We start from the raw sequence: 139453 nt of genomic DNA, 5'->3' as shown, positions 1-139453 counted from the left end.
AGAGGTGCTGGGGGGAACCGCCTGCGTGTGCCGCAGGGACCCTCGGCTTTCATGGGGCTTTTCTAAGCATCCTAAAAACTCACAGCTGACACTGGGTCCCGGGGTACCGCTGCCGGTGCTGGAGGAGCTGCCACAGCCTGACACTGAGCCCGCAGGAGCTGATGGCTTCTCTGGGTGATCTCAGTGACTCAGGAAAGGTTTTTTTCAAGCCCTGGTACAGATGGGCCACCTAAACAAATGAGGCTACTCGGATGAGTCCAGATTTGAAGCCAGAAAAAGACAGACCATGGCTCTAAACAAATAAACAAACTAAAGCAAGAGGTCATTTGCATCCCTCAGCCGTCAAACAAACCGCAGAGGATATTCTCGGCTGAAACGCAGCGAGAGCATCTAACACCTGGACAGAACCCTGCTGCCAGACGCCGCTCCAAAACCCTCCCCAGAAAACTTGCCAAGGGCCATTTCCACCTCTCCCGCCTGGATGTCGCCGCATGGAGGACACGCTTGTTGCTCTAACTGTTACTTGCAGGAGCAAAAGCCCCACCGGCAGCGGTCGGTTTGCACTGTGCCACGCGGAGCTGCTGCAGCCCGGCGCTGCAGTCGGTGCAGCAGGGTTTTGCCGAGATGTTCTGGGGCGGTGATGTGAGAGCTGCCGTGGCCCCATGGCAGAGCATCACCTGAGCATCGTAACAGCAGTTCAGAAATGAGAGCCAGTTTCTGGCCTTGTGGTCATGGGCAAAGAGTAGAAAAGGGGAAGGGAAAAGCCTCAGGCGTGCTAAGGAGAACAGCCTCTGCTTATTTTACTTACTTTTCTGGATGATTTTTTTTTAATAAGGCCACCCTGGGTGGCTGAGCATGCAGGGTGGCAACACTGCGGCCTCAGGAAGAGAAAGTGGGTTTTCTATGGCGCAGAAATAGAGCAAAAGGCAACAAACCCCACTGAAACAGAGCACTCAGGCATGGGACAGGCTCAGACTATATCTGGTACTGCCAGCACGGAACAGCCCTCCCCTCCGGAGAGATTCACATGGAGAGCTCGGAGCAGAGATGTGGGGTGCAGAGGTGGGGAGCAGCTCTAGCCCTCCCCGTGCAGACATCCCTTGTCCCTCCAGAAGCCTTTCCCAATGGCAAAAACCCCCATGGAACAGAGAAAGTGTCTCCTCAGAGCTGGCTTTGTTCCTTTCCAGCCCAAAACACGTGCACAGCCCAGCCCCTGCACATGATTTCTTGCAGTGGCCATCCCCGCAGGCACGATTCACACCTCGGAGATGCTGTAAAATGGGCTGCTGACAAAGCCCACCCTGGTGAACTCATCAGCAGGAAGATGTAAAGGATCTCGGTAAAGGATCCAGCCACCAGCCAAGTCCTCCGCTGGGAGGAATCAGCATCACCCCCCCTCAAAGTCAAAGAAAGCGACGTCCAGTGTAACTCACCGAAGCTCTGAATTTATACCCGAGTTTGGGGGCCAGGAGCACTGCGGTGGGAAATGCCACCTCCTTGAGTAACTCCTAGATTAGGGGTTTTCTGAGGGGGCAGAGGCATAAAGAATAAATAAATAAAATTGCTTTAAATCCCATGATCTACACACAAGCAAACCAAGCACCGGGTATGCGGGCAGCCTCGCTGTACCGGAGGGAGGCGATGGGTGGGGATGGATTACAGTGAAAATCAAATATTTCTGTTCTCACCTGTACCCATTATATTTATCTGGCATAAAACATACTCCGGAAAAAGAACTTCCCCTTGGCGGAGCAGTTGTAAACCATCACTTGGGGACAACCTTCTGCCAAGGGACTGCCTCCCTCGTGGGCCAAGCAGAAACCAAATCCGGCGGGTTTTCAGCCCTTTAGACCCCAGGAAAACCTCATGAGCGTGCAGGCAGGACAGGCAGGCAGGGAACAGTTCGCTGGTGGGGAGAGGATGGTGCTGGTGGCTGCGGGAGCCCCGACCGCGCTTCCCATGTGGCTTCAGAGCCTTCAGCTGCTGCCGGCCGTGGCCAGCAGCTCCGACGGCAAAGCCACAGCCTTGTCTCCTGGCCCCTAATGCCTATCGACTGGGGGCCCCGCAGGGTGCCGCCGTGGTTGGGGACATTGATCGCTGTTGCAGCAGAGCAGCAGCCGCGGCCGCTTGGGGTGGCACGGGGAGAACAGCCCAGGTACAAGCACCACGGCCCGGGCACCAGCACCGCGCGGGACAGCTGCGTGCCGTCGCGCGTCCCGCCAAGGGACCGCAGCAGCGGGTGCCACCCCATCCGCCGTCCCTGAGGGTGTGAAGGGACCAGGCTCAGCTCACCCATAAATCCAGACCTGAGCCTCAAGAAGCTCCTGGCCCCGTGCGGGAGCATCCTCGGTGCATCTGGCTGGGCCCTGTGCTGGGAGAAGCCCTGGCAACGCTCACCATGTGTCCACGGCGGCAGGAGCGGGGTCCCCATCCCACGGGGCACCCAATCCCACCGTGCACCTAAATCCCACCAGCAGAGCGTGGGGCTTTGTCTCCCTCTAGTGCACATCGCTCCAGAACAGCTCAGTGGTGGGACACGCCAGCCGGGGCGCCCCTGGACGTGGCCGGAGCCCCAAGGCCGGTGGCTGGCCCGTCGGCGGGCTGCTGCACCCACGCCGGCTGCACCCCACGGCACCGCTTCCCCAGAGCAAAGCTTGCAGCAGCCTAACGGCAGCACTCGCGGCGTGTCCGGCTGGGCCTGCTGCAGGGGAAAGCATCCGAGCAGAGGCGGCCGCCCTCTTAGGACACAGTTTGGACACGGGGCCCCCAGAAACCACCCACCTGAAGCAGCACCCAGAGTTTGTCTCCATTGGTGATGTGACCGGGAGAGTTTGATCATGTCCCCACGCACCTTCTGTATTGACTTTCCCAGTTTGTCCTGTTAAACAAATATTCTGGCAGGGGTACAGGGTGACTTATTATCCTTGCATTGCACTATCTAATCCACTGATATATCTATTATTCATTTATTTTTCTATTATTCATTTATTCACTGGGAATTTAGAGGCAATCAAAAAGGCACTCTTTGTCATTTTGCTATAAAAGCATTTTTGATCCTCCTCTCTGCCAACGCGAACTTGTCTCTCTCGCTTAAAATACATTAATGACCCATTACAGGGATGGGATCTGATGCCCTGCTTATATATAGGAGCGTCTTCGGAGATTTTGAAATTGATATAAATAAACGGGGGCTTGTTGTTAATGCGCTCATTAAGCAAGGGGTGGGCTGGAATGAGGAACACAATATTTTCCACTCCGAGCTCCCCGGGGACTCTGTGATCGTCGATGTTAATGCTTAAAAACAAGCGACAAGCTGGGTTCTGCTGCCCTGCTCCAGCAGCCAGGAGGACCCAGGGAGGTGCCGGGGCGCACCGTGACCCCTTCAACCACCCCAAATCACCAGGAATCGCTCACCAGGTGGTGGAGGCCATATCTGGTGCATTTGGAGGATGAGATGGTCACCCAAGGGCACGGGAAGGCCCAATCCTGCCACTAACCCATCCAGCCAGGACTGGGAGGCCGTGGCGGTGCTGCAGCTCTGTCAAATTTCAGATGCATAATTGCAGTTTCAGCACAGGCACACAGATAACCTTGCAAGAGATCCTGGCCAGAGGGGCAAAACTACTTGCAATAAAAAAAATAGAAAATAAAATTTTTAAAAAGCGCCAAAATTCACAAGGTAAAACTTAGCAACCACTGATGATTTAGCGCAGCTCTGCATCGGGTGCTGAGCACTGCACCGTGCTGGAACCCTCCCTGGTTTTACTGGGGCCAGTACCTCACACTGGGGTCTCTGATGGGGGACACGTCACGGCTTTGCTGGGCACAGATCGGTACCGGCGCCTCTGTCCCACAGCCTCGAAGCTGTTAATGAGCAGGGTCAAGGTCACACAGGACCCGTCTTCAGCACCTTGGGAAGCAGGCTGCAGCCATTTGGGAAGGTAGAGGAACACCTAATGAAGAACCAGCTGCAATATTATTCTAACAACAGGGTAACGTTGTACGAAGCATGACGGGGCACATACAGCAGTCTGTTTGTACTGGCTGAGAATTGCCTTTATTCACCAGCAAGGAGAGCAGGCAGAGCCCATCCTGTTCTGCAAGACATGTGCAGCCTGGGCCACTGCTTCCTGCCTCACCTTCAAGGGTCACGCGTCCCTCCAGGGTCCGTGTCGTACCCTTTTTCCAGGAGCTGGAGACCCTTACTGTCAGTTAGGGGTTGGGTGTGAAATGGCATCACCTGCCACCGCACCGATGCCCGTCCACCGAGGGCAGGGCTGGGTGCACGTCATCACCTCCGCTTGGCACCAGGTTTGGAGCCGCAGGGACTTGTGGAAGAAACGTCACCCAAGAAAAGCCAGTGGCAATAGGAGAGCAAAGAAAAGAATGAGGCAAGGACCGCCTCTATCTCTGTTCCAATGCCTGTCCCCAGTGGCACAGGGACAGTAAGGTCCCTTCCCCAGGGCCAGGAGAAGTCGCCAGGATCATTGAGCCAGGCCAAAGGCTGCCCCCAGCCCCAGAAAACCCCAGGAAAGTGAGTCAGTCCCCACTTGACACCGACCCAGCCCTCATTTCCACACCTCTTCCAGGACAGGTTGGCTGCAGCTGTGGCCACCAGGCTGCCCCAAACCCTGTGCCCTGTTTGCTGGAGTGGGGAAAGCACCGGAGCAGGGACCAGCTCTCAGAGCTGCTTGATGGCCCCTCACTTCTGTTTTCCTGTTCATGGCAGCAGTTACTCCAAGGTGTGGCCTTTCCCCATTTCTCCCTTTTTTCCTGGCCCAAGGTCCCTGGCCCCAGAGGCACCACGACCCGATGGCTTCCCAGCTCCCAACAGCTCCTTTTGCATGGACGAAGGGTGAGCGCAGCTGGCAGGGCACCCTCTGCAAAGGGCTCCTCATCATCCTTGCCTAGGGGACCGGCCCCAGGCATCACTCAAGGCTGCTCAGCAGGCCAAGGGCACAATGAGGCCACCGTGAAGCCAAAAACCCATGCTCGACCCCCAGCGCAACTTCCCTCAGCTCCGCCAGCTGAGCACACAGCGTACAGGGTCACCGTCGCCCACCGCACAGCCACCTCTCGGGGTTGCGCTTTGAGACAAAGCCAGACAAGGTGGTTTGCTGACATCCTACTTCTTCTTTAGCATCTCGGCTCTTCTCCCACTTCCATAAGCAGCATCCTCTCTGTTCATGGGGGGAACAGGCTCAGCAAGCACCTTGACCCACCATCTGGTCCATCTTCCAGGAGAGCAGGTCACCTCTGAGCATCCCCTCTGTCTGGGAGGAGCCCCCCACCCACGAGAACAAATGAAAGCAGGGGACAGGCTGGAAATGAGGCCTTGACCCAAGCCCTGACCTCAGCTGGAGATTTTCCGTCTCTTCCAAAGGCTGCTGGATCAGATGTTCCCACACGATTGACATTTTCTGGTCACAAACTCCAGTGGTATCGCTCTGGCAGTGGAGCCGAGAGCAGATGAGAGTACCGCGCCAGGGGACAGCCCAGGTCGCATGCCCTCCCCTAGGCCTGCAGGCTTCTGAGGTGAAAAGAAGCAATAAAATCCCATCCAGAGAAGAAGCAGTTGCGTGAGAGCCGCGACCTGCAGCTCCCTCTCATCCCGGCTGTGAAGTGGTTGTGGAGCCCCTGCAAAGGGCAAGCCCTTTGTGGTACGAAGGGCCCGATATGGATCTGGGAAGGGTCTCAGGGCAGGCACTTGACTATAAAGGCTTCCTGGGGACACCAAGCCCTCCCCAGGCACCACACACCCAGCCCAGCCCAAACCTGCTCTGCCCCGGCTGCACACGGAGTCGTGCAGAGCATCCCCACGGGCCACACACGGCGTAGCCAGCGCACGAACCCCCTTGGTGCTTCGATGGCAGCTCCCAGCAGCTGCATAGCCCGAAACACCCAATGTCTTTTCTTTCTTCTGTCCTCCAAATACCCATTTATCATCCTCACCCGAGGCTGCTGCAGGGCAAAAAAGCTACTGTAGTGAACCCCCACAGCAGGCACAAAGCCTCCGGGCCAGTCAGGGCCAGGCAGAAGATGTTAATTATTGCATTAGTGAAACACATTAAAAACAAAACTAACAGCTTCAAAAAAAACCACCCTCAACTAAAAATGAAAAATGAAAACAACCCCGAACCCCCACCAAACAAAAGGCACCAACATTATGGAAAAAATAAGGCTGAAAACGTTCAGGCTCCTGAGCAAGGTCTTTCATAGGTAATTTCTGTTGTAATTAACATCTCTGGGGTTAATGGATCTGAGTTTCAGGGGATAAAGAGCTGCATTGTTAACAGGCCGCGCTCCTGGCTGCGTCCGTCCGGGCTGGGGCTGGACCGACCGGGAAATCTCCACTTACATCTGCCATTAGCATCAACCCAGCTGTTATACCCAGGAAATTAAAACTATTCACTGCAGTAAAGTTTTAATGTCCGTGGTTTTATTTGACGTCCTGTGACTTATGGGCTGGACTGGATCCCCCTGCTCTGATCTCTTGGATTTATGAGTTTGAAAAAGGCACCAAGCAACAGCTCCCCGGCACCCAGCTGCTGGGCAGGGAGCGACACACGGCCCCGAGGTGCCCGCTTCCCTCCGCTGGCTCCCGGCTCAGCAAATGCAGGGCTGGAGGCAGCTCCGTGCTGCCTCTGTCCTCAGGAAACCTCCCCACTGCCGGCTGCGTGCCGGCCTGAGCGATGCTCAGGCTGTGATTGTTTTTTACATCCATCAGTGCTGCTGCGCAGAGCAGCTGGCGGGGAGCAGAGTATCACGGGGACACCCGGGGAGAAGGGATGGCTCCTCCGGCACCAGCCGGCACTGGAGGTGGGGGCAGCCTGCTGCAGGAGAGGTGAAAACCCATCACGTAGCTTATCCCGGTCTCAAACGGTCCCGTGTGTTTTATAGCCTCTGGTACCCTCCCAGTGACAGGTACCTCCCTGCAAATTTCCATGCTGGTCCATCCACCAGCAATTCGTGCATTTGGGAATAGAGAGAGGAGGCAGGACCCAGCACCAGCCTCCACCGATGAGTTTTTCACTGTGGGCTTAGCCAGCAAATCAATACTCCTTCCAAAGCCTTAGGGAGAACCACACTCAGTGCCAGATCTCCCTGCACAGGGACGGGGAGCTTCGAGCTGTCGGAGGGGAACACATGGTTCGGGACAGCCAAAGTGGCTGCTCGGTGCCCCAGGCCACGCCAGGAGACCGGCTGCAGCGGGAGGCTCTCGCTGGAGCTACTGCAGTAGCATCCTGGATTTCAGCAGGCAAATAAACGCTTAACAGATGGATTTTGCGTCCATCCTTGTGGCTCCTAGAATATCTTCATAAGCCACAATGTGCCCTTAATCCCACAACAAAATCAAGTCAAAGAGCAATTAATATTCTGATACCTGTGGCTAGCTGAAGTGATATAGAGCTGAAGATTTCTTATTCCATTTCACTCCAACTGTGGTTTTGGTTTTTTCCAGCCATTCTCTGGTCAGTGGTTTTAGGGGCACCAAGGTTCACTTTTGTGGGTAACCTCCACTGTTAGCTGTTGATTTAATTAACTCAGGCTCCTCTGCCTTCTTGACCATACCAACCCCAGCAGGGCTGGATTTCAAACACAAGCCATGAGTATTTCTCAGGCTTAAAAAAAAACCAACCCAAAAACCAAAAAATGCCCTGAGAAATTAAAAAAAAGACAACTCTGAACAACCGGGCTTTGCAATTCCAGGGTAGCAATACTGGTTGCTTAGTCCCAAAACCTATTTGCAACCAGCATTCATAACTTGTTTAGCCTAAACTTGAATCAAGTGTTAATGAATGCTTTCGACAGCTAAAAGTCAAGGCACGAGCACAGGGATGCTCGCAGCATCTCCCAGAGGCAGCACTAAACGGCAGCTCCTGCTGCTTTGCAGAGATCTCTGGTTGCACCTCCCAAGATAAAAGGGAAGATAAGAGTTTCTGGGCAGGTCAGGCAGGGAGACAACCCCAGAGCCCAGGGAAGGGACCTGTGTTGCCCCAGCACAGCCCCACAACTGTTGCTCCCATGGGCAGCATCTGCAGGTCCGAGTCCAGGTGGGGTTTGGAGGAGGAGAAGCTTCCGAGCTCTCTGGGTTAGGAGCAATGAGAAAACAACTGTTACCTGCAACAGCATTTATCAATAAAGCACCAATCTGGACCCCAGCGAGAAACACAGTCTCCCGTCTCCAGTGAGCGGTCGGCACCAAGAAACCCCCAGCGAGACCCGAGGACATCCTCCATCCCCAGTGAACCTCCCTGACCTTCGCCGGCAGCCGAAACCCCGGCTGAGCGATTGGCCCAGGCAGGTAGTGCCTTGTTTTTAGCAACCTCGTTGAAATTTAAATTGATTTGTTATTTATCCAACTGACAACAAAGAGAAAAAAAAAGTCCTAACTCTGTGTGCTGGGGAGATTGGATTCCTGTATCACTGTCAGCTGCATTAACTTACTTCCTGCACCTAAATTCAATTAGGGCAGCATTCCCTAGCATTAATAAATCAATACCAATGCCATTTTGATATATTTTGAATGTCTTTCATTATATATTTCAGGGCAGGGATTAGTGCTGAATTCGAAGTTAATGGGACGTGACAAGGCAAATCAAGTTGGGGAGGTAAAGCCTTAGAGCCGTTAGCTGTAATTGCTTTCTGTTGCAAAAGATTGCAGTGGTGAAACAAAGAGCTGCTGAACTTCTCTTGTTGGGGAGCAATCCCAGCCAGGGACCATCTCTCTTTGCAAGGGGGAAGAAGAGTTAAGCACCAGCAGAAAGGCTCCAGCGGGGTTTATGCCCACATTGCGATAGGGGCACGGCATTGAGTCCCTCCTGCAGCAGCTTTTGGGATGGATTTGCACCTCGTGGGTCTCCCCGAGGCTGCCGAGAGCTCCGGCTGCAGCATCCCCAGCTACCCCCACCCCACACTGGTTTTTAAATTAAAGGGTTGTAAGCAAATTGAACTGGTTTTGAGGCTCAGTTAGAAAGGGTGAGACATCAGTGCTGCATTAGGGAATTTGTCCCCCAGCCCCTCTGAAGTGGTCTGTTGAAAAATCAATGTGAGAATCCAGCAGCCTGGGCACAAGCCCAGCTGTTGTGTCTGCACGTGCACCCCAGCCCGCTTGTCTCAGTCCAGGCATTTTTCACAGCAACAGGGCAGCCAAAATGCAAATAACTTCTACAACAAAGGGTCAAAGATTTTGCAGAAGTGATGGAAAAGCCCTTACTTGGGGCAAGGAGAGTTTATGGGCATCAGGAAGAGCACGAGCAACAGGTAAGCAGAGCTGTGCCGCTGGCACAGCTAAAGACATAGTAGAGCATCCGTGATATTGGCATCCTTAATCCTAAATATAAAAGGCAAAAATCCAGATCTTCAGCTGGGATTAACCTCACAGACTCCCACAGACAACCTGGCTCTGGTTTTGGCTGCTCTGGACAATAATCCCTCGATAGCCGCCACAGCAAAGGTAAATCTCAGCATCTCCTCCTCGCTCCCTCTCAAATTGATCGGGACAGTCCTGATTGCAGATTAAGTGACCGGCTATCAGCGACTTGAATCCTGTCCATCAATCACTCAGTTTGGTCCCTTGCAAAACATTAGTGAAGTAATTTCTCAGAGCGACTCTTTCAGACAATAAACCAGGCACCTTGCAAAACGGAGCGTGCGACTCTTAAAGGTCTTAAAAGCATTTGCCAATTATGAATGGCCTGAAGGGAGCCATTCTTGCTGCATCTGGGGATGAATAAAGATAGAAAATAATAGTATATCAATGGTATTGCAACTTTGCTATATTAATCTTTTAAGAATTGAAGTTGCTTGGCCCTTCAAAACAGGAATGGCATGGGATACCTCTGGATTTTGGTGCGTTAAAAGTGGAATAATGTATTGCCTGAGGCTTGAACTGACCCATCCCCACTGAGTTTGTTGCAGTTGTGTCCCCGACAAGCTGATGTAGCCTGTACAGGGGACAGAGACACATGGGGAAGGGCCCTGACTCCTCTACCAAAAACCTTCCTTCTCCACCAAAAACCGTCCCAAATTCAAACTTCAAAGCCTCAGAAAAGTCCAGCGTTTCCTTTGCCAAGCCAGCAAGCCCCCAAGTTGCATTATCCTGTCCATAAAATCAAAATATGCTATTAAGAGCAATTAAGAGTCAGGATTGCCCTTTGAAACCAGGTGTTTTCACTTTCAGGGGCACCATAAGCTGCAAGAATAGAGGATTTATATAGATTTTCCATAGCTGACTTGGAAAAAAAGAATAAAATGGAAGTAGCCCACTAAAGCGTAGCCCCAAGAAGACAGGTACAGTCGCATCCTTTTGCAATTCATTAGATGCTTCCTCCTCCGGAGGCAGGTGCTGATCTCACCCGCGGGTCGGGCAATGGAGGAGGTATAAAAAAAAAAAAAAAAGCCGTATTGTTGATCAAAACCATTTAGCCTCGAAAAAAACCAAGTAGCTCTTTTCCAAGTGGACTCCAAAGCCTCATAAAAAGGCACTGAAAGTGGAATGACCTTATAAACCTCATCCCCGGGTGCCTTTGGAGGCAGTTCAGCTTGGACGTGCCATCTGACAAGGTACCCAAGGCAGCTTTGCCCCTGAAAGACAGGGGTTGCTGCCCTTCAGACGACGCAAAAAGCCAAAGCAGGCTTAACCCCAGCAGGGGGTCCAGGCCCGGAGGCAGGACCCGGCCCTCCCAGCCAGCGCGGCTGCCCAAACGCCTCTGTTGGGGCTGGGCTCCCCCGAGGTCCTTTCAGCGGGCGGGGGTCTGGATCGGCAAAAAGCCAAACGGAGACGCTTTGGCCACATCCGCCGCTTGCCAAATTAAACGGGGCATTTTCTGCCCACTTCTGAGTGACTATAACATGGGTTTATAACTCCCGGAGGGTGTGGAAAGTCGGCTCTCATGGGCTTTTATTTAACTTGGCTGTGGACACTAAAAAAAAAAACCAAAATAGACATTCAATTAACATCAGTGAGGATTTTTCCACCTCGGTCACAGGCAGCACACCCTCCTGGACAGGCTCCGCTCATCAATGCGATGTCAGTAACTAAATCTGGACAAAACATACCCAGAATAAGATCCAGGCATTCCTAGCATTGCATCCCAGGCTCCCCAGCGAGGAAAGCCGAGCGGGTGGTGGGTGACGTGCCAGCCTTGGCCACCCTCGGACGTCCTGCAAGGGCCACCTGATGGTGCCCGTGTATCGAGGGGTTCTCCTCGCCCATCCGTGGTCTCCCTAAAGCACTTCCTTCGAAGTGCACCCGCACACATATTTTTGCCCATACCCTCCTTTAAACAGGCAGCTGAACCCCATCCCGCACAAGGCGACAGCCAAATCCCAGCCAGCACCTCCGGGCAGCCACCCCCAATGCACAACAGGGATTTCTTTTCCCTTCAGCCTTCACCCGTTACCTTTCAGGCTCAAAACCTTTCACATCCACAAAACAAGCAGCTCCCATCACTCGGCAGCCGGTGCTGCCTCTCTCCATGCAGCCCCGTCCCAGCACTACCTGCCTCCCCCGCATTCGTGCCAGGTGAGACACCAAAAGCAACCACCATCTGGGCTGGTTTCCCCCGACTTCCTCGTCTCACCCGAGCACTTAACCCACTCCAGGGAGAAGAAGAAGAAGAATCAAGAATGGCTTTGCCCAGATGCATTGCACAACCTTTAAAAAAGCAGAAGCCTCACTTGCAAAGAAACCTGCTTTGGGCAGCCCAGGCAAGCCCCAAACCTTTCTGCCCACAGTCTTGAGCAATAATTTATCCCAGCCACGATGAGGATCTTCTCTCCCCACGCCGCAGCGAGCTGAGCACAGCCCGGCGCCCCAGAAGCCTCAAGGTTTGCTCATGCATCCAGCTACTCTACAGTCTTAGTAATTCATCCTCCAAACAGGGCACGGTGCTGCCAGCTCGCTCCTAACCCAGTGGGACAAAGGAAGAGATGCAGAACAAGGGTTGGAAAGCTGGAGGACTCCACATATGCCTACGGGATGTTTGATTTTTTCTATTTTAAATTAATTACAGATGTAAAGCAAATGGCAAAAAGAGCTGGGGCTGCAGAGACCCAGAGCTGGTACAAAATCCCATGTACAAATGTGAAAATTAGACGAGGTGTTTGATGACCTGAGGGGGGGGGTGGGGGGCAAGAATAAAAAAATGAAAATATTTCAAACGTTCCAGAAATAACACAGTTCCTGAATTACCACCGCATTAATGGAGACTGCTCTGCTGGTGAGCCACCAAAATCTGCCATAATCCCACAAAAAAAAAAAATCAATGCAGCGACAGCGCTGCCAGCCTGCCGTAACATCGGCACCTTCTCGGACTCCTGAGCAGCGCTCCTTCGAGGACGCTCAGGCACAGCAGCGATGGGGGCCGCATTGCCAGCACCCGCTCACCTCTCGGCCCCGCCCTACGGCCATCACCGCCCGCTGATGCTTAAGATCAAGATAAGAGAGTTACTGCACCAAGAGCCATCAGATCTAGGACCGAACACAGCAGGAAAAAACATGCAACCCGCAATCCGGCCACTAACTCTCCTTTTCAACCCCAAACAAAGCTCTTATTTCCCTCCCTGGAGAAATTTTTGAGCCTCCCTTTCAGGAGGCTTAGAGCCCATCAGAACGACGAAGGACTCATTTCACGGACAAGCCCATCTCCCCCTACTTCTTGCCTTTACTTCAGACATGACCTTTTGATTTCTCGGGTAGAGTGTAAATTACATGTCGCCAGCATAAAATATTAAATCCAATTTATATTTAATTATTGATGTTATTATGTATTCCATAGTAATGGCAGCAGGAAAAAAAAAAATCCACCCCACCATTAAATAGCTCGGTTGCATTAGCAGCTTCTTGAGGTTAGATATCTTCCTTCGTTCCTTCTTAACGGTAAGATTGATGGGTATGGGGAAGTTTGTAAATAGTCTTCCAGAAATATTTTATCTGATTATTGTACCTATAAAAGGGAGCGGGGAGGGGGAGGAAAGGCCTTTTTAAACCGCTACTAATTATTTGCTCAGCTAAAGGGCAAACAGCTCGGCAAGCTGCGTGCATCTAATGCTCTCCAGCAACCCCACTGGAGGTCGGCAGCCCCAATAGCCCCCGTAGGCAGAGACGGGGCCATGGAAACCAGCCTGGGTTTAAGAAAAAAAAGACGGTGGAGAACCACAGTGGTTTTTTCCAGCTGAGATTTAACCAGTATGTTAAACGTGAGTTTGACATTTTTACTAAAATATTAATCAATTCTGTTTCAACTTGATTAAGCTAATTTTCTCCCCACATATATATTTAATGCCAAAGCCACCCAAGGTGCGCGGGGCTTCGTTGCTTTGGTTTTGCTCCTGCGGTCCTCACGTGGGATGAAAGGGATTTATGGGCATCCAGTATGGACGAGGCTCCCAGCGGGCAAAAGCTCATCCCACCACCCCAAATGCTGCAAGGCTGAATCACCCGAATCACCTTCACCCCCCGCCACAGCAGCTTCGCATTCACCATAACGCAATAATAATTCAATTTATTTCTGGAGTGCCCGTGCCCCCCGCCAGCACCCTCAGCTCCCCACTCTGCACAATAAAAACAACATTATCCCCCTCACTTAAAATTCAAATCAATAGACCAAATGGAGAGAATCCGACTCAAGAAAAGTAAAGAGAAATAATTCATCTGGGGACGGACAGCTGGCCACTAAGTGCTCGAGTGTCACCACGCTGGGTGACAACCTTTGGGACCAGCCAAGCTTTGGAGGCGAGGGGGAAGGTTTCTCCAGCCCAAGAATGTCACAGAGCTGCTCCCATAAAACAGCCTTGTTCAAGCAAATAATTCCTTGATATTCCACTCCCGCCCCATTCGGAGGTTTGACAGGGCCTGGGGAGCAGCTCAGCACGGCTCTGCTTGCCGGCTGCAGGGGATGCTCCGGCGGGAGCTGCGGGGCTGAGCCTGCACATTTAGTGACATCCAAATACCCTGCAAGTTTCTCTCTATTTCCTGAGCTATTGTCTTAAAAGTCAAAACCATCAGGCACCTTAAGTCAGTGTTTTAAAATAAAGCACTCCCACTTTTTGATGAGAAAGGCTATTTTTTTCATAGAAATGCTTCCTTAACAGCCTCATAAAGCAGCCCAGAAGCCTTTTCCAGCCAGTCCAAAAGAAAACACTTCGGATTTTTTTCTTTCAGTTAGCTGAAAAGCTTTGCAGGTATTTCCAGGGAGCCAAATACAAGATTAGCTGCTGGCCACCCCATCCCAGCACTATGCAAAGACCCCCTAAAGCTGCTGGGCCAGAAACCACAGGGGACAACCCGACTGCTCCTCTGCTTCCCAGCACCAGCCCTAGGCCAGGGGGGCCAAGCCCAAATTTTACCCTTCTGCTGCCTGCCAGCCCTTGCTTTTCTCAAGGCTCCGATGCACAGGGACCCTGAGCGTATCACGAGATATGTCAGCATCACGACAGGTCCGAGGAGCAGCAACCGCTTTTCAAGACTCACGTTCGCCAAGGCAGCCCCTGCGGTTTGCAGCACGGGAGCAGCCAAAAGCCCCTCCACCGGCTCTCTGGAGAGGTGCTGGCGTGTAGCACAGCCACAATCCCGAGCAGCCATCGCCTCCCTTCCCTCCTACCAACTGCAGCTGATCGATCCCTAACTGCCTCCACCCCATCCTGCTGGAGCTGCCTTGCGGGGCTCTTCAGGTGCCAGGCATTTGACCCTGCCTCTTGTCACCCCCCAAACTGTGCCAGCTCCAAACTGTGGGTCTGGGCTTCATTTCTGAATCCACAGAACCCCAAAGGGGCTTAAGAAGGGGCCGGACTGCAGCACAGCACTAACTTTACACCATTCCAACCTTGCTGTGATGCACAGGAGAGGAAAATTTGCCACAAAGGGAGGAAGGGGCTGAAGCTGCCTCGTGCAAGCCCAGGGGATGTGCTGGCTCCTGGAGCACAGGAGCACCTGCTCACGCTGGGCAGCTCCAGAAAGGCTGCAGGGCCCCGGTGCCATGGTGGGGCTGGAACTGAGGGAGAAAACAAGAATATGGGGTCTTTATATTTATTTAAATTCTCAGGTCTGGGCTTTTCCCAGGCTTTTGGCAAGGAATTTCAATGCCGCATTATCTCTGTGTGTCCCAGCACCCGGACGCTCCCGGCAGTGGCCCTTTCCCTTTCAGCAGCTCCTCATTTCAAATATAAATTAACCCCCTCTCCCGGGGAGCTCAGCGAAGCCGCCCCATCTGGGGAGGCAGCTCCCCCTGCCCTGGGCCGGGCTGCAACCGTTGGCCATTGATAAGCGCATCCGTGGGAAGGCGAGTGATTGAGCACCTTCTCCCTGCCCCGCGCCGCCGGCAGGCTCTGCCCAGCTCTTTGCGCAGCCTGGATCCAACCCCTTCAAGCTTCTTATCACAAGTGTGCACTTGTTGCTCTTCTATTTTTTCCCTTTTTTCTTTTTGCTTTAGCTATTTGTTCCCTGCTTGGGGCCCAGCAGCAGGGCTGGCGAACCCTCTGCTACCCCATCACCCAGCCCTGCTTTGGTACCTCCGGCGCTGAAACCCTCCCATCGCGCTCGGCCAAGCAGTTGGTTATGTTATTAATTAAAGCAAGCTGTCATGCCCAGGGGATTTATTTTCTTTGCCATATCTTTAGCAGTAAGTGCCACTTGGAGAGCTCAGAAGACCATGTCAGATTGAATCAGCTTCTGAACAGGCTTGTTTTGTTCCTTGTCCCCCTTGATTTTAACTGATCCCTCTTTTCCATTCCCAGGAAGGAAGGGAGTGCTGTGCTATGCCCACGCCGCTCCCACCACCACCATCCATGTGCAGGCCTGAGCACCCATGTGCCTTAATTACCACCCTCCTGCTAACAAGCACAGGCTTTTTATCCTATTTAATTACCCTCTGTGATGCCTAAATCAGTTCCAGTAGAGTCCTCTGCCTGGCCCTCTGCTCTGGCAGCATTGATTCTCTAACCATGTTTGTCCACGTCCTAACCTCTACATTTACTTTAATGGACATTTATATATATGAATAATAGCGCAGCCCGTGGTGTTTCTCAGAAATATGCAGAGAACCCCCAGCAAGCGCCGCACACGGGCGTCAGGAACCGCACAGCCCCATGTCGGGGACCCAGAGGGATTTCTCCACCTAAAAATATACAGCCTGGATTATTTTTTAATGTCTTTTTTTTTTTTCCTGAAGACCCCAACCCAAGCTGCATCAGTACGTTTTACAGGCACACTCAGACAAACCCCTGCCTGCCTGTTGCCCGAGGATGGCGAGCCGCCTGCGGGGACGCAGAGGGACAGCCACCGCCGATGGCACCGCAGGGCAGCGGGCGCAGGCACGACAACAAACGCTGGCAGAGCCGCCGCGCTGAGCTGACGCCTCCTGCCAAGACACCGCTTGTAAACAGCAAGTGAAACAACTGCCCCGGGCAGCTGGGGAGCACCCGGCCTCCCTGCTCCCCTACACGGGCTCCCCCCAGCCCCGCGGGGATGGGGGTCTGGGAGAGGTGGCCGTGGGTGCACAGCTCCTTCCAGGAGCTCTGCTTTGGGAACCCGGCAAGGACAGGATCGAGCCGCCCAGTCTGGGAGAGCAGACGGCGAAATGTTGCAGCTCGGAGGGAAGGAAAAGACAACTGGTCCCAGCTTGGGTTTCGAAGGGAGGAGAGCTGGCAAAGGGAGACGGATGGGGAGGCTTTAACGAGCAGAGCTAAACGCTCAGAGGGGACTCGTAGATCACGCTCGGGCTCAGCTCGGCCCCGCTGCAAGGGGTGAGCGCAGTCTGCGTCCCGCTCACTCCGTACAAACCCATCTGGGCTCCGGAGGCTTCCCGGGATGAAGACGTTTCCCCCTCTCCCGCCTCCTCAGCTAATTTTACTCCGTCTGGCCGGAGCTCGCAGCCCCTGGTTCTCGTTACGCCCCCCGCCGCGCACCAGCGCAGGCACGCAGCATTTTTGCAAAGTTACAGGGTAGCAGAAATATCCTTGTTTTGTTTTTACTTTGGCCACTCTGTCGCGCTTCCAAAGTTGGGAAAAAATTACGAAGTAGCAAGAGGGGGGAAAAAAAAAAGAAACTAAACCCAACCAACACAGATTAGACAAATGCATAAATAACCTCTGTTCTTTGGGGGTTGATCACGCTCCAGAGCGGAAGAAGGGGGAGGACAGAAGGAGGGAAGAAATTCAAAATCTAAAAAATTGGAGTTTGTTTATTAAAAAAATAAAACCAAAACCCGCACACGCGGTGATGCCAGCCCCAGCCAGCCCGTCATGCTCCATCCCTGCGGAGACGACCCATCGGCTGCAGCTCCCCGTCACCAGCCCCAGCCCGGGGTCCCTGCCCTGCAGCGGGGGCCTGCTTGGGGAAAAAAAATCCACATTTCCTTCTCCTTGCTGTTCCTGGCAGATCCGCTCCAGCACTCGCTTGGACGGGGCACGAGAGCACATCCCCACCTCATGCCACCACGCTAAGCCCTGGACGGGACAGAGCAAGGGAGGGAGACGAGGATGAGCTGAGGGTGATTAAGGGCATCTGGGAGAGATGTAAAACACCAGCAAGAGGGAGAGCAGTGAGTTCAAAGAAAAGGGAAGGTGCTGGCATGGGAAGGAGGGGGTCTGGCCCCCACAGGAAGGCAAATAGCGCTGGCCAGAATGGCTAAATAAGTGCTTGGAGCTGTACAGGGTGCAGGGGGTGGGCTGGCGGCAGCAGCGAGCAGGACCAGGAGTCAATACCAGCCCCTGCCAAGAGGGTGGGCTCTGCGGAGCTGCTGGGGCCCCGGCAGCCCAAATTTCTGCACATAGCACATCCAGAAAGCCACAGCCCCAAGGGCCAAGCGGGAACCTGAAACCGAGCTGTAGCAGAGGGAACCGGGGACAACGCTTGAGCCCTCGAGGTTTTCATCGCAGCACTTCCCTGAAGGGAAAAACATGTGGAATGGAGGGTATAGAGCACAAAACACCGCGTTTCCCCCCAAAACTTAAGAGCTGAAGCCATCACACCCCTGGCTGCTGGGTGGACGGGCGCAAGGTGGGCGCTGGGAGGAAATCGTCCCAGCGGCGGGTGAGGAAGCTGCGGGGCTGGGTCTGGATCCGGCACACAGTCCTGGTTAACACATGTCGCAAAACTGAAAGCCAAATGGAGAAGGAAACAGAAGGTGACAGTAAAGATACCGTGACTAATGGGATCTTCCAGGGCCAGTTAGAGGAACTAGCTTTGCCTTGAGGTGGTCAGGGATATGCTCGAGAGCTACGCACAGCCCCGCAGATACCATCGAAATGCCACCCAGGTGGTTACAAGAATGACAGATAAAGGCAGCTGAGCAGGAACAGATTTGCAGAAGTGACACCCTCCAGGGTTCAGCACCAGTTTTTGGCCAGGCCTGGTGGTTTCTCTGTTTATTCTCCCAGCAAACAGCTAAGCCCTGGCCTCCACGCAGCCAGAGAAGCCTTCCCAAATCCAGTCCTGGACCAGCACCCTCAGGTTTTCCTAACCCCACCAAGGTTTCAAGGCAGGCAGAACGTTGGCGCAGAGGTGGGTGGCATCAGTACGCCTCTATGGTCCCCTGTTGCCAAAAAAAAATCACCTTTCGGTCCTGCAGTTCGATGCCTTTTTACCACGCTTGATGCCCAAACATTTTTGCATCAGTGCGTTGTTTGCTTTGGTGCATTTCTCACCTTGCATGAAGGAGGAGGTGACCCCTCACAGTGCCTCCCAAAACAGACAGGAGAAGGCATTTGCACCCCCCCAAAAGACCAGCAACACTGAGCCCTCCCAGCACCCATGGGTGTCCCCAGGCAAAGGGTGCTCTGGGCAGCTCCCACAGGAACATCCCCCATGGGATGGCTGCAGAGGACTGAGGCAGACCATGGCACCAGAAGGGAGCAGACCTGAGCCTGCATTTCCCCATGGGACCGAACATCCCCGTGCACGAGCATCGGCTCCCAGATTTCATCCTCCACAAGAGCCGAGCAAACCCAGCTTGCTCACAGCCCCTCTCTGCTCCTTTCACCAAAGTTTCACCATATTAAGCAGCTGAACTGCATCATCCAAGGAGTGTCAAATTGGTTTTAAATGGTTCTAATTATAACCAGGAAGTTTTAAAGTGTGTGGGTGGAAAGGAATGCAGCAGATTAATTTAATAGCAGTTACCACGGCACAATAGTCCTTCAATTAAGAGTTCTTTCTGGCTGGGTTTTTTTTTCTTTTCCCTGTTAATAATAAATGTCACAAATGAGAATAGACATATTACTTCATCAGATGCCTTGGCATATCTTGTCGCCGAAAGCCTTTTGTGCAGAAATAGTAGCTGAAAGAGTAATTTTATAGGGCTTAGCACTCACTTAACACTTTAGGGGCCAAAATCAGGCCTCAGAAGAAACCCAATAAGCTGCACCTGTTTACATCCCACCAGAATCTGACTCCGCAACCACAAAAAAACACCCCCTCGTGTAGTAGCAGGGCTTTGTTATGGCGTGTCAGACACGAGCCTGGCTGGGGAGCATCCTGCTGCCAGCGGCTGGAGAGAGCGCAGGGCGCAGCGCGGGGCTGGGGAGAGCAGGGACCTCAGCTTTGCACCCCCAAAATGCTCCCACTCAGCTCCTTTTGGTTTTTCAGCCCTGTGAACCCGAGTCCTGCACTGGCCGTGGGGTGGCTTTGTGGTGCACGGGAGGGAGCGGGACCCTGCTCTGGCTCCCTGTGGTCAGGGGAGTGGGCGGCTTCCTCCCCTCTCTGGCTTTGAACAGCGTGGGGGTTCCTGAAGTCCAGGTGTTGAGATGGGAAACAATGCGTTTCCCAGAGCTGCTCTGTGAAGAGAGGGGCTGTGTGCAGGGCTCGGGGTGTCCCACGGGGAGCAGCCTGTACCCCGGGTCCTTCCTGGTGCTGTTAGCAGACACAATGTGCAGCGATGCCCGTGCAGCGACACCCCTGCAGCGATGTGCCCCAACACACCACATCACCCCCTGCTCCGCGGTGAGCAGCAAATTGCATCTCACATCTCCCTGGAAAGGAGACATTGTGGCCCCATCTCTCTTCTTTGAACTCCCCTCGTTGAATTCATCAAACCCCAACCCTAATTGCTCCACACCTGAAACACAGGCTGGATTTCCAGCATCCCTCCCCCGAGCTGCGCAGCACTCTGGGGCGAGTTCCCGCATCCCCACCCATCCTCCCCTGCCTTTGCAATCTGCTTTTTCCTCCCAGGCCTCAGCTGCGGCCAGGAGCAGGCTTTCTTTTTGCAGCTGGAAGTTTTCCCCAGACCAGGCTCCCAGCACCATGGAGGGGAACCTGCTAGTCCTGGCCCTGCCATAAATAGCCTTTACCATTCTTTTTTTCTTCTTTGAAAGGTTTATTCTGGTGGGTAATGAGGAGGGGAGACCACTGGGATAGGGGAAAACCACGGAGCAACCCAACCCAGGCAGTTAATGATGAGGGAGGATGCAGTGGCCGTGGCCAGGATACAAAAATACTGGGAAGAGCGACGAGACACATCTTTAAAAAGAAAACCTGTGGCTGGCGAGAAGGGCAGGGAGGCTCAGGGGAGTCAGGAGACACCCTGACACCTCTGGGCTCCCCTGGGCACTGGGAAGAGGATGGGGGTGAGGGGGACACAGCCCCTCCACTGGCATGGGTGCCCTGTGGACCCCCAGCCCCTCTGGGTTTGCACCCAGGGGTGGTGTACTGGGAACACTGGGAGCCCTGGGGGGAGCTGGCCCCTGGCCCCCCAGTATGGCTGATAAGCAGCAGCTTGGGGGTGAGGTGCATGCTGCTTACCAGCACCGGCTGCCCTTTAATATTTAATGATGGCTAAAGTGTGCTTCCCACGCAGGGGGGCTCGCCGTGGGGTTACAAGAAAGCAATGATCAGACTGGGGGAGCTCGATCTCTGCAGCGGCAAAAATGTATGGGTGGGGGGACTGCAAGGCAGGGGCGAGAGGCGTCCCAAATGTTTGAGGGGCCCATCTGGGACAGGGATACATCCCCTGGAGCCACAGCAGCATCACCCTCGCCCAGCACTTCCCCGGCCCTGCTCAGCCCCAGCCCTCCTGCGCTCGCCACGAGGTCGGCGCTTGCTCCCGGTGCCCAGCGAGCCCGCGGGACCTTCCCTGCACACCGCCAAGTGCTGGAAAATAGCAAAGACTGACTAATATTCCCCAAAATCCGGCTTCATCTTTGTGATTTGTGTTCATGTTTGGCCGATGCAATATTGAACAGATGCCCGGAGGGACTTTGGTACTTGAAAACAACGCACAGGAGGTAAACAGGGAGATTTATTATTTTACTTTTGTGGTTTTGAGATAGTTTATGACACCAGGCTAATAACTCACCAACCAAAATCTTCATTGATCGGGGGAAACGTTACGTTATCCTCCCTCTACACCCGGAGAGGCTGCTGCCCCGCAGCCGCTCTGCCCTGCTGCCTGTTGGGGATGGATCCATCCTGGCACACCCCTGGGGCACAAGCCCCACATCCCGCAGCAGGGAGGGAAGCAAGTCCCCGGTGTCCAGGGCAGCCTCTTGGGAACCGCGCGGTGCTGCGGACTCAATATTACTCATGCTGGGACAAACAGCAGGATTGCCCCTGCCATGCTGCCCAGCTTGCAGCATCCCTCCCTCTGGCCTCCTTCTCCCTCCTAACTGCAACAGTGGGGCCACAGGTCCCATCCTTCCCTGTTATTGACAGCTAATGAATTGCCATTTGTCACATTCCCCCAGGGAAATGTCCACCCCCAGCGATCGATCCCTGCTGCTGCTGGGTTTTGGGAGCCTCGAAGGCATCCCCACCGCACAGGGGCCAGTGGAGGACCAGCCTAGTACCTCCCAAAATGGCTGTGCACAGAGGGGCGGCCGTGCGGGTGGGCGATGCTCGAGGGCAGCACATCAGCTGGGCCATTTCCCAGCCAAAGCCCGGCGAGGGGAGAAACGCCGAGGTGGGTGCCCCAGGCCGCTCTCCTGCTGTCTCACACAGGCATATTTCTGTGATATATACTGTAAATCTGCTTCATTTGAAATTCACGGTTAATGACTGAGGTGCTCTCATCCAGGAAACTCCGTGAGGTTCCGGCTTTTAAGGGAAAAGATGTAACCAGGCAGGAGTTGACAAGCATTGCAGAGAGCTGCCCCACTCCCCAGGCACTTAAGAAGTCTCCAAAAGAAACATCAACCCCCCAGGAAGTCTGTGATTTATCGGCCCTTAGGCTTGCGAATCCCAAACCAGTGCACCCTGTGTCCCCCAGCCTACCATCCCAATCCAAGCTGCGATCCCGGACCAAGTGGCTGTGCCATGGAAAGGGAAGGCTTGGGCAAAGCTCACCTGCAGCCCCTTGTTTGGCCGGCACCGGGGACACCCAGCGGGACCCTCTGCACAGTCCCAGGGGGAAAACAGGGTGGATTTTCCATTGTGCCCACCAGCTCGCTGCTAGCATTAAAGGCAAACTGTTGCCATCATTTGAACTATATGATCAGGAGCCTAATTCAATACAATCAGGCTCATTGTTTGAGGGTTGAGCATTTAGCTGAAACCCTAAGCCAGCCCTGCAGTAATTTGGCTGGGGAGGAATTGATTTTGACCATCAGCACTTTCTCATTTTCAATAGAGTACGAACGTAACCAGGTTAATTTCTGTTAAGCACATTACCCAGGTACTTTTTGCTCTCCAGCCCAATGATTATGTGTCTGATCTGAAAGATTATAATTGCAACCCAACAGGACACAAACAGTAGTCTGTGATTGAAAGGAACCAGACTGAAAGAAAACCAGCTTCTCTTCTACCTAAAAACCAAACCATCTTCACGTTTCCCCTGTCTCCAGATTTCTTCATGGTTAATGACTACAGGCAATAAAGCAGTATATTAGATCTGTTCCAATAAGTAATATGCTCTGATTAATCTTATCTTCCAATACACTAATATGTTGCCCATCTCGATGGATTAATGCAGTTGGTCTTATGCAAGTTTTAGGTCAGGTTTTCTTCTTCTTTACCCAAACCAGTGCTTCTGCTTGCAAAGGGCTTCCCAGCACGGTCGATCCCAGCACCCCGCCGGTCCCAGCCCCAAGGCTCCTGACCACGTGGGCATCCTGGGCACTGCCTTTTTTGCTGCCCCCAGTTTTCATCCCAGTGACAAAGGACATTTGGCCACAAGTCTGAGGTTCCCAGATGTCAGGACACCACCGGGATGGCACTGCAGCGAGCTCGCCCAGTGTGAGCACAGCAAACCAACACCAGATGTACTACCCATGCTCACCCCTGTGGTTTCCCCCAAAATCAGAGGTGGGGAAGGGTCCCCGCTGCCTGGCTGAGCGCGTCCATCCCCCCGCCACCACCACCCATCCCAAGGGCTGGGACCGGGATGAGAGCAAGCTCGCCTTGTCTCCAGCCCTGCCTGTACATTATTTCTCCTGATCATCATAATGTTCTTCCGCTTCTAAAGCACCTTTCATCACGAAACAGGATGGAGCGCGGCAGCTGTTGAACAGCATGGAGCTGCGCTGCACAGGCAGGGACGGGCAGGAAGTGGAAGCGGCTCCTGCAGCTGCTGGGACCGCGCAGGAGAGCTGTACTCACGCCACCGCATGCCGGGGCCTTATCACATCCCCCAGCACACTCACAGCTCCCTTCTGACACGCAAGAAGCCCATGTGGCAGGTTGCACATGACGGCATCGATGTGACACGTGGCAGCTGGGGAGGGGCGAGCTCCCCTGTGGGACCAAGGGGAGAAGAGCCATCCTTGGCCGCAGCAGTCACACCTGCCTGCCCCCTCCAGCAGCACTCACACCCAGCGCAAGGATCCGCGGTGCTGTGGGTCGGACACGCGCAGTCCTGGTCCACGTTGTGGCATTGCAGGTCTGGATTGTGGCATTGCACACCCAAGCCACGGCATTGCACGCCCAAACCACGGCATTGCACGCCCAAACCATGGCACTGCACGCCCAAACCACGGCAATGCACACCCAAGCCATGGCAATGCACACCCAAGCCATGGCAATGCACACCCAAGCCATGGCATTGCACACCCAAATTATGGCATTCCACACCCAAACCACGGCATTACACACCCAAACCACGGCATTGCACGCCCAAACCATGGCATTGCACACCCAAGGAACAGCATTGCACGCCCAAACCACGGCATTGCACACCCAAGGAACAGCATTGCACGCCCAAACCATGGCACTGCACACCCAAACCACGGCAATGCACACCCAAGCCATGGCATTGCACAACCAAACCACGGCATTACACACCCAAACCATGGCATTGCACGCCCAAACCACGGCATTGCACACCCAGACCACTGCATTGCACGCCCAAACCACGGCATTGCACACCCAAACCACTGCTGCCGTGGATCAGCCCCAGAGCTGCCCTGTGAGGGTGGGAGATGGAGGCTGTGCTGCGGGGCAGAGGCAGTGAGAGCAGACATTTAGGGAAGAGGCGCTGATGGATGCCCCAGCTCAGGGCAAGGGACCAGCCACCCCAGTGGCCCGCCTGTTGTGCTTAAGCACTACCTGCACAGAGCAAGGTGGGTGCGCTGCAGACCTCACTTCAGCTCCAGCCTGGGGGTTATCCCCCCCTGTCCACCCTCCCTCGTGGGTGGGAAACGTCCCCAGGGCTGGGGCTCGCTACCTGTGGCGCTGGCACACAGTGGCTTGGCTCGCGTCCTAGGGAGCGCGCTGTGGCCTCTGTTGCCCCACAGCCACGATTATTTTTCTGAGAAATAACACAAGCCCCTCCCTTCCACGCTGCCCCAACTGTCTGAGCAGCCTGAGGAGCTTCACGCTGCGAGGACGCCCGGCTGCCTTCGCAGGGGCACTCAGCCGCGCACCCTGCGGACCCCTGATAAAAAAGTGTCACGTTTGCTGCAGCGGATGGGAGATAACTGATGCTGCTCCCCCACCACCCCTCAACCAGGATCTTCCCCTTTGAAAAAGACAAATATAACCGAGATGAGTCAGTTCCTCCGAGCTCCCATCCCCTGTACAATATGTAACTGGAATTTTTCATTTCAGCACTGCAGGGGAGGCATAACTGGAGAAGACAATGGAGTCAGCTACGACCCAAAAAAGCAGTGCCAGTTCTGTGTGCATGAGAAATAAAAACATTTTTAAATCTAAAAATAAATTAACTGTAAGTGACAGCAAGAGCAGATCTGCATGTACTCACTGTCAGCCCGCGCAGGACCAGTCCCTGCTCCTTGGCACAAGGCAGGTTTGGGTGAATTCCCTGCTCTTTCAGGCCAGGTTGGGATTTGCAGCGGTACCACTGAGCCAGGGAGGCACTCAGCACCTGCACCAGGAACCAGGCTCCCTGAGCTGGCATCGGACCCAGAAGCAAGTCCACAGAAGCCAGGGAAACCTCTTGGGTTTATTTTATAACTACATTACCACAGTGAGAAGGGAAAAGAGGCTCCACCAAGCTCAGTGCTTGGCTGGGCCAAGAAACTGCACAAACCCATAAAAACCATCCACGACTTCCCACGATTAAATAAAAGGGTAGGGAGTACGCAAGCGGCTGATGGCCCCACTCTGCAGCTGAGCTGAGGCCACCCCCGTGTCACAGAGCAGAGCAGATATCTGGCGCAGCCTCTGCCCAGAGCCCACCCTCCTCCCCTGCCACTTCACCCCTCCGCTTGCTCCTAACTTGTGTCTGGAGGAGACAAGGAGCAACCAAGTGCTCAGATCTCACAGGAGATTGTCTGCATGCTCCAGAAAAAAAAAGGCAGGACATGAGCAGGGTTGCTGCTGCAGTGGCAAGAAGTTTCTCTCAGCTTCCATTCGCTCCTGTCATGCACTCATCACCTTCGTGAAAACCCCTTTCCATGGGGCCGCCTACTCAGGCGGCGGGATGCCCCTCGCTGCAGAGGGCTCAGAGCTGGCGAGGACTGGACCTAAGGGACAACCTCAGGGCAGAGGGGCCGGGAGCTCCGGCTGGAGCAGAGAGACATCGGTAAAGCTGTGGCCCAAGCACATAACCCAGATTTTGACAGTGCACTGCCCAATTTACTGCGCGACGACATCAACCGCTTCGCTGGCTGCTTCTTTCAGAAATCTCCCTCCTTCCAGCACCAGTGGCCCCGTCCCCAGTGTGGCGGCAGCTCGGTCCACGTGCCGGGAAACCTGACGCCTCCCAGCCAAGCCATGAGGGTACGGACAAGGCAGGTGAGGGGGGACACCCAAAACCCAAACCGCGTTGGGACAATCCTCTCCTTTTTCTTAAGATATTGCAAAAGGGCTATGTAAAAGCCTTCTGCCTCCCATTCTTTGCCCCAGTCTGCCCAGTTTTACAGCATTGGCTTCACTAGTTTGGGTTTGGTTTTTTTGACTCTGACTTGAGTCCTTGCTGGGTAACGCTGTATTTGATATTTTTAATCACTCAGCATGCATCAGAGTTTGGCAGCGGAAGAAAGTGAAGTTAAAAGAGAACAGAGATAGTTTGCATTTGCCAGGGCTGCCTGCCATTGCCACAACCCCTCATCGCTTGTGCTGCATTTCCCTCTGCTGGAAAGTCACAAGCCGCAGCTGACAAGGTGAGTTTAAAAAACATATCGTCAGCCAGCAGTTATTAACCTTCCGGGGTTCAGATTGTTTCTTCAAAGAAAAACAAAAGTCCTGAACCCTTCTACCTTCACTGTACAGATGTAAGGAATTTACACATACATAGACATAGATGCATTTGTATGTGCATTTCCATGTTACTGATAAATCCTTATAATAAACCTTTATTTGACTTTGTAAGGCTGGAAGATCCTGGCCACTGCAGCAATATTATGGAAATTTTGACTTTCTTTGATCCGAAGCAAAACCTTTATCACTTTGTTTTCTGTCAGAGCTGCAACTTTCTCCCTGAGCAAGCCTGCTGTGGGTAACCTGAGTGATTCCCAAGGGGCCGAGGGGTGGATGGCACAGGCAGAGGGGTGCTGTTTCTTGGTTTCTCATCCTGCCCCAGGCTCTACCCTGGATCTCGCTGGTGCTTCCAGGTGAGCTGAGGCACAGCAGAGTTCCTCTGGTTCACGTGCTGCTTCCTTACTTTGACCATAAAGTTTGCATCACCCCATTGATTCCTTGGGAGACGAAAAGAAGGTTGATTAACAGTGTTTACTGAACCATGGAGTCACTTCAAGCCCGCAGTAGGTTGCCTGCCCGGACATTAGTGTCTGGGATACAGGGTTAATTTAAAGATTGCTTTCCAAATGGCTCCGAGATGCAGTGACGAGGCTTTAAATCTGGCTCTCAAGACAAAAAAGGAGAGTCACTGCTTTCCAACTGCTTCTCCTCAGCACACAGAAATTAAGCCCATAAAGCCCAAAGCACACGTGCAGAATGCTGACGCCGGGGTGTCGGAGAGCAACAGCGACCCGGGCTCCCGGTGAGGCCGGGGCCGCCTCACAACAGCCCCTTGTGACCCAGGCTCGGTTTAAATCAGGCGGCGGAAAGGGGAGACGAGGGCTGGAGGCCATGGCGGCAAACCCCGCTACCAGATGCTGGCGGGGAGCAGAATTTGAACCTTCTCCAGCTGCAGGGAGCGGGGAAAAGCCTCGGCAGGCGTCGAGGCGAGGGGCAGCGAGGGCGCGTCTGGCGGCGGGGCGGGAAGCCTCGGCCCCGCCGCCTCAGGAGGTGAGGCGATGGCGGCGGCGAGCGGAGCGGCACCTCCCGCCCGCTGGGGGGCGCCCGAGCATCAATCCGGCAGGACGTGCGGGAGGCCGGAAGCGGAAGTGTTTACCGTGCGCGATGGCGGCGGCGGCGGTGTCGGCGCTGGGCGGTTTGGGGGCTCCCGATCCCGATGAAGGGGTGAGGCGGCGGCGAGGGGGGAGGAGGGTGGAGTTCCCCGACTCCTTCACGGTGCCGGTGGCTGAGTGTGGGTTGTTCCAGGGCTCCTCGGGCTCGGAGGACGAGGCGAGGCCTGGCACGGCGGCGGCGGCCGCAGCGCAGAAGCGGGAGGAGCGGCTGCGCAAGTTCCGAGAGCTCCACATGAAGCGGGTACGTGGCGGCGGGCGGAGCGGGGCCGGGGCCGGGGCCGCTTCCTGCCTGCGCTGCCGCCGGTGCGCGGGGAAGCAAAGCGGGAGGGCGGCGGGGGTCGCCCGGCCCGGGTCGGGCACAGGCCGGCCGGCGGTCCCGGGGAGGTGATGCCGCCGGTTCACAGAATCCCGGAATGACGGGGGTTGGAAGGGCCCTCATCCCGTTCCACCCCTGCTTGAGCAGGGGCACAGGGCCGCGTCCACGCGGGGTGTGAATGTCTCCAGGGAAGGGACCCCACAGCCTCTCTGGGCAGCCTGTGCCCCTGCTCTGGCACCCGCACAGGGAAGGGGTTTGTCCTCATGTTCAGGGGGAACTTCCCGTGTTCCAGCTTGTGCCCGTGGCCCCTTGGCCTGGCGTTGGGCACCACTGAAAAAAGCCCGGCCCTATCCTCCTCACACCTGCCCTTCAGATATTTATAAGCATTGATAAGATCCCCCCTCAGCCTTCTCTTCTCCAGGCTGAACAAGCCCAGGTCTCTCAGCCTTTCCTCATAAGGGAGATGCTCCAGTCCCCTGATCATCTTGGTAGCTCTCCACTGGACATGCTCGAGCAGTTCCCTGTCCATCTTGAACTGGGGGGCCCAGAACTAGGTGCAGCACTAGGGTGATGGAGAGGGGGAGGATAACCTCCCTCGCCGTGCTGGCCACACTCCCTTTAACACACACCAGGATACCACTGTTGTTCTTCGCCACAGGGGCACAGCACTGGCTCACGATCAAGTTGGCTGCTCGCTGTCAGAGCAGAGCAAGGGCACAGCCCCGGCATTGGTGCGCCTGTGAAACAGGCACGCGAGGGAAGGGGAGGGCTGCCAGCAGGTTTCAGTCCCAGCCATGTATTGGCTGGAGCCTGAGCATCAGCAATTCCCTCCCTGTCCAACCCCTACTTGGCACATACGGGTGATGGTTTCTTTAGCCCTTTGCCGTGGCACGACCAGGAACCAGCGGCCTGGCCCCTGCCTGGGACAGGCACCTGTGATCCTTGGGTGTTCTGGGTTGTTTTTTTTTTGTTTCTATGATCAGCCATTGCTGCGCATCTCTGGAGTTCAGTAACAAACTGTTTTGTTCCTAGAACGAGGCTCGCAAGCTGAATCACCAAGAAGTGGTGGAAGAAGATAAAAGACTTAAATTGCCAGCAAACTGGGAAGCCAAAAAAGCTCGTCTGGAGTGGGAGCTGAAGGTGGAGGAAAAAAAGAAGGTAAATGCACAATTACAGCTTCTGTAGCTCTGCCGAGCGTCAGTCTGTGTGCCTGCGGTGACACTGAGCGCCACTTTGTGGGGGGGTAGGCAGTCCTGGGAGCTTGCACAGACATTAACCCCCCAAAATCCATCTCCTGATTACCTAAATTATTGTCCTGCAGTAGAGGTTGACAGGCCTGATCTAAGCAGTTCTAGGTTTGATGCTTGGCCACTGCCTTATTGTTAAAACTGAGATGCTCTGTGTGCTGTGTTAGGAATGTGCAGCGAGAGGAGAAGACTACGAGCGAGTTAAACTGCTAGAGATCAGTGCTGAGGATGCCGAGAGATGGGAAAGGAAAAAGAAGAGGAAAAATCCAGATCTAGGATTTTCAGGTAATGCCTGTGTTCGTAATGAACACCTTTGTGGGTTTTGCAGCTGCAAACTGAATCGTGAAATAAAAACCTTCACCCTAATTAATTTTCTCCCAAAGATTACGCGGCTGCTCAGCTGCGCCAGTACCAGAGGTTAACTCGGCAGATCAAACCCGACCTGGAGCAGTACGAGAAGCTGAAAGAGCAGTAGTAAGTTTGGATTTCAGTCATCTGATAACATTCACGGTATTTCTACCACGGTATTAGTACCAAACACCGAAGCCTTACACTACTCCTTCCAGCACATGCACATCCTCATAGACGCTGTGATATTAATTAGCCTTTTAACACAATCGTAACACACGTGGCCTGATACCCTGCAGCGGTAGAGACGAGGGGCAGTGATGTAACTGATGAGGTTCATTGCTTCAAACTTGGCATTACCGAGTTTGAAGAAATATTTGGTCAATTAGATAATATTTAAACGCGTGAGTAGATGACTCTGCTTTCTCAGAGTAGGGTTGGGGGTTTTCTAAATGGCCTGGCACGGTTTAAGAACAGGCTGACCGACAGATGGGAGCTGGCCAGGTTTGCTTTCAGAATTCATTATTTCAGTGTGGGGTTCCTGTATCTTTCATAGGCACGTGCTAGTGTCTCTGAAAATAATTAATAGCTTGTTTTTAATATCGTGTTCTCACCTGAACCTTGGACTCCCATAGTTCATTATGAGTTAATGTTAATTAAGAACCAGACAGAAGCAGTGCAATCTCAGAGCCATCGACAGAGTCGTGTAAAACTGCTGCCCCTCTTACTCTTGTCCAGCGGTGAAGCGCTTTATCCTACCTCTGACAGCCTTCTCCACGGAACTCACGTGCCATCTAAGGAAGGGGTTGATAGAATGGTTGCAGATCTTGAGAAACAGTAAGTAAATATTAAGATAAATTGAAGCGGTGTGTGACAGAGCTTGGTGTAATCGAATCCCTTCACCCGCGGCCCTCAAATGCTGCCGCTTGTCTCACAGGATTGAGAAGCGTGAAAAATACAGTCGGAGACGTCCTTACAATGACGACGCCGACATCGACTACATCAATGAGAGGAACGCCAAGTTCAATAAGAAGGCGGAGAGGTTCTATGGGAAGTACACAGCTGAGATTAAACAGAACTTGGAGAGGGGAACAGCTGTCTGAACCGTCACCTCCAGCAACACCCATGCGACAGCCCTACATCTGTTAAAGTTTGGTACAGAGGGCTTGCAGGCAATTTTAAGTTGTATCAGAAAAATCCTTTCTAAAATCAGTATATTTAGTGTAATAGAAGTAATTTGCATAACAACTTCAGCTGTATATAGCTTTTACTTGAAGTAACCAGCTTGTGCAATTTCATGTCCTAAATAAACACACTCTTATTACTCCAGTTAGAATAAAGCTTGTCCTCATTCTTCAGTAGCTGGAGACCGATTAAGTCCCTGAAAACACAGTTAAGAGAATGATTGAGGAACCTGCATGACCTTTCCATGAAGGAGCAGGTACCCCAGCTCACTGGCACGTGCTGGAGTCTGGAGCTGTTCCCTGGGCAGTGCCTGTACAGCACAGCCATGCCACCACCCCAGCAGCAGAACTGCCTCTCTCCTCCCCAGGAGGGCAAGAAACAGGGATTATCTCAAGCATCAGCTTGAAATTGCCACAAAATACAATCCTTAGAACATCTGCCAGCCTTCTCTTGGCAGTTTGTTTCTTAAAGAAGCTTCCAGACTAGGTGTCAGTATTATTTATTTTACTAACCGTTTATTTTTACCAAAAAAAAAAAAGTTCAACTGCCCCCAAAACCACACGAGAGCCTGCTGACAGGGCAGTACTTCACAAAGGTGGTGCTGAGCCAGAGCTGAGCGCACCATCCTGCGGAATTCTGGAGCTCTGAACAGTTACAGCCTCCTCTGCTACCTTTACCGTTTGCTTACTTCCTAACACAGTGCAGCTTTAAAGGCTGTTTTTAAAGCCACCTGAACCAAACCACAAGCTAAGCTCAGCATTAGAAGCCAGCAGAAGTGACAGGTGCTCAGGTGCAAAGCCTCTAACAGTGAGAATGGCGATGGCTTTGCACGTGGCAGTTGGGTGTACGTCCAACACACACCTTCCACTCACAGAGGGGTACCTGGGGAGGGTCCTCTGGAGGCCCTGAACCAGCCACAGCCTGGGCAGGAACAGTTCCAACACAAAGGTCCACTTTCAGAATGATGCAAAAATTGTCTTCCGTTGCACTTCGTGCTATCAGTCAGGCAAGTGAAAGCTAAGCCTGGAAATTACCACTTCCAGGACGTACTCCACTTACTACCCAACACAGGTCTAGTACTTGACACACGGAGAAGCCAGTGCAAAACTAAAGTTTATTTACTTGAAGTAAACAGTTACACAACATAAATCAAGTGTTTAAAATAACAGCTACCAAACTCTCATTTAGAAAAAAGTTACCCACCTGTAAGTTCTAGTCCATTAAAGCAATACAAAAATATTTACAAATATACACAAGATTCCCATCTGTGGCTTCTGGATCACTGTGCTCTAGATCTGAAAGAGAAACCTAAGATTTCAAAATTAAGATCTCAAAATAAATATTCAGTATTAACAAGTCTTCAACCTGATCAGAAAATTTCCAATCTCACTACTGAAGTATGCATAATGCTGCAGTCAGACAGCGAGAAATACACGCTAGCGTGCCCGGAACTGTGCGCTTTTAGGTGAGAAGTTTAAAAATGTTTTCTTCTCCTCCTTCTTGACAGGAACCCACTGCCCATAGGGACTTCCCTTTCTGTCCTCTTCTCTTCCCAGAGAAACTGCCGGTTCTTTAACAGCTTGGCTTGCTGGCTTCTGTAGTACTGGTTTTGCCATCGTATTCTGGAAACAGACATTTTCTTTAGAAATCCTAGAATGAGAAGGAATGTGCGAAGCCCTGCTAACTTCAAGGGGTTTATCTGTGCTGAGAAGACAAATGTTTTCTTTCCAGCTCATAGGAGACCCAGCACCTACCAGGTACCAACTATGTACACTTAATTAGCACAGGATTCAGGGAAGTTGCTTTTCCCTTAGTTCTCCATTATTAAAATACACCCAAATACGTACTTTGAAATAAATTCTGTTGTAAACCAGTTCTGGCATACACTTTGGAGCCTACAGGACAGTACAGGCATTCAACATTATTAAGCACTGAAAGGTAAGCATTTATTTTCAAGACACTGCTGTTGTGTTTACAGTGCTTTACTGCTGAAGTACTGACCAAGCTCCTCTGGGAAAGTAATTATCAAACCATTAAATTCAACTTGTTACTATTAATAAAGATCTTTAATCGGGCAACCAACGCTAGGAAAAACCTAACCTGGGGGGATGAAGTACTGGACTTCCATCTTGGAAAAATCACACTTACATTAGGACTGAAAGAAATGCTTCTCTGTATGGCTGCTCTCTCCATTCCACTCTTGGTCATGTCTTCTGAGAGTCTTCTGGGTTGCTAGAGAAGAGCACACACAGCTTAAGTGGGAGGACACATTATTCCGTGCAAGTTAAGGCAGTTACTAGAGAGCAATAGCTTTCTGGTAGAATTGTTTCAGATATTTACATCAAGAGTAGCTGTAAGCTACTAAATATGCCAACAGATCAATGCTGAACTCAATCTGAAAAACATTCACTGTTTTTATCAATGTCATGGTGCCAATTCACACGTGACCTGATATCCGTGCCCCAGTTACAGTTTTAAAGAGGATTCAAACAATTCAAAGCACGGACTGCCATACAGTGAAGTGTAGCAGCAGAGCAAGTTGCATTAAGTTCTGCATATCCATCCTGCAGAGCTTTGGATAACAACAATAAACTTATCTGCAAGTGATGCAGGCCTCTTCTTCTGTACTCTCTCAACATCTGGAATATATTGCATATATTGTGAAAGGGATGCCTGTACCATTTGTCTAAAACCCTTAGTAAATTTGCTTCTATTTGAAATAGCAGTAGCCGATTGATGTAAGTTATTGCAGTTTTGTATTTACCACAAATCAGGTTAACACACCATAACAAAGCCAAACTAAAATTGCAATTCAGTTTAAGCTGCTCAAGTTTCTCCCTCCCTTAAATTCACAGCAGCTATAGCCCACAAGTCCCTTAATTACCAACAGATTTTCTTCATCATGTCTGGAACCATAGTCATGATTTCTATAAGACAGAAATAAAGTATGTAAAATGCATTGTGTGCTTGGGTATGTAATTTCTGGGAAACAAGTTTGTTGCATATGAAAAGGTTTTAACAGTTAAAAAGGGTAGAAAGATTTAACCTTTAAAAAACCCACACTGTATTCACTAGGTTTGGTACCAAAGGAGACTCCTTGTTTTAGGTCAGAAACACATAAGCTAGTCTAAATAATGGACAAGAACTCAAAAGCACAAGCTACATTCACCTCTCCTTCGCAAGCTATCACTACTGGAACACTTGCACATACTCAGTGGATCAACCGCCTCTTAAGAGAGTCCACAGTACTTTCAGCTTAACACAAAGTCTAGAGCGGTTTCTGGAGTTTTAGCGTTCTGGCAAAGCTCAAGTTTTTATTTGAGAGTGTGGATTCATAATCACAAACTCCACAGTTAAACTACAACACATCCGTGCAGACGGCAAGTTTTAAGAAGTGTTTACCTTTTCACTGAGAACACTCCTGTTCATACTTACCTCAGCTGACTCTCCAGGATCTTCATGCTCTTGTTTTTCATTTTTTATCTCTTTGGAAGGAGTAAGGATCTTCAAGCTTGCTGGCAGCACTATGTTATCTGTTCCCAGAGCTTTTGCAGCGTTAGCTTTAGCTATTTCCAGTAGTTCCCTCTTGTCTACAAAAGGAGAAAAAAGTGTCATTCTCTTATGCTTAAACCAACACGTACCCACCCATGCAAGCCAGAAACCTGCAGGTTTACTATTACTGCACGTACATAAGCATCAACTGTGATAAATTTTCCTCAGAACCTAGAAGATTTCACTTCAGTTGCAATACAAAGAATATGCTCTGAACTACTTTTAATACATTTTTATAACCACACAGACATTTTCTTCCACATTGCCATTATCAGTTACGCTCTACAAAGCAAATAAACAGATGAGAATTTGTCTGGTTAATATAAATTGTATGTTTTGAGATTCTCACACAATGGAAGTCTCCAAAAAAGTACCTTTTTCACTCAGATGGAGAGGTGACCTACTCCGAGATCTTGTTCGTGATCTGCTTCTCCAGTTCCTGTAAGCCTCGGGATATATTGTTCGTCCAAATCCATAATATCTTCGGCCTCTTGAATGTGATCTGCTTCTCGAATAAGACCTTCTATAATACGATCTTCCACGAGACCACGACCTGCTGCGTGATCTGTACCTTGGAGGAGAGCGGTGGTACCTCCTGTAGTGCCTGGCATGGTACCTTCCTCGGTACCTCATGTAGCCACGTGATCTCGACCGGCTTCTGGAATACGAACGAGAATATCTTCTGTACCTTCGGGAACCATTTCTTCTAGCCCGTGACCTGGATCTGGATCGGCTCCAGCTCCTGGAGGAGGCTGAAGAGGAACTACTTGAACTGGACCGTGAACTGCTAGAGGATCTGCTAGATGACCTTGTTGATGACCTGTCACAACTTCTCCTGGATCTCAAAGACAACTCTCTTTTCTTCGGTAAACTGAGGCTTAAGTCATCCATGATGTCTGTCATATCATCTGTTTTCCTAACCACCGTCTTCTCCACGCAAGTACTTTCAGAAGCTGGTTCCGTTTTTATTGTTGTTCTGTAATACCCCGTCTCTGTTCCTGTTGTGGGTGGGGAGGGGGAAGCTAATCATTTACACAGCAACAAACATTATGACACACAGGCAGAAAGTTCAATACTAATTAAACACACCCAACAATTTTCATCCAGTTTATCAGCATGTTTTGCCCATGATAACTTTAAGTTTTGTCATTTCCTTTCCTGTCATCAGTCTTCTATATGAAATAAAAATAAAAGGCTTGTTTTAACCATAGGTAGTGCTGTGTGTAATTTTAAAGATGTTTGTTTGTGTGGGTTTTAAGTTTAATACCCTTCATCTGCTAGGTAAGCATTCCTCTTTCATGACAAGGATACGAGTTAATACCTTCCCCCCAAACAGAATTTTCAAGAAATTTTATATTCAATCTATGCAGCCTATTGTATCAACAATGCAAGAGAACCATTTGCCTTCCAGATCAGTACAAATCGAGTAGTTTTCTTCTGCAGTTCTTTCGAGGTTAAGCTGTACTGTTTTATTCTGACAAGGAAAGCCACTTCAAGGTCTTGACCGTATCACATCACAAAACTCTCTGCACAGAACTCCATGCAACCCAGCGGCGTATATAGCAAACTACTATTAAAAATACCCTATATAACTAGTGAAAAATACAGGTAATGATTCACTAGATGACTTGTAAAGATGTAATGCGTGTTATGGTTATATATTAATAATTAAAATGGCTGTCCCTCTTTAGTGGCAGCCATTTTATACCTACGAAGGTTACTGTATTGCTGGGTGTAACTATCTTATCACTCTTAAACCTTACTTAAACCCTGACCAACAGCACTACTTTACAGTTTAAGGAAGCTTGCTTTATGACAAAATTTATATGTGGTGCTCGTTGTAAACCAAAGTTACCAAATAAGCCTTACTGAAATCGATCAGAGGTACTAAGTTCTACATGAGCTCGTAAGAAGCATTCCCCTCACTACTGCTAACGCTGAGGCTTCACTCCTTCACCTCTAAACAAGGGCCAAGGTCACAAGCACTATACAGGGCACAGCTAAGACGAAAGAACTGATTAATTCTCATCTCGAACACCGCCCCCGACCGCACGGCTAAGCTACCCGGACACCACCGTTTCCGACAAGGGCCACACTAAGCACACCCCACGCACAGAAGCGGCCGTTCCCCGGCGAGCCCCGCAGGAAGCACGCTCCCCTCCGCCCGCTCAACCCACGGGGACGGGACCCCCCCTCAGAGACCGCGCACGGGCACTCACCGCTGGGAGCCGCCGGGCACCCCCGGTGCTGGTTCCCCTCGGACACCAGGGCGTTCCTGCAACGAAGAGAAACGTAAATAACGTGAGCCCCCCGCGCCGCGAATAACGGGGTGCCCTCCCACCGCCCCGAATAACAGCCTTTTGCGAGCCCCCCCGCCCTGCGGCAGCGGCTCCGGGGGCTGCCCCCGCGGAACCCCGCAACTCACCGGCTCCAACCAGCCGGGCTCCCCCCGCACGGATCCTGCTCCAGCGGCGACGCCTGAGGAGACAACCCCGCTTCGTGAGTCACCCCCATAGCGACCGATCAAGGCTCCTTCCAGCCAGAAAACAAGCCGCGCTACGGCCCCGGCAGGACGGAGCCCTCAGAACAGCCGCCTCCCACTCCCACCTCCCGGCAGCGACTGAGAATCTTCCAGAACGTCCCCCACCCCTTACGTAACGGAGAACGGGGGCGCATGCGCAGAGGGGGGGAGAGAGCGCGACGGTCCCGGGCGCATGCGCACTGGCCACCACCGCTCCCCACACAGCACTGCGGCACATGCGCAGAAGGCTCCGTTGAGGAGACGCCCGTCTGCACCCACTGCGCCTGCGCAAAGCCGCCCCCGTCTCCCGACTCCGCCGGCGCGCATCAGCTGAGCGCCGTGCATGCGCACTGCGGGCGGCTCGGCGGCTGACTGACTGACTGACTGGCGGCGGTTGGGGCTGCTGCGTGGGCGCCGGGGAGTCGCCGGTCGTTCCCCGCCCTCGGGTAAGCGGGGAGACGGCGTGAGGCGTCCCCGGGCTGCTCGGCCGGTGGGTTCTTCCCCTCGCGGGTGGCCGCAGCCCCGCCGGCTGTTCGCGGGAGGGCGGCGGGGCCCCTCCGGGGGCTGGCTGCGGTGACTGGTGGCGTCTTCGCCTCAACCGGGAGCCCCCTCGCCCCTCCGACGGTTCCCCTGGTGGGTGTCGGTGGCCGCCCAGGAAGGGGCCCTGGCTGCGGGGTTCTGAGGTAGCGAGTAGCAGTTTTAACCTGCCTCGCACCGTGCGCGGGGATGCACGCCGGCCCGTGGTGCGTGATGGGTTCCTCCGGGAAAGAAACGTCCCTTTTCCTTCTCCAGTTCTTTAGAGCGCTGAAAAATGTCGGGTTTTCTTGAGAGCGTGAGGTGCTCGGAGTGTGTTGACTGGGGAGAGAAGCGGAACACGATCGCTTCGGTTGCTGCGGGCGTGCTGGTACGTACGGCTTCTCCGGCGCTGCTTTCGGGCTGGTTAGATGGAGCCAGCTGTCGGTGAGCTAAAAACGGTGGCTGTTTGGAAGTAAAAGGAAGAACAGGGATTTTGTGCTTGCATGTAGCAGCAGAGTTAACGACAAAATTTGTTCTGGGTGCTTTGCATTCACGTGTTACTTAAGTTTTGCAGCTTATTCACATGTAATAAGTACTGAAGCAGGTAAATCTCTGGCTTTGCGTTTAACCTTGTTCCTAAGTTGATAGCAAAACTAGTGATGCTGTCAGTCGACTCTGAGTTAGAAACTGTAAGAATGATTTCATATGTTAACGTTACTTTCCCTAGAGTCATATTATATGTTGTAAAGAGGCTTGTGTCTGTACTTTAAGCTATTGTGCTTTTCTTCTTTTTAAAGTTTTTTACAGGTTGGTGGATAATCATAGATGCAGCTGTAAAATACCCTGAAGTGGAAGACTTCAACCATTCGTACCATGCTTGTGGGGTTATAGCCACTATTGCATTCCTCATGTAAGCCTAATTTCTTGATTAGAGCTACACACTCCTACAACTTATTTTGTGCAATTAATAAAAGAAAGTTTCATCTTTAAATGGAGAGGTAACTAAGAATAACAAGTTGCTATCTGAGTATCTCTAATATCTGTCTTATGTTTGTTGATATTCATACTAAGGAGCCATTTTTTTTAAAGTGTGTTTTACACCTCTAAGTCTTATTTCTCTTTGGAGAAATGCCTTTTAAGCTCTTTTTAATGTTCTTGTCCCCTGTTTAAAAAAAAAATAAAAAAAAAAATGCAAGAAACACAACATCACTCTTTTTATATGGATTCCTGAGGAGTTTCATCTGTCGTTTGGTAAACATTTACCTTGTGCTTTACCTACGTTTACCCAGTTCTATCCTGTTTTGCAGGATCAATGCGGTGTCTAACGGACAAGTGCGGGGTGACAGTTACAGTGAAGGCTGTCTCGGACAAACAGGTATGGTGGTGTAGGCCATTGCGTAGCGATAGATCTGCGAAGCCTTTAAGTCTTGGAAGAGTTGTAAGAACCGTGCTGGTGTGCACGCTGCGTACCTGTGCGTGGCTCTGGCGTGTGACAGAAGGCGCTCTGAAACAAGAGCGTGCTGAAAGTCACGAGTGTCTGTCCTTGCACACTGGTACAAAACATCCCTACATCTCTTTCAAGGTGCTCGGATCTGGCTGTTCATCGGTTTTATGATGGCTTTTGGATCTCTGATTGCTTCCATGTGGATTCTTTTTGGAGGCTACGTTGTTAAGGGTAAGGTAGAGCATGGAATGTCACCTGATCCATTTTTGGAAGTTTAAAGTATTTTAAATTACTGTTGAATTATAGAACTTACTTTTAGACAGTTTATAGGCGGGCCCAGTGTTAATATTTTGGTTCCCTACGCACCACTATTCCACACTATCTACCGTTATTGGGATGGATTTTATCTACTTCTGAGTCCCAAACTTCCAGCTAGCCTCACTAGAAATACAGGTCTTGGTCAACTGGGAACTGCACTGATATAATTAAACTGCTGTGATCGTATGGGCATAATTCCTGGGGTGAACACTTATTCCGAGGATAAAAATTACTGATTTCACGCAAATTGCTCCCAAAGCCTATACGCTAAATTAGCAAAAGGGGAAAAAATAATGCAAACTGGACATTTAAATTCATACCTTAACATGTACCATGGTACCTTTTTGTGAAGGGAAGTCTTGAGAAAGACGTGAAAACTGCAGTTAGTCTTTATTTTCAAAAATAAGTCCGGTCACTTAAGTAAATGTAGATACAACTTGTACCTGGAACTGCAGTGAGTTTCAGGCTGACCAAGACACATCAGTGGTTTTGTTTAATTTACACCCTGGCCAGCATTGCCCTCGCTCAATTCACGGGACTTTCAGGGAAACCTGGGTGCGTTAGTGGCATAGCAGTGCTGCCAGGTTGCACCCCCATGCTGTATATTGCCACTATGTATGAAGATACATGTATATATACTTACACACGCATGCATTCCAAACAGGATGTGCGATCCCATGCGATAATTACAGTCACCTTGAGCATTGCATTTAGGGGCACATTTTCGGTCAGAGAACAGGAGAGGCTGCTTCTGCTTGCAAAGCTATTGATTTGGGGTGGGGGACACACAACAGCCATTGAATTAACTTTCCAATGGGGTAAGGCTTACGTTTGTCTTCTGTGTCACACAACTGAGCGACAGAGATGGGAGGGGACCATCTTGTTAGAGAATTAAAGGGCTCTGTGGGCTGCCTAGCGCTGTCTTAATTCCACGTGAGAACAATCTGACTTGGGCAGATTCGTTATATAGTAGCAGCAGCGCTAGGAGTTTGTAACTTCGCCCCTGTACCTAGTCGGGAATCCGACGTTGTAACGGACCCTCTCTCTAACTCGGCTCCTTCCGCTGCTTCGCAGTGCAAAGGCTCCAAGGGTTCATATTTAAATGAGCTGGTTATCTTTGCTATGACAACACAACCTCGTGCTTCTGAAATGTCAGAGCTGGGATATTCTTGAAAATGACTTCCAAAAAATTTATGGAATCTTTTTCTTTTGTTAGAAAAACCAGTAGTATACCCAGGAATAGCTGTGTTTTTCCAGAATGCATTCATCTTTTTTGGGTAAGACTGTCTTCCTTCGTTCATTTCTTATCTAATTTGTTTATAATGATTAAAACTGAAACTTGCTGTAATCTCTTTTTTCTGTATTCTGTTTGTAACTAGACATGGGTGAATAAACCGCTGGTAAAGGCAGGAGATCTTTGGGATCTGCCTGCGTAGGTTTCATTGCAGGACCAGGAATGGGATTTACAAATACTACAGCTTGCTCCCTGAAATCCTGTGTTTAAAGTACTAGGTATTTTATGTGCTCCGTTATTTACTCACGTCCCTTTATTCTGTTTCAAACAGAGGGCTGGTCTTCAAATTTGGTCGCACGGAAGATCTGTGGCAATGAGCGCGCCCGTGGAAGCGCATTGGCCGTGCTGGTTTTTTAACTGCACACTCCTGAAATTTTGTAAACCATTTTGTAAAGGGTGACCTTCAGTTGTGTCTAAATATAAAACAAGCAAAACTTAAATCATAGCACTAAAACTTCTGTTTCTGTTCTGTTACATTTTTTTACTCTTCTATGTTGATTTAAGTGTTGTAATGTTTTTGACAAATATAAAATTGCTACAAGTAACAACGGAAGTCACTTTTATGATACGACATTTGTTACAAGTAAATAGTATAGTGAAAAACGGATGTATTTAACCGGCTGTTTCTATGATATTATTTACAATCCAAGACTTACTAAAAATGCTTTAAAACAACTTTTTAACATATATTTATTAAATATTTCCTATACCTGGACAATATAACCATTTCTTTAATTTCAAAACTTACTGGTGTGTGGCTTTTCTTGAATAATATAGAACTGTGCTGCTTTGGGATCTCTTTTTTTCCCCCCTCCCTGAATATTTAATTTATCCTACGACGATAACGAGGACGTCGCTGGCAACAACTTCCTGTTGCTGTGACATTGTAGAGGCACAAGCACAAATTGCGTAGTGGCTCTAGATGGAAGTACCTCATCACAAAGCTTGCTGCGAACTATTTTCTAGCCGCTGTAAAACAAAGGAAGAGCACTTTCCAGACCAGGGACAGCCACTGCCAAGGAGAATTTTGATCCTGTAGCGTACTCACGTGAGTGGTGAGGTAGCTCTTCCTGTCTCTGCCCCTTCCTAAACCTTCACCAGGGCTGGTTGCTTAAGAAATCAAAGATAAAAGACGTGGGAATAAAATCCAGCTGAGTGCCACTGCCAGCTGACGGAAGCTGTGGGCAGCTGCTGAACTCAGCAGGTCGCTGGCTCTTTTGTGACCTAGAAATAAATAAAACTGGCCTTTCCTCTGCAAATAATTTTTCATTGCTTGAAACCTGTCTCACACTTTGTTAACTGTAGCGATCTTCTCCGCTTAATCCCTAACACATGAGTTGAGGTCAGTATGCATTGCTGCAGCAAGCATCAAAGAAACTCGTGCTTTGTCTTCAAGGTTCCGTTTTTCCTCATTACTTCATTTTTAAGCAAGTGTGCTGAATAAACAAAAACAATGAAACTTTGACTTTTTTATTAGGCAAGCATTTTTGAAAGGGTTTTTCGAAGTCAACTATTTTGAAACAAAGAAGAAATACTGAGGGTCACAATCCATTTAAAAACAAGGGCTCACTTGCACAGAATCCTCTGCCGATCAGGTCGCAGCCCGTGCACCGAAGCTCCCTGCTTGTCTCGGAGTAAATCAGCTCAATGTAAGACACTTCAGAAGCTGGGGCTTAGCACGGGTACCAAGCAGCACCAAGGACTATTCCCCAGCCTCTCCAGTTGCCCACACCCTCAGGGCAGCCAGAGCCTTTTGGGCACCACGACCCTGTGGTGGTGCCCACGTTTCCCAAGCTGGTGCAGACTGTCACCACACAGACAGGCTGTTCTGAGGTTTTCTGCCAAATCTTAACTGTGAATAAATGCCATCGATCTCAGGGGCACCATCCGCAAGTAGAACAATTTAACTTCTTGCCATTTGAACTGCCAAAGAGCTAGCCTGAGCCAAGTAATTACAGGTTTTTCTTTAAGCAGATAACTCAAAAGAGTTCAGTCTGGCAGGATGCAGGGTTCTGGCCCTGATCCAGCTCACTCATCAGATCCTTGCTTAACAAGGCTTTAAACAGAATTAATTTAGCTTAAAAACAAGTACTTTAATGCTTCGCTAGATGAGTGAGTACACCTTGAAAAATTATACTTTAAAATACATATTTTGGCTTTTAAACTCAGGAGCTAAAACTAGTTTAAAGTATTCAAGCATTTTGATTCATAAGCAATTACAGCAGCGAATGCAGCCAACATTTTGTACATATCCTACAAAAAGTATTTAAGGTAAGAGCAACAAAGCAGAAAAGCCAAATGCATTGTAAGTTTGCATCTGTAAATTTCCTCCCTGTATTTTTCCAAGAATAACTAGAACACTTCATTGCTCATTTTTGGTGTGCCCACCGGGATGGCTTTTTTTGAGCCTGAGAATTGACACTTCGGTGCGTTTCCAACCCATCATAGCTATTCCGTTTCTCTTGTGACAAATAGGAAAAGCTCATCTCGGTCAAATCTCTCACCTGGGTTCCTCCATTCAAAATCCAACACCCAGATGGGGAAACTGTGAAGACAAACATTCTTGTATCAGAACATTTTCTGCATCAAATCATTGTATGGAAAAGGCAATGGAAAACTGTATTAGAAGCTTATTTTCATTCATTGCTTTTTTCTGTAATTCAGATACAGCATCACACTCAGCACCTAAAGGTGCCCACAGCCTGTGTTTGTGCATCAGACTGAACAACTCTGCAGCCACGCAGGCCGGCAGGCTCGGCCTGTTTTCATAAAAAGCACCTTCCATTCCACTCACTGGCTTCTAAAAATCCCTCTTTTAGAGGATTAGGTGTTGCTCAAGTCTCCCAAGGGACTGTGTATGAAGCACGGGGGCCAGGGCTGCCAGCCCCAGAGGATGTCTGGGCACCTAAGATTATGTGTTAACACAAAGAAGATGATTTCAGGTTCAGCCCTGCGCCCACCAACGGCTGTGACAATCCCAGCTGAAAGCTGCACGCATTTAAAATATTCAGGCTCTGAATCAACTGTGGGAACAGTTCATCCATTTCAAACAGAGCACCCAACACATGCTGTGAAATGGAATTATCCCCCTTCTTTTTTTTAATTCAAATACCTAGTATTCTTCATCAAGGTGCGATAGATACACCCACACAGTTAATTTTACATCGAAACTTACCTCCCAATAAAACTGGTCTTCAAAGTACTTTGAGACGGGGGTGGTCTTAAAAAGTTTGAGGTTTAAGATTAAACCTATTTGTAAAAAGACATATATCCAAAATAAATATATACATCAGGGGAAGGGGAAGAGTGTGTGTGACTGAGGGTTTCTTAGCAGCACGCATCCAAATGCAACAGATCAAAACACGAATTCAGAACTAAATGCTTCAGCAGAGCCCCTTGACTCAGGTTCACCTTACAAACAAGGGAAGCTTGCCAGGATCAAGGCTTGTGTTATTAAAAATTAATTATTCTAGGTAAAACCCCATTAAGCAGCCTGCCAGATTCTAAAAATACATAAAAAATTACTGACTTCTTGCCTGAAAAATGCCTGTGTATTTAAAGCAATCGGGCTTATCAGCGCTGGTAGGCTTGGGATTTCAGATGGAAACATCTAGATTTTTAAACAATTGGTTCAAACACTGAATGTTTTATTATTTTAGAATGTTTTTTTTTAAATCTGCTTGATGAGCTCAACTTCTTAGTTACACTTAAGGTAATGCAAAGCCTTCAGATGAATTAAAGCACAAAAAATCATTTTAGTACATCTCTCAGCAATTTTCATCTGCCATTTCTCTTTTATTCAAGGCAGAATTAACAGCTACAGGAAAACTGCAGCTGCCAGAAACCAGACTGAACGTCACATGAGAACCACATGAGCCCAGATGATCCCAAGCCACTGGCGATCAAAGGCCGAGTGCTTGGCTGATGCCAGCGACCTACTGACACTAGCGAAACTGCAGGTTTATACCAACTGGCCTAAAAAGTGAGAAGCTCTAGATAGCGTTTTTCTGTCACTAAGACAATACCCAAATGTAAAAATGTTTTCATCCTCACACATCTCCTGCCTGAAATTTGAAGGCAGCTGCTAAGTATCTGTTAAATGAAACTTCACCAGTGAAAGAATGGTGCTCCTAGGTTGTTTAGGCTGAATACATCTCTTCTTCAAGAGACTGGCTTTTAAGAGTCCCTGGCATTCATGCTTCCCCTGGCTCCTTCTACAAATAATTTACCCATAGAAACACAGTTAAACTGGCCTCTTTCTGCAAAGGGTTGCAGTGACACGATAGCAGGTGCAATGAGATGACATACCCTCTGCCCTGAGGAAATGAGGAAGATATTACTGAAACATGTTTTTCAATACTGACCTGTAATAAAACCTGTTACCAAGGCAACACTGATGGTGAAGCAGAAGGCACCAATGTGAATCACGACAAAAAAATGCAGGCTGAAAAGTAAAACAAGTGTTTCACCTTTTACAGTTGCTGCATTTAGCATTAAGACCGTGCATGAATCTGTATCTAGACAGCATTTTACATCAAAGCCTCTCATAATAATTTGGTTATGCTTGAATCTCTCTGTAGCTGCAGTTAGATGTTTTAAGAGATCCTATCAGAAGCCTAAAACAGACCTCAGAGGGCATATTTTGCCCTTAGAAACCATCATTGTGGTGCTAAAACTTCACCAAAGTTGTTTCTTTCAGTAAGAATATGAAAAGAAGTGTAAGGCCCTTATGCCGCACTGTGATTCATTCCTGTGTAAATTGAGAAAATCAGAGAACTTGTATGGCACGACATGAGCTTGATTTGCAAAAATGAGATGCCAGTGCCAGATCAAAACAACCCATGGAGAATATCCTCAGCTGAGCCCTTCAGCTTTTGCAGGGCATTTCCCCAAGCATATTTTCCAGTTCAGTGTCCAGACCGGCTTTTGTCCAAACCAGCATCCTTGCCCCTGATGCAGAGTTAAAGCCTCATTTGAAGAGAAATGCTGATTTCTGCCCCCGCCCTGTATTAGCATACAAAGCTCCCCAAAACACATCACAAGAGCCAAATAGAGTCCTGGAAGGATGCACATCCCCAGCCTTCATCTTCTATGTCTGCTGTATTTAATATCAAATAAAAAGGGAGACACAAAGCAAGACTGAAAGCTAATATTAAAGTTTTGATCCAAATTCTGCTCAACTCAAAGTCTTTTTACCAACTTTTTTGGACTTCAGAGATTATCTCCCGTTATCTGATATAAAGCGGTTTATCTGTGATGACGTTCAGGCTTTCTGTATGGATAAGAACTCTTCTCAAGCATGCTACAATAATGATTAGCTAAGCTTATTACTTAATAGAAATTTATGTACCTTGGTAAATTAGTCCAGTTCTTTATTACAAAGAGAATGACCTGGGCAACAGCTCCAAGCACAGCAGGCAAGCCAAAAGTGAAATGAACTCCAGAGGAATCGTGAATCTGGAGAGTAGCATGGAAGCATCTCTGGGAAGAAGAAGAGAATTAACTGATACACAGGAACAGGAGTTGATAATAGTATATTGTCTATCGCAGACCTAGAAAATGAACTTGGGTCTTGCAAGTTGCAATCCTGCACTCTGTTGAAGAGTTCAGGTTTCCTAGCCTTAATCTCTTTGAGAGAGAGGTTTCCCTGGAGGTATCGTATGCAGGAAAGAAGTTTATACAGCTTATACAAAAACAATTTCAGGTTTGAGTAATACCTGTAAACAGTAAGATCCTAATATGGTTATCACACTGGCAAGCAGACCCAAAATCATTGCAATCCAAGGATACTCGATACTGTGTGCTGCATAACCAACAGCGACCCCACCAGCTAGCACTGCACTGCGGATGTGACTCTGTAAAATAAAACAACAAAACCATGGAGTGAGAATTCAGTCATCACTTATAGCAGCCCAATATCACAGACTGCTATTCTCCCGCAAGCGCAATCTCTAGGGTGAATTTGGGCCTCTGATTATTGTGAGTTACAATCTGAGAACAGAATTTCTAAGTTACAGCTTCAGTGTTCTCCTTGGGAGGCTAATGATGACTGTCAGGCTGAAAACCTGGACTTGTTTTTCCTCAATAGCTCTTATAATTCCAGTGTTTTACTGAGAGTAACAGAAAATATCTCCTCCGTGCAGCGACTTGCTCTCATGTCTTACCATCCTGAATTTTCCGTCCTTTGTGGTCAGAACAGACAACACGAAGGCAGTTACAGCACTCACTGCAAGGGCAAAGTAGGTGTTGTAGATTGCTTTGCCCTTGCTGTCCGCAGCCAGTACAGAATTGAAGCTTGGCCAGAATACCCAGAGAAAGAGCGTACCTTGGGGACAAAGACAAGCAGTTATCATTACCTGCTCTAAAACACAGCGAATCCGTCACCAGCTGTCTGCGGAGAGCTCCAGCCCATATTTTCCATTCACTCTAATTCCCACATTGTAAACAAAGGACAACAGAAAGCAGAGAGCCCTGAGGGACACCTGCTATACCAACACCTTCCCAGAAATACTCCAGTGTAATCCTGAACATACAGCCAAAGCACAGTGCTACAGGCACCTGGCTGGTCCTCCGCGGAGCGGAAGGTAGGATGCTCTTTTCAAGAACACCTTTAACATCAGCTTTGTCCTGTGTATCGTCCCCTTAAATGCAGGTTCAGATACAAGTGGGAACAATTCCACTGTTGATTTCCAAACAGGCATCCTGCCTGTTCTGCACAAGCACCAGGGACTTGCTCCTTGGCCAAAATTTCTGCTCCTTTTCATGGAGCTGTGGAATAACTGTTCAAAACCAGCTCCAAGAGAGAATGAAAGGCAGGCAAGGAGGAAGAGAAGAATGCTGACATGGTACAAATCACTATAAGGAAACCCAAAGTGCACTTTGGAATGTCTTTTACATTGGCTGCCAGTATGACTGGTACTGGTTGTCTTGCCTCCCAGCAGGGTTTCAAGAGAAAAAGAGGATAAACTGGATAAGAACAGAAACCTCTCTACCTCTACCAGGATTAGTCCAGAAGAAGGCTAAAGGCCAATAGCTTGAGCTGAGGTGATCATGCTTCACCAACTCAGCTATACACAGCTTAACTTTCTTGTTATTTGTGAAAGAATAATCTACTGAATAGCTACTCCCTAGTATAAAGGTGCAAAAGAACTTCACTTTCCTCCTGTAAGATTGCTGTACAGTGTCACACTTTCATGACCACATAAGCTTTGCTAATAGGAATGAAAACAGGTTCTTCTGCATCTATGGCCTGGCCCTAACTGTCAGCGTGTAGGAATCTCAGCCTCTATAAAACAAGCTCACCGCTTGCCAGGATACATCTTTTCCTATGTGCATATGGATACACGTGCACAGATCAAATTCCAGCCAGCAGAGGGAAGTAGGTGGCCTCACCCTAAGCCAAGGCCGGACCACACACAGCGATCTGCGCCTCTGCTCCCTGCCGTGCCCATAGCTCTAAGTGCGCAGATGACAATGCAAACAAACAACGGTTCATTTTGCCCTCTCCAGTCCTTATTTTCTGCAGTCCGGTCACCTTCCATAGTCACTGTTCTGTCCTCCGTGCCGCAGAGGTACCAGACCCCTGTGCAATTCACCTGACAGTAAAATCTGAAGTGTTCTTGTTCAAGTCCGTTGAGAAGTGACAAAGGCATTGTCACTACAAAGCGCAGTGGTTAAATCCAGCTTCTAGCAACCCTGGCAGCTACTGCTTTTGTACAAGCTTATCTTGGCTCCTTGAAATCCAATTTCCATTGCTGATTTTCACACTTTCAGTGCACCAAGGAGGTAATAACCATGCCTCTCAGGCAGGATATTTGACCCATTAACCCTGATTTAATCTGAAAAACTGACAGGCTTCCAGCAAAGTGGTATTATCTGGCCAGGTCATGTTCCTAGCTACTGTTTTCTGCAAGCAGAGTGCTATTTCTGTCAAGGACATCCCTTGAGAAACTGGCTTCTTCACAAGTTCAGCGCTTGCAGACAATCCAGTCTGGACACATTTCTTCTGTTTTGTTTTGGTTTGGATCCTTTTTTAGCAGTGTCCTCAATTTGTAGGTAATTCTACATCCCTAATCTTGGCATTGCCGACCTCCCTGCCAGATGCTGGACACAGGTTGTTTTCAGTCAGTGCTCTGAGTTCACGCTTAAAAGACATTTGCGAGACTCACTACAACATATTCACTACCGCAACTAATGTGATAAGTAAAAAGCGTTTGTAATTTTATCCCAAACTCAAACACAATATTTCAGAGTCACAGCCTTCAGGAGCAGGATACAAAAAGGAGCTGTGAGGAATTTGACTGCTCAGTTGCTCCTTTCTACCCACATTACCTTAGGAATTATTAAAGACATGGCATTATAATTACTTCAGATAGCAAGCACTCAGTTGTAGCAAGCTGCACTAAAATTATAATGAAGGCGTAACAGTGTCTTGATGAATTAGATTAAAATACTGATCTCCTCAAATTCTCCAGCAAAGCAAGAACTCCAGGGACTCAAAAGAACAACATCTACATTTCTGTTTCCCCAAACTGGGCTAAGACTGGCCAGGAATTAGACTCGGTGGGCCTTCACAGAAAGATCTTCATTTGGCTGGTGGCAGTTACATAACAGAAGTCATGATAATAAAGAAACCAAGTTGCTCCTTTAAGAAAAAGAACGGAACTCCCATAGATTCAGCCTATCATCACTCAGATCTTCTCTCGTGTGCCTGTCTGTATCATACTCCCCACCCTTCATCAGGCTTTTATCTTTTCACTGACATTACTAGGCAGGGACTGCCTTTTTATATCTCTGTACAGCACACTGCAAAACAAAACTGAGCCTCGGCCTCAGCTGGGAACTGTAAGCACTGCTGAAATACAAGTAACGTCTCAACTTTGGTGCATGGGTCCCTTACCAATATGCCCAAACAAGCCCAAAGCTTAGCTGGGAGAGGGAACAGTTGACCTGGCATAGCCTTTACGCTGTGTCTGACAGAGGCAAACTATGCCACAGCCCAGGAGTGGCTTATATGCCTGGTAGGAAACATGCTGAGACTCACCAACTCATTGTCAGAAACCACGAACCACAGCAGCAGCAGTTTTCTATGCTTGGCTGCATTCAGGCCTACACTCTGCATGCAAAAGCATCAGTGTGCTATGGCCAGCCCCCAGAAACATTCCTTATGTTCTCACTTCAATCCCTTCCTCCAACTGAGCCGTTAAAGCAAATGCCTTACCCAACATTGACAATAAATCCGACTTTGGGGTACTCCCGTTCTTCTCAGACCTTGGTGATGGCTCAGAGAAACGTGAGGAGACTGCCAGACCGAAGTAGGCTCCAAACAGGTGAACATGCATCATGCTGATATTGTCTGGATTCTATATCAATAGAATAATCAAATTTGTCGATTATTTAAGGCCACAGGAAGCCTTTGATGCAGTTCCTGATACAGTTGCTCATGTAACCTCCTATAAGCAATTTATTTTCACAGTCCCTCAGTTTATGCATGAGTTATTTACGCAAGATTAACTTATCTGAATTCAATGCAGCTCATAAACACACAATTCACATACGGAGAGTCTGGGGTATGTTTACATTGTACGTTAAATGTACATTAAGTTCTGACTCTGCTGTCCAGACTGGGCTGGTATATCATCCACGCTGGAAATCTTCCAGACTGAATTGACACAGGGAGGAGGTAAAGTGTAACGGCAATTAGTGCCTTAGCATAGGTCAAGGCTTTCATTTGTGTGTTGGGGTCTGTCAGGGCACTGGCAAGGCCAAACGCACTACATCCCAATCCATCAGCTTGCCCTTTAGGGCCAAGAATCATAGAATAGAATCATGGAATGGTTTGGGTTGGGAGGGACCTTCAGAGGCCATCCAGTCCAGCCCCCCATAGTGAGCAGGGACACCTTCAGCTAGATCAAGTCACTCAGAGTCCCGTCCAGCCTGGCCTTGGATGTCTCTAGGGATGGGGCATCAGCCACCGCTCTGGGCAACCTGTGCCACTGTTTCACCACCCTCACTGTAAAAAATTGTTTCCTTATATCCAGTCTAAATCTGCTCTCATTTAAAACCATCACCCCTTGTCCTGTCAGAGCAGGCCTTGCTAAAGAGGTTGCCTCCGAATATAGATATAAGCAATATAAGAATATAGATATAAGCAATTATAAAGATATAGAGTATGCAGGGTTTGGAGTTCAATGTCCTTAAGTATAGTCCCAAAGTCAGGCTTCATCTCTTAATTAAAACATAGCCACAATCTAACTGTGACAAGATAGAACACACTGATGTTTCTGTCAGCAGAGCACTAACAAGCCACCAAAAGGCAACATTCCAAAGCCCCAGCGAAATTTTTCCCCATATGCCTGGAAATCATACTACCTGCAGGAACTTGGTGTTGATCCATGTGTTCATCCAGAAAACCATTACCTCCACAACTGTCATCACAATTAATTGCACAGGATTAATCTTCCCAAGAACAGCTGCAGCAGAGATGACCACAGCAGTCGTACTCACAACAGCCGTTCTTCTGCAATACAAGAAAGAAAAAAATAATTCTGTAGCAGGGCCAATAAAGAATGACAGACAGTAAAATGTACTTAAAACCCCAAAGCCTTCTAAAAAGTCTGCAAATATGATAGCTGATTCACTAACAGGTGGATATAACGAGGTATTGCCCTCCACAAAGAGCAATCAGCAGTTCTAAATTGTTCTAGTTCTAACACGAATTAATTACCTTTTCAGTCTATCTTCGATTTTGTTTGGAAGAAAGGAAACTAATACACCTTCTATCAGCATGGAGCATTGGACACCAATTACAATGATCAGGAGGTTGAATCCGGTGCTGCTAAACCCGTATCTTTTCAGAAATGTCAGGTAAAAGCCAAATCCAAAAATCATCATGTGGCTGACATCTTGAAAAGCTGCATGACAGAAAAGACCAAGACAGCGGTGAAGTTATTAACGCAGACTGGAATCCTGGTTAGAAAAACAAATACAAAATCACAATCAACTAAGAAGCCTTCGGATAAAAATTCAGGTGCCATTATTATTTAGTATTTGTAAAGAATTCCAGAACTTTCTTTCCAATCCATAAGTAATCAGAAAAACAATACCCTCGACCCTGAATTTATTTTTCCAGAGTGATCAGAATGGATGCCATAGGAAGGGGGTTGAGGGGTCAAAAAGCATGACAGAAATGGAGTACATTTAGCAATGAAATTTGGACATTCATTTTTCCTGAGGTGAATTTAAAAAACTTAATTTGGACTTTTCAGGGAGAGCTGCTGTGAATTAATGCTGATTCCTTCCTCGAGGGCATTAGGGAAGAAATGAGTTACGAAGAGAAACCTGTACAACGTCCTTATCTGGGTAGAGGGAACAGAAATAGCAGCAGAAAGAGTTTAATATGGAAACCAGCACCACTGTAAAAAAGGTAGAGGCTGTCCAGGATATAAGCTTTCAGACCTGTAGGCCTGGAAGTGTCCCCCAAGACATGTAACAGTCATATTCTCATATGGCTGTGCCGGCCTGTACCTAGAGCAAAATATCAAACTGCCAGTAAGCAGATCTCATTTTTCGAGCTATAAAACAGGGAGGGTAACGCAAGAATGTAATGAGGATTCATCAGCTCATATTTGCACAACGCTGTAACTATGTTTCACACTATGGCGGTAGCATAATCTGCAAATACATTCCTTTGATCAATGCACAAAATACATCTCCAGAACACATATTAAACCCTTAATTCCACTGTATTCACTTCATTTATTTACATCAAGCATTCAAATGGAAAGTACTGCCATCCTGAATTCTTACTTTGTAGCACACCACCACTTCCGCGTGCCAAGACCTCAGAGGTTTGTTATGTTCACAGGAGTCAAGATTACCACAAACAGGCAGCAGAAAACAGACCAGCAATGCAATTTAGTACCGCTTATGTCTTCATTCGCTGTCATTGCTGTAGTATAAAGAAATACGCGGCAAGGTAGGGTACTTAAAGGGCAGTAAAAACATTCTACTTCTTACTAACAAATACACAAACCTGCTGAATCCCATCTCGATTGCACTGCAAAATAAAAGCAAGCTTTAACCCTTCCTTTCACAGCACAGCTGCCGATCTTACCTGGGTAGGAGATGCCTGATAGGGGTGAATCATCATTATCTATGTCAAAAAAGTAAAAGAGGATGATGAAAGCAGCTTCCAGAATAATGATTAGCAATGGCACGCTGTTTTGGAAGTTCCTGTAATTAGAAGACATTGTGCACTAGACTACATTAAGCACAAACACATCAATATTTTTTTTTCTATAAAAATGTTCCAGTAACGTCAAACCAATAGAAAAGGAGGTGTGGGGGCGCAGGAATAAAAACTCGGAGAGATAAAAAGCCCAAGAGGCGTCAGCAAGAAACAGTTCCTTATCTATGGCATGTCAGGAGCCCAAACTTACCGTAAGTGGCGTGGACTGAACTCAAAAACTACTCATTAACAGAGACATCAAGCTGTCAATACTGTAATGCTCCAGGATCCCAGCTGTACAGCGCTTCGGCTGCTGTTGAGCCTTACATATCAGCTAAGTGGGAAGTAAAGAACATAGACTTGTGAGAGTAGGATGTGGAATTTTATACAAAACTGTCCTTTATTTACATCGCTGATATCCAACCTCGACCCAAGTCCCTTCATCTATGGGTCGGGGAAGGCTCTGTTGAGATTCTCAGCGTGACTCTCAGCTTGGTTAGGCTGTAGCTCTACACCTGTGTCCCACAACAAACCTCCTCGGACACGATGAATCCAACCCGATGCCAGAGAATCAAGAATCTCTGGACATGTAAAGGAGATGTAGCATTTACTGCGCTACTTGTAAGATCGGTCTGTTCTCTATAATATGGCTGTGGAAACAGCTCCAGTGAATGCTCTGGGAGACCCTGGTAATCCCCAGGCCGGGAAGTTGCAGGCAGACAGCACCGTTCAGAGCGCTGCAGGCTTTTAACTGAGAACCAAACCACAGCCCTACACCCTCCAGATGCTTTCTCTAATTCAGACCTAGCCTTCATCCAGAAGCATATCAACTTCTATTACCACACTGTGACTACAAGGTACCCATATCCTTATGGGTTCTGAGCCTTTTCGTAAGGCACAGGCTTTTTTCATTTGTTGTTGGTTTCTTTTAAACCAGGAGCCCCTAGAGTGAGCATTTTGGGCACATGAGCAGGGCCGTATGGTGGAAGCCAACTATGTTCAGTGTATCCCTCTGCACAGATACCGTAATTTATTATAAGACGATTTGGTTGTTGAGGACAATTTATTAATCCAATATGAACATTACTACCTCCTCAGCATTCACTGTGCTTTTGGTAAACTGAATGCTTCTTTGCTGAGGTAGTCCAGGAGATTAAACGACTGTAATTGTTCAGACTTTCTACTTTGAGTCCGTTTCAAACTGAGTGCTGTGCCTTTGAGATAGTAACAGTGCATACAAATGGGTAGAAAGCCACCTGCTGGTGACAGAAATATGTATCAGACAAACACATACGCAGAAAACCACAATTCACTTATATTTTAGGACATTCCTCCTGCAGACCCTGGCTGTATGGCACAACAGTAGTTTTCAAGCCATCTGTAAAAGGTTTGTATTTGTGGTTATAACTTGTACCTTCCTCACGTGCAGTATCAAATTGCTTACCAGCTTTTACTTAGGCCTAATAAAACTGTAAGTGAAGTATCCTTAGCCCCATTTCTCCCCCTTAGCTGGAGAGCTGGGCAATCACCAACCGTATGAAGTTTAACAAGGGCAAGTGCTGGATTTTGCCCCTGGGGCTCGGCAGCCCTGTACAGACAGGCTGGGGAACGAGAGGCTGGGGAGCAGCTCTGCAGGGAGGGACCTGGGGGTTCTGCTCGACGGCAAGTTGGGCATGAGCCAACAGCGTGCCCTGGCAGCCCCGAGGCCAACCGTGCCCTGGGGGGCATCGAGCCCTGCATCGCAGCCGGGCGAGGGGGGGGATTGCCCCGCTCTGCCCCGCGTTGGGGCAGCCTCACCCCGAGTGCTGGGTGCAGGTTTGGGCGCCATAGGACATTAAGGGTATAAAGCTACTGGAGAGTGTCCAGAGGAGGCCACGGAGTTGGGGAAGGGTTTAGAGGGGAAACCATACGAGGAGCGGCTGAAGTCCCTTGGGTTGTTCAGCTGGAGCAGAGGAAGCCGAGGGCAGCCCTCATGGCGCTCGGCAGCTCCCTCCCGAGGGCAGGAGGAGGGGCAGGGCTGGTCTCTGCTCTCTGGTGACCAACACCAGGGCCCGAGGGAATGGCAGGGAGATGTGCCAGGGGAGGGTTAGGCTGGGCATTAGGGAAAGGCTCTTCCCCCAGAGGGTGGTGGAGCCCTGGCACAGGCTCCCCAGGGAGGCATCACGGCACCAGCCTGGCGATGTTCAGGAAGCGCTTGGACAAGGCCCTCAGAGACACGGTGTGAATTTGGGGTGTCCTGGGCAGGGACAGGAGCTGGGCTCGATGGTCCTTGTGGGTCCCTCCCAGCTCAGGGCATTCTATGGTTCTATGATTCTATTTCAGAAACTCAACAACTTTCAAAGGACTTTCCCAGATGTGTGAGCCCTGCCCTGACTTCGGAAAATCCCTGATGCAGAAAGATCTACATTCAGCTCCTTTTCACGGCAATTCCATGATCATGTGGGTGAATCAGAAAGACCCAGAATGCCTGGTGAACTTTCTCTAGACAAGATTACAGCTGAAACGGCAACCCAGAAGTTGATTTAGCTAACTGATGCAGTGTCTTTGTGTGGTTTATAAATGCAATATATCTAATTAGCTGTCATCTGTTTCCTGCATGACAAACCCTTAGGACTCAGACCCAGGATAAGAATGACCCAGAACTCCTGCCACCATTTTGCCCTGGTCAAATGAACACAACTAGTTCTTTTGACACTTGTAACCAAATCCCCTGCCAGCATTAACTTGGGCAAAATACACCAAAGGCTAGGAATTTACCCACGTTTTTCCCCTCAGGGTGACATGTCACGCTGTAAATGCTGATGCTCGGATTTCCAGCTTCAACTCCCTCCTAGACAGAAAGACCTAAGCTCAGCGATCTCAGACAGTGTGAAATGCAGAACAACTCTCGAATTAGAGCTCCGCTACCAGCCGAACATCCCCGTCACCTCAGCCAAGGGGACCAGAGGCCTCTGTGCCAGTTGTAGCGCCGTGTCCCACACGCCTCAGACTCAGCCCGGTATTGCGTGACCCTCATTCGGGGAGGCCCGTTATCCCCCCGAGTGGCCTGGCAGGCCCGTGGCGCCCAGCCAGGCTGCGGGTGAGGCCGGAGAAGCCAAGGCAGCGAGGAGAGGCATGGGGAGCCCCAGGCACCGCCGCCCCTCTTCAGCCCAAGGGGCAATGCGGCCTCGCCCAGACTCGGGGGCCGCCATTGGCTTCCTCGCGGTTTCCACAGGCCGCGGGGCGGGGGCGGGGGCGAGCGGCCCCCGGGGCGAGCAGGCCCAGAGCCCCGGGCCCTCAGCCGCCGGCAGCAGCGCGCGAAGGGGGCGGCACCCGGCCGTGACTAGGCACCGCCGGCCGACGGCGGGATCGCGCCGCCCCGCCCCACCCCTCCCATTGGCTGAACACCCGCCCCTCCCGACAGGCCTCCCTTAGGGACTAGCCTCCCATTGGCCGAAGCCTGGATGCCCTTCTGGCTTCCGATTGGTCCATCTCCGGTCACCGCCCGCCTTTGGGCGGATCGGGGAAAAGAGAGGCCGAGCCACCGCCCCCTCTCCCTCCCCCCCCCCCCCCGCCGGCGTCCTGCCCAGCGATTGGACCAATCATTTGTCACTCTGTTGTATGCGTCCTTTATTGGCAGGAGGAGGCCGTCAGTCATACTGAGGGTACTCCCCCCCCGTAACCCGTCAGGACAGGACTGCGCCGTGAGGGGAAGCTCAGGGCGCCGCGAGCTGCCTCCTTTTACCGTCGCACCCTGAGACGTACCTTTCCCTTTCCCAACAGCCTATTTGCCAGCGAGATTGTCAATCAAGTGCGAGAGGCGGTTCTTAAGCCCTACGGTGACAGAGGAAATTGAGCCCACCTTCTTCCGTTTCCGAATGGATAGCTGAGCTGTCCTTTTATTTTTATTTGTATCTTCCATTGGGCAGTCTTGCTGTCGATCACAGCACGGGGCGGGAACCAGCCCAGAAGGACAGTGGGCGGGAGAAGAACAAAACCTACTCAGGGATTGGCCCACAAGCCATCAATTCACCAACCCTTCTCTTTGACGGGCTCTAGCCGCCGTCAATCAAGTGCATGGGCGGGTCAGGGGCTAGCATGGGGCGGGACCAATTTTCTGATGCCGCCATGGGCCTCCTTGGCCGTCCGTCTGCTTTTTCGCGCTTCCGATTGGCCGAGAGTGCCGTCATTCCGGCGGGGTCAGCCGCTTGATTGGGCAGCGCTGGGGGGGCGGGGCGCTGCGCGGCGGCTGCGCGGGGGGACGCGGCGGGGAGGGACGGATCAGGAATTATTTTTATTTCTTTGTTTCCCAGGGAAAAAAAAGGAAAAAGAAAAAAAGAAAAGAAAAACCCCCAAAGCAGGCCCGCGCGAGGGAACCCCCCGCCGGGGCGGATGGTGCTGCCGTGACCGGGCGGGCCGGGGCAGCGCGGGGCCGGGAGGCGCGGCGGGGCCCGCCGGGCCGGGCCGGAGGCGGCCGGGAGGATGAAGCGGCGGAGCGCGGACTGCAGCAAACTGCGGCGGCCGCTCAAGCGGAACCGCATCACCGAGGGCATCTACGGCAGGTACCGAGCGGCCGCCGGGGCGGGCGGGCACGGGAGGGGAGGTGGGGAGGGCGCGTCGCCCCGCTACCCCTCACACCCCCGGCCCCGCAGCGGCTCCCCCCCCGCCCCGCCGCGGCCCTGTCAGCGGGGGCCGCGCAAGACATGGCGCCCCGGCTCCCCTCAGGCTCTGCCCCGCCCCGCGGCCTGGTCGCGCCGCCACTAGGCCGCGCCGGCCCCTCCGCCGCCCCCTCGCCCGCTCCCGGCTCAGGTTCTCTCCGGGGGAGAGCGCGGGGGGTGGGGGGAGCTGCTGGCCAAGGTCCTGTCGGCGCTGCCCGGAGGGAGCCGCTCCCCTCCCGCCCGCCTCCCCAGGTTTCGCACTGGGCGGGGGAGCCTTGGCCTCTCTGTCCCCCCGAGAGAGGTTTCCCCACCGGGTTCTCACGTCGGGCCTTTCCCGGAGGTGCCAAACCTGCGACCCGCATGCTGCAGTGGTTCGACAACGGCAGCGTGGCAGAGGAGGCTAGTGCCCGGGCTGCTGGCGCTAAGGTTGAGAAAGTTGGTTTTCACGTGGTGGTGAAGGCACCTGTGCTGTGGCCTCCGCGATGGAAGCTCACCGGAGCGATGGGTGCAGCAGCGAGGGATGCGAGCAGGAGCTTGTGCGGGTAGTGCTTGGAACAGGGAGGGATGGCCTTGTGGTGGTGAAAACACAGTGGGTATTTGATCGCCTCTGACTTACGAAATATGAAAGAAAACTGCAATGAAGTGAGATCCGTGTTCGTAGGCTCGGGATGTGCCTCATCGGTGTCTTGGAATAAAAGCATACTTTCCAGGGGTTTATATCCAGAACTCACCAAAACGCAGATTCCTAAGCATTTGCTTGTTGTGAGCATGTTTTAAAGAGTGTTTTAGAGCTCTGCTTTCTGAGTATCTAACTATGCCAAATTTTATATGAAATACAATAATTGGGTATTTCTGAATAAAGGGGAGTTTGTTTTAGTAGAGGCTGGAAAGCTGGCTTTTGAAAGTTATAGTAAGCACAGTGTCCCATTTCTGTTTCTAGTTCAGTTGATGTTTGTATATACAGTGGCTGGGAACTTGGGCAAACTCATACAATGCAGATAAGGGGAACAGCTGATAGTGAGCTCTGACTGTAATAAAATTGTCACAGCATACTGCTTATCCTAGTTGTAGTGAATCTCTGTGTGAGAGTAGAGAGTGTCTTGTTGCTTTAGAATCCCAGGTTTTGAGGAAAACGGTGCTTGGAATGTTAAAGAAAAAACATGCATTGCTTAGAAGTTAGTACTTAAGATGACTAGTCTTGGGAAAATAATCCAAATGTAAGCGATTCATTATGTAATTAGTTTTGAAAAGTCATTCAAAATCACGTGCGCTCCGTTACCTCTGAGGTGACTGGCTGGAAAGGTGGGGTGAGAGAAGGAAGGAAAACCAGAAAAAGTTGAGAAGCACAGCAGGTGATGAGTGTGTTCAGCATGTAGAGTTGTTGTAGTTGCATGAGCAGGTAAGAGAGACATCTGGCTTCTTGCACTAACTTCTCCTGGCATGCTTTAGTTCAGAAATCGGATTTTTAGCCTTTGTTTCACATGGCATTTTGATAAACAGAAGTAGTCAGTGACTTCAAAGAATTGTCCCACAGAAAAGAGAAACTAGCTTGAAGGCTTGCCTCTTTGGAAGTCTAACCAGAGAGAGGTACTTCTGTGTGGATTGTGGTGCTCTTGCTTGTTTCTTTTGCTCTCCTTCTTCCACCACCCCCCTTTCTTTCCCCCCATAATTTAGGGAGATTACTTACAGGTAGCTTCTCACAGAACTACAGATTTCTAAATTCTTGTGATTACTATAGTTATTTACTCAACTTATCTTAATTGTCACCATCGGCTCACACAAACCCAGTAAATACAGTTATCAGTAGGTAGCATCGTAGTATTATAAGTAAAGCAACTAGGCTGAACAAACAGCATGATTGAGATACTTAACTCTTGTAGGATTTTTGTTTGCTTTTTAAATTAAGACCGATCTTCCCATCCTTGTTCCCTCTCCAATCTTTCAGTGCCACGCTAGGCACAGCTGTCACTAATAGACATGTGTAAGTGTAGCTGAAAGCTGCAAAGCTGAAGAGTTTTGGAGCAGATAAAGCAATGAAGGAATTGTCCTGCAGTAGAACTGTGGTGGCAGCGTTCTCTACATATGTAAATCTGAAACAAATTATAAGAAGGGATAGAAAAATGATTTCTAGTTACAGAACAGAGTTAGAAATGTGAAGTCCTGGGTGGTATTGGAAAAAAGTGAATATCCTGCCTCCCTCAATGTTATTTTTTTGCCAACTTCTGCAGCATCCTTTTTAACAAGTTTATCTAAGAGTTCACAACCTTTCTTATTTGAAATTTTACAACTGTAGTTCTTTAAAGTACTTTCCCCAACATTCACTACCTAAATTAAATGGCCTGTTTGGCCTCAGCTCTTCATAAACACTTTCAAAGTTACCCCTGACCAATCTTTCCCCCTGCCCCTTCCCCACCAAATTTTCAACAGCTGCCCTCCCTCCTCTTCTTTAGACTGCTTTTTGCTTTCTGCTGGTTTTCCTTCCTTCTGCTTTCTGCCTTTTTTTGCCACTTGTTTCCCTTTCACTTTGCTTTTACTCCCCACCTACAGCTCTGAGGGACCCCAGGCTGTGTACAAGCGCTGTGTAACACTGCACTGCCATTAGCAGTTTTGCTTCTGTGTACTGTGACTGAAGTCTCGGGTGCCAGTGCTGCAGTATCACAGCTTCACCTGTGCTCTGAAAAACCTGATCAATCCCGATCTAATGTGTGCAAGCACAATAAAGACTTGTACTATTTAGAAGTATTTTGGTATCTGTGGAGCGAACGTTACTATAATTAAAACATAGCTGTGCTTTCAGTAGATCTCCAAAGCCAACAAACTAATGGTAAGAATCGTGAGATGTCTTGTTATTTCCCAGATGTCCTGGTTTTGGCTGGGATAGAGTTAATTTTCTTTCTAGTAGCTGGTACAGCACTGTGTTTTGGGTCTAGCATGAGAATGTTGTTAACACACTGATGTTTTAGTTCCTGCTGTGCAGGGCTTACACAGAGTCAAGGCCTTTTCTGCTCCTCACCCCAGCCCACCAGTGAGGAGCTGGGGGGGGCAGAAGGAGCTGGGAGGGGACACAGCCGGGACAGTGACCCCAGCCGACCCCAGCACAACTGACCTTGTGCTCAGTATGTAAACTAGGGGAAAAGCTGGCCGGGGGTCCGCTGCTTGGGAAGTGGCTCAGCATTGGTCAGCAAGCGGTGAGCAACTGCATCGTGCATTGCTCATTTTGTGTATTCTTCTACCATTATTATTATTATTCCCTTTCTTTTCTGTCCTGTTAAATTGTCAGCCCACAAGTTTTACCCCTTCCCCCCCCCCCCCCCCCCCCCAATTCTCTGCCCCATCCCACTGCGGGGTGGGGGTGAGCGAATGGCTGTGTGGTGTTTATCTGCCTGCTGGGTTAAACCACAACAGTGTATGTTCAAAACTTTGCCTTCTCACTCTCTACGCTATTCGTTGCCATTGTTTTACAATGCTTAAGTGATTAACATCTTATGCCTTTGACACTGTGCATGCATTAGAACTTTAATTGTTAATTAAAGTATTCATTGCAGCTTGTCATCAATGAAGCAATTAAAGTTTACTTGTTACTGCTTGTTTCTAAGTCTTCCCAGTCCTCATCCTTGATCTATTTAAAATCCTTCAGCTTTATTGCTGACACTGCTTGTTTTGGCTCTACTGAGTCATATCAGCACTTGGTACCAATTTTGTAGCTGGTTAAGTTTCAAGATGAATTCCACATGTTATTGCCTTAATTTATGCTGTCACATCAGCTGATTTATGCTGTCACATCAGCTGATTTATGGTAGGTATCATGGATTTCCTGACAATAGTCCTTAAACGCTGTACCTTCCTTTAGAATTAGGATTTTTTTTTAGCCTTATATATATATTACCCTTTATCACAGGCATTACCTGGGCTGGCAGCCAAGTGAATGCCTGGGAGGATGTGTATGTGTCCGTAATCGCAAAGTGGTTGCGGAGATACCCACTGATGGCATGAAGGCAGTCTGTGCCCCTGGGCATCTCCTACTGGGCAGCATTTCTTGATACCACGATCCCTTTGCTAAGGTGCTGATGTGGTTCAGTATGCCACCTAACTTCTGATATGGCTTATTTCCAAGGACTTGATTTTTGACTCTGCTGACAGCCAAATAAACTGTTAAGGAAAAAGGGTTCATTACTAACTCCAGGAATGGGGCCTTTTTTTAGTTTTTTTTTGTCTTTTTTTTTAATCCATAATGATTCTTCCTACTGATTTATTCTGGCACTTTTTTTATAAGCTTCCTATGTGGGGAAAACATTTTCTTCTCAACCTGCCCTGGAGGTCTGTAACAGCAGCAGTGCTACCTTTTATGACTTTAACTTAAATTCAGGTCTCAGATCTAATTTAGCTTACATTTAAATGTGTTCTACTGTGTCAACCCCAATGGTACATGTAATATTGCTTCCCTCTGCCAGGGACTTTCATCCCCTGCACTCTGCAGTTCCTCTGGCTTTATTTCATGTGTTCTGGACCTGTGTGTTTTCAGCTGAGTTACCGTAGCGGGCTAACAGTTTCTCTTGTTTCAGTACTACAATACTGGTTGCTGATAACACGCCTGTGGTTGCTGCAAGAGTTTTCTATTTTGTCTTCCTTTACTTATATTTCCTTAGTTCAGTGACTGATATATTCTATGCCATACCAAGACACTGAATAAGTAGTCAGGGAGGTTTCCTGGGATTCTTTGCATTTCTCCTGCTTTTCAAAAATTTAGTTGGCAAATATTTCACATAATAGTTTCCAATATGCGTGCCACATCCCAGCAGTCATGTTTTCTCTTTTGCATATTTGCTGTGCTCATTCTGTACTTTTTTTTGTCCACTAGTAATAATCTTACATATATACGTACTTGTGCGGTTACATATATAAAGCTTTCTTTGTTTGAAAATATCCAGTGATACTCAGTCAGCAGCCCCGATGTTTTGGCTGGCATTGTATGGGTAACCTTGGGATGGTGGTTCTTGGCTATTTGGTAATTTCGCAGGCATGCTAGACTTCAACTTTCTAAAGCCTACCTCTGCATGTGGCACCCTGCCAGCCTCAAGATGCCTTCCGCTCCATTGTCTTGTGTGAGTCAGGCTGCAAAATGAAACATGCCTTCGATTCTGCTAAGATTCACTTTCCAGCCTTTGGGACTTGCTGATAATAGTGGGGTGGTAGAAGAGAGGCTTAATTTGCTATTAGTTTGGATTTGAGGTGCATAATCGGGGTTTTTTAGTGATTTAAAAAAAAGTATATATTTTTACCTTACAGCAAGCACAATATCTGTGTCTGTGGGGCAGTAAAAAGAGAACAAAGAACAAGAAGGGGGGAAAAAAAGGAAATGGCATCTGGCACTTGAGGGTGGGGGAGGAAGAATAAGGAGGAAAATTATTTGTTTGAAAATTCAAAGGGGGAGCACAGTCAATGTTGCGTAATGAATAAATCTTTATATTCAGTATACATTAGCAATCAATTGACCTCTCACAGAATTTGCAGCACTGTAATCACTGCTCCTTCCCGTTTGGTACCCTGCTCTTTCAATGAACATGTCCATCCTTCCCCCTCATCTTGTGTTGCCCTGCAAGATTAGATACCATATGCTAGTTTTAAAGGGAAAGCCCTGTCCTCCGTAGACCTCTGTCAGATCACTGAAGTCAGGTTTTTTTGACATGTGTCAGAAAACTGGATAACCCAGATTTTAGGTATTTATCTGCAACAATCTTCCCCTGTGTTGAGAACAAACTTGGAATTATAATTGGCATCGTGGAATATATTTGAGCCTTTCTAATATAAGGGTGACAGAGGTTAGAAAGCACTTCTGCACAGTGAATATTATCCCTAAGTGAGGATACCGATGCAGCAGCGATCAAAATTGGAGAAATGTGTGGATGTGCCCAGAAAGATCAATGACCCTCAGAGGTTCACAGACACCAAATGGCTGGTGCTGGACTCCAAAGGAGTGCCGGCTGTCTCGGCTGTAGGATGAGCGTGTTGGCGGGGAGGCGCAGTGGGGACACAGACTAGATAACAATAGAAATGCGCTGAAGGGAGGATTGGTGTCTGGAAGGAATCAAGGGATTGAAGAGCAAAGATGAAATAAAAGTGGAGAGTACAAAGCAGAGAAAGGGAGGAGGGCTATTGCTAAATTTTATTAGTAATTTAATTCATGTGATCTTATTTGAAAGGTTTGTCCTATGAAACAAAACACAGAAGAGTGAGTAGCCAGTCCAGACAAGAGGTCCATTAGCCTGTTTTAATTTGGGGTTTAATTCTTACTGGATGTTTTTTCATCTGTCACTGTTTTAAGTGTTCATTGAAGAAATAGGTGTCTGTTCACTAAGCACTTGTGATTTAACTGATGAACTGTGTGCTTGCCAGGAACAGCAAATCTCGGCGTGCAACGTACCTTTATCGAAGAAGGGAAGCCGAGATTTGTGTTCCTTTCTTCCGCCTACAAAGACTCGTTGCCATCTGCAGGCTGCAGTGTGCTGCAAAGGCGCCCGAGCTGGTTGTAACCCAGCTGTGTGTGTAACTGTAAAACCAGCCTGTTTCAAGGAGGGAGCTGGTGTCTTTCGGCTGCTATCAGTATCAGTTTTTAAAGCTGGGCTGGAGTGTTTAGTTATGGTCTGCAGTCTTTGACTCTGCAGTCCTGCATGCTTTAATTGGGGGGACGGGGACAAGGGGGTCCTGATGTAAAAAACCAGCCAAACAAAAAAACTAAACAAACCCAAACCACAATTGATGGAGTATAGTACCTCTAAAACGTTTGCATGTGGACTCATGCGGTTGAATATGAACGTAGAATATATTATACAAGGGTGAACTTTGTTCCTTGGGCCAACATGAGCGGATGAAGTCTTTTACAAAAGGAAATAACTTTCTTGTGTCTTAGTGTGTACTCATTAAATTCTTAATTGCTTTTGAGTCCTTCAGATGGCTGAGAAGTGGGCTCTTTCATATTGTTGGGAAAACCATATTACAAATGTTGTATTGTTATGGTTCCACTTTAAAACGTGGTAAATGTCACCTTTGCCTTTTCATTGATATGAATTTAATATTAGAAATCACTTTAATGGCTGTATTACAGAACTCTTATTCAGCAAATGCCTTAACCTTGAGTGGCACTTAACAGCTGAAAAGCATTAGTTCTAATAACCCTAATTTGCAGGGAAAAATGTAGTGTCTCTATGGATTTCAGTGGCAGAAAAAATAAACAATAGCCATAACTTTAACCCAGGAAAAAGTGCCTAAACAACACAACTGCTTTTCCAGCTAAACAAGCAGAATAATGATCACCTAGGTGTGATGCCTTTATATATTTTTGTCAAATCTTAAGGGCTGCACATGTACAGTTCAACAGCATGGTCAAAAGGAGCCCAGTGGTGACTGTGTGCCCAAATGTGTGTCACCTTTTATGTCCAAGTATCCTCTGAATGCAGCTGCTTTTTACAGATTTTTGTTGAAAATTTAAATAAACAAAGAACAGCAGCATATGCAAGTGTAATCTGGCAGGCCAAATGTGTCCACGTAAGGGTTTTGGGTGGGTTTTGTTTGTGTTTTGTTGTGGGTTTTAAATTTTTTTTTAATACAGCATAAGCTGTAGTTTCGTTCTTCTCCAAGAGTAATTTTTGAGTAAGTGGCTGGGGATGGTCCTGTAAAAACTGGAAAAAGCAGTACCTTACCTTAACTTTTCCAAGTGTGTGTGTCATTAATTTTGTTTCCATTAAATTAAATTAAAATTAAGTGCTTCCTGTAGCTTCTTGATTTGCAATTTTTTTCAGTCCCATTAGGTTGAACTCCAGATAAAAAATATTCAAAAAGGAGAGCGGGAGAAGGCTGAGGTGGGTTAAATGTAGGAATAGTTGCTGATTTGTCTCAGACTTCAAAAATGTATTTTCTATGGAGTCTTTCTTTAGTTTGTGCTGATTTAAAGCATGTGCTCATGGGAGTACATTTGAGGGCATCTACGTAAGTAGTTCACTGAAGCAATCCCTTTCAGGGGGTCTAGTCGCAGTGAAAACCTTGGCATTGGACTTCTGGGGAGAGCCTGATAACATAAAGTGATAAAGCTGGGTAGAAACTCTTCCGTTGGGGGAAGCTGTAGGGCCAGGGCAGGCGATAAGGGTCACTTTCAGGCGCGTGCAATTACTCTCTGATTCACAGGAAATCAAAGTGTTTTCCCAGTCGTGTGGTTTGGAAGCTGACCTTGTGGACAAGTATGTGTGATAATTGCACAAGTAGTTCAGTTGTTTCTAAACCTCTCCTGGTAGGTAACACTTTTCATAGACGTTTTCTGTTTTGTATCTTCTCTGAAGCTCTGATCAACTTCCTAAAAAAGCTGCCCGTCCACCAACAGAGCAGAAACTTGACCCTACCTGGCACTGTGCATGCAAACTCTTGGCAATTTATCAGTAAACATTCCAGGGCAAAGTTCTGCTGGTTTCGTTGGCAGTATAATAGAGGAGGAAAAGTAAAGTTACTAAAAGGAAAAACTGCCTTTGATATATTTTAAAAACCCGCCTTTGTTATAGCCTGATACAGTGCAACAAGGTAATTGCATTTTGGGGGTACTGGAGTAACATAGGAGATCTCTGGGCGCTGGGTTTTGGGGGAAAAGGGTTTTTGCTTCTTTGGTTTTAGCAGGATGGATTGGGTTCATCCCTCAAGTGCTCCTGTGCTACTTAGGTATGATCGCAAAATATTCTTGAGCTTTCTAGCCGAGAAGGATCATCGATGGTTCAAAATGCAGGACTAAGAAAAAGAGAATGTGTTTTTGAAATAATAAATAGAGGTTAGACTCTCTGGTCTCGTGCCTCATGTGCCTCCATTCTTCTGTTGTTTTTTTTTCAAATGGATGCATTTACTTTAATGTGGATGTTTTCAAATATAACTCTGACAACTCAGTATCAAAACAGTCTTCCTAATTGCTGTAGTTATAGGCTTAAAATATATCTCAATTTATTGGTGTTGCAGTTTGTCTGTGTTAAATGTGGAAAATGAGTGAACATCTGCAGTCTGAGGAGAGGGAACACAGGCATTTCTGAGCTCCAAGTACACGAGTGCAAACTAGAGAAGAAGCATTTCAGCTGTGGGAGCGTACTTGTCTGCAGGACCTCGCTTTGTAAAATATGCTGCAAAGCTAAAGGGAGATTGTCGCTGATTGTCTTGTAAGAGCAGCGAGCCTTCTGCTTCTTTGCTACTTTAAAAACGAATGCAGTTAAATCTAAGCCACTTCATTAGATCATGCCTGATTAAATGTAATAATAAAACTACCTATTTTGAAAATTATTTTGGATGACGTTTTCCTACCTGTGTTACAGCTGTCTACAGTTTTTATTCCTGAACTTCTAATTTAAAAAAAAAAAAAAGTCTCTATATTGGAAATACTGACCTGAAATTACCTTTCTCTTTTTTTTTTTTTTAACAGTACTTTTCTCTATCTGAAGTTCCTGGTAGTGTGGGCTCTAGTACTGTTGGGAGATTTTGTCCTGGAGTTCAGATTTGAGTATCTGTGGCCATTCTGGCTCTTCATCAGGAGTGTTTACGATTCCTTCAGATACCAGGGTTTGGTAAGTATAGCACACAGTTACTGTCCCTTTGTAGGGAAATCCTGCAATGTTTCAGGGCATATTCCATGTTATACAATTAACTTAATGGTGCTGATGATCATTTTCACAAGAGGAGGAATTTTCAAGTGACCAAGTGACCTGGCCTCAAGTCTCTTCACTCTGGCTACCTATTTTCTGTGGCAAGTGGAAGTGAAGCGATCTAATTTTCACCATAGGAAAATATTGTTTGAATTCCTGAGGTTAGGGAATTGGTTTAGATCCCTATATAAGAGGGTTGTCTTCAAAATAAAACGGTAGCCCTTGCCTGTTTAGATATTTACTACTCATTCAGAGAGTAAATTATGCTGCTGGGTTTTTTGGGTTTTGTTTTTTTTTTATGTTCCAGAAGGAGAATATAGTAATAATAATACTACATCAACAGTGTAAATTAAACTCTTCAAACAAAGTAATAAAGAATAAATATAGCTGTTCAGAGGCTTGTTGGAAGAGTGGATGGGCACATTCTTAAGCTGTACTTGTTCTCCCTTAATTGGTTAAGTTTCTACTTTCATTGGCTAGGCTGCTCCATTTCTTTGCCCTGATTATAAACAACACTAGTGTTCTATGTTGAAATCATTGTGGTGTCACCATTAATAAATAAACTGGTAATACTTGCTGGAATAAACCAAACCGCTCTTCTTTCCCCCCACCCCTCTTTTCTTCTAGGCCTTTTCAGTATTTTTTGTTTGTGTAGCATTCACATCAAATATAATATGTCTGCTCTTCATACCAATACAATGGCTGTTTTTTGCTGCCAGCACGTATGTGTGGGTACAGTATGTCTGGCACACAGGTAAGTCATTATTTTTTTTTAATTTACAACTTACTGATTTGAATATGTATCTTACAGCTTTTAGTAGCAGGCAGAAACCCTCTTCTGTTTCTTTCCACGTTTGTTTTAATGCACTTTTGTTATAGTTGAAAAATGGGGGGTTTTTTGCTTTCATTAGTATGCTGATTTGCACTTGATACATGTCTGGGTGGATCTTCTAGTAATCATTAAAGCTTGACCAAAGGAACTGAAAGTGTACAAACAGGAATTCCAGAGCAGTAAAAAATTTTCCTGACTTCAAAACGCTTCTGCAGCAATTCAAGAAATACAGAGCACGTACAAAAAGTTGTGAAACAGCGTTACATTCTTTCTACAACTCGATCGGTGTGCTGTTTTGGATATTATAATAGTTTAAATTTGTGTTAGTCAAATCTTTGTCAACTGGATTCAGTTTCTGAGCAAGAAGGCTGGTAATACCACTAGCTGCCCCAGTAGTTTGAAACATGTACGGAGAAATCTCCTCCCCATCCCTTTTTTTTTTTTTTAATCCTTAGTTGCTTGGGGTTTTTTAATAAATCCTGAGGTTCTGGGGGTTTTGGGGCAGCAGCTGGATTTTGGGGGCAGGTGGTTTTGTTTGCATGAGCACTAATACTTGACGTGGGTTACGTATATGTCTTTCCCTCAATCAAAAAAAAAACCTTAGGAGTAAAACTTGATTATTTAGAGGTAATTTTTCCCTACCCCAGTCATTGGGATTTGGGGCTTTTGTAATATTTCGTGTTAGACTTGCCGTCAGATCACAAGAATTTGCAGGATAGCACGGTTCATTTCTCAGCCTACTGGTGAAAGCAGTCATCTTTCTGACGAGTTAGTCATTTACAATAATGACAATGTGGGAGCTAATGGAAGATACTATGAACCAGTTGCTGCCCAATTTAAAATACGTAGAAAACCTGGGGTTATTTTTAGGTTTGTATTAATATGTGAAGGTGTTATCTGAAGTTGTTCTCAGGGTTGATGTTTAGAAACCCTGAAGGAAAGATTTGACAGGCCAGTTTTAACTGTAGCTATTGAGCTTGTTTAATATTTTAATTCACTGCAACCTTAGGGATTCTTCTTTTTAAATGCTTATCTAAGTTGATGGGAACTTGGTCTTTTTGTTTGGTTGGGTTTTTTCAGAAGTTATGATCTTTTTCGGTCATACATCTGCCTCGCTGGAATGTTGAGTCCCTTTAAGCTGACAGTCTCTACTCTAGGTTTCTCATTTACGCAGAGTACAGCTATTCATGAGAGACCAAAGCAAAGACCACAGTAAATAACATCAGGGCCTCACAGTAATGCTCTTTTTAGTTTTGAATTTAAGACCTGTCTCCAAATTGGCACACAATATGTTGATGTCAGTACGTAATCAAGAACTTTGTTTATTTTTATGAAGCTTGTGGCATGTAACTGGAATTGATTTGTGGAAATTTACGGTGGCTATATTGCATGCAACAGTGGCATTTTCCATTGGCCAAGAGGATGAAGACCTTAGTTTTGCTTGGCTACTGTTTTACATTCTCACCAGTAGTGCTGGAGAGAGAAGTCAATACAGCGTCCTAAATGTTCCCCTGCTGTAGAGTTCTGAGTCGCAGGCTGTTGTCTGCATTACTGTATATGGAGTAACCAGTCCTGTGCTTACTCACTCATGTTTTCTCAGCTGATTTGCTCAGTGCTGCTACTAAGATATACCTAACTTGGAGTGAAAAAGTAGTCCAAGCTTACCACTTCTGACTCAAAGATCATAAGCTGTAACATTACCTCATCTTCTGCAGTTTCTTCCATTTGTGTTCCTTCTCTGTATAAGGTTTTGTGCCAAGCTATTTCATTAGCTGTGCATCTGTTATTTTTCACTGATGCCTTTTAAAAAGTAGTAAAGCAAGATAAAGAGACAAAAGTTTAGAGTTGGTTTAAAATAAAGACATCCTAGATTCTTTATTCTGAAAAAAAACAACCCTGTTATAATTCCCTATATGTCTGTCTGAGAATTTCCCTTGACTTTTGGAATGTTTTAAAATAACTTGAAAATATCTGCTGCTTGTAATATATTACTAAGGTGTTTCTCTCTTTCTCTCAATAGAGAGGGGTGTGTGCTTACCGACAGTATCACTGTGGATACTTTTTGTTTATATTGAAGCAGCCATTAGATTTAAAGATTTAAAAAACTTCCATGTAGACCTTTGTCGTCCATTTGCAGCACACTGGTAAGTGGGGTTTTTTCCCTTCTTGTCCTATTAACCTTTATTTCATCAGGGAAATTAATATTCAGGGCTTTTTCTTTTGATTCAGGGGTTGGCTGTTCAGTTCTCCCCTCCCACATCTGTCCCTAAATATTCCACCAGAAGTGTATGCTAAACATTAACCAAGTGCAGCCTTTCTGAAGATGCAGGGTTTGCGAGCTGTAGGGAATGTCTAGTTTTGGGCCCCTCACTACAAGAAGGACACTGAGGTGGTGGAGCTTGTCCAAAGAAGGGCAGCAAAGTTGGTGAAGGGTCTAGAGAACAAGGCTTATGAGGAGCGGCTGAGGGAGCTGGGGAGGGTTTAGTCTGGAGAAGAGGAGGCTGAGGGGAGACCTTATCGCTCTCTACAACTACCTGAAAGGAGGTTGTAGCGAGGCGGGGGTCGGTCTCTTCTCCCTAGTAACTAGCGACAGGGTGAGAGGAAAAGGCCTCAAGCTGTGCCAGGGGAAGTTTAGGTTGGATATTAGGAAAAACTTTGTCACCGAAAGGGTTGTCAAACATCGGCACAGGCTGCCCAGGGAGGTGGTGGAGTCTCCATCCCTGGAGGTATTTAAAAGAAGGGTAGACGTGGTGCTTGAGGATATGGTTTAGTGCTGGACTTGGCAGCGATAGGTTAGCGGTTGGACTCAATGATCTTAAGGGTCTTTTCCAACCATAACGATTCTATGATTCTATGATATTCCTAACGTTTCTTGGAGGTTCTTGTAATCGATTTACAAATTTTGTATTTGCATAATGAATAGATGGTAAAAGTAGGAGAAAAAATAGTTTCACTGGTAATTTATGTATCCAGTTACGAAAATTTTCTTTTTCTGTAGCAAAGCACTCCTCTTTCCCCCCTCCAGTGAGAAGATTTCATAATTCACCAGAGGAAGGGAATAAGCTTCAGGTTGAAAATCATGACAGAAAATAAAAAACAAACGCTACTTTTTACACCACTTCTTTGGAAGTGATGAGTGACTTCAGGCAAAAGACTTAACTGCAGGGTATCCATATCTGGAAGAAATGCACTTCTATTCCACAAGTTTTTAGTGTAGTATGCATTGATCAGGCCACATTTAAAATGTGTCTTGTTTATCTTGGAGTCATTTGGTCCAGTTCCCTGTGATACAGTCTCTACTAAATTAGACATCTGTCATTTTAATTTATATTGTCTACATTGTGCAATAAATCCCTTAAACACTAATTAAATTCTGTAGTAGTTACAAAAGCACTTTAGGAGCTGTGTAGAAAGGTCTTTCGGCTGCTGAATTGGATGCAAACATCTCGGCTTGTCATCAGTGTTTTAGAACTGTAGCTACAGCTGGCTTTACACAGTGTTACAAAAGAAGCATTGGCAGAGATAATATCAGATGCATATGCAAATGATTTGCATTCTGGCAGCTTATGTAGAAATGCAATTTGCACAGTGCTATTACTGAGCAAAGAATGAGACCATTTTAATGGTTAATAGTCATCTGTATCTGAGTTTTCCCATGATCGAGGACACCTTCAGTGTTTAAAATGCCACTTCACTGTGCTTTAAAATACTTGTCAAAGATGTATTTATTTTTATACAGGGATGTTTGCTCATTGATCGAGTTGCCTTGTTAATAAATACCAGCATGATTTGTTAGTGTTCTGTATTGGTGTGGTTGTCACAAGCTAATAAGAGTACTTAAATTCTGCGTGATGAAGGTGATGTACAAAAAAAAAATTCCAAAGTTCTGTTACACTTCTGTCATCCCTGTCAACAAATGGAACAGCAGAATCTAGCTGGAAGTGAAATTCTTCATATCTTATCTGTCAGTAAGATAAGTGGAAGAACGAAGTTTAGAGATTAGATGTTTTTTGCTTACAGCTTCAAGGTCAGTCTCCTAAACGAGGAGTTTCCAAAGGCTGCTTGTTGCCCACTAAAGATGTTTTATTTGTGGTTGTCCTCAGCAGAGGCAGATGGTTATCGAGGCTTCACCTCCAGGGTCACTTGTAGCTGGACCAGGTGTGGGTGGTGGCACTTTGGCTCACAGCCTTGGTCTCCCCCAGGAATGCAGTAGCCCCAAAGCCGTATGTTCCAGCGGTGCTGCAGCGAGAAGGTGTCGCAGGGGCTGTTGCAGAGGCATATTTTGGAGAACCATCGTTTTGTCTCTGCTTGAAAAGGGGTCTGCTCTTAATTTCTGAGTGTGAAGGGATGGTGCTAAGGATCAGTTTCTCCCTTCACTGTTCTGGATGAATGTTGTTAACACATCTCCCAGTTTAATGTCTTCATATTATGTGGCCCTTTAAGAACAAAATTTGGGCACTCTGCTGTATTTGGCTGTTATCTCCTTAAAAAGTACATAATTCCTAGTCTGGTGCCTGTCTAAAAGCTGTCTTTGCTGTGCGTTGTGCAATTGCATTGTCGTAATCCTTTAATCTGTGCTACGGTTAATTGCTGTCTGTAATGAACTGTAGTTTTATCTTGATAAAGAGGTGCCTACGTTTTTGAATTTTAGCTTTATCATAGTACAGCAAGAAATGTTTTATATATAATTTTCCATGAAAAGTTGTAATCCAGATGTATTCCCAGCTATATAATTTATTACAATTTATTAATTTGTTGTTATGGTTACATTTTGAATAATAATATTGGGTTTTTTCTTAGTATTGGCTACCCTGTTGTGACTTTGGGCTTTGGCTTTAAAAGTTACGTCAGCTACAAAATGCGTTTAAGAAAACAAAAAGAGGTGCAGAAAGAGAATGAGTTCTACATGCAGCTTCTCCAGCAAGCTCTGCCCCCGGAACAGCAGATGCTACAAAGGCAAGAGAGGGAGGCAGAGGAAGGCAAGTCACACTTATTACTTAATGTCTTCGCTATTATCTGTTATTAAAAAAAAAAAAAAGCCTGCTAAGGAAGAGCTGCTTTAGTCCATGTTGTTTTGATGGAAGTGTAGTGAACTTAGAAACAGGGAGCCAGAAATGAAATTATTTTGGCAGTGGTTAGTATGACAGTGGAAATGAATTATCTCCTCTCTGTTTAGTTCTTTATTAGCAACTGCATCAATCTATTCCGTCAGTGCTCTAAAGCACTGGTACTTATTATTAAATCCCTTGGTTACAGTTTCCTGCCTGTAATGAGGAAAAGTCTTAAAATATCAAGTGACATCTGATTTTTCTAAATAGACTCTAGTAATGATTGTTTTCTGCAGAAATGATTGATGTGCACTTAATGATTTTTCTTTGTATGTCACAGTATTGATTGATTTAATGAACTAAGGTTTGTTGTTTTTTTTTTTTATTTTGGTATTGCAGCAGCCAAAGGATTATCTGATATGGATTCCTCAATACTTTTGCAGCACAATGGAGGCATTCCAGCCAATAAAAAATTATCTGCAACGTTGCCAGAGCTAGAATATAGAGAAAAAGGGAAAGAAAAGGACAAGGATGCCAAGAAACACAACCTTGGAATCAATAACAATATTTTGCAACCTGTAGACTCTAAAATACAAGAAATTGAATATATGGAAAACCATATCAATAGTAAAAGATTAAATAATGATCTTGTAGGAAGTACAGAAAACCTCTTAAAAGAGGACTCATGCACTGCCTCATCCAAAAATTACAAAAACGTCAGCGGAGTTGTGAACTCCTCACCTCGCAGTCACAGTGCAACTAACGGGAGCATCCCTTCCTCATCTACTAAAAATGAGAAAAAACAGAAATGTGCTAGCAAGAGCCCAAGCACACATAAGGACTTAATGGAAAATTGTATTCCTAATAACCAGCTAAGTAAACCAGATGCACTGGTAAGGTAAGTTTGATCTGAGCATTGTGTAACAGCCTGTCTTATCTTCCCTTCATTCCAGTACATCAGATCTCTCTTTTTTTTCATAGCAAAATGTAACTTATGATCCCATAAAGACGACAGAGTTGTCTAGTAATGGAGTAAGATACAGCTGGGCCTTTTGGGTTCTGTTGCTGATTTTTGCCTCTGATTTTTGCAGCCTTGAGCAAATTTCTTCCTTTCTACCTCAGTGTAGGATACTTACCTACCTCACAGGGGTGTTGTGAGGCATAATAAATACCTTTGACAATAATCTGATAGAAGGCATGAGAGAAATGTGGAGAATCATTATTACAGGGCTCAGTGGATGTGTTCTTGACAGGTCTTCCATGGGGTGACCTTAACATCTCCAGGGAATTCAGTGGGGTTTGGTGCCTGAACAGGTGTTTTGTCTGAATTTTTTGTGTTGTATTTTTTTTCCTCCTTGAAATGCTTGGCGGCTGTTTTAATCTTCAGTTGACAAGTATAGATGCAAAGTATCAGCTACTGCATAACTCCCGAAAGTGATATGTTCAGATTCCTGCTTGCATACCTGCTGCCTTATTGATTTAAGTACAGGTCACAAGGATTTAATTTAGCTGCCTTGTAAACTACAAAGATTGAAAAAGTCGCATCTTTACACATCTGAAGTTTAAATAAAGACGTATTTATGAAATGCAGCTAAGTAGTTACAGCATATAAGTATTGAGACATACGATGTTGTCCTGTCACCAAAATGAGTACTTGTAAAAAAGATAGCGTGTAACTCTTCACAGTGGGAACAGGGATACGTCTAGAACAAAACTGTTGCACAACTATGCGCTTTCCTCCAGTCCTGGCTTATGTCTGTCATTTTCCTTTCCTCATGTGCTGAATGCTCTTTGGCCAACACATCCTCGTTGGCTAGCGTAATTGGCAGATCAGGTTTGCTTTCCCTGCAGGTACCTTTTGATAATTGGACTTTTGACTCTGGCCTGTCTCTGTGGATTTGTGCTATGTGAATACAATTACTTCAATGAAAACATTATTTTCTCCTCTGATCATCACTGTGCCACTGATTGGCATCCGCCTGCCAATTAAATATCCAGGCTAATTGATACCTAATGTCTGTAGGGAACTTGTATGAAGCAAATAAGAAACCAGCTAATCAATCTAATCTGCGAATCAAATTCAGCCAAGATTAATGGGATGCAGATGGCTGTGTCTTCAGCAAAGCTGCATCTAAATAAACGTGTATGCGACTGCTGTATTTGTACGTTGCCAGCTTCAGATGGGCATCTCTATACTCTACGTGGTTTCTTTGCTCCCTGAAGAAGAGACCAGGTCAGTTCAGCTTTGCTGCAGTTTAAAACGTGGCTCATAAGTCCTGAGAAAAGAGAAGGGAAACGCTGTATACAGTGACCTGTCAGACTGAGAATTTTGTCCCATGTAGCTGTGACAAGGAATGAAATCTAAACCTCATATGTTCAAAGTTCTAAATTACACATGGAAATTTTTATGTGCTGTGATGTGGGCTTAGATCAGGTGGTCATTGTAATCGTCCAGTGCAGGTTTTCTAAGGCAGAAGTGAGCATACAATAAACTAGACTGTGCCCTTCCAGAAGTCTAGCTCCTCTAATTCACTGGGCAGGGACAGAGTACACAATTAGCGTAGTCTGAAGGTGCCTTTGTGTAACGCGCCCTTACTCTGCCCTGAAAGTGAATTAAGCTACTGTAGTCTTTTTTTGGGGGTGTTTTTATGTGATGCGTGGGTGTGATGTGGCTGTTGTGCTACAAATTCATGTAGCTGCTTATTGTGCACTGATTTCCCCACACAGGCAAGTCAAGAGCACTTAAAACACCAACTTCCCGTGTGTCGCTGCTCTGTTTCTTACAAACGTAGATGACTGAAATCATTCATGAAATCTTGTATCAGCTCAGATCGAGTATTTATGCTTCTACTGGTGTAGGAGTTACACTTACCTGACAAATTGGATAGGATGGAATGCACTTAAACTTAAAAATTCATGTTTATTTTTTTTTAAACTTGTCAGTTATCATGCCCCTGGAGTGTAAGGCATTTGTTCATCGTTTTCACTTCCAGTAGTATTACTCATTCCTGTTATTAAACTTTCAGTCTGAATCAACGCTGTACCCTGAAAAGGGCTATGTGAAGCCCTGCATTTGTGTCCGACTTTCAGATCAGATCTGCTCAGCTTCCAAATAAAGATGCTTTTTATAACTTCTTGTCCAGCAGACTCACAGCAGGCTGTCAAAACCAAGCTGCTTTCCTTTTGTGTTCTCAAATGATTTCCCGGAGCTGACTAACCAGTATTAAACGTAAAGTATGCCTTACGACTGCTAGGGACTCAGGGTTAGCAGGGGTTATTCGAGACAGTGAAGTTTGGGGTTTTTTGAGAACAAGACAATCTTGCATGCTTGTTAATTTTTTCTCTTAAATACCTGATGTGACATATCTGAAAGGGTACTGTTAATTTAATTTTATATTTTATATGTACAATATTACACTTACTTGAAACAGCTTTTATTTTTGTTTGTCTGGTAAATGGTTAGTGCATGTGTGTTTAGTTTTCTGGAGAGGGAGTTATTGATCCCCTGAATTTTACTGAATATAATGTTACTGTCATCTTGATAGCTAGAGCAGAGGGATTGGAGAGGCTCTGTCCCTGCTGATCAGCCTTGAAAGTAATCTCTGCCTTAGGTTTGTTTTGTTCCTACAACTGAAATGAATGTCTGCTTCTGATGGATGCTGAAATCTGCTGTTTGTTTGTCAAGCACTTAATTGAATCTCTGATCTGAGCTGCTTATTTCCCAACACTGGGGTAATTGGGCCAATGGAGGGATGAACTTGGTAGCCCTTTACACTTAGTATCATTTGTCAGTAGGTACAGAGCGAGTTCACAACTTGGTATTGCTTCACTGTCACTTCTGAGGTGCAGCAGGTTTTGCTCACGTTTTGGGGGCCCAATGTCCGGAACAAGTCCAAGCTGTAATTGCTGCAGAACTTTTTTTTTGGTATTGCATATTCCATAGTAGTAATCATGTCCTGCCCCATGTATTTACACCCTTAAAAAAAAATAATAGAAGAAACAACACAAAAACCTGGCAGCGCATCTTGGCGAAACTCTTTGTATCCGTAGAGGTCTTGCGTTTGGCACGTGAGGTGTTGAAACAAGCTGTCTTATGTGCTAATTATTCTCAGAGATAACAATGACATCTTCTGGTAATTGGACTAAGAAAAATATTTGTGAAGCAAGGGCTGGTCTACAACATCTTATTTTGCTTTCCTAAAATTTGATGTTACCTGCAGAGACGGACTTGAAGGCTTTAATGTAAACTTCTGTCCTTTTGATGCTAATTATTGGACATCATCTGCGGCACCGTTGATGCCCTAAGAGTAATTGCTGCCTCTTCCTTATCCCCCCTGCCTGAAACGGCATCAGTGCACCAGAAGGCTTTCTGCTGTCACCTGCAGCGGGGGAGATGGTCAGTGTTTCATGAAATATAATGTGAGTAAAGGAAAGCATAGAATAGAAAAGCAACAGAATTGGGAATGTAAATTAGAAATCTGGGAGATGATCCTTTTAGCAGACCGTTTCCAGGCCACTGTCAACATAGTGCTTGGACTGCTCAGAAACAGAATAACCTTTTGAAATGCCAGCTACTTCGATCAATTCTGTGTAGGAATAAAATAAGTAACTCGGCTTTCTCTCTGAGGATTACTGTCTTTTTGGTAATGAAAAATGTTCTGAGGAACTGCTAGTAACAGCATATTAGTTACAGCAGGAGAGCCTCAATGCTGCGGGATCACATTGGCTGCTTCAAAGAAGTACGTTCACTGCGGGGGATGCTTATGCCAACAGATTGGGCTGGAACAGAACAAAGGAAAAAATGGGTCTCTTAGAAAAAGCATCTGAGTGCCTTCTGGGTCTTTTAAAACTTTAATTTTTATACAAATTGTGTTTAATTTGTGTGCAATTGCCAGGTGATTATGGAATTGCATTAACCGAGTAAACTAAGCAACAAGGATATGTTATTCACCAGTCCTCAATACTTAGGAGGATTAAGCTGAATTGAGTTGTTTTTAAGTTGATCCATCAATCTTCCCTGAAGCATTTGGAAAAATACAGTCTTGGAGGTGATTATTGATTCTTTTCGTCGGTGAGATCAGGAATGATACAAGGCAGTGTTGAGAAAAGAAAATGGGTATATCTGCATTTATGGTGATGACAAACCAGAAGAAATTGGCCTTTAGTTGTATAAAGAGCACGATGTAATAATCTGCAACTAAACCCTTATTTTAAAAATAGTCGTGTGTTAAAATGACTTGTAGTTTTTGCAGCAATAGAGAAAAGTATCTTCTAGAACTCAAGTTTTCTCCACCCCCGCTTTGTAAATAACTTTTCCAATAAGCCTGGAAATAAGAGACTTAAGCAGAAAATGAAATGGAAGAAAGAATAATAATAAAAAAGTGCCTGTCTTATTGGGTCATTTATCATTGTAAAAGTAGTGCAGACTATTTCAGAGGGGAGGAGGGAAAACTCCACACACTAGTCTCTGCTTGTGGCAGCAAAGCTTTCTTTTATGACTTTGTATTGGTTTACCTTGATGATGTGCTTTTGTTTTAGAAAGGGGCAACAAAGTGTGTGTTTAATCTCCTTATATTCCTGTGAAAATGACGGATGACCTCTCTGTCTATATACAAAGAAGAGCTTTAACTTGCTGTTCTGCAGGAGGAAATTTTTGGAATGAAAATGTTTGGCCTTTATAAGATAGATAAGAACATGGTTACACACCGGAGAAAGCAAGGAGTACATGTGGTTTCAAGGGGAAACTAACTTCATGTCTTTTTTTTATTTGTTTGTTTGAAATGAAGCTGTATCTCTAGCTAATTGTGGCAGGTCTGGGAGAGAAGCCATATAGGAAACATTTGGTCCATGCATTATGATGGATTATTAGCTTCCTAACTAATTTTAGATCGTAAAGAGCATTTATTTGCTCTATAAATTACAGAAAGTGTCTGCTCTGGTATTTAAAGCTATAGCAAAAACTACAGCATAATGAAAAGGAGTAATTAAAATCTGGTAAAATCTTACTTTAAAACTTATATCTAAAGAAGTCCATTGACAGGTAAATTTCCAGTGGTTTTGTCTGCCATTGACTTGAAAGAGATTAGCTTCTTCTGTATTAATTCTCTTCTGCCCCTTTGGGATTGCATTGCAGTAGTTGATCACTCACTGTATGTAGATTGATCATGCTTAACGTATGTTATTCTGTCTTTCGACTGTTTAAGTTAGGTCATCTGTACTGATAGGAGCGATTGTTTCACAACAGCATAAAAACTCTTAACTGCATGGTGGCCTGAAAAATTCAGATGTACAGAAGTACTGGAATCCTTTGATTAGAGTAAGTCGAACCGGTTAAGTTGTCGCTCTTTCAGTCCTGAGCCTACTGTGAGCTCATCTGTGGTGGCTAGTAAATCAGAGTCTTTTGTGTTTTAATGGACACACAAGGTATATAGTTCCCACTTTACACCTGCTAGCAGTTTCTAAGAAACAGAAACTCCTCTCTCCAGCATTTAGTGAATGAAGGGTTGCAGGCGAACAGCGCCAGCGGCTCGTAGGCAGTAATACTCTATTGGTATGTGGTCTCTCTGGATGTGTCTTAGAGGTGTGGGTACTGGTTTTTCATTAACAACTTGAAGCACCCAGAGTTTAATAAATTCTTGTTGAGTTTAATCCTGACTATATGTGATTTACAGTGAAAGTCATAATGATGGCAGGTTGGTCTCATTTTTCTGTAGACGTTACTCCAGGTGGCCCTGTGGTCCTTCAGAGTAAAAAGATGAATATTTGATGCTTGGGTCATGCTTGAAAAGTTAAGGTGGAAAGGACATCCGGGAGGCTTTGGCTCTGTGTTCAGGCAGGATTTGAGCGATGTATCATGAGTGCAACGCTTCCTGATCCTGCTTCTCACAAATTTTAACGTACGCCATCCTGGTTGGACACTTTTACCTACGCTGAGTAAAATGGCAGGCTGTGGCTTGCAGCCTCGTACATTTCCTCCAGGTTTGGACAGTAGGCGTTCTGCCTGGTCATGTTTGTGTGCACTCTACAGATAGCACAGTCTGGACCAGCCCCATGAGCACTGCAGGTACAGAGCCCTCATTGAAACCAGCAGGAATGCCATGAACCAGATGGCTTAAGAAGTTTGAACTAGTGTCAATACTCTGTTGCCAAATATACAAATTCAGCTTGTCCTGTGTCAGCACGTCTGATTTATTCGGGCTTTACCTGATCAATGCTTCTTTTCCTGGAATACTAAATACTCAAAATAAATCCTGGCATATCTTATTTGAGCAAGTTTGACATGGTCTTAGTTACAGGGAAAAGGCTATTTACAGCTGTCTCTTATTTTCACAGTTGTTATGTTACTGTGGAGTTGTATGCTGAACTTATTTACGATACTTCTCAATGTAAAGTGTGTGTGATTTATGTACATTCCTTCATTGTCCTACCAACCATTTTTTGCACCTATTTATGGAAACCTCTATTAAAACCAATCAGCTGTTGGCAGGCAGCAGTCTGTGAATGCTTCCTACAGCGTCTTGCTCTCTTCAGTTAAGAAGTTTGCTCTTTCTAAACCAGTTACTGCTTGTTGGAAGGCTAAATTGAACTGTTGTATCATTGCCCGACAACTGTCCAGCTCTATCACTTAACATACTGAACATGGTGAAAGTATATACCTAATAACATCTGCTGATGGGCTTTCCATTTTTGGTTTGCATGCAGTGGTTGCATGGTTGAAGGAATATTTGGTTAGGTGTGCAAATTCTTTTCCTCCTGCAACAGAGTATAAGGTGTTGAAGTGACTTGTGGTCTTCAGTATGAAATGTTTATTTGCTTTGTACTATTACTATTTCCCTACTAAGTGTAAGTTGGGGTTTTTTTTCTTTTTAAAGGTATATTTGACCACAATATGTACTATATTAAAAGGAATTCATCTTACCAGTAGGTAGTTCAAGTATAACTAGAAAGACAGCTTAGTAGAGCTGTAGAAAGTGGGATCTGGGCATTTGAGTTATATGAGCGATATTATGGACCCTGCTCTTTTAGAGGCTGTTCCTTGCTGTTAATTTACCCAGTAGACCTCTTAAGAGTAGTTTTACCCTGTTACAGATGTACTTTTATGAATTTCCATAAGTTTGATGAGTCCACCTTTAACCTCTTGATTCATTCACACAGGGTGTTGTTATGCCTCATACCATTACACCTCACTAGCATTTTCGGGTGAGATTTTCCCGCACTGAAGCCCAAAAGAGCTAAATGTTTTCATTATGAGGACAAGAAGCTATAACCGTCCATCTGCGCTAGCGAATGTCGATAAGGGCAGGTCATTTTGGCTTTTGTGACTATTTTCCCCAAGTCTTAATGTTTGACTACTGCTAATTCTGTATGGAACTTCAGGAAATAAGAACATCTTTATCTTCTTTATTAACATTGGAAAACTTTAAAATCAATAACTGACAGCAAATGAGGATTATGTGTGAATGACTGAGAGGCATATTTGCTTTAAATAAGTATGTAACACAGTGCTCATAAAAATGGTTGATTATTCACCTGTGATGTGTTTTTATTCTAAGAATCAATAAGCTTATTTCTAAAACTTGGGGAAAAAAATGAAAGTGAGCTGGGGGCCTCTCTTCAGAGATTTGTGTTTTATTTAACCAATTCTGTTGAAAATATTTTCATTAATAAGCTTGCACGAGCCTTCAAGAACTTTCTAAAGCTACAGTTAAGTGCATGGCAGATGGTCTCTGTTCAGGAGCAATTTAAACTGCATTTACTGACTCCTGAACTGTGGATGCCTCAACACATACTCTTTATTCAATCTACATATCATGTATTCAAGGAAAAAAAACCACACAAAAACAACAACAACAACAAAAAAAAAAAACCACCACAACCCTCACATGTTTAGGTGAGAATTCAGCAGTACGCTCCATAGCTCAGCTATAACTAACAAATGAAACTCATAATTTGTTGAGAACAGTAAAATTTGTTCGTATGTTTACAGCTTCTCAGACTTACCCATTTCACTTCTGCTTGAAGAGGAAACATATAATTCCATAGGATCGTAGGATCTGGTTTACAACTCTGCAGCGCATGGAGGAAAATACAGTTCCCGTGGGAGGTTATGAAGTCTGTCTATAGCTGTACATACAACTACATATATATAGTTACATAAAACATTATTATTATTTAGCAAGGATAGGCAGAATTTCTGAGAGTTATTACTTTTAAGAATCAAGGGTTTGGGGGGGTGGCAGATGGTGTGATGTTTACTCTGCTTATTTTTATGTAATGTGCTCGAACCTTTGGGCGACTGAGAAATAGTTGCAATTGTCTTTTGAAATTCTCTTTCTTAGGTTGGAACAAGATATTAAAAAGTTAAAGGCTGACCTGCAAGCAAGCAGGCAGATCGAACAGGAGCTACGTAGTCAGATCAGTTCTCTGACTAACACAGAGCGGGGAGTTCGATCCGAAAACGGGCAGCTCCGGCAAGAAAATGAACTGCTTCAGAACAAGTATGTGTTTCTGTGTAGCTGTGTAAATTAGTTGCTGATGACTAGTCTGGTAAAGGGGAAGTATTATGGTAAGACTCCACAAAATTTGAGGCACTTTTCTGCAAATATGAGCAAGATTCATTTGGGACCATTGGCAGCAATTTATTTTTAGTAGGTAAAATCCTCTATTAAATCATCCCATACCTGTTACCTTCCAGATTACACAATGCTGTACAAATGAAACAAAAAGACAAACAAATGATCAGCCAGCTGGAGAAGAAATTAAAGGCAGAGCAGGAAGCACGAGCCTTTGTAGAAAAACAATTAATGGAAGAAAAGAAAAGAAAGAAGTTGGAAGAAGCAACTGCTGCACGTGCTGTTGCATTTGCTGCTGCTACAAGGTACTTTGTTCTACCCTAGAAGCAAGCTCAGCTCCGGAAAATTACTGAAATGTAGTTGATGCTACTGAAATGTGTTTTGGGGGGATTTGGGGAGGCTTTTTTCACTCTTCTGTACATAAAGGTGTAGTCTATATTTGATTTAAAAAGGAAAAAAAAAAAGCTTTATTTGTGTTAAGAGGTTTATTTGTGTTGAGGCAGCGGGAGGACTGGGAGACCTCCTTCCGTGGAGCTGAGTCTCAGTACTCACATACGTTACATTTACATGGTGTAAAGGATGAATATACTCAAAATTATCTGCTGCACCTTGATTGTGCTAACAGGGAGGTGTTGTACCCTCCGTGGGTCAGTCTGCTTTAAATCAAGGAACATCCTCTTTCATGTGGGGACTGTGAATCAAGGATTTGTGCAGTGACATTGACCAAAATAGTGTCTTGATCTCACATCTTCAAAGTATTCTGCTCTAGCCAATGGCTGCCAGTGCTCAGCAGAGTGGTGTTTCAGTAGTAACACAGGTGGGAAGTTTTTCAAGATGAAAGAATGGCACCAGCGTGGATGACTTTAATCTGCAGTGCTCCAAATGTCTAAAAAGAATGATTTCTGATTTTCTGTTCTCTGTATTTTATAATTACTCCAAATTTCCTAATACCTTAGGCATAATGTTGGGTAACTCTTTGCAGCTTTTTGCGTTGTTGCCTTAAGGGAAATTCTTGTGCTGAAAAGAACAAAGTTGGCTTCCTCTTTTTATCCTTCAATATTTATATTAATTTTCATGTTATAAACAGTTCAGGATTGACAGCCGCCTCCTTATTTCACCACCTTCTATTTTAATGCTTTTTTCTGCAGAGGAGAATGTACTGAAACTTTACGAAATCGTATCCGAGAGCTGGAGACAGAGTGCAAGAAGCTAACAATTGACATAAAGCTAAAAGAAGATCAGATACGAGAACTAGAAATGAAAGTTCAGGTAATGAGAAAGGACCAGGGCTTAGATCAGCATCCCAATGACTGCTTTCAGCCCTCTGAAATTGGTGGATCTACGTAAGAGGCAATCAACACCTTCAAGAATTATGCTCTTCAGATGTCTGTGTTGCATGTCTTCCATCAGGCTTTGTAAGAACGTGGGTATGAGAAAGGTTAATAGTCTCAGCTCCACACCACTTAGCTGTTTAAATTACTAGAATTTTTCTTCCCTGAACCAATGGTCTGCGTAGACGGAGAATATAATCCCCTCAACAACACTTTTTGTCTAATGCAAGGAGCTTGTTGCCAGTCTGTATCGTTACAAATTTCACAGCTAGCAAGTAAGATTGCGTGTTCAATGCAGTCTTCATCACTGGCCAGACGGGGTTTTTGAGAATTATTGGGGTGTTTTGTGGTGTGTTTTTTTTTTTTTTTTGCAGACACATTGTCTGGCATGTTAGAGTTTGAGCTGAAATGTGTGAGTTGAAGTGGACTTTATTCCTTTAAAATCTCTTTCCTAAAGAGGTACTCGGACTGTCAACCGACAATTTGCATGAATATGTGTTTTTAATGCCTTGTGGCTTTTTAGACACTCTTCAAAACCCACCTGGTGTTATTGTGAACTTGCTTCCAAATAACATATGCAGCCTTGTTGTTCCTGGTTTTACCAAACCCTTGAAAACAAGTGTGGTTTATCCATGGAGAACATGAGCATGGCTTTCAGATAATTAAAACCAGTAGTAATCAAGCTTTTTTAATATTATTGCCATCTTCAAACTGTTGGAGAAGCTTTTTGTTACAGGCATTAATATTTCCCCCTTTGTATTATTGTTTCTTCACCGAAAAGTATAGAACTTGTTGTTGTTGTTGTTGTATAGTATTTCTTTTTTTCTTAGTGAAACTGTTCACGCATACTTCCCAGCCACGAGGTGCCTGTCTCTATGTGCAGAATACTTACTCCCTCCTTTTCACTTTCCTAAATTTTGGGTTTGCAGCACACTTAGGTTCAATGTGGGAAGTATTGTGAGGTAAAGAAATCCCTCTCACCAGCCAACTGAAATAGCTTAAAATGCTTATTTAGTATCACTGTAAAGTGTCTAGCAGGAGATCGGTCCCCATTCTAGCCATTTTGCTTGTGGGAGGTGTGTTCGTATTCCACAGCTTGGCTAAGAGCGCTGCGCGGCTGCTTAGCTGGCACTTGGAAGTGCTGAGGAGGATTTCTGGGTGGAGGGTCTCGATACGGATGATAGAGGGCTGAGAGGCAGAGTAAATGGTACTTGTTCACCACACTGTAATTATGTATTATACAATATGGCTTTAATCACTTGTATGATGGTCATGTATAATTACTGGAGGTAATATTACAGTGTCCTTAATTAACCATCATTTTAATTTTACAGTATTAATACCAGGCCCAGTGGTGTGCTATGGGGAAGAGAAAGACTTCTCGGTGTATCTCATGTGTAAAGTCGATGAGAATAACATTTGTCCTAATTACTCCTACAGGAACTGCGGAAGTACAAGGAAAATGAGAAGGATACGGAGGTGTTAATGTCAGCACTTTCAGCCATGCAGGATAAAACACAGCACTTAGAGAACAGCCTGAGTGCAGAGACAAGAATCAAGCTGGATCTGTTCTCTGCATTAGGAGATGCAAAACGGCAGCTTGAGATTGCCCAAGGTAACATGGGATAGTTTAATTCAACGTGTAGCACCGACTGAAATAGTGAAAGTATGACAGAAGGAATATCCTACGTTTTTAGTTAGGGGTGGGCTCCAGTCCCCACGCCGCATTTCGGCTTCCAGTGGGCTTTTGTCTTTGGCAGCTCTGTGAATGTGAGCCTAAGCAATCCAGTTGATCAGCTGACCTAATTTTTCCAGGCAATTAAACTGAAGACAATAAACGTCAAGATGGGTGTTTAAGTTAATTTATGATGATTTTCTATAGTTTTTATAAACCATTACCTTAAAGCTGGAGAACCAATTTTAAAGAGCGAGAAGATAAAATAATAGTTGCCATCTATTAAGCTCCTCCTCTTGAATCCTAATAATATCTTGATACTCCTGAAGTAAATACAACCTAAATGTGGGGGGGAGGAAAATAAGCCAACCTGTTTTAAGCTTCACGCTGGTGAGGTAAGCATGGACACTTCGTGTCCGTGTTGGGCTGGTGTTGCAGCCACCAGAGGGAGCATGAAGCCAGTGTAAAACCCTGCCCAGGCTGTCCTTTGTTCAGCGGTGCAAAGCATGAAGCAAAATCAAATAACCTTTTTATTCAATACTTGTTCAATTTTCTTGCAGAAGTTTGCTTGGTTACAGGAGAACTTGATTAGAGTGAGGATTTTTTTCTTTCAGTTCATTGGTGTTTACGTAGTTTCATAAATTGCTGTAGGGATGTTGTGAGTATGCGCAAAGTGGGTTTAGAAAAACAGTGAGAATAGGACAGTTTGGAAAATAAAGAATACATTTAATGCACAAACACTCACGCTCCTTTGAGGTGCTTGTAAAATGTGAACAGAAAAGTGCAGAAAAAGGTTGAACCGTAGAAGTAATCTTATTGGTGTGGTGCAGCTATGAATCCAACCAATGCAGACTGTAGTGGAAGTGCTACGTCTAGTTGCGTTACGTGGTAACAAGAGGTAATTAAACATAGTTCCTCAATGCAAACCAGGAGTTACGCGAGTTGTGCTTTTACTGATGTCGTGTTAGAGCGCCGAATGTCTTCTGGGAGTTTTGTTTCAAGAGCTCTTACCATTGAACAGTTGGTGGAGGGTGAAACCATGCTGCTGGTTCTAAGTGATGTTATTTGCTGTTTTCAGGGCAAATCATTCAAAAAGATCAGGAAATCAAGGACCTAAAACAGAAGATTGCAGAAGTTATGGCAGTAATGCCCAGCATAACATACACTGCAGCCACCAGCACTCTGAGTCCTGTTTCCCCACATTACTCTTCCAAATTTGTGGAGACCAGCCCTTCTGGACTTGATCCCAATGCCTCTGTTTATCAGCCCTTGAAGAAATGAATGCCAATTTTCTTTTTGCCCAGTAATTTTGTCATGCTGAAGGCATCACACAGGAGTGTCTCTTGCAGTCAAGATGAAATTGTATTGTGTGAGACTGTATTTGTTGTCATTTAAAACAGGATAAAAGAACATCTGGATTGACTAGAACTGCCCATCAGTTTTTCTTGTAAATTTTTAGAAAACCTCACAGAACTTTGCAATTTATTTTCCTTGGCCAATGCATTAAAAACAATTCTTGGTTTTCAAGTAGCCAATTTTGCCTTTTTATGTACTCTTGCATGGTTTCCTCTTGAAAAAGACAGGGCTTTGCTTGATTTTGAACCCTTTCAGGTTTTTTTTTTGTAAGTCGAATTTGCAGATTCATTCAGAAATAGTGAGGAAAAACCTTTAGTTTTTACAATGAAAGGGTTAAATAATCTAACAAAGCTTTGATTTATAGATGTATTAAATACAAATATGTGATGTTGCAGAAGATAATTTGATTACCCCCCAAAGGACCAAACAAATTTCAGGGGCGTTGTTTAAGGGAGAGAATAAGACTCTAGATGATGATGATGATGTGACAGTGGTTGTTGTGTGAAATATTTATATTCCCATTGGTGTTTTTAGTCATTGAGAATTGCTAACAGTCTTGTTCGCAGTGCCTTGGAAAAAGACATTTCAAGAGGAAACTTGATAGTTTAAACTATTTTTTCCCCCTTCACTGTCATCTAGCTTATATATCAAGCTCATTACAGAGTCTACTGCAAATTGTACATGGTAATTTGGATGTTCATTATAAACCAAGGTTACATCTTCTGTTTATTTTGATATAAACTCAGCAGTGTTCTGTAACTTGCCTTGATTATACTGCATCGTGGAAGGCACAATATTAATACAGGAAGCGTTATTGTGAAGGCGGAACTGTGCAATGTACTGTATACAAGAGACTGTAAAGCTGGCTAATAAAAGCTGCAGTTCTGGGTTTTTTTTATTTTATTCAGCTGTGATTTACACTTTATATATCACCTTGTGTTCGACAGTTTAAATGGAGCTGAATATTTTTCAGCTGTTGTGCCAAGGAGTTTTTAAGGAGTTTTAAAGGAAACTCATAAATTGCACAAAGGTTTAAGTTAAAATGTATGTTGTACATTGATAGAAAGTGTTTGCACTGGCAACTTCTGAAGTGTTTCAGATTTTTTGAGGGTGGGGACTGGAGGGGTGGGAAGCAAAACTGTATCAGAAACTAGCAGAATTACAAACCCAACATTTTTGATTTTGCAAACATGCAGTGGGCTCTGAAGGACAAAGTTCTTTTTTTTAAAAGAAAAGAATTTTTAAAAAGCTTCATGTAAATTGGCATGTATGCCTCATTAAAAAAAAAATTAAGTAGGACACGCAAGTCAATAGAAGTATTAAAATGTCATCATTTTAATCACAGATATTCTTTTGGGATAAAACAACTAGCTTTAGCCAGGTGTGCATGTTGCTGTCATTTGCATTTTTGAATCATCTTGTGTAATTGTCACCATAAAAGTGTTACTCAGAAATGTCATAGGTTTTTCATCTTTGTGCAAAACATGAAATATTGTCACTGACTTTTTGTGTTGAGGTTCCCCCATTTTGCTGCCTACTTTGGCACAATTTTCGTTCAATACTTGGTCTTGGCTGCATTCTTTTTTTCTGTGGGGTTTACAAAGAATAAACGTTTTCTTGCAGATAAAAAAAAAAACCAACAAATTTTTTTTGCCTTTTTAACTGACCTAATTTAGCCTGGTATAAAGAAAACAATTTTGTTTAAAGAGCACTCTGTTATTCCAGGTAAGTCTTCTCTTCTGCACCAGAGCTTCACTTCTGTGAAACAGAAGGAAGAATGTATGGTTTTTTGTGTATATACTTTGCAAGTTACCCTGTTGTTGGGCTCTTAAAAAAAAAAAAAACACCAAACCCAGAAAGGTAAATTTCTTGAGAATTGCCAAAGTATGTCTTTAAGTTCAGCCTTTGTTCCTTTCCTGCCATTCTCCTTGCTGCAAAAGCAAAGCCAAGATGGACGATTTGGGGATGTAAGCATTGTCCTTGTCTAGATAAAGAACAACTTGTCGCTGGTTTTCAGTATATCTGCTTAATTTCTCTTAGCAGCCACAGTTCCTGATGTAAATTTTTTTATTGGGAATCCTGCAGTTGTATTCAGGGCAAATGAGCTGCCTTTTACATCTTTGCTTTGGCTACTGCCATAGCTGGTCCTGACCCGGGTGTTCTCTGACTGCATTAGGCCTCCAGGTAAAATGTTTCAGGCACCAAGAAATTCCAACCTCAACTATTCTGTGATTCTGCTGCTGCCAGAACCTCCCGGGTCCCTGAGGACACATTCTTTTTTTTTTCTTCTTCTCAAACCCCCACCAGACATACACCTAGATCATTTCCTAATCAAAATACATCAGAGAAGCTTGCAGTTTTAACAGATCCCGTTGCAGTGCAGCAGAAGTTGCATTCTCGGGTACCCTCCTCAGTTCAAACGGAAATGTTCCTTTAGGAAAGGTGAAGGTATCTGCGGGCATGAGTCTGCTCTGCAGGGTAAGTGGAGTGAGTGGAAGGAGGTAATTTAAGCACTCAAATCTTACGCCAGCCAGCCTCTGGCTCTTTAAATATTTAAATGTCTCAAATGGAAAATATCTTAATGACTCATCATAAATTGTACTTGCAAGTTTAATACATGGGGAATTTAACAACGTAAGACTGCAGAAGGGTCACCTAGGGTGTTTTGTTTTTTCTACAGTCAATTTTGAAACATTACTGCAGAATAAATACTCTAGAGACATCTGCCAAAGAAAGACTGAACTATCCAGAACTTTTTCCAGCCAGCGTAAGTCTAGGAAGAAAGGTAATGGAAAGACAGGACTCCTATGTAATGGTTTTGAGCACCTCAGGGTTTATCCTCGCTAAAATTCTAAGTAGAGCGGAAAGCAATATGTAATTCTATTTTTAATATTTAACGAAAAGCTCCTTTATTCATAGAATCTGTTCTATAACTGTGCTAAGATGAACTAAGTTCCCTTTCATAGCATATTTCATGGTGATGGGGAAGGGAGGGCTTAAATGCTTATATTGAACTCAGTCTTGCTTTATCAAATAACTTCCAGAAAGGAAAAAATGGCTGCTTTGACTGAAATGTCCTCTATGGCCAGCTGGAAACGAAGCTGCAGATACCAACGTCAGTGCAGGAAAGCAGGTGAACTTCCATTTACCTTAAAGTAGGTGTTTCCTCCGAAGTGTCTAAGCAGAACAAACTTGTGGTTTGGTTTTCCTTTTTCTTAATTGTTAAATTGGATTTGGAAGTTGTTTTCTTACCTCCACATTGCCTTAAGCACACTGGCATTGCACGCTAGAGTAACTGGCTCCCAGACTGTTTCTTACGCCAAGGGAAACGTGCCTTCTGGCGTTTCCTGATCTGCCGTTATCGTGTCCGGGAGCTGGCTGCTCCAAATATCTTGTTATTGATAATATTTGCACGCAACAGATGGATTTTTTTTGCACTTCAATATAAAAATTGAACTCCTTCCCAATAGCATTTGATAGGAAACACTCTATTAAAAAGTTTAACCCTTTTCCTTTACCAATAGTGCCTGCTATTGAGAATAAGACCGTTCCCAAGATCAGCCTCTGAGGGTGGAAAGAGAGCCTAGCCCAAAGTCTGCACCTGGCCTCGTCCAAACAGGTTTGTGTGCTGCTGGCACTGAGCACCACTGTAGTGCAGCAACTTGATCATCTGCAGCAGTAAGTTGCTTGGGGTTTTGCTGGGGTGTTTTATTTGCCCTCCCCCCACCTTTTTTTAAACTCACAAGTTTTAGTCATAAGCTCAAATGTTATTAAATACTCACACAGGAGCTAATGTGCAGTGGGGGTGTTTGTTTGCTGCTGGACACTTCCTTTTCTTGTATTGCAATTTGGAAGTCAAGGTCAGAAATGGACCTTCAGCAGGATAATACATAATAGATTATAAAAATGAAATCTGAGATGCCACAGTATCTTAATTGAATCAGCTTCTATGATGCACTAAAATAATACACAACCATTTGAGTAAAGCACTGCTAATAAAGGAGAATAGGCAGAAAAAAGGGCAAGAATCCTTTTCAATCAAGTTCAGATGTAAGTGGCTCATTTACCTGTAATCTGAGTGGTAATTATGCTGTTCTAGAGCATGTTGTCAGGTTCAGAAAATACGGGGTTTTAGTGCTTACAATGAAAATCTTTAAACTATATGCCTTACATAATTAACAAGAAATTATTTCCCATCAAAATTTAGCTGGTATGAACAATAATGGTTTAATTATCATAAAATAATAGTGGCAGTTAGTGAAAGGTAGCCTGGTCTCTTTACGTTTCTGGAAGTGCTCCAGGAGTAGTACAGATTTTGTGGGGAAATGCAGCTTTTTCTTGCTCTACCCCACAGCAGTAGCTTAACAATTTCCTTTTCCTAACGAACACAGCTGTAATGCAGTACCCTGGCCATAAACCAAGTGTCAGCTTCAGGTGAATTTTCTTATCCTTTGCTTTCAAGCCATTCCATTCAAAGTCTGATTGAAACATTCCTTATGCAAAATGCATGACAAGCGTTTTAAAGACAATTTAAGACGGTGCTAAAACCAAGGGATTCTTACAAGATTGAAATAACCAGCATTTTACAATCTTTATCTCCGTAATTGCTCACTTAATCTGATCTGTTTGCTCATGCGTTTGTCACTATATCCTAACTTTCATTAACCTTGACGAAACAGTTTGGTCTCTTGATGATCTTTTTAGGCAGTCTCTCTGTTTTTTGTAACCTTTTCAGGTGTATTGTCACTTAAAACCATCTGTTTATCTTAATTTCTTTTTTTAAATAGGTTTAGGGTTGTTTTTTTCTTAGACCTATCTATGAATTAACTGCCATATAAAATAATTGCAAGCAATTTTTATCATGAGAAGATTTATGCTTCATCTGCTTTTAGTCCCATGTATCAAAAAGCAAACGGAAGCCATTATCTAGGGTGCATCCATTGCCCATGGGAATGCGTTTCTGTCTGCAAAGCCCCTGGGGCTCTTTGGAGGGCAGCAGGGTGCCGTATCTGTAAAGAATCTGAATCATATGCCATCCTTAGAGGCTTTAAGTTTTAAAATATTGAACGGTGTTGATGGGGAAAAAAGAAGTGGTGTTTTATTGGTGACTAGCTTGAAGGAAAAAAAAGTCCAGATACCCCTAAATCCCAAGTAAGTTTGGATCTGAGACTAAGTGGTGTGGTTCACAGCAGTTTTCAGTGAAAATATTTGAGATCTGCAGGGCCCAAAGAGAACCTGTCTTGGAGTTTTCTCAAAGTGAGAACTTACTGAAAGGAAAAGTACTTTGTGTCCTCTCTGAAACAGCCACGAGAGGGCCCAGGATGCCTGGAGTGAGCCTGGCCTGGCTCAGCGAGCAAATCATGAACCTTACTCAGTCACCAACATACTGGAAAAAATTCCATTTCCTTTTAAATGGACATCTGAATGTTATTTCATAGTCTTTCCATTACGTGAAAGAATAGGAAATTCATCTTGGGAAGCCTGGAGAGCTCAGAAATACATGGATTTGTGTGATAATAAAAGTATAATCAATATGCAAACATTCTCTCCATGTGAGACTATACAGAGATACAAAGAAAGGCAAGAAAGAAGGCTTTGCTTTATTCTCCATAATCAGAAGCCGAAGCGATATAGATCCTTGGTTGAAATGGATGGAAATACAGGAAACTTTCCACAGGGTATACACCTGTAGTATTTCACCCTCCTTCTGTCTGTGGTGATGGTACTTACCTGCTGAACTGCCTTTACTGGGTGTCTGCCTGCTTCGGCTGCAGCTTGCCAGTAACTCTCTTCCCTTGGGAACACTAATATTACAGCTTAAATACCTTTCAAAGTTCCATGGCTATTCATGATACCTACAGGCCATTATGTCGTGGCTATCCAGAGGTGTAGAATTGTCACCTCCCATAAAAGAAAGGTATTACTTAGAAATGCAGGTGAAAAACATTTAGTCCTGGACTAAAGTCTGGTTTATGATCCAGTATCTGATGACTTATGGCTAAAAACAAGTTGCTGAAACTATTTGCAAGTGTATTGACTTGTCTGGAAGAGCTGGTTTAGATTTCTATTGAGAATAATGCTTCTCATTAAAGTTCAGCTTATAGTAAGCGACGCCCAGCATCAAAAGTCACTACATTGAAAATACGGTATGTTTACAAATACTCTTTTTTAAACTTCAGATTAACACTTTATAGCAAATTTTAACATGGGGCAGGTAGAAACCACACCAGTGCTGTAGGACGTCCTATTAACACCCTGTTCTCGTGGAGCTGACCTTCATTAGCTCATTCCTTTGGCTTCCTCATTTAAATGCAATTCTCCACACTGGTTCTTTTAAGCGCTGTGCTGTGTCTCATTGTCTGGCGTGTACAGCGTGCGTTGCCACGCAGCTGTACAGCCGCGCTGAGCGGGCTGGTGGGTGGGAGGTTATGCTTTTAAGATGAGGAGGATTATGGAATGAATTTGCTTTCCCTGTTTCCCCCCTCCCCCCCCTTCCATTTAGTTATTTCTAACTCTTTTTTTTATTCCATACATTAGTAATCTATAAGTAGCGCTTACAAGCCCGGACCAAACTCGGAGCATTTGTGCCTTGTGTTACGTGTATGCAGAAAACTAGGGGGCTTTTTGCCCTGAAGCGCTCAGAGCCTGAGTGAACTTGCAGAAGAGGAGGGAGAAATCAATCAAACTAGAAGCACAGCAGCGTTCCTGTTTTATGACTTGGCTAGCTAGGTGCAAGTATGCTGGGTTTGCTCCCCCTCCTCTGCACCTCAGAAAACCGCTCTGCTGGGACTGGGTTTGCCAAGGAGCTCAGCGCATGTTCTGGTGACCAGATGGAAGCTGAGCTCTTCACAAAACTCATCTTGCTGTGTGAATTTCAGCAGGTTCAAGCCCTTGGCAGAGCTGGCAACTCGAATAAGACCTAGTAATTCAGGCTTAAACTGCTGCTACATCTAAAGATTCATGTCTGCTGCTCCGAGGAGTCAGTATATCAATGTGAGTGCAGGGTATAAAAATGGACCTGCCCTTTCGTAATGGCATTTTTACATATCATTAGCGCAACTTTCCAAACCCACTTGCAGCAAAGTGAGACCTCAAGGCTCTTTCTGTCAGTGGACAGCTGGTTTACCAGGTACAAATGATCCCTTTAATGTTTCACAAGGACACATTTTTTCCAGATGCCTATTTAAATTTGCTGAATTTGCTTGAGTATCATTCATCTATTTTGTGCCACTACATTAAAAGAAATTCTATACGTTATGGGTAATCTTTTTAACACATATTTCTGAGTGCCAGTAACTGTGCCTTACAGGTGCAGACTGATAAAGCCTGATGCTCATAATTTTCTGTCTCTATGCAGAAACGTGGAAGTATATTTCCTACTCTCTCTTACCTGGTCGTCATATGGAAATTTAAGTATTTCCATATGGCTGAGTGACTGTCTGCTTCAGCTTAGTTTTGATATCAGTTTGCTAATTTCAGTTAAAATTGGCAGCAAATTGTTAATACTAAGGATATACAAGCTCCTACAGTCTTTGAGGAAACAGGCAGTTGTGTAGAGGAGGGGGAGACCATTAGCTGCTGCAGAAAGAGCTCTGCGTAGAGGCCGAGCCTTCCTAGGCTTCAGAGTTAATCAGAAGACCCCTATCCACAGGACTGCACATACTGCAAGTTAGTGTGTTTGTGCAACTACTTTGTCTTAAAGCCTATTTAAAGCAAACCGAGTCGTACTTGTTAAAACAAAAAGGCTTGGCTGACGACAAGTTAACATTGTTCCTTCTCAGACAGTGGTCTTGCCATTCGTGCTTTGCTTTTGAAGCATCTAATCTGCTCTGGCTGCAAGGACTTTATTTTGTATATTGGGCTTCAGAGGGTCGCGGCCAATTTTGAATGATGCCAAGAAATCAGGATCATTGTAACTTTAATACCATCTTCCTCGTGACAAGATTCTGGAGGAAATCATTTAACTCCTCCCTACTTGCTTACCCATCTGTAAAATGGGATTTTTGTTTCTTGGCTTCTCAGGGAAATATGTTAAATCTCACTCCGTATTTGTTGCTGTTTTAAATGTTTATTTCTAGCCCAGCCAAAACCAGTACAGGGCATTATTAAAATAGTCAATATTTCTGAGGGGGGCTTCACTGAGCTCAGACATACAGAAATGCAGGGGCTGCATGTAATAGTTTACAGGTAGGAATTTCTCTGGCAGATATTTTGTAAAATATTTGGCTTCCTCCTATGTCTTGTCTTGCCCACAGCTGCAAAACTTCAGTAACAATAAAAGGGAAAGCTAAGTATATGCATATTTCTAACAAGAGTCTGATATCTTCTGATCCCTCTCTTTTTAATTTGTTTCTGATTTACCATAGCTAAAGAAAAAAGGAGGGAAATGTAGTAACGCGATGGAGAGCGGCAGGACCCCCACTTAGGCATTGACAGGGGAGAAGCTGGAGGAATTGAAACCATGAGTTTTACTACATATTATGGCACACAGTAATGCATTAACAGTCTGATTCTCATGCTGTGTTTCTAAATGGCAGCAATACTTAGAAAGTCAAAACGCTCCTCAAGTATTCAAACAGAAAGGCAATAGTTATTCACTGCAGAGGGAGCCTGTTCAATTATCCCACATGTACCAAACCACTCAAAAGGGAGCATTATCTGGTGGTTTAGGCAAAGCTCTGCAAAGCCCTGAGCAAGAGTAGGTTCTGCTCCCAGCCCTGTCACTGCGACTTGCTGCAAAAAGGGGGTTTTTAACTGAAAAATGGTAAGGCAGCTAATTGCCCCATGGAAGCTGATCTGGAGAGGCAGGGGGGAGACATAGGAGGGAGAAGGATTAAATGGGAGAATTTTCTCAGCACTTGCTCCTTATTTTTTCAGCATTGCATGTTTAATAGCAGTTACATTAATTAACGCTTACAGATTTCCTTCTGCCCTTAGCTGAGTTTGCTTTGCAATTTCTTTGTATTTCAGTTGCACCGGCCTCGTGCCTGCCCTGCTCTTAAATACATGGTGATCCAAGGAAGCAAAAAAGTAAGGGTAAGAAATCCATTGAGTTCTTCCCAGTTTCTGTATCTGATCTGGTTGAGTCTCTAGTTAGCTTGTGAAACAGCAACTTTATTTGTTTTGTGATAGCACTTAAAAGAGCTATTGGGCAGGGATTCAAAATCATCACTGGCAACTGAGCCACGGCATGCTTTGGGGTCCCTGTTGGGGTTTGGGGGTTTTTTTTGACCTTTAAAATTCCTGGAGTTCTCAGCACAACTGCAAAGTCCCATAAGCCAAAGCAATCACTGAGCTGAGATATCTTGCTTGACAGGCAGAAGTTACTCCCTCCCAGCTGGGCTTTCTATGCAGTACAGCTCTGAAGATGCATCTCTCTCCCCGCTCATTGCTTGGCTCTTTAGAGAAGCAGGTCCCTTATTCTGAAGGAGATAATTTGCTTAGCTGGACCTCTTTCTTCATCTCCCTTGCTTTTTGCAGCCAATAAGCAGCTGATGGACTTCCAGCCAGTTGAAAGTTTGTGGTCTTTCTTGATTGGATTTTGGATTGCACGGCTGCCAGTAATACTATTTCTCAAAGCCCAGGCTTTGAAAATTACATAGCCTTATGTTTGGCAGTTCAGTTAATAAGTTGCATAATTACAGTTCTAGGAGCAGATCCAGTATCTTTAGACAGTGCAGTGGAATCTAAATACCTTCTTCCTTCTCCGCCTTGAAATGGTGTTCATTTCTTTCTCCTCTAAATGGCAACAGAATTAATTTTGGAGAGACCTGTTGCTTGAAGTGGAGTCAGTGGATTAATAAAAGCGTTAATTATTAAAGCCTGCAAATGCTCCCTAATGATTGTTTGCTGCAAAGTTAATGTTTGATTGGAGAAGGTCATCTGCAAGCCTGAGTAGAAAACCTGTCTCTGTAATAGCAGGTGAAAGCACAATTACCTTCTCTTCATGATATGCAGTGGTGCTCCCTACTACGCTCCGCCTGATCATCCTAAACAATGAGCTTGGAGGAAGAGCTGTTTTGCCGTAGGACAGCTGCAACCCGAAGGTCACCCTTCTTAATTAAGTGGGAGCAATTACATCTGTTACTGTGCTTCCTCGAATGAGGCATGGGCACCTCCTTCTGTATCCGTAACTGAAAATGAACCTCAGGCTGAGGGTGGTTTGCAGCCCAAAGGGCTGTCGCTGCGCACGGTTTCCTGAGAGCTCAGCTAGCACGTGGCAGACATGCAAAGGAAATGAGCGGGTGCTATGTTTTTACACCCACAATCTGTGCAGAAATTATGTGCAATCAGAAGTGTCTAGCAATAATCTGTGCTGCGAAAACGCAGCCTGCGGTGCGGCTGGGAGGGAGGGGTCATCCCGAAACCTCTGTGTGCAGCTGCCCGCATACGATCTTCAGGTGTAATTGAATTGAACGGCACCAGCAGGTATCTTTCCCAAAAGAGATGGGCATCCCATTGCTCCAGCTGAAGAGTGATCTTCTCTATTAATTTTAGGTCTAAGGCATGCTGCTGAGCCTTTCTGATCCGATCTCGTAGGGGCAAGTTAACTGCAGGCTAGCCAGAGTCTGTGACAGCATTTCAATACTGAACCTGCACTTTGACTATTTTCCTCTACTGAAAGTTAATTGGAAAGGACATCGAGAATCTGGCTTAACATTTTGATTTTCCTGAAGGGTGGGAAGAGACCTCATTTTTTCCCAACCCCGCCACTCTCTTTCTTTGTGGTTTCAGGCGAAGCATTTAACCTGTGTGTGCTTTGAACTTTTTTTCCCTATTTAAAATAAGGATAGCGTGCAACCTAGAGAAAAGCCATCGAGAGCCTTGTAGGAGGGGCGTTGTCACGGTGCTGCCAAGTTCTGTAGCTGTTAGGAGAACGGATGTTTAATTTCACAGTTTAAACCAAAACCAAACTCTCTTTGAGTAAGGCATTGCGTGTAGCTGCTGGCTTTTACGCATTAATAATGTTGCAAGTCCCTCTGGACACTCCCGAGCTCATTGCTTCATCAGAGGGATGAAACTAGTGTGTTTTGCAAAAGGAAACATAGTTAAGAGTGGGAATATCAAGAGGTGAGTCTCTGCCAGAGGTGAACAGTCAGAAACAAAAAGGAAAGCAGCAGACGAATGCTTTTTGGTGCAGCTACATCTCAAGGGAGCAAGGGATGCGACATAAGAACCTTCTTTCCAGTAAATAAGGCAGTCGGTATGTAAAAGCAGAGTCAAAAAGGGTGGTTGTTGACATGAAGAAATAAATGCTGCTGCTTTATCTTTCAGAACTGACAAGGGCCTTGGAAGTCTGCTGTGAAAGCGCTGTTCCCCAGGAGGAAAAGGATGAGGACTTCTGAGATGTTGCCTATGACATGTAGCACCGGGAGAAGCCCTGTCAGTCCAATAAAGGATCGTGAGAGATCATCAGGTGGGAGAGAACTGAAATAATTCCAACCTTTCCATGTAGGGAAGCTCTTGCACTTCATGGACTGTCCATGCAATTGTTGCAACTTTGGGAATCTCTTCATTAACCTCCAAGATGTTCATAGGCAGGCTCAAAGGAACAGCTTCTCTCTCCTGAGCTTTTGGCCCCCTGCTTTGCAGCTTCAAATTAAGCCGGTAAAAGGGGATTGAGCAGAATCCAAGCTGCACGTGCTCCCATCGTAGTGAAATATAGAGGGAAATCTCCTGACAGATCCTGACAACAGGAGCCACAGCAGTGAGAAAACAAGGAGCTGCAGCAGCGAGAAAACAAACACATGCTGTCTGGGACTTCAGGGGTTTTGTATGTTCAGCCAATTGAGATTTATCAGCCCTCTTTTCACTGTAATTCACAGGGACATGGGAATGTTTCGGTTACACCCGCACTGCTAGGCAGCAAACGCTGTGTGACTCTGGGAGCCGGGGCAGTTCCTGCTCGTAGCTGTGACTACACAAGCGTGGGGTGAAGCAGCCTGTCTGTGCTCTGCCAGAGCCTACAATTAAGCCTCTCAAGCCTGTTTAAATGATACTGAGGCACGGCTCCAGTGAGAGGTCTCTCCCTTTCGCTAACCTAATTTACGCTTGCTGTTGATCACTTAATGTCCCCTGTTCGAGCATTTCACTCAGGCAGAAGAAAGGTCAACAGGGAGAGCAGAGTTCTTGGCTTGCACATCTGTGAAGCCAGGCTCTTTAGGAAGTGTCTGACACTTGTAGATCTCTACAGTGCCTGGTGAAGGACGTCAGTATTTTAGCTGTGGAGTAGGTCAGTATTTCTAAGCTGTCTGTGGCAGATCCTCTTATTTATGGAAGCATGTGGACAGCCAGTGACAGAGGGACCCAGACTTCATGAGTGCCTTCATGAAGTGCATTTCAGAGCCCGTGAAGATGACTGATGCTGGTGGGGCACCGGCCAGGCTGCACATGAAGGGATATTGGTGGGGGGGTTTTGGTTGGTTGGGTTTGTTTTTGTTGTTTTCTTTTTTTTTTTGAAGAGTCTAGTCAGTAGGGAAAAGGGCCAGAAAAACACCTCGCTGAGAAAAGCCTCCAAATCCCATATCCGCTTGAAGCTGCAGAAAGAATGAAGGTTGGCAGAACATAATTATCTAAATTGGAGTTCAGCCAGAACCCTGGGGCTCACCCTCCTCCTCCTGTGAAAGTGCCATTGGGTATTTGATAGCTATGCAGGGTCCAAACACTTGATTTTTATGTATCCCTTGGAAGGCTGGAGTCACTGGAGTAGGAAACCCCCTTGGCTTCCTGCTGGAGCTAAGACTATTTAGTAGCACCTCCCAAATCTTTCCTAGCCACAGCTTGCAGCACCTAAATTTTCTTTGGAAATCCCTATCCGATGCTCTTGGGGAGATTCCAGTTGGACACCAGAGGGAAATTTTTCACAGTGAGGACAGTCACCACTGGAATAATCTCCCCAGGGAAGGGGTTGACTCAGCCACGTTGGGCACCTTCAAGAGTCATCTGGACAGGGTGCTGGGCCATCTTGTCTAGACTGCGCTCTTCCTAGAAAGGTTGGACTAGATGATCCCTGAGGTCCCTTCCAGCCTGGGATTCTGTGATTCTATCCAGGTTCAGCCAGCCGAGAGCCTGCTTCTTCACATGTGGGATCCAGCAGGATCGCAGCCCAGAGGCAGAACATCTGCAGGCTCCGCTCGCAGCTATGTCTTTATTACTGCTGTGGCAGGGGAGCGCATCTTTGATCTGCTTCTCCCCCACGCCCTCCCACATTCAGCTGACTGCTCCCCCAGAGCCTGCAGCAGGGAGGGGAAGGCAAGATATGCAAATTCTCTGTGCCCAAGGATTTTGCTGGTGCAGTTCCCTGAATCACCTCACTTTTGGCCACGTCTAGACACGTCAGCACAGCGCGGCAAGGTAGGGCAGCTTGCGTGTGTCAGTGCATGAAGAGGAGAGTCCTGGATTCGTTGCTGTGTAACAAGCCCTGCCTTGTTCTGTCCTGGTCGATCAACAGGACCAGGGCTTCTCTGGCTGCCCTGCCATCGTGTGGGTGGGATGTTGTTATGGGCTCTGCCCAGCTACTGTCAGCAAATGTGCTCGCTGGGCTAGCAAAGGGGTGATCGGGTGTCTGCGTGTCACACTCTGTCCCAGTGGCCAGAACACACCAGAAAAGTTCTTTCTTCTGATTCCTTGGTATAAATATTTCATGTGACCCAAGAAAGTCCCAGTGGGGGCTGTGCCGTGCACTCTGAATATGGGCCACGTGAATGGAAGTGGTGTATTAATTAATATGAAACAGCTCTGAGAAACAAATGCATGTTGCCATGGAAGCACCAGCAGCGACAATGTCACCTCATTTTTAAGATGCTTTCAATGTTCCAAACACAATTCCACTTCTCTTTCAAAATAGACAATGGGAAAATATCTCAGTGGAGGGGAAATGGGGCTGTGTCCACAGGCTGTGCAAAACTTGACTCTGCTTTATTACAGCTCAGAGAGCAGCTTCATGCCAAAGCCATGGGGAAAGGGCACAGGGGGCTGCAGGTGGAGAAGCTAACCCAGGAGGCAAAGGAAAAGCGCAGGCTGGAGATCGGGGGAATGGGCTGTTCTTTCCCCAGCCAGAGATATAAGGGCTGGGGATCCACCGGGCAGCAAGTCTTGTGACCCCTGCTCCTTGGGAGGTTTGGGGTATACCAGGAGAACAGTTAAACATTAAAGAGGGTTAGAATAGGGACACAGGAAGCTGTCTCTGAGGATTTGAATGGAATAAATGGAGATCTTGTATGATAGGAAATGAGGCAAGCGGTAATGTTGAGAATTGATAATGCTGATTTAATGAATGTGAAAATTCAAATTATTGGAGAGCAATGAAAAATACAATAGTAAATGCCTGGAAGCTGGGTTGTCCCTGCCCTTTTCAGTCATCTAGGTGAAGCAGATAGGTGACCTTTTAACCCACTTTAATGAACCTTTTGTTGCTTGACTTGCCCCAGGAACTTGTAGTTTTAGTGTATGTAGCCAGGACTGGTAAATCTAAAGGAATAATCAGTTGCAGCCAAGTCTTGGCTTGTCTGCTCTCAGGCAGTCGCATCTGCAGGCTACAAGCACACACCTGACGGCAATAGTGTTTAACTGGTGGTGTGGTGCCATCTGCCAGCCAAGCCACCCTGACCGACGGCAGGCAGGTTCTGCTGAGCGATGGCTCGGTCTTTGCTCCCCACAACCCGGGTGTGTTACCTCGCGGATGGGTCCGTGAGAGATCAGGCAGCTACTGTGATGCTACTGATGGGCATCAGCTGATGGGTTTACTGAGCCACTGAAATGTGATCACCTACAAGCCAGTATCTGCACATTTATGGGTGTTAATAGCAGAGATGCAACATTTGTCCTATTCTGGTTGCATTTGTCTTGTAACACGAACTATTTCTGCCTTCAGAGCTGTGCTTGTTTTGATCCTGCAGTTAGTCTCTCACTTCACATTTGTTCTCTTGCAATTGCCTAATTTCTTGATTCTGTAGCCCCTGCCTCATTTTTTGGGTTGTCTTTGCTCTAGTAGTATGCATGCTTAAAAACCTGCACTGTTAGCCACCTAGACGAGGGCCTTACAGGTAGATATTTCTGCAGTGCTCAGAACATGAGTACGAATAGATTTACTGGACCCACGCTGTTCAACACTGGTGGGGAAAAAAAAAAAGCCATAAAAAAACTTACTAAAATTTCTTAGATTCCTAAGGCCCAGTGTCTGTTCTTTGAAACCTTTCGGTGCAAGGATTTGTGCTGCCTTAGAGGATCTTTATGAAGACCCCAATTGCTAAGCAATTTCAGTGCTTAAAGAAAATGAAACTGCAGCAAGTTTCATCCGGGAAGGCGAGGTTCGTGGCTGGTGAGCTGGGGCTTTGCGTCTTGGACAGGTCATGCTTGCACGAAGGGGATTGTGTCCCTGTGGTTTTTGCCCAAACCTGTAGAGGGGCTATTCCATCATTCCTGATTGGCCTCTAAATCTGGACTAAAAAGAAAGACAGCAACCCACTGTATGTACTCAAATACATCTACTAAAAAAAAAATGCATTTTAGCCAAATAACTAATGATTTGTCCTAGCTCAGCCTGTTTTGTGTTGTTTGCTTCTGAGATGCGGAGGTTCTAGGCCAAAATAAAAATCAAAACAAAAATCCTTGAAATGTTTTTCAGTGACCTTGGATGACCACGTGCAGAAGGAAGACTGCAATATTCCAGCTGTTAAATCGAGTGATTGTGGATTTTGATTCTTTGCTGAAAGGCAGTGATACCTCCCTGCAGTAATAGCATGAGCCAGAGCCCGGGCAGCAGGCGAGCGTAGATGAAAAGTAAGTACTCTCCTTAGATTCATTTTAATTCCCTCTGTATCTTATGAAAACTGCTAAATCATCAGCACCAAGAATAGCATTTGCGGTTATTAAAAGCACCCATCAGTCCACTTAGCCACTGTAGCTGATGTTAACCCCAATCTGTCTGTTTTATGCTCCTACTGTGTTGACTCTGCACCTCTGCAATGATAACAGAGGTGCTGATTTAAAGAGGAGGATGGCAGGTGGCGTTGGCTATGCCAGAAAGCAGAGGAAGATGCACAAAGACTTTGAAATTCTCTTTGTAAAGGAAAAAAAGGTAGAAAACTGATTTCTCAAAGGTTTGGCCCTGCCAAGCCTCAGCCCCCACCCAGAAGAAAGCTATGATACTGCTTGCTGGACTTTGCCTGCGAACATGTTTCATTTGCATCAGTGGCTGGGTGGTTAACAGGATGGTTTCAAGGAGTCCCAGGCACACAGACTGGAGTACGTGGTAAGTGGGCTTCACAGCTGAGTGTCGCGATGGTCTTGGTTGGCTGGCCTCTGCCTGGCACATCCCATCAACTGCAGAGAGACTTAAAAGCTCCCAGCACCCCTTCACAAGCAATTTTTAATGCTTTGACAGCTGGGCTTGGAGACTCTGGGGTAAAAACCCTTCTCCCAGAGCGATGAAGGTGGCAGCCTTCTAATCCTAGAGAGCAAATGTCAACCTGAAGCTCAGGAAAGGGAGGGAAAAAACCCACCAAAGCATCAAAGGGGACACAGATGGTCAAAAATTTATGGAGAGGACAGCTCCCTGGCAGGGAGCCTGTGGGATTTAATATGAAAGCAGTAGTTCTACAGATGCCCAGTTCTTCTGCTAAACCAAGTTCTAGCAGCTGATCACAAGACAGAGCCATTTAACTAAACAGCAAGCAATACAGATTTTCTAGTACGTTTCTGATGGATTTTTTTTTTTAAATAATGAGGTTTGCATGTTTTGTTTTGGGTGTTTTTGGGTTTTTTTGTCTCTTAAAAAGCCTCCTTTCATTTGAGCTTAAAAAAAGGTTCCTGTATTTCCTACCCATTCTGTCTCCAACCTTAACATACAGCAGCTGCTGAGAAGTCCAGCTCAACGTCCAGATGCCATACAAGTTTGCAGCGCCAGCAGCGAGCAGTTTTTAACAGCCTGAGTAGTCAATGCCTTTTCTGTCTGGTCCTCAGTCGCTGGCAGTGCCTGTGACGCTGTAATCAAGCCTGCTCACAAAGCCAGGCTGGGTCGGGCGCATGGACGGATGATGTGCATGGGAAGCCAGCTCCAGCACCGAGCTGCTGGCAAAGGGAGGTTTTGGGCTTGCTCCTGACCCAGCCCGCCAGCATGCAGCAGGGAGAGAGCTGTGGCCTGAGAGGAAAATGTTATGGAAGTCTGTACCTTGAACTCTTGCCATCGTTAATTAACCACATAATCTCTCTTTCATGCAGCACTCTTCATCAGTTCATTTGTCTTGTTCTCTTCATTTGGCAGATGGAGAAGCTAAAACACAGAGGACCGACGTCTTGGCTAATTGTCATCCATTGAGCCCATCTGCAGAAGCCAAAATAAACCAAAGTTCCCCAAACGCCAGACCAGCGCACTAACCACAAGGTAACACTGCTTCCATCCTCTTCTGCCTATAGAATTTGATAAAATTAGTCTTATTTCTCCCTTTGATTCCTCTTGAAGTGCAAGAACTGATTCCCAAATGATTCCCCAACCTACCTCAAAACTTTGTGCCTCTTGCTCTGTGAAAGAGCACGTAATTTGACATCCAATAAGTAACGCAGCACTAGCAGAGCCATGGCAACTGGCGCGCAGGGCAGGGGGATTTGATGCTCCTTTTCCAAGAAGGGACAACTGGAGCTGTAGCTTGCTCATACCAGACAGACCAAAAACGGATTTCTCACTGGGCTGGAAGAAAAGCGAAATATCCCTTCTCATGCCCTGCACAGCAGCTGGGGATGTTTCCTCCAGCCTGGCACCCTCTGCCCACCTCCTGGAAACTGCATGCAGAGCTCTGTTCCCAAAATGCGACATGATGCAATGAGAGCCCAGTGTTTCTCAGTACAGTCCCTCTTCAGCAACTGGAGAAAACTGACAATGACAAAAGGTGCCCTTAAGGGTATTTGCTTCCCGAAGGAATGCACTTAAGGGCTCTGTGAAGCGCACTGATGTTATTAAAAGGATGTGCGCGGGGGAGCGCTTGTCAGCCCTAAGTGAAATTGATAAAAAGATGTTTTATGCAACAGGCTGTATTTAAATCTAAGGGACAATTTAAGCTGCTTTGTGGGTAATAGCATCTCTTTGATTGAGAAGCTGTGTTTTAAATATGGAATTAGTGAAAGTGAGTGTGTTGATGACCCTGTTTTCAGGGAAGGCACTGTTATTCGTGTTGCAGTGGGCAATGGGACCTGAGCGGAGTGACTTTAACCCTTCAGTGGTTTTCGTCTGATTAAAGACAAGCCCCTTGGCTCTTTTTTGGCATGTCAGAGGTCTGAGCTTGGTCCGTGTCCACGGTGTGGTGACTGCACTCAGTCGGGAGCACCAGATTTGAGAGGAGAAGTGCAAATGCCCAGCTGCAGGCTTTTGCACAGCTGACAGCAGGGAGGCACCTACGCCAGCCCAAATCGGAAACCCTCTCCTGGTTAATTGCCTTCTGCCTGTGCAAGATCAGCCTCTGTTTCAGACAACTATCACATTCATTATCGTTCCCTTTCTGAGCTGTCATCCAATGTTACTGTTCCCCGCCGCACTCCACCCCAGATCTTGGCTCCTTTTCTGTGCTCCCTTGGTGCAGTTTGGCATCTCTCTGGGTGAGGAGCACTATTGCTGCCACCTTCCCCTATCAATATCCCTTTCTTGTAGTGCCCTTCTGCCTTGGCGCTCAATACCATCAACTCAGTAATTAGCATCGCGTTATAATTGAATTGTCAAAAGGAGCTGAGCAAGTCAGAAGGGTTACTGCTGTCTCCTTTGGTCTTTCGTCATCTTTTTAACATCTTTTCTTCATCACTTTACCATTTATTAGTCATGATTGCATCTATGGATTAGACTGGGAGCCTTTTGGGACAGGCTCTGTGTCTCCGTATTCATTCTGCAGCACGCCTAGAGTGCTGCAGGCAGCTAGAAACCTGTATCAAGGGCTGCTGTTTGGTCCCTACCCCATCACTGGCTTGCAGCCTCTCTCTTCCTGAAAGCTGCATGCCAAATCTCCAAAGTGACTGACAGGGATGTTTCCAGAGGAGTTTCAAGTGGCAGCATATGTGCAGGGGGTTGTCCTGCCAGCCAGGTAGAACCAGCTGCTAAAACCACAGCTGGTAAGTGCTGGTAAGCAGCTGAAGTGGCTGCTAAAAAGGGCTTGAACAAGCTCTTGCTGCCTGCTGGGTGCCCCTTTTGGGGGTTGCCCCCATCCTCCTCTGCCCGGTCCCACTCATCCTGGACTGTGCTGCCAGTCCCGCCTGCGCGCCCCGGTCCTGCTTTCAGCACGGACTGTCACTCGTACCAGGAGAGGGCTGGGTGCTGAGCACCTCTGCCAGGACAACTCTCCCGGCTCCTCCAGGCAGCACAGGAGTATGTACAAGCGTCTGATGTAGCAGGGGGGAAAAGCCCAGAGTCTGGCACAGCTGCTTGCTGCAGTCAAATTCAAAACAACTTCTCTGCCACTACAACTCATCCTCTTGGCCATGAATTTTGGGTTTCCCTTTTGGCAGCAGCATCAGAGAATTTGCAGATGAAAAGCTGCGCAGTTGAGGAGCAGGGCTGGAGCAGGAAGAAACACCACGCTGAGGATTTGCCAGGCCCACACTGAACGTGCTCTCCTCTTGTCTCGCTGCCACTTCCTACAAGATTAATGCAGAGAGCACGTAGAAAATGCCTTGGCAGAAATAAACAGGTTTTCCATCCATCTGAGAATCCCAGCAATCTCTGTTGATGCTCCTGCTCATAGCCAAGCCGTGAGCTTTCAAAACACCATTGGGACCCATTTTACAGTAGCATTTCCAAATAAAGAAGGCAGTTCTTACACAGCAGTTTGCAGGGCTGAGAGAGGAAGCAAAGCCATGTGTTGTCTTCATTTGCAGGTGCTTTGACCTCTTTTTCCCTGAGACTGTTTTGCAGCAGTACTTCCATTCTCCTCTCCCTTCATCTCCTCAATCTGGGATGCTCTGAAATTCCCCTGGGAGATACTGTTGCTGTTCACCAGTAGCAGACCAGCAGGGTGTGGAGGAGAAGAGCCTGCATCAGGACAAACAAGCTGGAGAGTCTCGGGTACCCAGCTGCGAAGGTGGCTCGGGCACGGCTGCTTTGCACGCCAGCGAAACTTTCCAGCAAAGCTGGGCTTTTCCGACAGCGTTAGGCTGGCTTCCTAGCTGATTTGCATGCTGATTCAGGGTGGATCTGTGGAAAGCAGCTGGGAAAGTAGAAATGCCCAAGGGCTAGAGCAAGAGTTGTGATCCAGGAGATACTTTCTGTGCCAGTGGCTGGCAAGCCAGAACAAGTACCTTCAACGCTCCTGCCTACACAAGGGGGTGTTGAATGCCCCAGGGAACCTGTGAGTGGGGGATACAGATGCTCTTGACGTGGCAGGAGGGGCTGGAGGAGCGTAGCTCCAAGAAACTTGTACGCTGGACATCAGCAGTGACCCCAGTGCTCTCATTCAGGGCTGGCTCTGGCAGGAGAGGGTTGTACAACCCCTTCACTTGCTGCTGATTGCTGAGAACTTGAAGTCCTCTTGCAGCTGGGGTTAACACAGGGCCGTCAGAGCCTGTGGCACCCATGACGTGGCTCTGCACAGCCCTTGCTTTGCACACAGAGCAGCAATTTGGCGATCGGTGCAAGCAGCATTACTGCAGTGACCATGCAGACAGGGGTTAATGCACCAAGGTGGTCGCGCTCTCAAGCAGACGAGGTACTTTGCTCTGTGGGTACTGCATACACACACATACACACATATAAACTGTCCAGTGCCCCTACAAGCTTCTCGGCTGCTGTATTTCTTTCCTCACTAAAATTAAAACACCCAGACCTATGTGTTTCAAAGCTCTTCCTGTTCTTGCTTTCACTGAGCTACCTCTCCCTGCACTTCCATTCACCCAGCAAGGATTTGCTCAGGAGCAGGGGCCTCTGCTTTGCTGTTGACTGCAGGAAGAGTGAGCTCCTAAATGTCTGGAGAACAGGAGTGTGCTGAGAGTAATCAATATTTTATGATACCTTCCCAGGTAGGCAGGCCGGGGGGCGTTTACAGCCTGGAGGGAGACACGCTGCCTGACCCGCAGCTCCCAGCAAGTGGAGATGCCACATTCAGAAACAACCAAATGCCGCATGACTTTGGCAAAAAGGAGTCAAGCGCTCCTGTCACCTGCTGCGCAGCCTCAGCTTCTTCTGGGAACGCTGAATGAACAGGAAAGATGCTTTCCCCTGAGATAGTGGGGCCTGCTTTGATTTCCATGCAGCACCAATAAAAGGAGCTTCCTCCTCCTGCATGGAAAGCCTTCTGGGCTCCCGCCAGGCAGCCCCGCACCCCATCTCCAGGGTCAGCGGGGAAATCTCCCAGCGTGGCTGCATGGCTCTGGGGGTTTCTCCACCGTTTGGGGGCACCAGGGTGTTGCTCAGGCTCAGCACTTCTGTCACTGTGGCTGTGGGGCAAACGCTCGTCTCCTGGTCCAGCTGAGGGACTGGTTCCCCAGGGCTCGTGCCTTGCTGACTCTAGCATCCAAGAAGAGGTGAATTCACCCACCTTCAGAGGGGGCAAGAAGCTTGTAGGAACTGAGTATCTTTGGGACCTCATTGCTCTGCCAGGCAGGGGTGAAACCAGCTCCTGGATCCAGGTGCTGCTGGGGTGGACATGCTGGCACAGACAGCGGCTGCGTACTTCTTCCCCAGAACCATCACCTCACCCCTGAGGATGCAGCGTGCAGATATTTTTTGTATTTCTGAGCCTTTTCACTGCAAGGACAGACCCTCCAGTCAGCTCTGCTCTCGAACTAGAAGCAGCAGCTGATGGGGCCACCTATTTCGGGGCTGAAGCGTGGCCAGTGCCCCGCTGCAGCCCAGGACTGATGGCCAGAGAGAAGAGAGCCAGGGCACAGCTCCCAGTACCACTTCTCTCCACCTGGAGCCCCTCAGCCGGGCACACAGCTGAGGCCTCGCCACCAGCACCCTGCTGAATGTATTTCCTGCATTGCACTGCATTCCAATTTACATGTGATTAATTGAAACCTCTTGTTGCTATGGGACTGACATCTCCCTGCCTCACCTTGGCTTTCACCTTTTTGTTTTGTTTTCCAGGTTCTTTTATTTTCCTGCTCAGATGTAGTGGAAAAGCTGGGGCTGAGGATGGTGGTGGAGGGGGGGAGCTGGAGCTTGTAATAGGAAATAATGGACTTTTGTAAATACATAGACAGCTTTTGCATATGGTACAGCAGAAGTAATCTGCTTTTGGTGGATCAGGAACTACGCAATCGGACTGAGGCTGCTGGAGGGGCTTCCCAGAAGAGAGGCAGCAGAAGGGACCTGGTATGCTGGGCAGCAAGGGACAGGGCCGGGGAGGGCCAGAGGGTGCACATTAGTCCATCCCCATTCTCACGTGCTCTGCTGCATCCCCAAACATCCAAGCTGGGCAGCCTGAGCATGCCATAATGTGAAGAGCCAGCATTTGGCACTAGCCAGTCTCAAATTAAAGCTGCAAATCAAACCCCACACTTGCTGTTGGGGTGGTCACGCACTTGCCGCATGATATTAATATTATCTGTCCTGGAAACAGCACCATAAATAGCAGCAGGGCTTAACACATGCATTCGCTGCCCCAAACTGCTTACAGTGTGGGAGATCCTCCCTTCCCCGCAGGAGAGCATAGGAAGGGGCCTCCCAGGGAGAGGCAGTCCCTGGGGGATGGGAATGGGGTCTCCATCCAGGACGTGTCCCAGGGCAGCGCATCCCCCAGGGCTGCAGGGAGCGGGGGTTAGCCCCGGGATGGGACTGCTGCAGGGCAGCCGCTGTCTGAGTGCGGCAGCGGAGCTAAAAGCAGCAGCAGGGACCAGTCCAGCCTCTTTTGCAGTTAGTAAAGCTCCTGTGGTCTTGGTGCTGGAGGAGAGGACCCAGAGCCTGGCTGCATCATTTGCGACAGCAGAGGCTTGCTCAGGCCAGGCAGATCAGGGACTGCTCCTCTGTGCCGAAGTTGCTCGTGAGAAACATGATAATCCCTGCCCTGGGGAGACTGCTGTTCTAACATCTTCTGTCTTTGCTCAAGGACAGTTATTCTTCTTTTAAGTTATTAGCGTGGAATTATCAATACCCATATTCTGGTTTGTTATACTTCCTAGCAGGGTTCGAAGCAGATAGGTTTGCAAAGAAATGTAATTGATTCAGTACAAACGAGAGCAGAATGACTTTCAGCAGCGTTGGAGTATGAATCAGCACTATCCGAGGCGCAGGATGTAAAGATGACGCAGGTACCAGCAGCCTTCGGAGGAGCAGCTCAGGGGCACAGGTAGACGTGTAGCTCTGCCATATGGTCAGGAGACCAGCAGCCCCAGGAGAAGGAAGCTGGATTCAGAACAAACTGATTTATCAGATGCACTTGGCATGGAACAACCTGAAACCCAGCGTGCAGCCAGCTTAGCGAATAAAAGGTCAGAGGGGAAGGCCGGCATTGCCACTCTGAATTCCTGAAGCCACAGGACCTAATTCTTCCTTTCAGCAAGGCAACCAGGCTTAGCTTAAGGTTTTTTTTCCACGGATAGAGGATCCAACCCAACTCTTGATAATTGCTCCGATTGCCAGTTATCCTCATTCTTAAAAAACAACAAAAAAACCCACAACAAACAACCTCATATCTGTTCTGAGTCAAATTTATCGATCTTCATCCTTCAATAATTGGGTATGATCTCTTTGTTTCCCAGGTTGAAGAGCCACTTTTTGTCAAGGTGCTGCTCCCTGTAACGCTGCGCTCCAGATACAAAGCGGGTGGATTTGTTGTCGGCAGAGTCCATGGTGCCGCCTCCCATCGCTGGCTCTGCGTGAAGGTGGTGAGAGAAGAGAGAATCGGGCTCATTATCGCCGCTGCACCTCTCACAAGGGGATCTCAAACCACTTTAAAATGAGAAAATTAGTTTGCTTTGCAACAGCGGGAGAGAAGAAAAAGCCAGCAAAGGTCAAGACTGTTTTCCAGAAAAGGATTCGGTGACTTTTTAGAGGGGTCGGTGCCTGCCCTTCCCTTTGCGGTCAGCCGAGACCCGGGCGCTCAGCCCTGGGAGGGCCCAGCTCATCAGCCACGTGACCAGATTCCAGTATTACTATTAAAAGCTCAAAAACCCAGAGTCAGCTCCTCCCCCGAGTCTAAAGATCCAAAACAAAAAACCGTCACGTTTCTCTGCTTGCTGTCTGGATTTTTGAACTTCTGTTCTTCATATTTTCAACCACAAAAATCTAGAAACCTCACGTTTTAATGGAAGGGGAGGCTTGTAATCTGATAACATAACCCCAGGGGCTGTGTGTAAAACAACAAGGCTTGTAAGAACCGGCCACTCCAAAAGCTACAAAGCACATCCAGAGCAAAACCGGGAATAAAATGTGACCCCTGTTCTCTGGACACACTCTTCATGAAACGTTTATATCTTTTTTTTTTTTTTTTTTTTTTTTTAACTTGCTGGTGTCTTTCGAACTGCCACAGCCCTGCCTGTCCCTTCTTCATGGGAAGGGTGAAGGACATTTTGGTGGGAAAGAAACCCCTGATGAAGTCTTCGTCTGGATGGCTGTAGCACCTCACCAAAGGCAACGTGCAAGGCACGCAGGTCTGGCAGAGATGTCCCGGCTACAAAGAACGATCTCAGCACACAAAGAAAATAACAATTTGGACTGGAGGGTAAGGAGATTATAAGGATTAAACAAGATGGAAAGAGATGTTTACAATTATTATTAGCTTCAAAATCTGCCCAACCGGAGCAGCAAGGCACTGCCCATCTGTTGTTTTACCTCTACATAGCCTCGACAGTTTTGTTCCCGTCTGCACCTTAAATTTGATGTTCTGGTACAACCTGAACATAAAGCAACACCCACAACAGCAAAATCTGACACTGATGATGCAGTGCTGGAGGGATTGAAGCTGGCTGGGCGGAAGCAGCTGGGGAAGAAGGGCCCTGCAAAAAAAAACCTTGGGGAGAGAAAAATAGCGTCTTAAATGCAGTACTGTAATAGGAGAGGGGACCGAGACAGCACTGCTGGGCAGAGACAAAAGGCAACACAGAGTTTTCTTAAGGAAAAACTGAAAAATGGTTATAATTAAGAAGACATTAAATTGAGCGGAATGGTAATATTACATGAGGCGGTCATGGCTTTTCACACAGTTCAAATTAATTCCCTTGGCATTTGTGTTATAAATTCCCTTATCCATGTCTGCTCTAACCTGACAGAGAAATGTTGCTTAGGGCTGCCACACCAGCAAGGGACGGAAGATGAGGGGGATAGAGAATCTGCCAGGAGCTTGCTTTAGGGGATGGGAAGAGGATGAAACCTTTTTCAAAGGAAATACATAAAAATCAAGCGATGGATTTTTCAGGCTCTTTCCTGAGAAATCTTCACCTTGGGAATGGGGCTATTTTCTAGGGGAAGATTTGCCTCTGAAAGGGAAGGAAGCTGGACCCAGCGCAGTCCTGGAGGGCTGTACGTATGTACGCCATTCCCAAGACCCAAATTCACCGCTATTTTTCAGCGATGAAACTGAACTCTTTCAAAACACATACCCACATCCACACGGGCGCAGGATGTGTTCACCTCCCTAAGGCACGTGGCCACATCATCAGGGTGCCGAGCCCTAACGGATAATCCCAAGAGGCACAACACTCGTCGCGAGAGCCAGCCTTTGGGGAGGTAGAGCACAGGCAGCCTGAAATCCCAGCAGCCCGGCACGTACCTGCAAACACCCTTCATCGTTTGGGTCAAACAAGGGGAAAGGTTTCAGCTGGAAAGGATAGGGGCCTTTCAGTGCCTGGATGGGGTTTTTTTGGATGCCTTTTATTGTAGGCTGGACAGTTCAAAGAGTTGTCTCAAAAGGGATTTTTTTGTTTTGTTTCTGCTGAATAATTTAAAAGGTTTAAAAAGCTTTAATAGCCCTAAGAAAAGACTGCTCTGAAATGACTGTTGTCTTTTTCTTTCTCTCAAAAGTCACAAGTGAACCTTGATTGCGTTTGGGAACTGGTTTGATGTTTGGGCTCAGTCGGACCTGGAAACCTGCTCCTGATGCGTTTGTAATCACAGGCTTGACAGGTGGAAGCAAAATGAGCAGCAGTTCAAGTGACTCAAGCAAGATCACCTTGCGGGTAAGGGGAAGAGCTGGAAAGCGATCCCCCACTTCTATCCCCCCTCTCTGCCAAGCCCTTTCTGTCTTTAATCAAACACTTCAAAAGGTTCTTTCCGTGGCAAGGTGATAATCAGCCTCGCTGCTGATTGTGGTGAGTATTTACCACTTGGTATGACCCGGGCAGAGAGATGCTTTCAGCCGCTGTAAATCAGCACAGCATCGCTTTCCCTTTGGAGAACCACGCTGATTTATGTGGGCCTCACAGAGGTCCCTGGCAGACATGTGCCGGTGGATTAAAATCAGGCTGTCGGGCACCCCGTCCTGCTGATGGATGCGGCCACCCAGAGGCACGGACATTTCATTTACGGCAGTGGAGGGGACGCAGTGGGTTTGCTGAGGCTGCAGCACCTGGCAGAGGGGCAGGGTTGGGCGCGGTGGCAGCTCTGGGCGCCCAGTTTTAATCTGCCACCACGTGCCGGTGAGAACCCAAGTCATGTTGTGCAGCCTTTAATCTCAAAACTCCCGTGGGCTGAAGAGCAAGCACCTGGTGCAGGAGACCACCCCGGGATGCTCTCCACGGTGCAGGCAGGGTCGATGGGAGCGCTGGGCTTTCTCTTTGGCGGAGGAACAGACAGAGCTGAGCTGTAACCCCAGAAAGCAGCAGCCACAAGTGTGTCAGGGAACGAGAAGTAAATACCCTCCCAGGATAAGAAGCAGGCAGCGTGGTTTAGATTTGACAGTCGTGACTGGTGGGGTCTGTTTTCCAGGAAAGCCCTGCTGTGTCTTACACACCGTCCCTTCTCCCCTCTTCCCCTGCGGGCCCCTGATCCGCTTGTCTTTGAAGAGGTCGGGATATTGGATCAGGGCCTCGAAAACAGCAGTTTAAGGGATCAAATTGTCAGCACATCGATGCAAGATCCTGGGAAAGAGGGCCTTAGCTTTAACTGAATTAAACTCTGGAGTCTTCATAGGAGCAAGTAACCTTTCCTGCTCAGGGTAGAGAGAAGTGCAGAGAGGTCTTTGAGGAGGGTTTAGGAAGGAGCATCTACTGAAGCTGTAAGGGCATCCTGATATTGCAGAGTAGCTTTATTTTCTCAAATCAAGTTGAAAGTTCACAGCAACTTCCCCCAAGTTATGGAAATAAATACTTAGAACAGTTACACCCAGAAACATGCAGCTATCCAGACTGCAAAGAAACATTTAGCTAAGGTCAGCCATGACTATTTACATGGGACGTACATGACATAGTAAACCTTGTACTGAAATAAAACCTCCAGCCCCTCTCCCACATATTGACTGCACGAGATCCCATTTTGATGCTGAACTGCTTTGAAATTGTTCCGTCAAAAACTCCCTCGACATCAGTATGCTCCAGCAAAATGTTTCAATCTTGGAGAAACAGCATTTCCCATTGGAAACCTCTTTAGTTTAAACGTTTCCTTGTCTCTGCTGATGCTTCCTGGGTTCATGCCCTGCTTCCAGCATTGTTCTCTTCTGTGACCAGCATGTGACAAGGCTTAAATAAGTAATGATTTGTAAAGTGCTTTGATATCCTCTGTAAAAGATGCCCCAGAAGACTCTGCATTACAGAACCGTGATCTGCTCCCCGTTTCTTCAGAATGCATTAGATGTGTGGGCGCGCTCATTATTTCCTCTAACAGTTGATATTTTACCCTGATGTATTTTTATCTTTTCTGTATTATGTAACTAAGTTATGCTGGTGTCAATCTGAAAGCTCCAGCGCTGTCAGTGAAACTAATCCAGTTTAACACAAGCCTAAGATGAGGGCTGAATTCCTTGTGATAAAACCACATAAGTGACTGAACTCCTCAAAGAGCGCCTGGTCCCACTGTCCTTACATCGGGAAAATTAATTAAAATCAACATGAGCTAACTTTCACTCTCGGCTACATCCTTGGCGTCTGCGAGGAGAATTTGTACCCTGTTGTTCAGCCTCCTAAAAAGCTTTCAACCTGGTAAAGCCACTGGAGACGTCGCATGAGGAATAACTCTTCCTTTCCACCTGCATTAAAGCTGAGCCATCTTTTTGGTGAACAATAAATTCACCATGAAATAAGGCATTTGCTGGGGACCTAAACTATTCATGAATTAGGTGCTCATTTGGCAAATCACTTCGGCCAAACAAACTGGGAAGAACAGAAAGCGTGAGGAGGTGGTGGGAGGCTCCCGGCTGCAGACGCAGAGCTGGGGTGCGCCTCGTCGCTTCGGACAATAAGCAAAATGGGATGTAAGCTCAGTGCCTGGCCTGGGTGCAAAGTCAACAGGAGAAGATAGAGACCCCTCCAAGGGGCGTCCATCTCCTCCAAGGCTTGGTTCACCCTCTGGAGATGACGCTTTCTCCTTAACTACAGAGGGAGGGCAGATAATTAGCTCCAACCAAATATCTAACTCCCAGGCAGCAAAAATGAGCTGAATCCTTCTGCAGTGGCTACAGATGCTGCTGTTGCTCGGTATTTTTTAAGCCAAAGACTCTAAATGCTTTCTGCCAGCTCTGATCTTTGCAGCAGATCATCATCTGAGGGGTCGGATGGGCTGCAGCTGGCACCGGGAGCCAGGCAGCCCCTTCTGCCCTGCGCGCTGGTGGCTCATGCACATGATGGGGGCTTATCCCAAACACCGTGATGCCGGAGCAGCACGCTGTGCCCAGCCAGGCTGTGGCTGGGGATGGCCGTCCTTGCCCAGCTGCCAGTTGCCCTCCTTAGGGCTGGGCTCAGTCCCCTGGGGCTTCAGCTGCCATCTGCCAAAAACTGGGGGAGCTCACACGGGGCCGTTCCCTGGGAGGCTGCGGCGTGCGGGAGCAGACGTGACCCTGGAGATGTGGCCATGCGATGGGAAGAGACCACTTCAGTCTCTCCCGAGACTGCTCTCAGCCCTTAACAAGATGGAGCTGGAAAGCTCGCCCAGGATGTCTGCTACCCGGCCGCTACCCGACGGGCCAGGGTTGCTTCCCAGAGTCCGAGGGCACGCTCGGTTCCTACGGCTCAGCCCCGTCAGGGCTGTGCTGTGCCACCCGAAGGAAGCAGGGGATGACGTGCCGGGTGAGGGAACGCGTGTTTGCAGAGGGAAGCGAAGCGAGTCTGCAGGGGAACAAACCACAAACGCACACTGGGAACGAGCGCGGCTTCCAATTTCCCTGGACGACAGCGATGCTGATGTGGATTTTCCATCCCTCGTCCCTCCCACGTGCTCAGCTCCCCGGCTCAGCTTCCTCCGTGGTCATGGGAGCCTTTTTTCCCTCTGAAGAAGGGGGACATGTCTCAGTTGATGGGACGTACAAGCCAAAGGCCCCTACTGCCTCCACCAGCAGCAGAGCAGGGAAGGCAGCTGCTTTTCTCATGAGCTCCTGCCTCATTTACAATTTGTTGTCAGGGCAAAGCACAAGAGTTCCTTCAGTGTCGGATTTTTTAAGACTGGCACTGGCCATAGAAAGTGGCTAGGCTGTGGGATTTCCTGTGCCGGACATTGTTTAGACCAAAAAGTGTGCAGGGCTCCAAAAAAGGAGTGAGATTTACTTCCTGGTACCCAGGAGTCTGCAGACCTGGGCCAATTAACATACGAGATTTGGTAAGAGACATTAAGTCTTAAGCTTTCAGGTTTAAGCCAGCCCTAATTACTAGGGATTAGGAGATTTCCTGAACCATCCTCTGTAGCATCTGGCACGGAGCATCCCTGGAAGCAAGACGCTGCGCAGGTGGTGCGCGTGCTGGAGCAGCGCTGGCAGTCCCGTCTCTGCGGCGCTCTCAAACGCAGCTCCCGTTTCTCTGCTGCATGCTCAACTCACAGCCCTGGCCGATCGGCTTCAGCTGCTCGGGCACACTGACGGGGCTGACGGGCCTTGATTGCAATTAAGTTGCTGCCACTCGTTGCCCTGGGCCTGTTTTCCATCAGCACGGGCAGTTCAGCGCGCGCAGCCGTCAGCCTGATTTCTATCAGTGATCCAGGCAAAAGCAGCCGGGCTCTGGAGATGTGGGAATAGATCAAGAGCATGATACAAAAGAGGTCGCAAGAAATAGAAAATTCCAGTCCTGGTGTTTGGGGGGAACATGTGAGGATCGTGCTAACGGCAGGTGTGGTAATTAGTGTGTTAATTGGGCATCACCAGGAGTGAGCCCACCTGCCGCCCCTCTGCACTGGGGGGGCTGTGAAGGAGCGGCTGGGGCTTTGCTCTCTGTGCTTGTGCAGGGTTGTATGGAGCAGGGGGAGGAGCAGCACGAGCCAGACTGGGGATCTGGGAGGGGAACATCAAATATCCCTTGCTCCGAGAGAGAGGGGGGCTCTTGGTTCTGGCCTGGATGCAGCTTCAGGCTTCTTAAGGATGCTTAAAAGCCTTACTTTTGGGTGCCAAAAACTTCTGGATAGAAACACAGCCCCATTTGGCTGCTGTTAAAATGAGTGTTTCATGTCAGACTTTGTTTCCCATCTCCAGCCTGGTGCTGCTTTCCGATCGGTGCCGATCCTGGCATCGAAGGCAAGCGCGGTGATGCTGGAGCTGGTCCCACCTGCAGCCCCCGGAGAGCCCTTTGCACGGGCGACGCGCGGCCGCGGTGACCGATCCCCCCGACCAAGCGGAGTACGTACACTCGCCGCAGCCAACAGCAGCTCCTGACCGAATACCGGTACAGTCAGGTATTTATTTCTGTAATAGGTGATACTATGCCTATTTATAATGCTCTTGCTCTATAGATCCTAAAGCATGTTAATTGACTCATTAACAAAGTGTTAATGACTGTGGTAATTTAAGTCCTACGCACGCCTATAAATTAGAAGTTTTACTGATGGACTGAAGTGACAAGATGAGGTCTGGGTTCGTTACAGCTCAAACCTCATGGCAGCGGGGTGAGTTAAGGTGATTCTCCGAGCTGGGGAGCTAATGTGGAGCGGCTCAGCCTTTTCTGCAAAGCCCTGAGACGCTGCGCGGCCATGGGAGGACTACGGGGAGTTTTGTTATCCTGGAGACGGTACATCCCCCTTACCAGCTACTCGCTTAGTCAGGGCAACTCGCAACATTATGGCCAACAAACGTCAATGAGAGCACATTTGTAGCTGCTGGTGTTATTTTCTGCTTAATGAAATGTCAAAGGAAGGGAAAACAGCAGCAAATGTCAGCAACTGGTCTTTTATCACATAGCCGATTAGACACAGGCCTTCTCAGCAAAGATGCCAATTTATTAGGAGGCAAACCTCGGATGCGTTTGACAGAGTAGAAGGAGCTCAGATTTCCATTAGTGATCACCTTTTAACTGGCCCCAGATATGCTAATTTGCCATAAATATGAAGACAGCAGAGTAAACGAGTAAAGCCTCGGGAGCACAGCATGGCTGGGCGGGACAGCAGGGCTTTGCTACCCCGATTAATCAAAGCAGGGAGCAAACGAACACCCACCCTCACAGTAAAGCATAATGACTGTCGCTGAACTTATGTCTGGAACTGAGATTGCTCTGAAGAAATCAGGGATGGCTCGCTCGGCCATGGCCCCACCAGCTGGGAAAACACATCGGTGCTACCAAAAAATGTAGAGGTTTCACTGAAAAGCTGCATTTATTTCATTGTGATTCGTGGATGCAGATACCGAGGTGGGGAGGACCAGCGGCAAGGATTTCTTTGTATTTCCTGGACAGAAGAGATGATGCTGGGTGTTAGAAACAGCGGAGAGGAGCGGCCCTGCTGCTGCAATACCGGAGACTCACACTTGTGTGTTTCGGTGATGCTGCAGAGCTGAAAATAACCTTGAGAGAGTACGTGTGGAAAGAGCTGGCAGCTCGTCAGGAGAGACAACAATTAATGGGGAGACGGATGGCTGGTGATCTGCTGAGCACGGTGGGGCTGGGGAGGTCAGCCATGGGGTGCTCGCAGCTAGTGAGACAGCAAGGTTTCCAAAAAAATCACTGCTGTGCTGTGCTCAGACATAAAAAAAATAGATTTGACTTTGCTTGCCTGGCCCACAGGGACCCGTCTGAGCATGGGTTTCTCTCACTGGCAGGAAAGCCTGGGCTGCCCAGTGCAGTACCAGGTGGATGGGTGCAGAGCTGCAATTCTGAGCTGCCTGATGCTCTGCCTTCCTGGGGAGAGTGACACTAGTCATTTTTTACCATTTCAGGGATATATAAAACTTCTAACTTTCAGGGAGGCTGGCTTGCATGGTACAGCCACGTTCAGGACCTTGATTTGACGACTCCTCTCTCTCAGGCTGCTGTCACGTCCTTCATTCTCCAACTTGAATGGTGACACTTGAAGAAATACATTCTGCTGCTCCCATGCAGCAACACCCACCCGAGACAGCGCAGTCAGCAAAGCGAGGGGCGAACGTCGACACCGGTGCTGGGAAACAGCGGGAAAACTCAGCAGGGGAAGGCAGCGCTGCAGCCGGGTCTCACGCCCTTTGCAATAACAACCAGAGGAACAGGAACGCACCTCGTGCGCCCAGAAAGGAGCTACAAAGGTCAGAGCAGGAGTGGCCGTAGCAAGGGAGGATCGCAGCAGCAAGGAACGCTGCAGATCTTTTCCCGTTGGGATCATGGCCAGTAACTGCCCTGTGAAATTGCCGCGGAGGAAATGATGGGAAGGAAGCGGCAGAGCGGCACACGAGTGCAGAAGCCGCTGCCCGAGTGAAGCGGAGCATGGTGTGATATATTTAGCCAGCGGTGGTGCAAAATATGGAAATAGGAAAATAAATCACAGATGTGTCCAATACCTGCCGAGTGGCTTTCTCAGGCTAGTTTATCAATTAATTAATTGCAAAGGTGTCTGCCTTAACTCATCAGATATTGGCAGGCGGGAAGCCCTCCAGTGAAATGCAGGCTGCTGGGCGGGAGCTGATCTTCATCAAGGACTTAGCAAAACATCTGAGCGTGTGCTTAAATCCCCGGACTTCAGTTAGGTCTGAACACGTGCCTAAAGTAAGTGCAGATACTTGAGTGAGTTGCTGCGCAGAGATGGATATCGGTATATGCTTAAATTTGTTCCTGACACAGTGATTTTTCAGGTTTTTTGGTATTTGCGTGCTGCTGCCCTTTAGAGAGCTACTCGCACATGCTGAGCCCTCGGGGGAAGTTTCTTCTTTCAAGTTTCGGTCACCGGCCCGGCTCTCCCCCTGCGTGCTCAGGTTCAGACCAGGCACTAAACGGAGACATACCAGTGGCACCGGCCTATATTAGGCTGGGCTTTTTGGAAGAGAGATTCTGCCTAACCTTTCCACCACCCACTCGTGTCCTGCGGAGGGGAACCGGCCACCAGTGGTTCGGCTTGGTGACCCCTGCGCGTTGGTTCCCAGCTACAAACACGAGAGGGGAATGTTAAAACTTAACTAAAAAGGGATTTTCAATTACACAAATGGTTCTGTGAATAATAGGCTTTGTAAGGCATTATTCTACAAATCCTAAATATGGGGTTTAACCTCCTTGTTATTATCCCTTTAATTTTGGAAAGCCTTTGAGGGCCTTAATCTTCCATACAATTATGTTCAGGCCGAGTTAAAAGCCCGCTGGCGGCTGCGGTGACACGGAGGGGCAGCACGTGCTCAGGCTAGCCTTTATCAGACACGCTATTAAAATATCATCACATTCTCTCAGCCCAGGACGGGGGCAACCAAACACCTCTCGGGGCAAATGCAACCGTTTTGGCGTGCGGAAACGGGGCCATGTGGGTTGTGCTGGCCTGGAGCCCTCGAAAGGTTTCCTGCCCTGAATCTGGGTGGGACCCCCGTGGGAAAGGTGGGACCCCCGTGGAGCTGGTGTTTGCTGCGCCCCGCACAGATGTTTGTAGGGAGGCTCTGGGGGCCTCGGGGTCCCCTCAGGGGGACCGGCAGCTTTCTGAGGACCCCCAGGCCTCCGCCGAGCCTCGGGATCCCCGCGGGTCCCTGGGGGCGCCTGTCCCTCCTCGGGGCTCCGGCGCAGCTCCGGGAGCATCCCATCCCCCCTTCCCTCCCCGCCTCAATCTCAGCGGGAACCCCCCCACCCAACCAAGGCGGGGGCGTGGTCTGGGGGCGTGGTCGAGGTGATGTCACGGCGCCTCATTTGCATGCGGGCCCCGCCCCCGGACGCCGTCAGCGCTGGCGCCGCAGGAAAGTTTGCGGCGGGGCCGGGAGCGGGCGCGGGAGCGGGCGGGGGGCGGCGGCGGGATGGACGCGCTGAAGTCGGCGGGTCGAGCCTTGCTGCGGAGCCCCAGCGTCCACAAACCCTCCTGGGCCGGCGGCCGACACAAGAGTGAGACCAGGCGCCCCGCTTCCCCCCGGCCCCGGCAGCGCCTCTCCCCGCTCGCCCCTACCCCCCTGCACCCCCTTGTCCTGCACCCCCCCGTCTTCCCTCCCGACTTTATCCCGCTTCTCACCCCCCTGCAGCCACTTTTCTCCCTCTTTGACCTTCCCTTTTCTCCCTCCTGCACTCCCTTTTAACCAGGTTTAACCCTGCCTGCTTCCCCCCTCTTTTTTCTATGCCCCCCTGTACCCCCTTTCTGCTTTACTCCTCTCGCACCCCCTTTTTCACCCCTCCTTTTAGCCCTCTTTTTGCCCCGTACTTTGCTTCCCCCCCCTTTGCACCCCCTGCACCCCTTCCCCCCGTGCAGCAGTGGGGTGGGTGGGGGGCTGTCCCCATCGCCCAGCCCAGGCCAAGGGACGGAGGAGCCCGCCGGGCAGTCGCTGGCCTCAGCCCACTGCTGGCTCCGTCATGCAATCGATGGCCCCCGGGCAAGTGGCCACTCGGCCCCTGCCAGGCATCCCCCTGCTGCGGTCAGGGAAGGGGGACCCGGCTGACCCCAGCCCTGCCACGGAGCCCGAGCATCGCGGTGGGCGGCGGGAGGGTGCCTTGCCCTGCCTGCACCCCTCGCTGCCCGCAAACGAGATCAGACGTCTTGATTCTACTAATTTGATGGGATTGACCCGGCGTCGTTACACCTTTTTGCTCTAGGATTAAGGGCCAACAGGTGCAGGGTGTGAAGGGGCAGCTGGCTGGAGGGCAGCCCCTGGGCTTGGGGGGCTGCGTGGCAGGCGTGGGGTGCTGCCCCAGCGTGGCCTCGCGGGACGTGCCTGGAGAGAGGCCCCTGGAGATGTGGCAGCCCTCGGGCTCGCCCTGAGCCTGCTGCGGGGTGACCTTGCAAAGCACCCCTGTGCCCTTCGCTGGGTGGGGGGCATTGCCGTCGCCCCACGGGACGGGCACACCCTAGGCCTGGGTGCAGTCATTTGCATTAACGGGAGGTCGGGTGAGGTGGTGGCGAACAGGGCAGAACAGGATGCACGAAGGAGCGTGTCTCTGTCTCTGCTGCCTCCAGTGCTCCTTCCTTTATGAAAGCACTTCAGTGGCTGTACTTAAACCACCCCTGTTTCCGTCCCAGGCCAGCACGAGCTGGGTGCCTGGGGCCTCGCTGCAGCTGGCATCATCCCAGGCAGGGTGGGGTCCTCGTGGGGTCCCTATCCTCAGTGAGGCCCTGGGCTGCTCTGCATGGGGTACGGGACCTGGGGGCGTGTGCCGTGCCTGGCTTGCGAGGCAGGGAGCGTGAGGCAGGCAGCGGCCCATCCGTTGTGTGCAAACTGCCCTCCAGCCCAGCGTGCTCGCCCGGCTTTGGCCTCGGAGGGGGAGGGCAGCGGCAGCACCCGAGGCTTTTGAGAGCTCTAGGCTTTTGGCTGGCACCCTCTGTTTCTAGCTGTGATGCAAGGTAAATGCAACATCCCGCCTGTCCTTGGTTTTTCCTCTCCCTCTTCAGGGTTGGGACCCGCTGCCGTGTGTCGAGCGCAGAGCCCCTGCCCTCCTGCAAACTCTTTTTTTTCCCCAGGGGACCGCTCCCAGCCAGCTTCCGTCACTTCGACCTTAGCCAGGTGGTTCACCGCTCGGCACCCACACCCGGCAGTGGGAGTGGTGCCGGGGTTTGTGGCTTATCTCCCATCTCACCTTCACCAGGAGGCTGAGTCTCGTTCCCCCCACGTCCCTGCAGCCCTGCCCTCCCGGCGCTGCAGGTTTGCAGGGAGCTGCAGTTTGGCCCTGCTGCTTTGGAGGCAGCCGAAGGAGGCTGAATACAGGGCCGCAAAGCCTTCAGGGACATGTTTTGTCTGCAGCAAGCAGAGATTCCTCTCTGGGAGCCGTATTGCTCCCCAGGGCCATGGACACCTCAGGAGGGATGTGGTTTATTGCCCCCTGCTGAAAACAAGACTGTCCTTAAACGTGAGAGCAGCAGGTCCTGGGTTGCCAGCTCCATGCCTGGAGGTTAGATCCTGTGGTGCAATTTCAGGCTTAGAAATAACCACCTGATTTTCAGTTTGGTCCTAAACCTATCCCTGTATTTAGGACCTTCCTTCCCACCCCTCGACACGTAAGGAAGAGGCTGGTGGCCTCCTTGGTGATCTCAGGGGAGAGCAGGGACCTCTCCCTGGTGAAGCTTCACCTGCGTGATGGGCTCCTCAGGGCTCTTGGTGATGGATTTAGCAAGTCACAGCACATCACCTGAATCCCTGCAGCTCTGCGTGGGCTTAGCTAGCGGCAAATCCCGTCTTAGCTTCTGTGGGCGATGGTTAGTACAGGGTAAGGTCATTGCTGTGTGTTGGGCAGCACCGAGCCCTCCCCTGCACTTGGCTGGGGCTGATGCTCAGGATCCCCTTGGTTATGGTGTGGACCTGGGCACTCAAAATTAAACTGACGATGGCAACTTATAGATCTTAAAGGGTTGTTACCATTTCTTGTGTTTTGTGGAAAAAATTTTGGGGGCTTGTTCTTGTCTCTGCTCTGTCTCCTTCCCCCAGCGCTCACGAGAGCCGTGGCAGCACCGGGAGCTCCCAGCCACTTGGGCCCAGGCAGTACCTAAACCCTCCCTCGGGGCTTGACAGGTACCCTCGTGCATTTGGGAACCTAATTGCCTCTTTGTTGCCTCTCCAGAGCTCCCAGAGAACTGGACAGATACCCGTGAGACGCTGCTGGAAGGGATGCTCTTCAGCCTCAAGTACATGGGCATGACGCTGGTGGAGCAGCCCAAGGGAGAGGAGCTCTCCGCAGCTGCCGTCAAAAGGATCGTTGCTACCGTGAGTGTCGGTGCTGGAGCAGAGCCCTGTCTCTGGCTGCTCAAACAAGCCTGTCACCAGGGAATTTAAAAAGCCGCCGGTCTGGAGGCTGTGCTGTCTGTCTGTGCGCTGGGGGGTGTCAGGATCACAGGTCCAGCCCTTCCAGGGGTGAGCAGGTGTCCGGCGGTGTAAGTAGAAGTGCAGGCAGTGGGACTGGCAGGCCCTTGGCACTGGCCCCAGCGCGTGGATACAGGGGAGGCTGTGGAGAGCTGGTGTTATATGTCTGAGCTCTGGCTCCCCTTGATAAGCTTTGGGTGACCCTGGGTGTGGAAGAAGCCTCTGACCTGGTGAAATCAGCCTTCCCCAGGGTCACCTCTCCCCTTGTAAGGCAAGGGCAGCATTTTGAGTGCAGCCAGCGAGTGCGCAAGAGCTGGCATGTGGTTCTGGGTTTTCCTTCCAGGGATTTGAAGGGTTAAGAGGAGAAGGGAGCAGGGCAGCTTGCTCTGATTCCCAGCCAATACAGCCACTGTCCTGATGTAACCTCTGATGCAAGAGGGACCAAATTTCAGCCATCCTCTAGCACCAAACTTTCCCGGAGCTCCTGCTCACCAGGCTCCAAGTAAAAATTAATGCTTCTTTAGACCCTTATAAAACTGAATGAGGCAAAGACCCAATTGTACAGTTAACCATCATAAAACTCAATGGGGTGACGAACTGTGCTGGGCAATGACGGATCCTTTCCTGGCATGTGCTGAGCTGGACGGGAGGGGAGCGACTGCACGAAATGGGAGCTGCTGGCAGAGCCCTTCATGTCTGCTCTGATCGACCGAGAATGGAGCCTTTAAATAAAAGCCCCAGGGCTGTAAGGCCAGCCTCGGAGGGGCAGGACTGACCGCCGGCCGGTCTGGATGCAGCTCAAGTGAGGTCTCCAGGGAGCAGGACTGAGGATCGAGGTCTGCAGCTAGCTGGGGGGGCTTGGGGTTGGTGTTTTGTTTTGGGTTTTTTGGTTTTTTTCTGAGGGAGAGAAGCTGGGCAGTGAGCTGAATGTAACCTGAAGGCTGAAAGCATGAGACTAGTAAATAGGAGAAGTGCTCCTTAGAAGTCTAGTTACTTTTTAAGGCGGTGCCCTGACCTTGTTGTGGGGGGACGCTTTGCCATTCAAATGGGGTTTGGCAGCGCAGCTCGAAGCCGGCTGCTTGGGAGCCCACATCCTGCAGGACCATCGTTCTCCCTCACTCGTGCTGGTGTCCCCCTCCGCCCCAGAGCTGGTGCTAAAGACAGAACTCTCCGGGGGTTTCACCAAGCGCTCGCACAGCTCGGCCAGAGCAGCTGCTGCTTTGTGCTGATGGCGGCGGGGAAATCCTTATGGAGGTGCTGGGCTGGAAGTACCTCTGCACAGCGTGGGGTGGATGCTGTGTGTCCTTGTCTCGTTAACACCAGCAAAATTCACTGCTTCAGGGAAGGAAAAGTTTTAATAAGTGCCTTATCACACCTGGTAGTAAATTTAGTCTCTAACACTAACAAGTGCTGTTAATATGCCAATTAGGTGGTGCGTATCCGGAGTCTCTGCTCACGTGCCTTTGGATGTATCAGTGTTAAAAGTCTGTAACTCTCCCCTACCTCTTTTCCTTCTAAAGGCGAAAGCAAGTGGAAAGAAACTGCAGAAAGTGACTCTGAAAGTCTCGCCCAGAGGGATCGTGTTGAACGACAGTAGAACGAATGAGCTGATCGAGAACGTCTCCATATACAGGTGGGTTACGGGTGGGTGCCCCAAGGCTCCTCGTCTGCTCCGGTCTCCACCCAGGCTGAGCTGATGCCTCGCCGGCCATCATGTCTTGATGGAAAGCAAAGGTGGGAGAAGGAGGGTGGTTGCTGAATTTAAGGTAAATTTACATCTGGTGCAGTAAGCGCCCAGCTGGGGATAAGGAAAGGCGTGACGAGCCTGGAGGTGTGTGTGTAGGCTGCAGATCCACAGCCAAGCGCTCCACGCCGCTCTACTGCCTGATTTTGGCAATAGAAATGCCAAAGCATCTGAGGTGATGGCAAGAGGCAAATATGGAGGATGGTCAGAGCACCTCTGAGCGGGTGAGGATGTGAGTGCTGGAGCCAGGGCTGCCCTCCCCTCGCTGGCTGCTCTGCGCCTCTGAAACGTTTAAATAGCTCTGACAAAGCGCAGCTGGGATAGCTGTTGAGACCCAGTGCCTCTGTGGGGAGGGCGAGGATGGGTTATCCCGTATCTGCTCCTTGGGCTTTGGCAAGTATTTCTTCCAACCAAAGAGGCTGGAGGCAGGCGTGGGCCTGGCAAAGCAGAGCTCTTGGCAAGCAGAGGCAAGCTTGGACCTGGCCTTTTCCATCTTCTCCATCCCTTCTCCCTCTACATCCCCCACACTCTGCTGCTGTCCTTCACCTGCTGCTCTGTCCCCCTTTGCTAAATGCGGGAGGGGGAGCACTGGGTTGGGCACTCTCTCTAACCAGACTACTAACCCGCTTGCTTTTCTCCAGTTCAAACTAAGCAGTCGCATACAGCCACCGGTGCTGAGACCCCCTCCCTTCCCAGGAGAGAAACCCGCTGCTAAAGAGCAGAGCTGGGCAAAGCGGCCGTGCCAAAATCAGTATCACTGCGCTGGTGTAAAAGCAGGCAGAGCTGTGAGGCCGGGGTTTTAGATGCTGCCTTAAATTCTCCCCAGATGCTCTAGCAGCCATTGATAAAGCTGTTCCTCCTGCTCGGTGTTCGTGTACGAGCATCCCCTCGACTCGGTTGACTGAACTCAGCGCATCCTAAATAGGCTGTTGATGTGGGGACTGGTGCTGCTTCCCAGAGATGCTGGTGCTGCGGGAGTGGGGGGTCATGGCAAAATCTGGGGTCTGCGTGCATGGAGGGGGGTCATCTCCCCACTCTGCGAGCATGCTCCACCGGTGGCAGTCCCATGGCTTTCCTCTAACACCTCTACTCTCTTCTCTTCAACTTGTCTATTCACCGGGATGATGCTGGCTCTGAGCTCTTGCCCTGGATCATGCTGGGGCAGGATGGGGTGGCCGTGGCTAAAAGGCAGGCGCTGTCACTGGATGTGCCGCTGCCAGAGGCCTTGTAAAACTGGCTCGCTTCAGAGGCAGGTGTGAGTTATCCTTCCCCTGGAAATTAATGGCCATCGCATATGGAGCTGGGCGCTGGGGGTTGCTGGAAGGGCCACGTGCCGGTGCAGATGACCTTCTGTGGCTTCGTCACGATTATTAAAAGAGAGGCCACGCCACTTTGGGAACAAATGGGAGGGAGGAGTGAACTTCCAAGTGCCTCTTCAATCCAGAGCACGGCTCAGCTTTGGAAGACAAAATTCAGGCCATTGAGCAGAGGCATCCTCACATGCAACAAGAAACTAATGCAGTGTAAATAAATTTTGAATGTGGCTTTTTAAGTCCCAGCATCTGCTGGGAACTGGGATCTTCCAGTCCCCTCCCTGCAAACTCTCGGGTGCAGCGAGAGCAGGAGCTAAATGGGCATCGTGGGGCTATGGGATAACTTTTACTGCAGTGTCCTCCTTTTTTCTCGGGCTTTCTCTTAACACCTGTTTGATCTGTCACGTGCCCAGGGAAGAGGCTTTGCTCACTGCTAGTGCCTGCTGCCTTGCACTAAACCTCCTGGGCTGCTCCAGCCTGTGCTCGCTGGCTTCAGGTGAGACGCTCCGTCCTGCAGCTCCTGGTGCAGATGGACCCGTGGGAGGCAGGGGTGGCTGATGCTGAGGGACCTGCTGCCCTGCAGAGGGGAGCTGAGCCCTCTGCCACAGCCTGATCTCCTCAAACAGGTCGGTCTGTTGCTCTTTCAGAGACTTTTTCAGCATTTCTGAGTCAGCCCTGCCCTGCCTGGGGGCTGGGAGAGATACGGCCATCCTGGGGATGCTCCACTGGGCTGGCTGAGCCTCCTTCCCCATGTGCTCAGGGGTCTTGGAGCATCCCGTACATCTGCTACTGCAGAATTTCTGTACTGCCTGAATTTCAGCCTTTCCAAGAGCTTTTCTTGGGCACCCGTGCATCAGTTTCTTTCCCTGGTTTGAGCCTCAAGATTAAATCGTAGGCTGAGAACAAGTCCTTCTCTCTCCTTGCAAGCTTATCCTCCAAGGAAAATCTTCTGGAGTCTGTCTTCTGAAGGCAGAGCATTTGTCAGGCTTAGTCCCAGGCTGGCACATTGCAGAGTCTTTGCCTTCTCTAACCTGTCCTTTCCCAGAAGGTGAAACGTTTTCTCTTCTCTCCTGCCTCTCCTGCGTGTGATGCAGGAGCTCACGCCGTGGCTGCAGGAGTTGCTCTGTGCTTCTCTTAGACTCGAGCCAGTGGCATCAACTCCTCTGCTTTGGGAAGGAGTTGCATCAAAGCCTGGTAATGCTCCCATGCTCCCTCTGCCTTCCCTGCTTGGCCCCGGAGCTGGAAGCCCTGGTGTAGGCGCTTGCTGGCAGGTCAGAGGAGGGGTTGCTTGATCTCCCTTGCACACAGTGCCCCGGACAAGACATTTCGTTCTGTCTTTCAGGATATCCTACTGCACGGCAGACAAGATCCACGATAAAGTGTTTGCCTACATTGCCCAGAACCAGCTCAATGAGAACCTGGAGTGCCATGCCTTCCTCTGTACCAAACGGAAAATGGTCAGTCCAGAGGAAGAAATGGGGATGTGGCTGGAGGAGGAGGAAGCAGAGAGGGGCTGCACCAGTGAGATAACAGCTCTGCCCCTAGTTAGAGCGAGGGGGGGCCCTGCCCCAGCAAACAGCCGCAGGAGAGCACCCACCCTCCTGCTGCCGTTACCACCTGCCCACAGGCAGTTAATCCTGGCAATGCTGCCCAGTGCCTGACCGTTGCTCTCGAGCGGGTGTAACTCTGGGCTGGGTTTAGCCCATTGTCTTGGCAGGTAAAACCCCTTCTGCCCCAAGGTCTGGGGCGGGGGTGAGGGGGCCTGGCCCTGCACTGGCACCAGAAACCCCACCCCGCCACGCTGCGGTCCCGGCTGCTGGGACTCTTCCCTGCCCAGCATCCACTTCTCCGGGCTGCCAGCTCCAGTCTAAGCCCGGTGTGCGGAGGGGCTTTGGCAGGCGGGGTGGTCTCTGAGGAGGCTTCTACCAGGGTACCCAGGGGCGGCTTCACTGGAGGCATTTACAGCGGTTCTGGGCTCGCTGCCCTGGCTTCCTTCCATTTGTTGCTGTTGAAGCTCCTTGTCCAATTTTTAGCGGCGTCTTTGTAGATGGGGCCATGTCCTTCCTGCGGGAGCAGTGCAGGAAACCCCGCTGTGTGCCGAGGACGGGGCTTGGACCAGAGACCCGTGTACAGAAAACAGTCTCTAGCTCTTGCTTTGAACCCACTCGTGGGATTTTTTTTTTCCTGCTGATTCAGTGCATCAGGATGGGCAGGGACCCAGCACTGATGAACTGGCGAGGGACAGAAGTGGGTCACTGGGCACCGGCTGCAAGTGGGGCAAGGAGAGCCCTGGGGCTCTCTCCAGTGGAGCCAGTGCTGGGGCTGAGCCCCTTCCCTGCGGCAGGAAGGGACTTTAGTGGAGAGGAAGGGCAGGTCGGATCCCTCTGCTGCCAGAAATCCTTCCCCTGGTGCCTGTTGCGGGGCCTGAGCAGAGAACGGGATCTCCCAAATCTGTAGGGAAACAAACCTCCCAAGAGGCATTCCCACCCGGTGCATCCTAGCGTGGTGATTCCTGGGTCCTTACGAGCATCCCTGTGCCCGGAGCATGGCCACCGTAGCTCTGTTAATATTCTGTGCTTCTCCCGACTCTTTTTGGCTTTTTTTTTTCTTCTGGGGAGAGAATAATGGAAGCTACAAGTTGTCTCTCCTTTCTGCAGCATGCGCTCCCATCCTTGCATGGCGAAGATAAGCCTCGCTCTGCAAATTAAAATTTAAATCTCTCCAGTGCTAAAAGAATTATCTTAGTGGTACATCAGTTCCAAATAAAGTTCTCCAAGGCCTTTTGTGGCAAATACCAGAAATATTTTCTCTTTTTCCTTGTCTTTAAAACGCATGAACGTCATGCCGGCAAGGTGACACCCTGTTCCCAGACCAGGGACTGTCCCTGCCCCGAGGCAGGGTCCCTGAATGTTTGCACAGCTACCAGTCACGGGCATATAATTAGCCTGTATTTTTAGTTCATGGGTAATTCTCAACGGTAGCTGGGTCTATTAAACTTGATTCAGATGTGACAGCTTAAATTGTAAACAGCTGTGAAGAGTTTCATACTTAATTACCATATTTAAGTTTTTGCCATAAAGTGTTTGCACTTCCATCAAAGATGTAAATAGCTCCAACATTCAGATGAGCTCCCCTGTTTTGCGAGGCTTAATTGGCACCGATAGGTTTGCTGGGTGTCCTCGCCCCTCCCGCGCAGCAGCGCCTGGCTTTCGGGGGATGCCTGTGCTCTGTTCACGCTCCCCCCACATCTCCATCCTCTGGGGCTGCGGGTTACGGACCTGGATCTGGGTTTGTTTAGTTTGCAACTTCATAAAACAAACTCACGCCTGAAGGCTCCTGCAGCGCTCCAGCCTTGCAGAGTGTTACTCGTTATCTCCTTGCACTTAAACTGCTCGTGAGCTCTGCTTTCTCCTAATGAAACTGGCATTTATGTCACTATTTATACACCTCCAGCAACTCCGGCTATTTAAGGTGGTGGGGTTTTTAATGCTGCTCAAGCTCTTGGCTTGGGGAGGAATGGAGGGACTGAAGGGAAGGTGTCCGTGCTCCTGCTGCAGCCCCGACTGTTGCAAAACAAACCCACACTGTTGGTCTAAGTCAGCAAGACGCCAGCTTAGCTCGGGGGAGCCAGAGGGTGACCTTGGGGCCTCTCTTGTCCAGCCTATAAGGTTGCTCCCCATTGGAGAGAGCTGCAAATTCATGGTGTTTTACCCTGCTGGGCTCGGAGCGTCCTTGTGCATGTGGTCGTGTGCGGTGCCGGGGAGGGACGGACCGCAGCTCTGCGCATCCCTCCCCAGCGCTGGCGTGGGCCGGGGCTCGGGCCCGGTGCCGATTCCCTTTGAGATGTTGCTTGTTCTGGTGGGTGATCCTCTGCGGTGGGTGCAGCGCAGCCCAGCCCTGGAACGGGGAGCCACATCCCTCAGGGAGCTGCAAGGATGAGCCCAGGGCTGTGCAGCGCTCGCGCTTGTTTAGACCATGCTTAGGTGTGGGGTGCAGGAAGAGCTGCACGAGCCCCACGGTCAGGAGCAGCTCTTCTCTCCCTATCCGTCAGCACGATGGCTGTGACCACCATGTTCCTGCCTCCTCCATCTTCCTATTACACCTAAAGACGTGTCTCCCAGAAGCTACACAGCGCAAGTCTCTGCTTCCATCAATATTTGATTACCCCTCCTCAGCCAGGCGGGGAGCGCGCACAGCGGAGGACTGGTTGGATCCAGGTTAATGTGAATCTGCAAAGCAAAACCTCCAAATGATTTAAATCTACATGAGGACTCATCGATTAACGTGCTGCCTCGCTGCTGTCTTTCCAGGCGCAAGCGGTCACCCTCACCGTAGCCCAGGCTTTCAAAATCGCATTTGAGTTCTGGCAAGCAGCTAAGGAAGGTGAGTGGGTTTTTTTCACGTCGTCTTACTCTTCACATGAAAGTTCAAGGGATGACTTTGGGGTTTTTCCAGTTTCCAAGTGCCTTTTCCCCTTGCCTTCCAAATTTCCAGGCTGCTATTAAGGTTGGTCCAATCTCTGGTGCAATTTAAGGTATCTTCCAAGTTTCTCTCAACATCCTTATAAATCCAGCCAAATTTTGGCTGCTCTCCTTTCTTGCAGGCAGGGCGTGAAGGGCCTGGTGCTTGTCTGTGGTACCTCAGAGCCCTGCTGCTGCCGGGATTTTTGCTTTCACCTTCCATGAGACTATAAAACAGACCCAGAGCCTGGGCCGCTGTGGGCAGAGGAGACCCAGTGGCCCGTCCTAGCTGTCCCCCTTATCTCTCCTCTCTAAAAGCTTGTGGGGAAGTGCTCTGCAGGCAGTGACGGGGTCTGCTTCTTTTGCAGAAAAGGAGAAGCGGGAAAGGTCCATCTTGGAAGGAGAAGGGACGAGCAGCCCCAGCTCAGAAGCCCCTGCCCACCCCGATGCATGTAAGTCACCAACAGCAGAGCTTTGCTTTGGTCTCGGGGATGGGGAACAGCCTGAGGTCTGTGGGGTTTTACCCGAATGGGGCAGGCTCCTGGGAGGGCTTTGAAGACCACCGGGGGGCAAACGCTTTTGTTGTAGCAGAGATACTGCCACTGGCAGAGCGCTTGGGACACAGTGGCCACCTGCCAGGTCCTTCCATCTCCCCCTTAAATATCTCATGCAGCCCCTCGTACACAGCTGCTGCCACCCCAAATCCGTTTACTTCTGCCCCAGGCAAATTGACCATAATATCCATGTGAGCTTAGCGTGGACCCCACATCCCAAGTTTGATTTTGGGTTTGTCTTGGACCAGAAACATGTGCCATCACACCAGCTGAAAGAGATGGACATCCAGGTGCTACTCTGCCTCCAGCTCCCCTAAGGAAGGAGAAGTGCTTGAAAATAAAACAAATAGTAAAGCTCCTCATAATTCAGTGCCTGGCCGTGGTCCTCTGCTGCCTCTGAAACGCAAGACGTGTAGCCAGGGAGAAGTGGGACAAAAGGCTAATCTCTCTTCCATGCTGGCAACGGAGATAAGAGGATTTGGCACAGAGGAAAATAGCATTAAACTGGGCTTTCTTCCAGGCTGGCACATCTCATTTCTTCATGTGAAGGCCCAGGACTGGAGGAATCTGCACAAACAGTGGCACATCAGCATAAGTGAGGCTTAGGGCTGACACAGGTGTAAGAACAGGCTCCGGTGTCTGCCTGGGCGATGTTCCGCAGCTGGGACACATCTGCATCACCCTTGCTGCAGGGTGACGGGGAGGGTCTGAGGCTTCCCTTAAACAACCCAGCCTGCGGTGTACCAGCAGCCCCCAAGCTACAAACTGCTCTTCACCCAGTGCAGGATTTGCTCTTGGCCCTATAAAATAGTGATGCATCTTTGTCAGATGCTGAAATCGATGCCGTGGGCTGAGCTGAGGATGTTGCCGGGGGTTTCTTCCCACCCTGGGCTATGAAGCCCTGGGGTTGAGATGTCTCAGCTTTGCCCCAGGGCTGATCGTGGCTCACCCTGAACGTAAGCAGGTACCCGAGAGCTTCTGCTGATGGCTGCTGGAAGGATGAGCCGGCCAGTCCTCCCCTGCGTCCCTGTCGAGGGGGTCTTGATCTGAGCATCACAAATTATTCAGGCTGAAACCATAGCCCCTGTTGGGGTGAAAGCAGCTCCTGCACGCTAGAATTCAGGGCCATCCTGAAGGAATTGGATGCGACCCTTAGATTCTCCTCTTGAGGGGAAGCAGTTGCTGCAAAAAGGCTTGGTTTCATGTCTTCTCTGTTTTCCCCTCCCCTGCCTCATTCCCTCTGTGCTCTGTTCACAGCAGCAGCCACGGGGAACTTGCTGGATTTCGAAGATCCTGCCAAATCGCCCCTGACCAGCAGCACAAACTCCCCACACTTAGATAACAGCGTGTTTGGGCCCAGCTCCTCTGTAAATAACAACGTGGTGTGGGTAAGTGTGTGCCTGGGGTACCGCGGCGTGTGCCAAGCCGGGGCGGGGGGCGATGCCACCTGCATTTTGTGTGCTTCAGCTGCCGTCACGGGGCTTTTTCTTGCAGCTCTGCAGTGGCTGAGCTGTTCGGGCAGGGTTTCGGAGATGCCCAAGTGAGATGGGTTTCAGTGTCGTACTCAAAATGATCAATTAGTGTTCGAGTACCTACTGCCCTTTTTAGGCTCTGTAAATAAATGAATGAGATTGTGAGGCGCTCTGAGAAACGCCGCTGTCAGATAATTGAATCTTACTTATTCTCGAGCAGCATTTCTCAGTGGTTTGTCACTTAATTGAGAGACCACCTAACTGCTCAGGGGAAAAAATGGTTATGTTGATGGCTTTTGTTTACCATTCACTACAACCAGGTTATATTTATGTTTGTTATTACTCTTATTTTTCCCTCATCCTTGTTTGCATCTGTATCTGGCTTGTGTGCACATGAATGGCTTCTCTAAAATGTCCTCAGTATCCGGCTTAATTATTTCATGGGCCACTAATAGAAAAATAACGACCCAAGCCACGTGTCTCCAGGTGTGCGTCCCCAGGGCAGCCTCCTCCATGCCCAAGTGCTCCATCACCCACTGGGCTGGGGCTGATCTTTGAAGCCCCACTTGACCTTGAACCTCATCCCCACCACATGCCCTCACTGGAAACATGCTGTCTGCTAAATTTTGGAGAATTGAATGATAAGGGTCTTTGCCTGGAGCCTGCTTCTTGAGTCTGCCGGGTCTGAGCCTGAGGCTTTTCAGGTTAAACCTGAAGATCAACTCTAAGTCATATCAAATCCTGGAGGCTTATCAACGGTCTCCGATCCCTCTCTTCTTGCAGAGTTTTCATACTTTACATATTACATTAAGCCTGCAAGTACATCACAAGGTTTTGGGAATAGTCGAGTCTGTCCATAGAAAGCCCTTGCGCAGAGCCCATCTTCCTGCATGGGAAACCTTTCTCCCCCAAGCAACTCGAATGCTTTCCCTGGGAAACCTTAACCCTGGGAGACCAGTGATAAAGGATCCAGCACAGGTCTCCCCCGTGCTGGTGCAGAGTTGCTTTCTGGGTTCCTGATCCAGAAGAGCCCTGAGGAGCATCTTGCTGAGCTCTGTCGGGGTCTCCCCTCTCAGCAGGAACTCGCAGCATGTGCATCTTGTGGCAGGAGCTGGAAGAGCCGAGGGCTGTGGTTAACCCCAGAGGGGGATGTGGTCCAGCTGATGGGCCAGATCCAGCCTGTGCAGGCAATGGGGCAGAATTAGCCTGGTTTGGAGATAGTGAAAAAGGGCCAAGCCCCTGCCCCGTCCCTAGGCTGCAAGGGGAGCATGGCATCCCTGACCCAAGCCCTGGGATCTGCTCTGAGGAAGCTGGGACCACCCAGAGTTACACCTCTTACCCTGGGGATTGTGCAGAGAGTGAGGTAAAACCTGCCCAAGGAGGCAGAGTGCTGAGAGGAGTGTTGCTTTAGGCACTCGGAAGCCTATATATATATATATATATATTTTTTTTTTTTTTTTGTCTGCTGTGCTCAAGCACAGAGCTAGATCTCTAAATACAATTTGTGCGTTCTCTTAGCCACTACTTCTTTCTCTTTTTCTCTCTTTAACAAAGGAAATGGATGATGGTCTCGACGAAGCATTTTCAAGGTAATTCTAATAACTCTCTTTACAAGTTCACACCACCCGGGACCAGCCCGGGAGACTTGACTGGTGACTGGCTTTTAATAATGCTTCTAATCTAATCAGCCGCCGTGATCTGACCTAGGCAGCTGCCCCATCAGTGCCTCAGCTGTTAATTGAAAGATAGGCTTTGAGGCTGGCTGATAAGCCAAATATTTTGACAACCTTTTAAGGACGGAGAGAAGCTCTATGTGATAGGGAATTTAATTCCCCAAGCAGTTGGTGTGTCCGCTCCTGCTTGTCAGGGTGGTTTGAGGCTGCCGGTTTCCAGCCCTGGTGCTAGGTGCGGCGATGCTGGTCCCAGCTTCTGGCGTGGGGGCTTCACCCTTCCTCACCCCTCTGTGAGGTCTGGACTAACCCTGGGACCTGGTTCTCATCTGTCCCCGAACAAACAGCAACTGGTGAGGGCAGCCTCCCTGCCCCGCCGGTCCCTGTTGCAGCGCAGTTGCAGCAGGGCAGCTCTGATGCACCAGTTTTGAATTCGTGCACCTGAGCACATTCAGTTTGTGGCCATAGCTTCACGTGGCTTAGTTCGCTTTCCAGTCCAAACCAAGAGCTTCCGTGCATGTGCACACCGAGCAATCCAGCAATGTTAAACAAAGCCGTTTTCTTTCAGGTGAGTTTTCCTGTCTCTCCTCATGCAGGCAAGCCCCTGCGGGGTGATGGGGATGCTTTAGTGTTTATGGGTCCCATCCTCCAGATCAGTGCATGAAGCCACCTGGCTGCCTTCCAAGCACCGTGAGCTGCGAAGGCCCCAGTTTGGGCAAAGAGCTGCCTTGGGTGCAGATGCTAATGGCAGCAGAGAGCTGGCAGGACTCTTCGTCCTGCTCAGAGATGCTGAAAGAGGGAATCGGGCAGTAGCAGGGTTGAGCCCAACACCATCGCCTCCCCGAGAGCTGCTCGCCTCCACCGGGCTTTGCAGCAGCACAAAAACTGCACACTCAGCCCTAAGGAAACAGACCTTCGTGCCTTGTTTGGCTCTCAGGACTGATTTACAGCTTTCACCTCCACAGTAGCCCTGTCCCAAGTTGTGTTCGATAAAGGGGCTGCTTGAATTTATGTCTTAATGTCGTCTATTTTCCTCACCTCTGTTCCTTGCCCTACTTAATTAAGCAGATGTTGTTGGTTGCGGTCTTTTGTTTTGCACTGCTGGATGCTGAGCTGTCACATCACCCTTGGCCTTCTGGTGACTCAGTATTTGGACTGCTCATCCACCGAGGCAGATGCTCCTGAAAGCATTCTGCTGCTACATCACCACTGGTCACTTTTGGGTTTTATTAAAAAAAGCGCATATGGCTAGTGTCATCTAAGGCTTATTTAACACCGTGCCTCCCCTGGCTGAAACACCAAATATCTGAGTTAACCTTTTGGCCCTGGGAGAATTGATGCTGCAGTGTTTCATTTTCACAGAGGTATTTAATAACACAACAACAAACTGGGGCTTGTTAGGTTTTATGAAACATCTAGCATGGGCTGAGATTAAAGCTGATCCTGTGGGCTATTAAACATTATCCGAGTCCTGCTGTGTTTTAACCCAAAGAGTTAAATGCTTGGGCCAGGCAGTGCGGCAGGCAGCGAGCTACAGCACCAGCTGCGTGTCCAGACACACCACCATGAAAATTGAGTCATTGCAATGAGGCTGCTCCTTTGGTCAGTGGAGCCTTCACGCTGAGATAAGATCCCAGCTAACGATGCACCTGCCAGCAATAGCTCAGGAGAGGGAAATGGCACCGTTCTGCCAGACCATTAATACACGGGATGTCCAGACTGCAAATTCCCTGGATGTCTGTAGGGGAAGTGTTAGGATAAACCAGCAGCAAAGCTGCAGCGAACTTGAGAGCGCGGCAAATGTTGTGTGCCAGCTCCTCCCTTACTGAATTATTTCATTCCGTTGGAGGATTTTGAAATGTGGAACTGCAGCTAGGGTTCGGCATTACGGATGCATCAAGCATCCAGGCTATAAACTGCACAGATTTGTGTTCTTTCTGTTTTTCTCCCCTCTCAGACTGGCTCAGTCGAGAACAAACCCTCACGTCCTCGACACGGGACTGACGGCTCAAGACATCCAGAGTGCAGAAACGCTCTCGCCTGTAGACTGGAACAAAATAGATTCCAACACAGGCGAAAAAGATGATCTGTTCATGTTTTGAGGTCGGATGCATCTAACAGCTGACGAGAGAATAACCACTAAAAGTCTATGGACTGACTCACGCTGTTCCGGGTGCTGTACACGAGGGACTCTTCTGAGGGCTCTTCACCAAGTCAGCTGACGTTACAGCACAGTTTAGACCAAAGCTTTAGAAATCTAATGCAGATTTTTGTACCTTGCTTTTATCTACACCACGAGATGCTCCTCGACGTATTTATTCGTAGCCGTTACAGTTTACATATATTATCAGAAGGTGTGTAGAGCATCTACAGTATTAGGTGGCAATATACCATGGAAGAACCTTCAGCAGTGCCTGTACCTCTCTGAAAAAGACTATGCAACACCAAAGTCTCTCTGTATATACTTCCCTAGACAAAGGTCTGCAGACGCAAATGCAATTGCAAGCACAACTGTTACTAATCCACTGTTTTGTGAACAACACATCACCTGCCTAGGCGGAGGGGAAGAGATCTGCAGCAGCTGCTAACAGTGTTAAAATCAAAGAGGTAGCAGAGATCTTGCTTTTGTTGCGAATGTCTGTGATTCTCTCACAGTCGTCAATCATCCCTACGAGTTCTGGCTGTTTCTTCGCCAGCTTCGTATGGGAATTGACACTTTTTTTACCCAAAGACTCTATGAAGTTTTGCACTTTAAAACTTGAACTGAAAGCAATGGTCCTAATTGTCAAGGTAAGCAGTGCCTGTAACTTCTCTTCAGAAGCTATTTACCCAAAAAAACCCCAACCTGGCAATGCTGCAGGTCTGTTTCAAAACTGACTACTCACACACACAGTTTCTGATGTGACTCAAAATCCTAGGGCTCCGTTGAACTGTTGGCTTTAAAAGGAAAACCACCAGGGAGTAACAATTTGTTTTGCTAAAGCGTGTTGAAAGTTGCAGGTTGGGTGAACCCAGCAGCACAATAGATCTATGTTCTTAGCTCTGCTAAGTGGATTTGGCTGTGCATGCCTTTTTACTGTCTCAAAACCGTTTGGTTGTTGCTCACTCAATAGACTCAAATGGAATTGGATTAGGCAAGACCGATACCTGGATGTTCAATTAGCAAGAGGTGCCCCTTCCAGTGGTACTCCGATCCTCTTCCCCCCGACAGCCGGTCTCCCGTGAGGCTTGGGAAGCTGTCTTCATCTGCTCCTGGAATTGAAAATAAGTAATGGAGGTATAAAGCTTATGCTAATTGAAAGATTAAGTTTAATGACCCTAAATAGTCACACTGACAGTTTGCAGTGTTTGTGGCCTTATGTGAAGTATACTAATCTGTTTTATAGATTTGTAACTTGGTTTTGAAACACTAATTCATTCCCCAGATAGCTCTTTATAACTCTCTTAAAACTGCTTGCAGGAAAAAAAAAAAGAAAAACCTCTTTGTCAGCTCTAAGAATTTATTAGGAAGCAGCTGAGTGACTCTAACTTAGATTTGATTTTTTTCCCTAAGTGTTGTTGTGATAAGGTATCAAGGACTTGCGAAGCTGACTCATCGTGTCTCTTAATAAAATGTGTGCTCTGTTTATCCTGCAAAATTGTGTTTAAGGCAATTTTACGTCTTGAAACTACTGTGCCCATGACTTATTTGATCTTATGTGTAGCATCAGTCTCGCGATTGAAGGAATTATTCAAAGTTTGTCAGTGCTACAGAGGCACACGGTAGAGACATGAACCTATTGCATAAGCAACGCCAAAACTGCGCAGAAGTGGTTGTAGCAAGCGCCTTGTCCCGCACCCCGGGGAGTGGTGATGTTCCTAGGAAAGAGCTTGGGCTGCAGGAATGGACCATGAGGATTTATTTCTCTTTCTCCTTTTCTAGAGACTCTAGGAGCATATACTGAAATGCACAATACTATATATGTATGTATATAGTTTTTTAAGAAAACCTTCTGCTGTAAAGGATGTCTGTACTGAGGAAAATAAAAGTTCTACCATTTTTTGGAGTGTCTGTGCTGGGTGACTTTGTTTTTACCGTGGTCCTTTAATGTGTAGAAGGCTTTGTATTTCTAACTGGTTGAGTCCTCTGTCTCCCCTGATGCACAGCAGTAAGCGATTGGAAACATCCACGGGAAGTTTGTGCCCATTAGAAGACTTTCCAGGGCCATCCAAGTGGGAAAACGGCTGCAGTTAGACACCAGTCCGTGGTGCTGCCTCCAGGAAGCGCT

At 47.8% G+C, this 139453-nt stretch overlaps 6 protein-coding genes across 21 annotated transcripts; 4 read left to right on the top strand and 2 right to left on the bottom strand.

Annotated features, from left to right (window-relative positions):
• Nucleotides 1-27660: 27660 nt before the first annotated feature.
• SYF2 (SYF2 pre-mRNA splicing factor) lies at nucleotides 27661-30945 on the top strand. The gene is made up of 7 exons (XM_075115052.1): nucleotides 27661-27757; nucleotides 27839-27946; nucleotides 29054-29179; nucleotides 29436-29553; nucleotides 29652-29742; nucleotides 30355-30453; nucleotides 30554-30945. The coding sequence occupies exons 1-7, from the start codon at nucleotides 27698-27700 to the stop codon at nucleotides 30717-30719; spliced, it is 768 nt and encodes a 255-aa protein (XP_074971153.1). The 5' UTR covers nucleotides 27661-27697; the 3' UTR covers nucleotides 30720-30945.
• Nucleotides 30946-31896: 951 nt separating this feature from the next.
• Nucleotides 31897-36948, bottom strand: RSRP1 (arginine and serine rich protein 1). Its single transcript, XM_075115051.1, has 6 exons — nucleotides 36779-36948; nucleotides 36573-36628; nucleotides 34728-35351; nucleotides 34237-34391; nucleotides 32950-33033; nucleotides 31897-32423 (listed from the first exon to the last, which is right to left on the bottom strand). The coding sequence occupies exons 1-6, from the start codon at nucleotides 36865-36867 to the stop codon at nucleotides 32238-32240; spliced, it is 1194 nt and encodes a 397-aa protein (XP_074971152.1). The 5' UTR covers nucleotides 36868-36948; the 3' UTR covers nucleotides 31897-32237.
• A 52-nt stretch (nucleotides 36949-37000) lies between these two features.
• Nucleotides 37001-41189, top strand: TMEM50A (transmembrane protein 50A). The gene is made up of 7 exons (XM_075115053.1): nucleotides 37001-37320; nucleotides 37667-37778; nucleotides 38188-38300; nucleotides 38698-38765; nucleotides 38973-39065; nucleotides 40369-40429; nucleotides 40718-41189. Exons 2-7 carry the CDS (start codon nucleotides 37686-37688, stop codon nucleotides 40761-40763), a joined length of 474 nt encoding a protein of 157 aa, XP_074971154.1. The 5' UTR covers nucleotides 37001-37320; nucleotides 37667-37685; the 3' UTR covers nucleotides 40764-41189.
• A 713-nt stretch (nucleotides 41190-41902) lies between these two features.
• On the bottom strand, nucleotides 41903-56593 carry LOC142066925 (RH-like protein). Of its 7 annotated transcripts, none has more exons than XM_075115047.1 (12): nucleotides 56420-56593; nucleotides 52887-53009; nucleotides 52562-52680; nucleotides 51173-51359; nucleotides 50818-50965; nucleotides 49667-49808; nucleotides 46611-46771; nucleotides 46164-46301; nucleotides 45797-45927; nucleotides 44811-44890; nucleotides 43622-43695; nucleotides 41903-42991 (listed from the first exon to the last, which is right to left on the bottom strand). In XM_075115047.1, the coding sequence occupies exons 4-12, from the start codon at nucleotides 51337-51339 to the stop codon at nucleotides 42965-42967; spliced, it is 1068 nt and encodes a 355-aa protein (XP_074971148.1). In that variant the 5' UTR covers nucleotides 51340-51359; nucleotides 52562-52680; nucleotides 52887-53009; nucleotides 56420-56593; the 3' UTR covers nucleotides 41903-42964. The 7 variants fall into 7 exon arrangements, with proteins under 7 accessions (XP_074971148.1, XP_074971149.1, XP_074971151.1 ...); XM_075115044.1 differs by lacking the exons at nucleotides 52887-53009; nucleotides 56420-56593 and adding an exon at nucleotides 55603-55809 and having other exon boundaries at nucleotides 42256-42334; nucleotides 42952-42991; XM_075115048.1 differs by lacking the exon at nucleotides 52887-53009 and having other exon boundaries at nucleotides 56420-56534.
• Nucleotides 56594-56889: 296 nt separating this feature from the next.
• Nucleotides 56890-87691, top strand: MACO1 (macoilin 1). 2 transcript variants are annotated; one of them, XM_075114494.1, is made up of 11 exons: nucleotides 56890-57216; nucleotides 66755-66896; nucleotides 67602-67728; nucleotides 69827-69950; nucleotides 72607-72785; nucleotides 73254-73752; nucleotides 82193-82351; nucleotides 82549-82731; nucleotides 83575-83695; nucleotides 85198-85372; nucleotides 86511-87691. In XM_075114494.1, exons 1-11 carry the CDS (start codon nucleotides 57137-57139, stop codon nucleotides 86711-86713), a joined length of 1992 nt encoding a protein of 663 aa, XP_074970595.1. In that variant the 5' UTR covers nucleotides 56890-57136; the 3' UTR covers nucleotides 86714-87691. The 2 variants fall into 2 exon arrangements, with proteins under 2 accessions (XP_074970595.1, XP_074970596.1); XM_075114495.1 differs by having other exon boundaries at nucleotides 56986-57216; nucleotides 73257-73752.
• A 10183-nt stretch (nucleotides 87692-97874) lies between these two features.
• LDLRAP1 (low density lipoprotein receptor adaptor protein 1) lies at nucleotides 97875-139231 on the top strand. Of its 9 annotated transcripts, XM_075114489.1 has the most exons (16): nucleotides 97957-97975; nucleotides 98063-98204; nucleotides 102414-102568; nucleotides 104052-104171; nucleotides 110462-111423; nucleotides 112722-112876; nucleotides 117304-117503; nucleotides 123734-123876; nucleotides 125493-125605; nucleotides 128372-128486; nucleotides 131340-131412; nucleotides 131858-131941; nucleotides 133301-133431; nucleotides 135070-135104; nucleotides 135681-135753; nucleotides 137143-139231. In XM_075114489.1, the coding sequence occupies exons 8-16, from the start codon at nucleotides 123781-123783 to the stop codon at nucleotides 137269-137271; spliced, it is 849 nt and encodes a 282-aa protein (XP_074970590.1). In that variant the 5' UTR covers nucleotides 97957-97975; nucleotides 98063-98204; nucleotides 102414-102568; nucleotides 104052-104171; nucleotides 110462-111423; nucleotides 112722-112876; nucleotides 117304-117503; nucleotides 123734-123780; the 3' UTR covers nucleotides 137272-139231. The 9 variants fall into 9 exon arrangements, with proteins under 9 accessions (XP_074970588.1, XP_074970589.1, XP_074970590.1 ...); XM_075114487.1 differs by having other exon boundaries at nucleotides 97875-98204; XM_075114490.1 differs by lacking the exons at nucleotides 97957-97975; nucleotides 98063-98204 and adding an exon at nucleotides 98224-99341.
• The last annotated feature ends 222 nt before the right edge of the window (nucleotides 139232-139453 follow it).

The sequence above is a fragment of the Phalacrocorax aristotelis genome, chromosome 20 (assembly GCF_949628215.1).
Source record: "Phalacrocorax aristotelis chromosome 20, bGulAri2.1, whole genome shotgun sequence".
Classification (NCBI taxonomy): Eukaryota; Metazoa; Chordata; class Aves; order Suliformes; family Phalacrocoracidae; genus Phalacrocorax; species Phalacrocorax aristotelis.
Note: the sequence above shows the minus strand (reverse complement) of the source record. Positions and strands in the feature narration are given on the sequence as shown.

Bases quoted from the DNA above. Each gene is read 5' to 3' on its own strand.
- SYF2 (XM_075115052.1), top strand. From the start codon at position 27,698: ATGGCGGCGGCGGCGGTGTCGGCGCTGGGCGGTTTGGGGGCTCCCGAT. The intron at 27,947-29,053 runs GTACGTGGCGGC...TTTTGTTCCTAG, and splicing joins GAGAGCTCCACATGAAGCGG to AACGAGGCTCGCAAGCTGAA. The intron at 29,180-29,435 runs GTAAATGCACAA...GTGCTGTGTTAG, and splicing joins AGGTGGAGGAAAAAAAGAAG to GAATGTGCAGCGAGAGGAGA.
- RSRP1 (XM_075115051.1), bottom strand. From the start codon at position 36,867: ATGGGGGTGACTCACGAAGCGGGGTTGTCTCCTCAGGCGTCGCCGCTG. The intron at 36,629-36,778 runs GTGAGTTGCGGG...TCTTCGTTGCAG, and splicing joins AGCCCGGCTGGTTGGAGCCG to GAACGCCCTGGTGTCCGAGG. The intron at 34,392-34,727 runs GTACTTTTTTGG...CTCCTTTTGTAG, and splicing joins TCTCCATCTGAGTGAAAAAG to ACAAGAGGGAACTACTGGAA.
- TMEM50A (XM_075115053.1), top strand. From the start codon at position 37,686: ATGTCGGGTTTTCTTGAGAGCGTGAGGTGCTCGGAGTGTGTTGACTGG. The intron at 38,766-38,972 runs GTATGGTGGTGT...ATCTCTTTCAAG, and splicing joins AGGCTGTCTCGGACAAACAG to GTGCTCGGATCTGGCTGTTC. The intron at 40,430-40,717 runs GTAAGACTGTCT...TGTTTCAAACAG, and splicing joins AATGCATTCATCTTTTTTGG to AGGGCTGGTCTTCAAATTTG.
- LOC142066925 (XM_075115043.1), bottom strand. From the start codon at position 55,691: ATGAGGGTCACGCAATACCGGGCTGAGTCTGAGGCGTGTGGGACACGG. The intron at 52,681-55,602 runs GTGACGGGGATG...TTCTAATTACAG, and splicing joins CTCTGGTCCCCTTGGCTGAG to GAACTTCCAAAACAGCGTGC. The intron at 43,696-44,810 runs GTCAGTATTGAA...TTTTACAAATAG, and splicing joins GGTAACAGGTTTTATTACAG to GTTTAATCTTAAACCTCAAA.
- MACO1 (XM_075114494.1), top strand. From the start codon at position 57,137: ATGAAGCGGCGGAGCGCGGACTGCAGCAAACTGCGGCGGCCGCTCAAG. The intron at 67,729-69,826 runs GTAAGTCATTAT...TTCTCTCAATAG, and splicing joins ACAGTATGTCTGGCACACAG to AGAGGGGTGTGTGCTTACCG. The intron at 82,352-82,548 runs GTATGTGTTTCT...GTTACCTTCCAG, and splicing joins AATGAACTGCTTCAGAACAA to ATTACACAATGCTGTACAAA.
- LDLRAP1 (XM_075114482.1), top strand. From the start codon at position 120,994: ATGGACGCGCTGAAGTCGGCGGGTCGAGCCTTGCTGCGGAGCCCCAGC. The intron at 133,432-135,069 runs GTAAGTGTGTGC...TCTTTAACAAAG, and splicing joins TAAATAACAACGTGGTGTGG to GAAATGGATGATGGTCTCGA. The intron at 135,754-137,142 runs GTGAGTTTTCCT...CTCCCCTCTCAG, and splicing joins ACAAAGCCGTTTTCTTTCAG to ACTGGCTCAGTCGAGAACAA.